The 120709-nt window shown below is 41.2% G+C and overlaps 4 protein-coding genes across 7 annotated transcripts; 1 reads left to right on the forward strand and 3 right to left on the reverse strand.

The window, feature by feature from the left end:
- Window positions 1-295: 295 nt before the first annotated feature.
- RSF1 (remodeling and spacing factor 1) lies at window positions 296-60768 on the reverse strand. Its single transcript, XM_066572300.1, has 16 exons — window positions 60567-60768; window positions 35798-35889; window positions 31396-31488; window positions 30568-30773; window positions 28451-28608; window positions 23007-24727; window positions 20385-20582; window positions 19088-19192; window positions 17684-17763; window positions 13010-13064; window positions 11610-11716; window positions 8578-8645; window positions 7305-7512; window positions 5380-5603; window positions 3243-3434; window positions 296-1593 (listed from the first exon to the last, which is right to left on the reverse strand). The coding sequence occupies exons 1-16, from the start codon at window positions 60766-60768 to the stop codon at window positions 1019-1021; spliced, it is 4284 nt and encodes a 1427-aa protein (XP_066428397.1). The 3' UTR covers window positions 296-1018.
- A 249-nt stretch (window positions 60769-61017) lies between these two features.
- On the forward strand, window positions 61018-71215 carry AAMDC (adipogenesis associated Mth938 domain containing). 3 transcript variants are annotated; one of them, XM_066572301.1, is made up of 4 exons: window positions 61018-61128; window positions 64692-64842; window positions 69328-69423; window positions 70179-71215. In XM_066572301.1, exons 2-4 carry the CDS (start codon window positions 64711-64713, stop codon window positions 70317-70319), a joined length of 369 nt encoding a protein of 122 aa, XP_066428398.1. In that variant the 5' UTR covers window positions 61018-61128; window positions 64692-64710; the 3' UTR covers window positions 70320-71215. The 3 variants fall into 3 exon arrangements, with proteins under 3 accessions (XP_066428398.1, XP_066428400.1, XP_066428399.1); XM_066572303.1 differs by having other exon boundaries at window positions 70186-70328; XM_066572302.1 differs by having other exon boundaries at window positions 61072-61138.
- Window positions 71216-76078: 4863 nt separating this feature from the next.
- On the reverse strand, window positions 76079-108781 carry INTS4 (integrator complex subunit 4). The gene is made up of 23 exons (XM_066572304.1): window positions 108699-108781; window positions 107693-107887; window positions 105623-105740; window positions 104832-104938; window positions 104441-104626; window positions 103161-103211; window positions 102437-102525; window positions 102056-102176; window positions 101462-101533; window positions 100271-100445; window positions 97993-98198; window positions 95583-95725; window positions 94540-94655; window positions 92562-92695; window positions 91632-91789; window positions 88264-88357; window positions 85959-86039; window positions 84073-84203; window positions 83109-83168; window positions 81285-81444; window positions 80823-80966; window positions 79959-80079; window positions 76079-77645 (listed from the first exon to the last, which is right to left on the reverse strand). Exons 1-23 carry the CDS (start codon window positions 108750-108752, stop codon window positions 77452-77454), a joined length of 2910 nt encoding a protein of 969 aa, XP_066428401.1. The 5' UTR covers window positions 108753-108781; the 3' UTR covers window positions 76079-77451.
- A 3342-nt stretch (window positions 108782-112123) lies between these two features.
- On the reverse strand, window positions 112124-115787 carry KCTD14 (potassium channel tetramerization domain containing 14). Of its 2 annotated transcripts, none has more exons than XM_066570115.1 (2): window positions 115728-115787; window positions 112124-112795 (listed from the first exon to the last, which is right to left on the reverse strand). In XM_066570115.1, exons 1-2 carry the CDS (start codon window positions 115785-115787, stop codon window positions 112124-112126), a joined length of 732 nt encoding a protein of 243 aa, XP_066426212.1. The 2 variants fall into 2 exon arrangements, with proteins under 2 accessions (XP_066426212.1, XP_066426211.1); XM_066570114.1 differs by having other exon boundaries at window positions 115719-115787.
- Between the last annotated feature and the right edge of the window lie 4922 nt (window positions 115788-120709).

Raw genomic sequence — 120709 nt, forward strand, 5'->3', positions numbered from 1 at the left:
TTTATTTGAAAATCCCTCCATCCTCTTATGCACTGTCATTCTGTGGTCAATGCCATTTGTACAAACACATTTTGTTCAGAATACTCCAACTGGTTATGAAACTCACATGGCCGGGCAGCGACTGCAGGGTTCTTTTGTCTGTAAAAGTCTGCAGTGCTTACAGACTTACTTGACATCAATACGTCCTCCCACTAGACACTGTGCATTGAAGGCCATCTGATGAACTGTGCATGAGATCACTTTAGAAATTCATGGCTAAAGTGTTTCGACTGTCAAAAACTTCATTACAGTACACTTCACTGTACAAACATTTTAAAGGATGTTTATTAGGAAAGTCTGCAAGTCATAATGAATAGCAGAGTTCTTGTTTATGGTACCTTCTTGGCCTCTAATAATTCTGTTTGCCGCCAGTATTAAAATCAAACTGCTTCCATGAAGGTGATTACTAAAATGAGCTATGGTATGTTAACCTACAACTCACAAAATGCGACAGTACAGACATTAATTTTGCTTTTAACTGTCTGTTAAGTTGTAATCTAAGTTGTGAACATTTAAATATAATATATATCTCATATGAAAAAGCTAAAGCACAAGTGCTTCTGCACCACCCCCCTCCCATCCCCCCACCCCCTGAGCCAAACCCACCCCAGTTCCGGTTTGGGCCCTGACTGATTTGGAATGCTTTCTTAGGCCACCCATTTCCACAAATTTGTATGCACTCAGGAAATATAAAGTCAAAAATATACAAATCTCTTGTTGTTATAAGGTTTTTGTGAGTGAAATTACCCAGGACCATGGACTTGGAAGGAGAAGGGGGGGTAAGAGAGGGAATTTACAGCAATTCATCTTCAAAGTTCAAAACTGGTCACTTCACAGAAAGACTGCAGGACTGGTGAAATTCTTGCTTCTAGAAAGTGATACTGTAGTGGAGAATTTTCTAGGAAAAATAAAACAACTTTTAATAACTGGCCCGCTGGTATGAGCTACCGTGGAATAAATTAGCACAAAAATGGAAGTCTTATAACTGTTCACTGTTACAGACGTAATCAACAAGGTCAGTCACTCTCAAAAGTTCATCTTCATCTTCCTCCGGCCCTACCGCTTCCTGCCCACTGCCTGTCCCATTGGGCGCCAGGCTGGCACTGGCTGTGCTGTCCTTGGGGGCCTGGGTCTTCTCGCTTGGCTTGCCAATCAAGTTCTCAATGGTTTTCCCTGGGCTCTGTCCGTTGGTGGAAGGCAAGTCCACCAGGCTGTAGTCCAAAGGGCTCTCTACTTTCCCTACATTATCAAAGTCATCTTCGTCATCACTCTCTATCCGGTAGCAGTGCTTCTTGGGGTTGTCTGGGGGGGCTTGTGCTGCTGGCAGCTTATCTGTGGGAGCGGGGGTTTCTGCGTTGTCATTGGCGTTTTCGCACGCATCTTCCTCGTCGGTCTCAATTCGATTCAGGCGTTTGCGGACAGGCTTCCCTTCTTCCTCCTCATCCTCTCCTTCTTCCTCGGAATAGTCGTCTGTACTTCGCCGACGTTTTCGAATCAATCGCTTGGACTCCTTTGTGGATTCATCATCTTCAGAGTTCTTAGATGTGTAGCTCTCTGAAAGAAGCAGCAGACTTAGAGCAAATCTCAGTGCAACATTTATTGTTCATCTTCCACACTCACCAACAAGACAGCTCTCTGAGCACACACACTTCTGCCTCCTTCCCCAGGTTCCCCAGCCAAGCTAAAAGGCTTGCATTCTTTCTAATTTTTAAATTAACTTCTAATGTAGCAAGTATTAATAATTTATGGATATTCTGTTTCCAATCTGAAGAGTACCAGAGGCTTTGGAAGTAGGTGTGCTCTCCCCTAAAACTGGTAACTCCAACTGCACTCATCTCATCGTATGAGCTTTATTTGTACCTTGACAGAAACTCAGAACCCAAATAATGCCCGCTCTATCATAAAATTCATGTATCTACACACACACACACACACACACACACACAAAGCTGTACTATACCCCTGCCACCCCCAAATTATATACAACTTCTTTTAATGGGAGGCTTTGTGTTTTGGGAAATTGGAATACTGCCTACACCCTGACAGCCTTTACACTTATCTTCGGTGGTTGTGGAGAGAAAAGATGGAAACTGAAAAATCAAAATGGCAAACTATTTGTTGTCTCTTTGTGATTCCCATTAGAAATCATGGGAATTTTCATTTTATAAGGTATTATTTAATGTAGGTTCAAGTTGATTGAGACTGTCAGTGTTCCTCTATTTTTAAAGTAATTGCAATTCCAGTAACACTGTTATGTGTTTTATGATATACTGTGGGAACTGTGTGACAGTGCTGGAAAGGTGCTGATTTTAATACACTGAAAGCCAGTACTTAAAATACCTGAGGAAATGGGACTTCATGAAGAAAAGACAACGTCAATCAGGGAATGTTTAAGCCACAAGTGCTGGGGAAAAAAAGCCACCATAGAGCCTGAGAACAGGCTGTATTGAAGATCATGTTTTTGAGACACTACAGACTTGCATCACATACTTGTTTCCCCTCACCTAGAAGATACTCTACCACTCTGTAATCTCAGGAGAGCCCTTCCAAAACTGAGGCACGCAGACTGCCAAAGGACAGCCCATTTTCTGAGGAAGCCTGGTATCCATTGCAACTTCCACTGCTCAGCGTTTGGAAAGCCAGAGCTAAGGTCTGATAATCCAGGCACCCGCAATCCAAAACAGCCAAAGTCAGTGGCTGATTTTGTAAAAGCTAATTAATTATAAATCACAAAGCACACCAACCACTCATGGTGTGCCTGACATTACTGAGAGAGGCTTCCTCTGCACTTGGCACAGCTCCTTAAACAGGAGATGGAACGAGTCTGAACCACCAGCACAAACACAGTCAGGGCACCAGTGGCAATGCCCTTCCTCTTACATAAGAGAATCTTTAGAGGCTGGTGGGATTCAGCCTCTTAACAGAAAAGTGCTGAAACAGCTGTATTACAGCCAAATTTGGAATCCCAACACTCTATGTCAGTAAATTCAGACCTATAAGTCAAGATTAGGGGCAATGATAAATTTGAGAAGTGACTCAGTGCATCATAAAGTACCAGTGGGCTGTTTCAGAAGAAGAGTTTCTGAGAAACATCAAGGAACTCTAGAAAGACAATTCTCTGAAATCTTGGAATTACATATCTTTCCCTTTGTGCTGATGCTGACATATACATGCTCCTGGAAGTGTTGGACTGTTTATTTTACCTTCACTATCTGAAGTGGAGAGCCTGCGTTTATGAACTCTTCTCAACTCCTTCCCATATCGGACACTTTTCTGTGAGCCATCACTTTCTGAATCTTCCTTATAATTGACTTGTCTCTTCTGATTCCTTCTTGATCTTCTCCTCCTAGTTTCCAGGTAATCATCATCGCTGTAATCTGTGTAATCACCACTCTCTGTGTGGAACAAAATAGTGATGTGCATTAGACCATCAAAGCAAAACTGCCTCACATAAAAAATTTAGGTAAGTTTCCTAATTCAGATATTTCCCTTATGGTGTTTTTGTTGCCTCATCTCTACTGGTGTCAAAGACTTCTCTACAACTCCTGACAGTGGAAACAACCTTATTGAATTGGAGTTGATGGCACACATTACCAGTGCCTCAGGAGAGTCTGCTCTGCTTTTAAAATTCAAATAATGTGTACTCTACTGGAAGGCTTTTAAGAATGGGTAGATGAAAAATGACTGACAAGATGAAATTCCAAGACCTGAGTTATATAAGTTAACAACAAAAACCAGTTTCACTCAATCATGGGTTTGCTTAAAACAGAAACCATACAGAAGAAACTTACCATCAATCACAGTTCTTCCTGCACCAGTCTACTGCAGCTAGAGTCTTCAAAAATTAAATTTATTTACATCAGTTGAAAATAGCCTCAAATCAACTTCATCTGCTTTTCACTCAGCTATGCCAGAACCATTATCCCAAGATACATTTCTATAAAAGTCACACACTATTTCTAAGTTAGAGATTGACATGAGCCACAGATCAAAGTGGCATCCTCTTTACTTCCTAAAATATTAGACAAAGAAACAGAGTGAGTCAGCAAGAACAACTAGCTTCAGAAAGAAATTCCATCTCTGGAGATTGAAAATAAAACCTCTTGCAGGGCACCTGATTTTCTTAGCTGAAAACAGGCTTAAAGCAAAATCCTGATGGACAATAATGAAGGTAAGAGAGAAAGAGAAACATGCAGCTAACATTATACTTTAGATATATATATGGAATGATACAGGAATCAGTTGATTTTATCACAGATGTATGTCCACCAGGAAACAAACAGTTGTTCTTGTGCATTACAGAACAGATAAGCAATCTCTTTAGACTTCTGCCAGTATCTTTATTGATAAGAGCAATGCAATGATGCATTGAGGACAGGGAGATAACAATCACTCTAATCACTCCTATAGTTATCTTCATCTGTCCATGTATGAACCTTTCTTTTGGAAATCAGTATTCCAAACCAATTTACTCCAACATGTCCATTATAATCTAGACAGACAAATAAAACACTGGTAACATAACACACACTGCAGCAAGTTAACATTCCATTATAGTTAGAACCTTAAATTCACAATAAGAGTGAGAAAAAATGAGTGCTTGTGTATATGGCACTTCCTAGTCTGTTCTCAAATGAAGCATAAACAAGGAGGACTGTCTTCAGAGAAAGATGCTGATCATGAAGAGGTTTATGTAGTGCACAGGCACTATTCTCACACTTCAAACCATGCCAACAGAAAATGAAGTAGTTGAAGGACAAGTAGATTAAAGTGAATTATCAGGTTCTCTTGTGATGCAAAGTCTTCAGTTACTAAAGATTTTAAGGATAATTTTAGGAGAAAGAGATTCAAGGTGTTATTCTTTGCTTTCAAGCCTCCCAGAAAACACAAAATGCCATACAACTGAAGTTTTCTTCCATAAAAGTGACGGAAAATGTTTCTTTCAGAATCTTTTTCATAGCTGTGCTCAGAAGGTCATCTACTAGCTATAAAGAAGCACACTTTTGTCTCCATCCTCCTTCCTATAAATCCCATGCCAAACAGGACAGGTATAGAGGTAGCTGCAACTATCCACAATGGTGGCCTCTAGAATCATAGCACAAGCATTTATGTAAATACATCATTACCTAGAAATGCCAAGAACCTAGTGCTCAATATCAGTTTCCTGAAAAATACTGACAGCAGAACAAGTAGCAAACTGCTTCACAGCAAAGATGACATCTGACTTGACCAAAGCAAGCAAACAAGCTAGTCAGTCGTGACAGAAGCTCAGACTGCCCTTCTCTCTCTCTCTCTCTCCAGAACAGAGTTTTTAAAATATCAAAGATTGCTTGTACTCACCAGACTCTCTGCTTGAATTGTCCTCAGACTCTTCATCTTCATCATCTTCAGAGTATTTTTTCTTGACTGTTTTCCTTCGTAACCGCCTGCTTTGCCTCATGGGCCTGGAGAGGTGTCGCCTGGATATGCGGGCGCAGAACTCGGAGTCACTGTCCTCGTTTGATGGTGGGTCATCTTCACTTTCATCCAGATTTTCCTCTGATATAACAAACTCATCCTGAGATCTGCAAAGGAAAACCCCAGACAATAGAGATGGGTATTACAACCAAAGGATTGAACTAGTACTTGTATTTTACAAGCAAGTGATAAGTACCATTTTACACAAAACAAAAAAAGCACAAATCTTATAATGAGGAGCAAAGACTCAGAGAGGGCCAGCTGCCACCACTGACATGAGGTTTCAGCTGTGTGTTTGGGACATGGCTCTACAGTGCATGACATTACACAGCAGACTACAGCAGCAGGTGGATATAAACACTCTGTCAAACCAATACTGCAGCTGGCATTAACACAAGACAGACTCTAGAGTGTTCATATTGTTCACTGCAATGTAATGCCTGCACAGCAGTAACTGTGGAGGGAAAAAAACACCAACAATGTCCTAGCAAAGGTGACCTTTCCTTTACAAACCCAAACTGTCCCACACAATTTCTGAGAATTAGAATATTGTGTCTTCATACAAAACTATGGCTCTAATGCAAAACATGCACCTCACAACCTTATAAGCTTGTAACATTCCCATAATTTCAAGTGAGTCAGGCTTTTTTAAAAACCATCGAACACTGAAGGTACACAGTCACTTGCATTTAGCTGCCAGCTGAATCTAAATTCCAGTGTAAGATCCAGAAGGCCCTAAGCAGAGGATGGAGTTGAAAATGCATGAGCACACTTTAACAGATCAATGCACTATTAATTCTGTGACATTTCCACAAGCTACACTCATTGATTGGAAATTTCCAGCATGTGTAGCTCAATTATTCAGGGTGCCAATGAAATGTCCTCAGCATGGTCACAGGTGAACAACAAAGCTCAAAATTTGCATTTATCTTGTATAGATTTTCCATACACTTAGTAAATTGACTCAATGATTGGTATAAAGCTTTAAAAGTTGCTGGTAAAGAGCCTACAGCCTCATGCCTGCTTTATTATGTTGCTTCATTAAGGCATAAAGTTCATCTAAAATTATCATTTTTTTAACATCAGTAATTGCCCAGACTGAATGAGGAGAAATTCTGTGGAAAGCGAGTTTCAGTCAGCCAGAGCAATGACATGTATTTGTTTTTTACAGTATAAGCCATTTCTTTGACTGTTTTCAAAATCTACTTCCTACAAAGCAGCAAATCAAGAACTAATTTCAGAATCTGCCTGACAGGTTTTGTATGCTCTAAATAATGAAAATTTTCCTCTTCCAATTTCCAAATGACAACCAGGCCAAAAAATCCTACAAAGCAGGAATCAGGAATTTTCAACTCTCATTTTTAAAAGAGAACAACCAGCCTCATTTTAGCTACATTTTTGTTACAGATTTCTGCTTGACAGTCACATCAGCCAGAGAACTGAGCCCACCTGGCTCCTTCACTAACAGAAGCCTGTAGTAAGGCCTCAAACATCACAGTATTGTTTCCAGCATGTATTATGCTTAAAATACAGATTGGATGATGTCAGCACATGGATCCAGAATGCAGTTTTTCCAGTACAATGTTCCCCTAGGCCAGCAGGAGTCCATGGTAGGGGGTTTGGAACTGAGTGATCTTTAAGGTCCCTTTCAGCCCAAACCATTCTATCATTCTCTGACTTTTACTGGCAATGTACAGTGCCATTCCAGCACTGGGAACATGCTCCTGATGATCATTTCAGGGGCACTCCAGAGTCAGAGAAGCTGCAGAGGTCTGTGACTTGTGGTGGAAGTTAAATCGCAGACCTACCCATCACTGATCTTGAATTCATCCTCACTCTCTTCTTCGTCCATGTTACTGTCGCTATCCAAGTCATTTAGTCGCCGTCGTTTCTTGCGTCGTGCTGCAGCAGCCCTTTGTGGTCGCTTGTTCTCCTTCCTTTCTTCCTCGAGGATTGTGGAAATGTCTTTCCCACGGTGACCTGTGATATTTGACATGTCTTTGCCTCTGCCAATGCCTGAATTCAGTAAGAGAAAGGGGAAACAATCGCAAGTTTATTTTCTTGTTGAACTTTCTACAGATCTTTCTTGCATGTGCCTACCTTCAGTTTATTTTCTGACAAGCAGAGTATTTTCTTGTCAAGCAAGACTATGTCCAGAGTCTTGCTGCTGACACACAGCCCAGATGTGGTCACTTGGAAATACTGACATCCATGCAGAAGGTCATGGTTAAGTGTCTGAATTCTAATACCCAACCCCAAACCACACTATTACCATGCCAGTGCCTTTTGATAGGGAAATTACCAGAAAATACACTTTTTTCATAATGCTGAATATCCTTCTTAGGAGATGAAGGGTTTGAGTTGGCCAAGAAGTGGAGTTTTTGAAAAGGTGTTTTAGTGTTGAGATTTAGTTATGTTTACTGTAATGGACCTTGTGTTACACACCCGCAGATTTTCAGATTGTCTGCCTACATCCACGAGCTTCTGAAACTGGTGAGTGTCTGGAGATACCACAGGCCAAATAGCTGAGGGACAATGTTTCATGGCTGTTTTCTTCAGGCAAGTTAAGGTGATGCAGAAACACAAATCCACCTCCATCCCTCTCAGATATTGCTGAAGATCTCTGGTTTGGTCCCATGTTGCCTTAACAGGCAACAAAGAACACAATTTCACTTTTTTTGTGTTCAGATAAGAAGTGCTAATAGAGCTGAATGAATATTAAGACAATTTCCTACATCCAGACTTTTAGGGGGTCCAACTGCAGACCAGTTTGTGAGTTCTCTTTTTACAGGGGACAAATGTCCATAGCACTGCTGCCATTCCAATCTCAAATCCAAAACTTACTCATTACATATATAAAAACCTGTACAGGCTTGATTTAACTATCAACTTTTACTAATTTTCTTACATCTTTTGGCAGCATGGGATGGCTGCTCCAAAATACAGCAGTAAAAAAATACTCCTGGCAAACTACAGAGTTTAAAGGGAGAGGGTTATATTTATTGCTTCCCATATAAAAATAAATTTGCTCTCCATCTCCATCACCACTGCAATGAAAAACAAGTAACATAAGAAACATACCTCCTCCATCAGCCTCCTTGATATCATCTTCAATTGCCTCATCAATTGCCTCATCAAATTCATCAAACCTAAAAATAACAGCTTCCATTTACCACTTTGAAGTGAACAGTAATTAAATCATTACAAACACATACCTCAAATCTGAAGAAATTACAATGCACAGAGTGGGCTGGATATATAATGAACTGAAATAATGGGCCAGAATTTTTTTAAAAATGGCTATTTTATTACCAAAGCTGTGTTTCTTACTTCTTCTTGCTTGAGGAGTATTTACCATTGTCTGTCTTACTACTGAGTTACATGAACAGAAATCCCCCCCCATTTTACACAACAGGCATCTGAATTTAAACATATATAACCTGAAAGTTCTTTGAAATGGTTTCAGTAGCATTTTGATACAAAGTACTCACCATTTTTTCCACAATTTTTATTAGATTACATTAGCTCTACCAACCTTCAAAACAGCCTGAGAATCATCTATTAAACTAAATGTACAACTCTTTTTTTCTGTCCACATTTTCCTTCAGAACTGATTGTACATAGTTGCTTTCTACTCTTAAAGCTCATGATACTTTGTGGATCTGCAACATTCTAAGCTGAACAGATAAAATAAAACACAAAGTACAGAGTTCCTCATAAATTTACATAAGTAAGTTGCAATGCAATGTTACATAACTGAATAGGACAAACAAAGGCAGTCTTTGAATCTGCTTGTACTGCAACAGCTTTTATAAAACTGCATAAATCTCTGCACCCTGAGTAGCTCATTTAAAGAGAAGAGCAAACTGAAGAAAAAAGATCCAATCCTTTCAACACAGATGACCTCAGTTTGTTTCTTCAGTTATGAATTCAAATTCCATAAAAAAGGATTGTTACCTGTTCATAAAAATAGATGCCTTGAGCTCCAACATGCAAAAGTACAAATTTTATTAACTATATAGAAAAGAATTTTTATTTAGATGCAAATTCTTCTTCTCCTCATTTTTTTAAAAGTTATTTGTTGTATTTTTTTCAGATACAGACAACTAACAACTGGACAATACGTTCATTAAAGATTCCACTTCTCAGTCATGAAAGAAAGATTACTGTTATATTTACCTTGGTCCTCCATAGGAACCTCTGGCAGTACAAGAAAAAAAGAAATCTAATACTTTACTCTGTATTCCAATAGTAAGCATAAAACACTTTCTCCTTTAAAAATAAGGTGATGGACTTCTGATATCTTTATATTCCTTAGGAACAATTGCATGCCACTCTCAAGGCTGCTTTACCCAGCAAGGAAATAACTCTGAAATTATTCCATCAGTTAGATTAGTTCCACATTACTCAAACACTGTTTTCCCTCCACACAGCTAAAAAAAACCCCTCTTTAAAATGTGAGAAATCACTTAATGCTTTCAAACCACTGCTAACAAATACCCTGAGCTCAGAAAAGGGTGAGCTGACAGCTGCTTGTCCATTAGATGTAATGGAACATAATTTCTTCTGTTGCTGCTTGATTCATGATGCAGGTTATTGCTAACTTGCTCATGAGAGGACTCAACAGAAGAGCGATACAAAGGGATTACAGATCCCTTAGAAAACCAGGATACTCCACAATACAGATCTCTTTCCCAGTGGAATAAGACTTTAAGCATTCATTTTCCCCTGCTGTCACAACTTTCAGTGACACCAGTGGAACTTCACTGCAGACATATAAATCTGACACACTGATATGTGTAATATTTTCACCAGCTCAAACTTATGTGTATGATGTAGTCTGTAAGAAATATTATCACTTTTTATCAGAAGACTGATTTTTCTGAAACATTACATTCAATAAAAATTTACTGTCATTGCACAACATGAGTCCTGCTGAAGTTGTGCCACACACCCTACAGGCAAGGGGTTTTTTCCTCCTGGTCAGATGCTGCCTGACCTGGCATTAACATAACAGTAGATCTGTGTAGTCTTGCCTGTAGCACAACATTCCCTACAGGAATGCTTAATTTCCCAAAGCAGCAATGGCATTTTCATTAGTGTGACTTCTCCTGTTCATTCAAAAAGTTACCAAAATCCAACAGCTAAGCAAAGTCAGACAGAGTGCTCTGACCAGGCTGGGAAACCCAGCCTATACAAATGCCATGCCTCTCCTCAGCAGCCAAACCAGGTTGACTAAAAATCCAGGGATGATTATTGTTGGAAAGTTTGTTATTCTAGTATTGGAATGTTATAGTTTTTGATGATAAAGGTTTACAAAGAGCAACTGCTGGAAAGATAGAGGGTTTTTTTTTAATATTCCTAATGCATCCAGGACAAACTGCCACAATCTCTCAGGCAACCACATTATTTTCTAATCCCAAGGGCATTTTACCTGCCTGGTGGACTGAAGATGATACAGAGTGTCACATGGTATTATTTAGAAAGCAGTTTATAAAAACAACTTGGTAATACACTGAGAACAGAACTTGTAATTAAAATCATGCTGCATTTTGAAAACCTTAGTGACCTACTCTACTTTCAGAATGCAGAATCTTGGCACTTTCATTTACTAATTGCACTTTGGTCAAAATTTCTCTAAAGAGTTACATATTTCTCTAAAGAGTTTCATTTTTAGATGCGCTGTATGATAATTACATTGTAAGTTTCATAACCCTTTCTTGTAAGGATGGTCTAAGGTGGGGAGGGGGAAGAGAGCTAGGAATTGAAGGCCTTTCAAGACACAAGCAGAAGTCTCCTGTGCAAGAGAAAGGAAAGGTTTAATTCACCTGCTTTAACTCACTCCAGAAACTGCAGTAGTATCAAAACCTTCTCCGGTATTCCTGAACAAAACACCATATACATTTTCATTTTTTTAATGCATCACCCTTCACTATATCACCTTATGCTCTCACAACCACTAAGCATAACGAGTATTCAGAGGAAAGAACAAAGACACTTTAGTTGGGCTTCTCTGTTAAATGTAGATGTTTACATGAGGAGTGGTGGGATGATTCAGAAAGGAAACAACAGTATGACTTTTGCTGTACAAGCTATTTTAACAAGCTGCTGACCTGTAGCTTATGCACTTTCGGGTTCTGGTAGATCTCCTTTCAAGTTTTGATTTGGGCTTTTTGGAATCTTTCTTCTTTTCTTCCTGACCTTCAGGTATTTCTGGCTCCTGTTTAGATAAGACAGAAGTGTCAAAAAAGCATTATCTCCTCCCTCTCTTCATACTCATTATGACTGAACTTGTAATACAGATTATTCCTTCTGTCTAGAAAGCTCATATGCCCAACCCATGACATTTTAACTTGTAATATAGTGACCTATTACAGCAGTTCATGTGAATTTGCACATTTTGCCCTTTAAGGCTACATAACTTTTTAAACACAGACTTTAAGGGTTCAGGCTATTGGATCATTGTCTTTATGCTGCAATGCTGAGATCATGCCTTGGGTGATACTCCTAGGACTAGTGTATGTGGCAGCTGAACAAACTGTGGCCACCACCTCTACATACTGAGCACAGGGATACCTTTACACAGTGAAGTTTCAATAAAGTTTAATGCAGATTAGTTTTATTACACTGTTTGCAAGTTATTAATTTTAAAGCAAAATAATCTGCCCCCAGGCTGCATTTTTCAAATATTTGCTTTCAGCCATAGATTCTTTTGCAAGTTTGTAAAATCTGTAATTGTTTTTCTGTTATTCAAAGACAGGGAGAAAAAGCTGGCCTTGTTACAGCCAGGCAGAGTGGAAAGTCTATGTTTAAAATGATCGAAAGTTCCATTTTGAACTGCAAAGAACAGATTATATAATTCCAGATGAAAGCATTTGGCTAAGACTTCAAGGGACTTGCTTTAGTGTATTTAAGTGAGAAGAGGCTGTTCTTCATGTGAATCAAAGCATTTTTCCTCTTTTCTCAAGGAAAACCATACAAAAGCATCTGTTAATGAAATGCTAAATGTTTACAGTTTTTAATCACGTGACCTTATCCACTCATTGAAGGCAAATGCTGTGTGGCCTAGAGATACTACACATTCCCTCTGAATCATAAGCCAGAAACATTTGTTTCCATCAGTTCCAAAGGAAAGCCATGACAATTAGCTTAGACCTAGGTAACTGCACAACAAACACCAGAGCTAAATAAACTGCTTCCCACCTTCACAAGCTACTGAATATTGAGCACTCAACTCAAAATCCAACTGTAATGGGCAGGGAGGTAGTCCTGCAATCCCTCACTGGGAGAGGACTCTGGGCGGCATCAGGTGGCTCTGATAAACACCATAAAGTTCCCTTGGTTTCTCTACTATACTCAGTCTAAAATGAAGAGTCTAGAATTATTTCTGATCTGTATATAGATTGATTTTTCTTTCCAAGATGCTACTAGCACCTCTGACACAGCACTGAGAGACTTCTTCCCTGAAGTTTGGAAAATAAAGCAATAATACCACACAGACACAGTAGCTTACCTGAGGTGGAATGATGTTCTCAATACTGATACCCACGTACACCAATCGCTCTTTTCTTGAGGAGAGAAAGAAAATGAAAATAAGCTTACAGAATGTCTGCAGATATCTAAAATAAAGCTATAATTAGCACCATTTGAAGTTCTTACTAGGCAGAAGCGTCCCAAGAGGATGTTCCAAGTGAAAAATTATTGAAATTGGGATTATATGCTAATTCTCATGTGATCACATTTTTCTGCATGTATAATGTAAGAAATTTCCAAAGAGTTCTAACAATCAACAGTATTTGAAGACTGTGGGCAGGAAGCACAGAAATTATTGAATTTGGGGTATAAAAAGCAAGTAAAAAACCAAATGAAAAATATTAATGCTGTGATGAAGATTATGTTGTCAGATCTGTAACTATCACCAATCGTGAAGGTGATGAAAGATAAAATGGGAATTCAGAATCACAATGAACTGGAAAAAATATGTAAAGATAGGATGCAATCCAAAATGGATAAATGCCAGATATTAGACCCAAGCAGAAGAACCAACTCTAGAAATACCAGGAGATAAATAACTGCCTACAGAGCAATTCTTTGCCAGAGAAGAACAGCCTGAGTAAAGATCAGCAGAATCAAACTGCTGTTCAAAGAACTTGATGATAGACGGACGTGCAAATAGGACAAGAGCTGACAGGACACCTTGCAGGACACCTGCCATGGCAGTCAGTCCTGTTCACACCTGGCTGGAGCACTTAGAGCCATCTGGGCACCACACAATCTCCAAGAAACATGTGATCCAGCTGAAGAGTTCAGAGCCAGCCAGTGGGAGTTACTGGAGGGCAGCAGACACACCCTATAGAGAAGGGCTGAAAAAATAGGATGGATCAGTGTAGAGAACATTTGACCAAAGATGAGAGACAGAGAAGTACTCGAATACAGGACTCTCTTCTAAGGAGAAGCGGGCTGTTCTCCTTGTCAACAGTGTGTTACAGGATTAAATCTACAGAAGCAAAATTCAGTTTAGATTTGCTTTCTTCAACACAGACATTCTGCATCATATGAATTACCTCAGGGACAACTCTGGCTCCTGAAGGACACAAGTCTTCTCTAAGTCCTGTTGTATCTGTCAGTCTAACTAGAGATGGGTTTTCTAACACTTCACAAGCAGCGCTACCTGCTGATCTTCAAGCTGCTGAACAGAACTTTCAAAGAACAGTCTCTGAGGAAGAACAGCCAGGTACTAGTGCACACTAGGATGTGTAACCAAACTCCCATCACCATAGGTCCCTACTAGCCTTTTTCCAGGAAAACAAGGGGCAATTTAAAGACATTAAGAGCACAATGAAAGTTGGTGGCATTTACTGGTGTCTGGAAGGACTCTGGATTTTTTAACTGAAGTGTCTCAATCAACCAGAATCAGACTATTGAAGTTACAGCGAGTGCTCATATTAGCCTGTCACTTTACATTTGAGTTGCAACAGGACACATCACGCACATAACTGCAACAATGCCCACGACATATATTAATTTCAGCTATGTTTACTTCATTGTGTTATGTTTTGCAAATAATAGTATGTATGTTTAAAAAATTTGTTTTCAAAAATTTCATTAAGTTCTAAAGAATCTAAGTAAATTTTGAAAATCCTCTGAGTAGCTTTCTGCACTTTCTAGCATAATACTCTTAAATAAAATGAACAAGCACAGTTCCTAAAGTAATACTTACAATGAGTAAAAATGGATTTTAGGTTGTGTTACAGCTAAAAAGACCATGGACTTCAACAACTTGGTATCATTATGCCTACTGAAATGACTGGCTGTCTATACAAGGAATTGGTTTTGCATCCTAATATAAATATTCCTACATGACAAATGAAAAGAAATCCTTATCCACCTGGGCATCATTAAATTGGTTGGATGAGGAGGAAGGATGCTGTGCAAAATCACTATGCCCTTGAAAATTAATTAAATAACATTTTAAGGCAAGGAATACAATTACAGAACTGAGAAAGGAACTAGAAGTGCAAAAATTTTAGTATTCAGCAAGTTTTTTTGATGGTTTACTCAATTTCTCATTTCTGTAATGCAAAATACCAAGAGACAGGAGATGAGAAAAATTAATCTGTTTTTAATCATGATCAGCAAAGTCTTCCAGTCCTGCTGTTCTTCTCCCTGGCTTGAGTATACACTGCTTAAGAACTCAGCAAATGGAACAGACAATCCTGCTGAGGTCAAGGTCTTGAAATGAAATACAGAACTATATAGAATGAATTCTTTATTCCTTGTGTGGCAGACAGGAGCTCAAGACTTTAGCCAAGAGCTTAAACATCTGAACTAAGACATCTCCAAGGGCAGCAGTAGATAAGACCTGGATGGTTATAACATCTTCCTAGGCAAATTCAAGATAACATTTTATCTCAATTATGTGGCAGCAAAAATTGCTGCAGGGAAGTCATGAAAGTGTGTATGAAAGCAAGTACTCCACCTGGTTTAGCCTGGGAGAATTAGACAAGTAGTTCCTAGAGGGATTTTCCATCAAGAAGTCTCAGAGTATCTAACATGGATTAAAAGGAAGATCCTAGAAGGCTTTAATGTCCATTCCCTCCAGCTGGTGGTAGAACATGATTATAGAAATTAGTCTGTACATGAGAAACCTGAAATTCAGCCAGGTTGTTGTGGTAGCACCTTGAATTCATAAACAGAAAAAGAGTGGGGGAAAAGGTATAATTTCATCCATGTATTTGTAAGGTTTTATTTTAAAAATCAGTGACATAACAGTTTGGGGATGTGCAAGCACACAGCTGTGCAGCTGAATCAGCCTCAGTCAGATTCCTGAGAGCTGGAAAGAGCACAACAGCACTACTTCAGAAAGCATGACAGCAACACTGATTCAAAGAACCTATTAGGTAGATAGATCCATAATGACAGAGTTGGATTTCTTCTCTTTCCCAAAAAGACAGATACCAACCACATAGTGAGTTTTCAGAAACACTGCATTCAAGTATGTCTGTGCCCCAAGCAACCAACCTACTTTAACTTATACACTGAGCTGTAATAACGAGTCTCATTTCCTCTGGTATTATGATTCTCCAGCCTTTTTACCTTATTATTTGCAACAATAGAGCATTAAGTTGGAAGACTTCAATATTCAACTATTGCATTGTGAAGTCTATTATAATAACTCAGTTTTATGGCATACATTATAAAGCATTAGGTTCATTTGGTATGAGGATGATCAAATTGTAAAACAGTTATTAAACAGCTGTTTCAGACACTGAAAACTGCTATGACATCAACTGTATGCTCTCCTGTTGCTCTCCGAACATTGTGTTTTTATGCAACACTGGTGATTTCAAAGAAAGCAAGACAGACTGGCAAAAGCTAGCACCCATGTAACATTTGCCAGCAGAATATTTACTAAAGTAGGTCCAAAAATACCATTCACTAATAAAGAGCACTCCCACCATAAAGCAAAGCAACAGAGTTCCTGTGTGTCCCATACTCCTGCACAGATGGAGGCTGTGTATTTGCTGAGTTCACTCATAAAAATAGCTGATAGTTTCATTCCAACAGCTACAAATTCAGCACAATTGGCAATGGATAATTTCACCACAGTATGATCTAGATACACACTGAGCAGAAGTAGTAACATCAGGAATAGTCGGTACTTGATCTGTCACTATCATTGTTGCTGTTGCAATAACAAACAGGTTTGAAGAAAGCTGAAAGCAGACACAGATTGTGCTCCCATCTTCCCAGCACTGACTCACTACATCTCATGTAATATTACAGTCCCTGCCACAAATATAAGCCTGCACAATTACTTTCTTTAAAAGGGTCTCACCTTCTGGCGAAATTTGCCTTTTAAGATAAAATTAATGCAAAGTTTTGTTTAATAATGCATACAGACATTATTAAATTCTGCAAAGTACTCAATATATGTCCTAAAAAGTATAAATTATACAGAATGTGTTTCATGTCCCTCATTTCCAGGTCTGAAAACTGCCAATAGAATGTTCCAACTGATAAGGCTGTTGTTCCTAAATGCAGTAAATATGTTTGCATTTAGCCTTTGGTAAATGCAGGGGTGGATAGCTGGTCAGAGCAGGGTGATAATAATGCCAAGATTGTGGGTTCAATCCCTGCATGGGCAATACCCTGAAGAGTTGAAGTTGATGATCCTTGTGGGCCCCTTCCAAGTCAGAATATGCTGTGACTCTGTGAAACTTCACTGACCCACTGCCCTACAGCAGTTGCTGCATAATCTTGTACATTAGGCAGAGTTTAACAGGATCTAAAGTAACAACTCTCAAATCCCACAATAATCTGGATGACTTCTGGAGCAAAGTCAAGACTTAAACTTGCTTACAGCAGGAATTCTACACATGACTGACAGTCAGCTGAACCAGTGCTGGAAACCCTTTAACTATTGGTACAAGAAAGTCAAATCTGTGTTCAGGCACTTTAATCAAATTTTAGTACAAATGTATTTGCTTACCTTTTCCAGTTATTTCCTCCCTTCTTACAAGCTGTCCCAGCACTGAGCCAGCAATAATCAGTGGGAGGTCAAAATTGGTGTTACCAATTTCCAATCTCATCACTGCTTTTCTCCCCAGTCCCCAGTTATTTTAATGCTTTGAATTATTACCAATCCCAGCACAGCACTGCCGTGAGTGCATCCAAACAACAGTACCTGCGTTCTGCACGCTCCTTCTTTTTTAAGACCACATCCAGATCTTGTAATTGTTCCTCTAATTTCTCACAGAGTAATTTCTAAAGAAAGGAAACACAGTATTAGTTTACTGCATAACCAGCAATTTTCACACTGAAGTAACATTCAGAGTCTTCATTCACTCAGACTGTATCTGGAAGAAGCGCTCCTCTTCAATGTACAAGACTTTACAATAAAGCCTGTCTTTTTAAAACATGAGCTCCACCATCAAGTCAAGGTTGGATGAGACTTTGAGCAACCTGGTCTAATGGAAGGTGTCCCTGCTCATGGTAAAGGAGGTTGAAACTAGATGAGTTCAGCAGGCACTGCAGCAAAAAGCAGAAATACACTTTAGGATAATTTCCTTATCAAATACTCAAGAAGTTCTATGCAAAAATGACTTTTAATGGACAAATTGTGCCTTAGTCCATGTTAATGCCCTCATTATACTATTTCCAAGGGTGCTCCTCACCCTTTTACAAACTGTCATTTTTCATACTGAAGAATACTTTAATAGCAACAAAACAAGGAAAAGCTATAACTAAAAGTGTAAAGAAAACATTCTTACATATTCAAAATCATCACTGCTTAAAAACACTCCTCAGAAGACAACTAAACCCAGCACCAAATAGAGTCATCTCACATCATGTCCAATGTCTCTAGCTTACTGTCAGGCAACAGCCCTTTTGGCACAGAATTTCTCTAAAACCAAGGAAGGGGGTTGGGATCTGGCAGATTATTCTGAAAATGTGTACAAATGGTTTCCCGTTAATTTAACAAGAGCAGCATCACACACTTTCTGCTTATCCTCCCAAGTTCCAGCCTTGCTTCTAACCCTGGAATAAGGGTTCATACTTGTCTATTACTTGACTAGAACAACCCTGGCTTTCCTATCAGAGACAAAGTATACCCTGAGGATTCATCAGTAACAGCAGCTTTCTCTAACCAGCTTCTGAGCAAATGTTTCTGAAGAAGGAATAACACTTCAGAAACAGCTGCTTGCTCTGGCCACTGATCCATCCCTTGTTGCCTACTGCTCCTGCCTCCCAGACAATAACTTAAATGCTTCTTTTGGGAAAATTTAAGACATTATATCTTTAATACTGTACTAGTCTTGTGATTTAATCAGAGATGGGAGATAATCAGTGTGACTGGAGAGCCCCATCTAAAAATCAGCAACACACAGTCACTCATCACTAGAAAGAGAAAACCAAGTCACAAATTCAGTTTTACTAATGGACGGGAGGGAAGATCAGCAGTGCTACCATTCATCCCAGTCTGTTAACAGGCAAGAAAGATTATAGAAAGGACTTGTTAAAGTCCCAGCCAATCTCCCCAACCACAAGGGAAGCTGCAAGGAAGAGTGAAGTCACACAGGAACCGTACATGCTGGCAAGGCGGGCAGAACCACTCTCCATCAGGGATGATCATCAGCGGAGGGCGAAGGCAGGCTGTGTGGTAGCCACTGTCACAAGAGTCACACAACAAAATCTGTGCAAACAAAACATGTCATGAGTATCTTTTGGCATTCACACATAGCAAGCTCCACAAATATTTCCCCAGCCAACACAGAAGTGTTTGGACTATGCCAAAACAAAAAAACAGCCCTGTATCACTTATCCTGTACCACACTTCCAGGGCCAGGGGTGGTTTTCATGGAGAAGTTTATTTATCACAGTTTTCCATGCTAACACCACATTTCCTCTTACTGTATTTTCTCAGCACTTAGTACTACTGGACTGTGTAGACTATGTGCCCTTAGTGTAGAATCTGGTAATGCTTTCCAGATCCTAGAATAAGTGGAAAACTCCATCTGAACAAGACATGTTTTCCCTGTGCTCTCTTATGCAGGAAACCTGGCCTTTTTTCTCAGTCAGGATAACTTTATGACTTGGGCAGCAGGGACGAAGTCTTGCAGGCTTGCAAGGCATCCACAACTAGGCAACTACTAAAAGTTCATACTTGTTGGGTAAAATTTGAGATATCCCCTTTCATAAAACTTGAGAACAAAGCTGGCATAAGCTGTGTGTATATCTACTGAAATACTTATCTCTAACATCCTAAAGGACAAACTTTCTCTCAGCTATGTCAGGAGATCTGTCAAACACCCAAGAGTGAGCTTATTTTCTGGATTCAGGACTGCACATGATGATTTCCTAGATAAACAGAGGAATTTATTACGGCATCTACCACAAATAAGTGAGAACCACAAGAAATAGCAAAATCTTGTTGTGATCTGTCTGGGATTTCACTGTGCTCAGTCCTCAGGGTGAGATGCAGCTACATCTAATGAAGATGATTATGCAGCTATGTAGCTATGCCACTGATGCCTTGTAAAGGAGACATCATACTGATAGGGTTCTTTTTAATGTTGCTTCCTCTGTATTCATTGCAACTGCAGGCATAACCTCAAAGGGTCACCCAGACTGATTCTCAATGGGCTAAGGTGTGTACATCTTTTACACCCTGTAAAAGATGCTATTTTTGTTTTGGCAAACAGGAAAAATAACTTCCTTCCCTCCTTATTCAAGGTAACTCATCTACTCCTGAGTATACCAGCTAAAAACTAGAAGACACACTCCTACATATGGCCACCCTGAAGGATGACTTGCCTTCAGACACCATCAAAGCCAATCCACCAAATCTGACACAACAACCTACAGAAGCTTCCCCCAAATCCTACCAGTTCGGGATGATTGGGAAGGCCGCACTTCTTGCAGGGTTCATCGTCATCAGCAGGTGGAGCTTCTTCTTCCTCCTCTTCCTCCTCTTCTTCCTCCTCCTCAGAGTTTTTTTCACTCTCAGAGTCCTCAGTCTCTTCATTACTTGAGTATTTCCACCTGCCACGTGTCCGTGTACCCGTCCACCGAACTTTGCTTCTCTATGAGACACCATTTCAAAGAAAAAACACAAAGGAAGCCCACAGAGTTTCTTCCCAGATCTTAAAAAAATAATTGCCTCCAGAGTAAAACGATTCATTTCAGTCAGAATAGCTGCAGTAAATTTACAGCTGAGCATTTCACCGAATATGTTGTCTTCCCAAGATCCTTAAAATGCAACCAGATAAAGGGGAAAAAATTGCATCTATGTGCTGAAAGAAACTTTCAAGTAAGATTTAAAAGTAGGAAGACAAATTTTTCCACTCAGACCATTTTCTTCTACTTTGACAATGCCAAATTCATAGTGAACATGGTAAACTCCACACTTAAACTTTCTGACTTTTTCATGATAACTTGCTTCAACCCAAAGAGAATCTTTTTTTTTCCTCCCACCTGCCTCCCAAAGACTTTATGCATTTTATTTTACTTTGGAAAATGTGATTGTTTCTGAAATAAGATCACTACACCTTTTAAGTGCATTACTTCTGTCTAGGTCTTCTTTCACATTTATACTTTTTCATTTCATATTCTTTTCCTTAACTGAAACATGATTCAGTTGGTGATTCTTTTTTTGCTAATCAAAGGGGCATCTACCCCCTTCTATCATATACCATATTATGAATTAAAATATTTTGAATATATATATTACCATATTTTGAATAAAAAACAGGTTTCAATTAAAATTCAGAAGACTATTCTGAAATACTTAAACTACTTTGTGCAACTAAGATATTTTAGATTTAAAGCAACACGTCAAACAGAAAAAACTTTTATTCCCATTGACTGACTTGTTTCTCACACCCATCATTCTCTCACAACTTATCACCCCCTTCCCACAGACATTGAAAATGGAAAATAATTTTTCCAGCTTTTTTAATTCAAAATATTTTTTGGATTTTGATTTAATTATTCACAGACCTGAATAAGCTGAATAAACTAAAATGCCCAAAATAGTCTACTTCTCCTGCAGGATGGACTTGTACCAAAGCAGCATTTGTCATATTGGTAAAATTTTCTGAGGTTCTTAACATCAGTTTCTACCTGTTTAGAGATTTTACTGTTACTTCAGCTTTACTAGCAAAGGTACTTGAAATACATTACAGAGTCTCAGTTTAGGCTATGGATTCATCATACAGCATCATAACTTCAAATCAGTTTTTATAAGACCCATCTTTACAAAGAAAAGGAACCCCAAGACAAAAAGCAAGCAATTAAAGATCCTGATGTTCTTCATCCTGTTTAAATGAGAGAAGCTTAACAGCCTCAAACTTCTTCCTCTATCATAACTATTTTAGAAAAGTAAACATCTTTAGCTCTCTTGCTCATTCACAAATAGATATCAAGTTAAAACAGTTAAAACACCTGTAGCAACAGTACCTCAAAATACTAATAACTTTCAGGACTTACAATCCCTCTTACTTTCACATATTTTCTTTTTTAATTAAAATCTTCAAATGAAAAATTTGGTTTTCATTTTCCTGTGCATGTGGCAGCATTTTTCAGTATAGATGTTACCATTCACTGAAAAATCAACTGTTTGTTCATTTTATTAAGGTTATCCAAAGAAAGAAACTTTCTTTCACATTCTAAGTAATTGAATGCTTTGGGAAAACTACATCAGTCAAAAGTATGTTGCAATGGAAAATTAATAGGATTTTACAAGTTGATTTTAAAAAGTGCGCTTAAAAAATACAAACTCATAATGCATCTTTTGTTTTGTGCTGCATATCCAGAGAAAACAGAAGATAAATTAATAAAGGGTTATTTATAAATACAGTCTCTTATTTATAAATACACAGTCTCAGAAGCACACCATACAAATGGATCTGTGATATATTTACATAATGTACTTTTAAAGATCTCTTCTGCATAAACAGAAGTTAATATGAAACAAAATCTTGTACTCACATTAAAATGTGTAGCACATATGTGAGAAAATCTAAATTATATCATGAATTCACCACAAAACTATCTTTAGCTTCACTTAGAAACAGAAGTCATAATATTTTTATTCTTCCCCATCTGTTGGCTCCTTTTTAGCTTACAATCATTCTGACCAACCAGACTTGTTTAAACAAGTATCCAAATCCAGAGGGGTTACAAGTCTATTCAGCCACACAGCCAGACAGACTCACACCTGATCATGCCATTTTTTAGAAGAATTCACTCAGGTTGATTTGGTCTACTTAGGTTGGTTTAAGTGACAGATTTATTAACTGTCCAAGTTTATAAAAAGTAAACAGATATTAGCACTCTCTTAGGGGGTGGTTTTAAATTGGTTGAGCTCACTAGCTGATTGCAAAGCTAGTTTCTTGCAAAAGCTGACCAAAGGAACATAATCCTCAGTATTCCTATGTAAGAGTATATTCTCCTTATAGATAAGACTGGGGGTTTTCTTCACTCACAAGTAATAAAACTGTATTTACCTTGTTAACTTTAGAATTTGTCTCCTTCTCTTGTTTTTTTGCATCTTCTTTTCGTTCTGGTTTTTGTGCTGCTGCAGGTTTCTCCTCTTCCTCTTCAGGTCGCTTCTTCTCAGGCTTCTGATCCCGAGTCTCCACAACTTTCAGAGTAGGCTTGGATATTCTTGGTGAGCGCCTTAACGTGCGGCCAATGCTGACCTCTTCTGGCGGTGTTTCTGTCTTTCTCTTCCGACTAGAGATCCTGATTGTTAATTTAATTCCTTCTTTTTGTCTTTCAGAAGTTATTTCTTTATTTTCTGTTGCACAGGTTTCTTCTTCAGAAACTAGCTTATATTTAAATTTGCTTTTAGGTACTGGAGATTCCTTTTTACTCTCTGAGGAGTCCTCTAGATTAGATGCACAGGCATCATCTAATCTATCTGGCTCTGTTTTGGCAGCTTCTGGCTCTTCCTCTTGTTTTTCTGGGCTGGATTTTTCTTCTACTTTGCTCTCCTCAGGTAGAGCCATTTTACTATCGGAGTCCTCCTTTTCTGGAACAGGTTTCTCTACTGTAACAGGTGAAGTGGATGCAGGAGGTATCTCAGCAGCTTTTGGAGAGTCGTTTTTCTCCTCAGGCTCATCTTTACTTTTCAAAGTCTCTTCATCAGCCAGTGCAAGCTTAGGCAGTTCTTCAGGAGCAGATGCATTTGGGGACATCTCTAGCTTCTCTGAACATTCTTTGGGTGGTGGCATGTTGTCGTTTTTGAGATCAGTGGCGTGTTTCTCTTCAGTTGTTTTGGCACAGTCTTCAGAGTTTGAAGCATCTTCTGCTACCGTCTCAGTAGTTGTGCTGTCAAGAGACTCTTTTTCCACAGGACTAGATTCCTCCTTTGAAGGCACTTTCTGATTAGAAACCTCAGAGACCACAGCCCCGATCTCTTTCAGCACAGTTACTGCGTTTTTCTCAATCTCACACGTTTTTATAACAGAATTTAGGGAGTCTGATACTTTTTCCCCACTTTTTCCATTTTTCTCCTTTAATGAAGTGCTGTCTTCCATAGCACTAGCAGAGTGCTCTGACTTACTATTTTGTATGACACTTGGGGTTATTTTTTCACAGCTAACCTCTCCATTTACTAGCACTTTCCCATCAGGACATAGAGCAGTAATGGTAGGGACTCTCTTAAAAGCTTCTTCTTCTGATTTCCCTTCTTCCTTCAAGACATCCTTTGTTGGAGTCACACATTTACACAGGGGCCCTTTTATTGGACTGTCATAGTCATCTGTCAGTTTGATCTCTCGCTTTTTAAGTGGTATTTTTGCCTGTTGGTCATTTTTAAGTTTTTCACTTTCTTCCACAGATTTCTCCACAATTTCTTGTGGAGTTTTGACATTAACACAAAATTCTAACCTCTCTGGCTCATGAACTGCTATTTTGTCCATACAGCTTTTCACTTCTTTTAGGTCTTTGGGTTCCGTTTTGTTTTCCTTCACATCTACTTTAACAGGCTTGACATTTTCCTTAAAGGAGTCACTTTCTTCCTTGACAGTTTGCTTTTCTTCATTATGTTCTGAAGGTTTTTCTAATTTCACTATTACTGGCAGTTTTATAATTTCTTTTTCTTCCACTTTCTCAATTTTAAGTGTATTTTCATCTTCTTTGACCACAGGAGGAGGAAGGCTTTCCGATTCGACTGACTGTTCCTCTACCTCCTCTTTTTCTTCTTTGATTTTCAATTGATTTTCTGTTGACAGAGAAAAACAGCTAAGAAACAACCAAAGGACCTATAAGATTACAGAGAACTTCATCAAAACAGAAGCATACCTAAAAAACCCAACAGCCCAAGTCTCACACAAAGGACTCTTCTCTTACTGAATTAGTAGAAATCTAGCTTGTCTAACACTGTCATTAAACAGGTGGGCTGACAATTTTTAGCTATAGAACCACTCTTCAGTCTAGTTATATATCAAGATAAACCTAAATTTCAGAAGCCAGCAGCAGAACTCTGGATTTATCCTTCCTTCAACACACATCTCAGTCCCTTCTTCAGTATTACCACAATACTTCCAAAGGATACATAAAACCTAGGTGGAGGCATGAAATCTCACTTGAGTCTCTGGGCTATTTCAGAAAACAGAACATGATGTAAGATTCCATGGCCTTCAAGAGAAATTCCTCAGAGAAATGAGTCCCCTGTTTATACATGTTTTTACTTCAAGATACACTTAACTATTGTATTTCAACAGTTCAGAGAAAAGACATTCAGCATTATGGCTTATGGCAAAATTCATCCAGGTTCTCCAGGCAATGACTACATCTCCTACATGCAGACAATATTCTACACTCACTTCATCTGCAGTTTTTAAAACAAGCAATGAATAGTAGCATATCCCAGCAAACCTGCAGAGCTTAAAGAATCAGGTTATTCCACTTTGCTAACTCAGATTTAGATCATTAGGGCTTGAAGTACAGTTCCAGCATTTAAATAAACCATACAGCTATTTTGTCACTATGCACTTCAGCTTGTTATTTATTTTTACCACAACCTCTTGATACTTCAGGGTTTTGTATTTTAACAATATCATTTTGTGTCAGCCAGATACAGTACTAATTAGAAGAAGCAAATACAATAGCACTGTATATACCAGAACAGCTCCTGCCACCCAGAAGATGCTTTTGCAGGCATGGCACAACTGCAAACAAAAAGATGATTTTTTTTTCCTTCTAGCTCACCCCTCTCCAACTGAGCTAGTGCAGGGTTTTTTGCACAATGAGAGCTTTTGAATGTGGTTAAAAATATACAAGGGAAAGGACATGACAGCTAATGATTACATCAAAGAAAATAAGCATTTTAGAAAAGAACAGTGAGGAGGAATTCACAGATCTTCTATTTTCAAATACAAGACATGTATCCAGATAAACCTCAGTATCAGTACAGTAAAGATGCATCTCTAAGGCTCCAGAAGTGGCAAGGTGCTTTAAAGGTGCACATTTTGAAGGCTCAAGGCTGGGTTTGCCCCTTCAGAGAAGTGATGCCCAATCAGAGCCCCTATAACTGCCTCTGCAAAGATATCTGTCTCTAGCAGTGAGAATGAGGTATTTTCTCTGTGTCCAAGTTCTTCCACTTTCCCTCTATTTCTGTCTGTCTAAACTTTGCTCAGCCATTTCTTCCCATCACCTACAGCTTTCTCCCAAACTTCATTAAGGATCACCAGAATCCCAAAACCTCTCCATACCAAAAATCAATACATGTTCTATAGTTTAACTCCCTGAACTAATCACAAAACCTTTCACACGTACACAAAATGATTCAGTCAACGCACAAGCTCTCCTAACACTACTAGAGTCAGTCAGGCCAGTAAACATATAAGCACTGGGTTAGGTTACCATGTATTTGCATGTACTAATTCAATGATTTGTGGAAAATGGCCAAAGCCAACAAGTGTCAGGTCTTCCAGCATATTTTCCCTACCTCTTAGTAGGGCCTTCAGTGCAGTCCCTGGACTACAAGGAGGAGATACTACAGTTTCTCAACTGAAAGGCTCTAAGGAATGTTCTGTGAACACACTGACAGCACTCAAATCACCGCAAATGTAAATAATTTCATTATTCATTACATACATGGGACATGTACCTGTAGGAATGAGGCCATGAAGATGCTCAGAGGGTTGGAGCATCTCTGCTGTGGACAGGCTGAGAGACAGCCTGGAGAAAGAACTGGAAAGACCTTACAGTATCTTGCAGTACATCAAGGGGTCTTAAAGACTTTTGACAAGGGCATGGAGTGACAGGACAAGGGGGAAGGGCTTTAAACTAAGAGAAGAGTAATTTAGATTAGATATTTGGAAAAAATTCTTCACTGTGAGGATGGTGAGGCACAGGTTGCCCAGCAAAGTTGTGGCTGCTCCATGCCTGGAAGTGTTCAAGGTCAGGCTGAATGGGGCTCTGCACAAATCGATCCAGTAGAAGATGTCTCTGCTTATCACAGGGAGGTTGGACTAAATGGCCTTTAAAGATGCCTTTCAACCCAAACTATTCTATGATTCTGCAACTAGTGCCTAGAGGTGATTTTTACACCAATACACAGCCTAATGCAAGTACTGAGCCAGGTGAGTGTGCCACAGGATTTGGGGAATTATCTACAGTAGAGACATTTAAAATGGCTGCTCCTGAATTCAACGTAAAGCAAAATTGTATCTGAAGAAGAGGTCTTAATCAGATGATTTAAATTGGCTTGACTGAGACAAAAGCACAATCAGTACATGGAATTAATTCTGCAGTGTTGGTAACTATGCTGGTTGTGTTGACACCTATATGCAGAGTTAGATATTGGAAATGCCTAGGACTGAAAGATAATTCTGGTGGGTTTTATCACAATTTACCATCATTTCTACAATCATGTCTTAGTACCTCCACAACAACTCCAATTTTACCTAAATATTTATTTCTTCTGTTCTACACCACTTGTTGCAAAGAAAAATACAATAGTAATTCCTTCTCTCTGATACTCAAAACCAAGACAAGCCTTGGCTAATTCCACATATCCAGTTAACTTCAACACATTTGCAGAAACACCAACTAACACACCAGAATACTTAAAATTTGCTTCTGATTGTAAAAATATTTTCCTGCATTTTAACAAAATAATAAGACCAGGTAGTAAAAGGGGTAAAATTACTTGGGATAACAGGCTTCTAGTTTTTCATGACCTAAAAGAAGACCAGATTCTTAAAAAGTCAAATACTTCAGGCTGACTGATACTTAGCAAAACCAATGCACAAACCAACAAGTCAGGCAAGTTACTAAATATGTGCAATGACATGATAATAAGGAAGGAAAAAGGTTCTTGGCTTTGATCTTGGAGATCTTTTCCAACCTACATAATTCTGTGATTTTAATAACAACAATATAATGGAGGCAGATAAGGACAGCCTCACTTCAACAATGTTTTAGCTTTTTAAATTGTTTTAACTTAAGTTCATGTCTTCTTGAAATATTGTGTCAACTGTGAAACATTTAAGGAAATAACCTATATTTTTCTGATTCTAATTCAAAAGCAAGAATAAACACCACACCCAATACAGTCTTGATTTCAATCATGGCATTGCACAAGCAGATTTCTTTTCTTTTTCAAATTTTAATGTTGCTAAACCAGGAGAAGTTTGGCAGTGGATCAATGCTCCACAAAAACATACAATAATGAGGATTTACAATATTATACAAAATGTACACAAAAAAATAGCTACTGAGAAAACATTTTTTACACAGCTCTCTTCCTATAAATAAGTGTTTGAGATTAAATATGTATTGAAAAACCTCCAAATATATTCAGAATTTCAAAGTATTCAATATTTACTTGATTTGCTTTTTTAAAGTCCTAAACTAACACAGTAACTTTTTTTGAGGCTGAAAATTCTAACATTGCCACAGCAAAACACTCAAACTTTAAGAAAAGAAGGCAGAAAACCTTGTGTGGCTGCTTCTTCACCCTTTTTGGTGTCCTCATCTTCTATGCTTGGACTTTCACGTGATGAATTCTCCTGCTGAGAATTGTTGTTTTTCAACAGAGCAGGATCAATTTGCGCTTTCAAGAGCTCAAGGGTCTCAGCAAGCTCATTGCGGTTTCTAGAAGAGAAAAACACACTGTCTGATAAGCCACTTACTTACCCCAAAGGGATTCATGAAGAGTAAACAAACATTATCTCCTTAAATTAATTACCCTGAAAACCTTACAGAGTTATATAGTGAAAACACAAGCAAACTGAAATGCTTGTCCCACCAGTGGCTGCACCTTTGCAGTCAGAAACCTTTCAATTTATCCATACCAAAATAAAAATATTGCTTTTGGAAGGACCATATCTACTTAACTATCTCAACTCAACTACTGCTGGGTCCAGCTCCAAGCTGCTACTTGTTCTGTTATTAATTACCCTCTCATTAACAATCGCTGATTATTCTTTGCTGTTTCTTTTTTTCTCTCAGCAGTGAACAAACAACAGCTCTCTGCTCATGCACCAAAGAAGCAACCATATAATTTGAGTGAAATTTGCAAAAGCAAACAGCAAATAATTTAGATATTTTTTGCAAGTGCTTATCCTTAGCACATGCAACAAACAACACCAAGTTGTCTAGAAAACTCCATCAACTCAAGTTATGACAGCAAAATCATTGGTGCACATCTGTCTGAGAGTGAATCTCAGTGCACTGTAACTCCTTATTTATGCTGCACATCCAACTATTAAAAAAATTCACCTTAATTTATAAAGAATTTGAGCCATGATTGAACAGTCATTGCTTTCTTAATGGACTAGAATAATAAGGCTCTCACATCTGTTTTTCAAAGTCAGTGTTCAGCAATTTGTTTTTCCCAAGTTTACAGAAAGAAAGGAAGCTGGCAATAATCACAATATGTGGAGTCTCACAGGTTTTAAAACCATTTCAGATTTCTTAATGCATTACTGTGGTTTTCTGCTGTGAGTGTGGAGTGTTAGAACCTTCCCAGCAGAACCCTGGTTTCTTCTTCCTTTGGCAATGAATTTTGGAGTCTATAATGCATGGAAGAGACAGATGATGCATGGATCACCTCTTAATCTGTTTGTCTGGACACAATTACTTTATTCCCCTACAACAGCTGTATACATGTAACTCGCAGTGATGCTTATCATTCTATGGTCTGTTGATAGTGGCTTAAATACTTCTGCACGACTCCCTCAGTTACTGAAGTCATGGCAGTGTAAATAACCTGCAGACAGTTTGGGTTGGAAGGGACCTTTAAAGACCAAGCCATTCCAACTTCCCTGCCATGGGCACGGACTTCTACAAGACCAAGTTGCTCAAAGCCTTATCAAATCTGGCCTTGAAGACTTCCTGCAACGGGGCAGCCACAGCTTCTCTAAGCAACCTGCGCCACTGCCTCACCACTCTCACAGAACTCTTCTGTAACACTAAATCTAAATCTGCCCTCTGTCAGTTTGGACCCATTCCCCCTTGTCCTGTCACTACACATCCCTCTAACAAATCCCTCTTGCCTTTTCCTGAACCCCTTTAGGTACTAGCAAGGGCTCCGAGTTCTCCCTGGACCCTCTTCTTCTCCTGGCTGGACAATCCCAAGTCTCTCAGCCTGTCTTCATAGGAGAGATACTCCAGCCCTCTAAACACCTCCTTGGCCTCCTCTAGCTTCCTTCCAACAGGAATAATTGCATTATAATTTCCCCAAGAACAAATCTGTCTACTTGGAGCTTTCCTAACAAAGCTGAAGTTAAAGAAGCAGGAGTGTTCTACTTTCTAAGGCATTTAGCTGGCCAGTAAGGAATATGGAGCCATCATCCTCAAGACAGTCTTCTCTTGCTACCCTTTCTATATACTCATAGCAGCTTGAACTGGCAGGAAACATATTATGTGATGGCTGCCACCAACAAATCTCTGAGTTATTTCTGTACATGATTTTTCACTAGAACATAGATTCAATGCAGAAAATCCCACTGTCATGAATCCTACTGCGTGAGAAATGAAGATTTATTGAAAGACATTTCTGAGCCTGAGTGACAAACAGCTAAAAACCGCACAAAATAAAAAAAGGAATACCTAACAATGCACTTCCAAGTGGATCCATCCTGGTCATCCTGTTCTTCTATGTACATCCTGACATTATGCTCTTGATCCAGCTGATACCAGTACATGAGGCCATCCTTGTCCCGACCAATGGGCTGCAGACGCATGGCGTCAGCATCCTCCTCGTTAATGATATTCTTAAACTTCAGATTGTCATCAAACTGACATTCGCAGAGATACTGAAAAAGTAAAAAAGACTGGTAAGATATCAAAAATATAAACAGAAAGAAGAAAATCAACTCATTTCACTTCAGTGTGACTTGTTTTTAGGCCTCTCTCTGTTGGTTTTGTGTGTCAGCTGTAGCTATAGGTTTTTTCCAGACCATGTTGTTTTTAAATGAGAAACAAGGGTTGGTTTTGGTTTTTTTTTTTAACCTGGCTGGTTTAGAAAGCTAATTCTCAAATTTTATTACAGAGCACAAATTATCTCATTCTACAACAGAACCCATACATAACTTGGAACCAACCCTGACAATTTTGTCAAGACCACAAAAGATGAAGTCCCATTTTGCCTTTGGAATTCAGCAAGGAAACAAACGCATTTCAAAGTGTGTAGTACACAGGCAAAGAGCTCTTGACAAAGCAGTAAGCATGAGACTATTTTCACACAAAATGTGAAAAATATGCAAGCAAAGTGTTACATGCAGTTACATTCATCTCACTATAATGAATAATATTATGTCTGTTCAAGATCAGGTCTATATTTAATATATGTGCTTATGGTTCAGTCAAGCTAAGTTTGCAAGACCTTAAAGTGAGTGAGCAAGCAGTAATTTAGAACCTTAGATGATGAATGTGTACCTTCAGAATCCCCAGTTTGCATTCAACACTCATTTCTAGGTATCCTTTTTTTTCCATCTCCCAAGCCCAAGTGCTGTTGAATTCTTGACATATCTGTTACAAATGAAATAAGCATAATTTAAGGTTAGGAGAAAAAAGCAACTTTAAATTTTTTTATTAGTAGTACCTTACCACAATAATTAATTATATGTGATCTTTTTGGGATTGCAGTCAAGAAAGTCTTACAGAAAAACAAAAAGTAAAGCTGAGGCACATTAGCAAGCACTGTTGAATTTTTATGGAAGAGGAGATCATCGAGGTCCTGATCACCACCAGATTCCCTAAACATCCTAAATTAGGTAGCATGATTCTGGAATGGAAAGGTATTATTGTCTTTGCTGTACACATATCTCACTTTTTCTATTTCTGTCTATTTAGAATATAAATTCCCTCAAGCAGACATGACTTCCTATTATATCTCCTTGCAGCACTTAGCAGACAAATTGCCAGGGTCTCTTGGGGCCCTCTGAGTACTTCAACTCTACTGCAGATAACAAATGCAACTGCTACTCACTCCACACCATGGAATTATTACTCTTTACAAAATATCTTGAGCTTCAAGCTGCTTGACAAATATTTTAAAATATTTTAAATATAGCCAATTTCAATTTACTTAAAGCAAATAAATTCAACCACACCAATATAGGGAAAAAATTTTATCACCAGAAAAAGCAGCAGTAGAGGAGAAATAGATTGAATCAGCATGAGCTCAAATAATAAAGGTGAAGAAGAAATTCCCTCTCCTCCTAAACAACTCAGATGTGCTTAAGCCAATTTTCAGAGAAGAGACAAGCTGCTCATCGGCTGAGGACACATGCTGGGATCTCCAGTCAGTGAGGCTATTCCAGTGGAAATACCCATGAGGAGGCAAAAGCTGATCACAGCTACACCTCCAGCTGGAATTATTTTGAAGTGCCACTGCTGAATCACAACTGTCAAATCAGTGCATGAGGTGCTGCTGCCCTTCACTCTACAAGGCTGGACTCAATGAGAACAGGGCAGTCTCCCAGTCAACAAATTATTATTAAAGTAAGATACAGTTACCAAGCTACTTAGAAACCTGCCAATCACATCTGAATGCAGCTTTCTTTGGAAACAGCAGCAAAAATAATCCTGAATTTCACCCACCAAAGGTACAGATTAACTGATTCATAATGTAAAACAAGCCACCTGGGCTCCAATCAAGCAAAGAGGCTGCTACCCCTCCCCTGTCCCCACAGCCACACTACCAACCCTCCACTACCCCAGTACTGACACCACTTCTCAGGTGGCACAAGGGTAAGCCTGTAGTTAGATCAGCTCAGGCACACCATAAAGCATGACTTTAAGCTGTGACCTACAGAAAACAGTGAAGAACACTGGTCACAAGGGATCCTGCTGAAGAGCAGTTTTTCCTGCTCTGAGGTTAAAGAATATTGCATAGGGACTTCTCTGATGCCAAGCCAAAGCTCACAGCAGGAGACAATCGCTGCTCACTCACAAAATGAAGCTATTCTACTTTCTCTCTCCTTTTCAACCACGTAATATGAAGAACACTGGGAAACTCTATATCAAAACCCTTGCTCAGGGCATATGCCAGTTGCTGCTCATTCCTTAGTCATTAAGTATGAGAGCAATAATGAGAAGCTTCATGCGCTACAAAGTGTGTGACTGTCAAAGCAAAAGCTTCGAGACATCAGAGCTGATGAAGCATCTGTTCAAACTGAAATGACTACATTTCAATAATTAAAAACCAGATAATTGTGCTTTCTCCTGACAAGTGTTGTCACAACCCTGAACTACATCTCATTGATCCAGGCTCTGCTGAAATCTTAGTCTCTGCCTTCCCAGAGAGGATGCTTCACACTGATCACAAAGCTGCTGCATGCAGAAACTCCTGGCTTCTGCATGCTAAGAGTGGTCAGCACCTTCCCACCTTGCAAGAAATCTCTCTCAAATAATTCCAAAGCAGATATGATGGCATCCAACACTATTACCATGCCAAATGTTCACTTTAAACAAGGAAAACAGGAACATGAAAGAGGAGTCTCCTTGACAGAGGAGTCTCCTTGGGTGGGACTACAAACATCTGAATTCTAACAATCAGAAACGTGTTCAGAACGTGCTGATTTTATGTTGAAGGTTTCAGATGGAGCAATGCAGAGAAATCTTCTCTGTATAAAAATATAAGTTATTTTTGACATTAGTTAAGTAAAACACTTTGTCAGGAGACAGTGCAATGTGACCTCACTACATGTTTCTCAAAATCAGCTAAGCTGGACCCTCCCTCTTGGTTCTTGGAATGCTTAGGACCAGGCATTTCTTTCCCTCAGCCACACATGACATGACCACAAGACATTCCTTGTGCAGAGGACGAAAGTCAGACTCACAGAGACCTACAGCCATTTTCTTCCATAAAAAACTAGTGCACATGCTGGTGGATCCAACTTGGGTGGTTCACCACCAAAAGAGGGACGGGAAAGAACTCTCAATTACCATGTTCACTTCCTATCCCAAAATATATCCATCTGTCAAAATACCAGCCACAGCTCAGAGACAGTTTTTATGATACTCTTTATATGCACAACAGTCAAGTGAGGCAAGTTTTATAATTAGTTGGCATATAAACAAAATATAATAATACATACATGCATAAATATTAAGAGCATGTAAGTCTGAATGCCCGCCACTAAAGTTTCTGCCTAAATAAGAACATCTAGAATATTTCAAGCCCTATTTTATCAAAGGAACACATCAGTAGTTTCTAACAAAAGAAAACCAGGTCAACTTTGCCTCTTAGAGTGTCATCAATAATACGTGGAACAATACTGCAGGCATCAAGGAAAAATGCTCTCAGTTGTTCCACACCTTTTCAGTTTTTCCTGGCTTTTGTGGCATTTCCCAATACTCTTCCTTGCTTTTCAAAATTAATCATACTCCTTTGAATTGGGGACAATATTAGCATACCTTTCTAATTAGTTATATTCAAATTCCTTTGTTTTTCAAGGTTCCTTTGAACCACTGGCCAGAATAAGCTTCAAGTTAGCTCTGGAGACTGTTAAATGAAGTAAAATTTATTAACACTTACTTGGTCTTAACAGGGGTGTGAGGGAGGGTTTCCTTACTGCTTCCCTGAAGAAGAATTTCCAAACTGCTTTGAAGAAGATTTTCCAAACTACTCCCTCAAACTTGTTTTATCGCCCTGCTTTCTGCTTACCACACAACTGGTAAGTGGCTCCAGTGGGGTACACAAGTTCATGAGCCAGAGTTGGGTTTTCTCAGTTTGCTGCAATGGTTTTTGGATTTATTAAGGAATTTAACACAATTCAGTAACCACAGTAGTTGGTAATACACAAAGTACACACAAGTTACATGAATTATTACACTACTATTTTTAAAGATTATCATCAATGCTTTACAGTTGGTTAACAGGTCAGAATTAGCAAAGGCCTTTCAGCACATTATTCCTCAAGACATTCCCAGCCCTAAAAACATCATCATCCTAAAGGGTACACAAACCTCAAGACAAATTCATACCTCTGTAGAGCTTACAGACAGCATTTAAGGGGGACACCTGCAGCTGGATTTGCCAAGTGCCATTAATTGTATGGTTGCTATTACCAAGATGCTGTATTTCTAAGCAAGATGTGATCACGGCTGTACAGACAGTAACAAGACTACAATTCTGTGGATTAAAAGACACATGGAACACATCCAGAGGGGAAATGGTAACCTATTAATTTTGACTATCCATATATTCTTATTTTTTAAAGCAGTGTAAATTATTTAAACTGGAAACTATTTGTATGTAAAGTGTCAACAAAGACACAGCTGCAATTAAAATACCAAGACAGAATTATGCAAAACAATGGGATGCTCTATTTTTACTGATGCATAATTACATTTTCATCTTAGCTGTGCCATTCTGATCATGCAGATATAAATCACTGCAATACTTTCTTTTATTATTAACACATACTACAAGACCTCTGTATAGTTCCTGCATGAATTCAGCCAAATCACAGTAATTAAATCATATTCAGACAAGTGATATACAATGAACTGCTACTGTATAAATCTCTGCTCAATTTAACCCATTTGCAGGCTACTAAATCTTCTTTATTTAGGCTCTTAATATTCAAGAAAGTATTTTCCTGCCAGTTATGAGGGTGGGCACTCTTTTACATGCAGAAGATGGTGCCTATTTTCAGAGACCTCTTTCTCACAAGCCTAGGCAGACTGCAAGTCAAGCTGGGATCTGATGTATGTGTCTTGATGCTGGCACAGCCCAAGGCTCCTATAGCTCATACTAGGGCTTGCTCACACAACTGCTCATCACAACCATATTCCAGCATTGCAGAATAATACAACATGCATACTGTACCTTGATCAAGTATTTTTCCCATCTGTCTGCTGTGACAGACTTCCCAATCTTTCTCATCAGTTTCAAGTGAAGCTCCACCAATTCTTTTGGGACTGTAGTATTCAGGGAGAGAAAAATAAAAAAAGAAGTTGTTAAGTCTGGTGCAAATATTCTTCAATGCTAAACACTGTTAACACTGAAATGCTGTGACAATTAAGACATTTTAATAAAACAGAAACTTCAAGCCTGCTGAAGAGTTGCCCTGCAACTGAGAGATGGAGGAAGGTTAATTTAATCATGAGTCTTTTTGTTTAGATTTACATTTAGGATAATCATCACCCTTCAATTCAAGGATATAAAGCTCCGTGATAAACCTGTGGAAATTCTGGCAGTGTTAAAACCACAACTGTACAGGAACTATTCCAGTCAAACACCCACAAAAATAATACTGCAAGCAGCACACCTGCAGCTGCCTTCAGAAACCCCAAAGCCAGAAACCCCATGCACCATGCCTGGAATATCACTGGATCCAAATTATTTTTCACCAGGTGCATGGTATGGAAGAAATGTTCCTGAAACTCTACTCTCATAGATGCAGCTTTGCTATACACTTACTCTGTCTTGTACTGGACAGACAGAGAGGTACCCCAGATACGGGGCTTGAGGGATGGTTGCCAGAAATGTTGCTAAGTACAGCTGCACCAGTGCTGTCACACAATCAAAGTTTTCCAAGCAAATTTATGTATCTCTTAGCGTACATGCCTTAGAAACAATTTCAACAGCTTGTCTCAGCTCACATCTGTGATTTATAAATCAATTTGGCACCACCAAGTGGCAAATTTGCAGAACACTGATTTTATAAGTTAATGAGTAGCACAGCTTCTAAGAAATATGTAATTGATAATTATTAATGAAATTCTACATGTCCAGTGACATCAGCTTTCTCATCTGTAATTTGCTGAGAAGAACTTCAAAAATTAACTTTTCAAGTATTTTTATTTCTCTTACTCTGTGCACGCAATTTTATGTTCTAAAAGCATTTTCAGTACTTCAAGCACACACATGTTGAAAGCTTTATACCCAATATTTTTATTCTCATAATTTATGATTATGATTTTTCTGCTGGTCCAGTAGCATTATATTTGACACAGGATAAACAGCTGGGACATCAAATGTGTGTGTTGTAAAGTAGATACCACTGAGATGTTTGTTCTTTCACTCATTTATACATTACTTGTGTTAATCTTTTCAATATCTTACTTGAAATCACCCAACCTTTGTCTTTCAATCAAATGCCTCAACTTTCAGGTGAACATACTGAGTTGCTAAAATATCAGTTTGATGAAAATGCTTTTGTTGTTTCAGAAATAAAGAAATTTCATACACAAACTCCTTAAATAAATAAACATAAAACGTACCAGCCTGGTATCCTCAAAGAGACTTCTTTTCAGTACAGATAGTTCATAAGCAACAAGTCCTGGCTTGTTCTTTTTCATTCCATTTTCATATAATATTTCCATTACATATTGAAGACACCTAGTACCTCTCCTTGCTTTTTCTCAAAACTGATGCTTTTCATAATTTTGAACTAACACCTATTTTAAAAGGAACAAGATCAAAGGTCTTAACCCGAATAAGTGCCAAGCAGCTGGCATTAACAAAATTAAGCACAAAGCACTTTATACACATGAGCAATTCTATCTATTTTAAGTCATACAATTAAACCTCTGCTTGTGTTTGTGTGACATGGAACTGAGCCAGAGTATACAAAATCTTGCTGAATCAAAGCTTTTGTTCAGCATCCTTTTTTGTTTGTTTTTAATCAGACCTTTTTATGGGTATGTACTGATAGGAATCCTAGTTTAAAGAAGCACAGGTGATTTGTTTCAAATAATCAAATCCCCAGTCACCACAAAAATCTCTGCTAGAGCTTTGGTGTGAGAAAAAAATGGAGAACATGAAAAATTTTTAAAATTGGAGTAATATGGACGCTCTTGGATTAGCACTTCCTGTGAGTTGTGTTAGTATCTACAGAAATGTCACTTGTCTCAGTTTCAGCATTTCAGCTCTTGTACTTCTAGGATCTTCATGATGCATCAATGTGATGACTTTTACAAATTTCACTGAACACTTCATATCCATTCTCTGTTTACTATCCTTTCAAGATGCTTTTCATGTATTATGCAATATTACTGACTGGATTTCTCGGCTGGCTTTTTGCCTCTTCCCTTCTCTGAGAGGAATCCCACCGTACATGCCTGGTATAATGAAGGAGGCAGGAGGTTTGGAGAAGAAAACTGATGTCTAGTTTGCTCTCTAGGGAGTGTGTGAAGTGCAGCCTGACCAGCCACATGCCCCAATAGCCACAGGAGCAGAAGCCTACAGGACTGAGAAACAAACTGTATTGAATCCAAAGTAACTGTAAATAATACAGGATGTACAGCTGACTTGTCCAAAAACGCCAGCTAAGGAGATGGCCTTGGAAAGCTAAAGAGTGGTGGCAAATCTCTCCCAAAGCACTTAGCTGGCAGGGAGTAAAATCGCACTAGTAAACACAACTAAAACTTCAATCTTCTCAGAAATGCATTGAACCTGCATAACTGTAAATTAACTTACTTTTGTCCAGACTATAGAGAGAATTCCTGACAAGAGTTCATTGAATTGAGACACCAGGAAGGATCATTTTTACAAAATTGTTCTATGCTATATGTAAGAGAAAGAACATAACACCAAAGAGAATGAGCATAATTATTTTGGGTTGTGCTGCCGGCTGGTTTCAACAAATAACAACAGTAGACTACTATCTCCTTTGCAAAATTTCATCTCCTTCATATGGGACCCGCATCACTCATTTCAGCAACTTGTGTAACAATGTTCTGCATTTGTAAAAATTTCACATAAGGGAAGGAACAATACACAGCATCCTTCTTGTATAATTGCCATTGTGTGTGAGATTCTGGTCAAAAAAGCATGATGGAACATATTAAAAAAACCCTCTAAATATGAATTAGATTCTCAAACTTTTATAAAACTTTGATCTCTCTGGAACGTAATATGGGAGTTCTCTAAAACCTTCTCAGAATATGCTTAAGCAGTGGAGAAAACACCAGGAGACTGTGCACTAGCAGTTCTTCTTTTACAAAAGTGCTGTACAAATATTTCAAAGAATTGACTATAATTAAAGCATGGTGCATTCTTCTAGATATTCAAAAATACATACTTTTCATAGGAAGAAGTCATAAGCGAGGAAGAATGAGTCACCCTAAACCATTATAAAGCTTCTGGTGGAGTTCAGCCCATTTGTTAAACCCTACACTTTCCTGGAGGGAGGTTGTCATCTGGGCCTCACACAAGTGTCCTTTGAACACTATTCTGTCTATTCCAGCATTTCAGGGAGCATCCTATACATCAGTCACATGTCTAATAAATTCAGGAACATCAGAATAATTGAAATGGAAGAGAAAACATACAAACATGTGAAAACCCCATCAGCTGGCTAGAAAAGCTGTAACTTTCAAACACCTACACAACCACAGATTAAAGACAACTTCTCATGTAACCATAACCCCATTTCACCCCTGCTTATTTTCCCTGCCAAAACAAAAAGGCTTACGACTCACCTAAAAAACTCTGAAACAGAGGATGAAGACAGAAAATATGACCAAATCCTGAATCCAGAAGGAGGATGGGGGAATCTGTTATTTTGAAAGTTATTATTAACAAAAAAACCTTGGTATAAAAGCAGATCTGGAGTGCTGGACACAGAGAGGAGGATTGGAACCGTGATCTACACAGACCACCTGGTACTGATGTGGCTTACAAAGCCTGTGCCTACTGTCCTTTTCTGGGATCCAGGAAGAGAACAGTGAATTCTTAGTGCTGGGGGGACCTGGGGTGGAGGGAACAAAAAATAAAACTCTGGGATGCAAAGGCCGCTGGCAGTTTTCATGCTTCACGAACACAAACAGGTCTTCCCAGTTACACTAGTAAACCATTTTCCATGCTAACTTGTTTTGGCAAGTGTAGGAAATAAAATGACTCATAAGACATACATGGCAAATATTTCCATTAACCATATATTCTTTTTCATCCTTCTACCTTGACCAAAATTACTTCTGCACACTATGACTGCGCTGTCAAATAACACCACACTGAGCCAGAGGACAGCTGAGATTGATGAGATCATTAATGATCTCCCACCTCCCTTCTCCTAAGGGAAGGCAGCTCTCAGCACCCTGCACACAGCTGATGTGGATTAGCTACTGGCACCCTGCATGGAGTTTAATGGCAAATAGGAGACGGTTTCCACCCAGCTCAAATCACTCTGCTGTGCTGGAGGGAGCTGCCCTGGAGGAACAGACAAAGGCAGGAGCATCTCCTCAGACATCAGTAAAGAGTCAGCACGTGGCCACCATGGAACAGGCAGCACAGAGAAGCAGGGGATGCCCCACCCCTGCAAGTGCTCAAGGCCAGGTTGGATGGGGCTTGCAGGAGTGTGGTCTGGTGAAGGGTGTCCTGGCCCAGAGCAGGGTGGTTGGTATGATCTTTAGGGTCCCTTCCAACCTAAACCATTCTGATGATTTACCACTTATCACGCTAACCATGCAGTTAATTCCCTTTACAGACAGATCCTTAGGCATAAATTTGCTTAAAACGAGTCAGCTGCATCCCTTACGAAAGGCACAAGAGTCCCCAATAGGCATGTGACCACATTTCCAGCATCTTTAATATTCTCCTTAATTTCTGTGTAAAGTCTGAAGTCCCATGAGCAGTCTGAGGCAGCAAACATCTTGTCTTCTCTTTAGTTGAAACTAATCTAGAAGTCCCTCATCTGTTTCATTAAACAATTAGCAAACACTGAGTCAAAGAAAGGGAACAACATCTCCCCTTTGGTTTATGATAACATAAATATTCTTAAGAACTATCTAACTTGTTTCTTAACTCAATATAAGGAAAATGTGAGACCCTTTTAGTTATTCACAGAAGTTTATAGATCAGAGAAAAATGGCAGGCTTGGCATGTTAAATACATGGGAAGATAAAACTCCCTAGTTTGAACCCAGGCAAGAAAATTTAGTAAACCTCTGGTAAAAAAAACTGTGGCACTAAAGGAGCCTCATCTTCACACAGCAAGTTTGGCATAAAAATAATAAATGGGAATCATGTGACCTCGTGAGAAAAAGAGCAGTTGTTCCTGTTTGAAAGGACAATCTAAATATCTTATTTTCTGAATCATTTGATGAGTATTATCCTACCAAACTGTGTGCCTACAAAAAAAAAAAAAAAAAAAAAAAAAAGGCACACAGGAAAGGGGAAAAAATGAAACTGCTCTGCCTCCTGAGTGAATGAAAAGAGCAATTAAACATGCTGTAATTAAACCACAGATCAAAACAGAATGAACAAGTCACCAAGTAGCAGTTTTATATCCTGTTCCTAGAAAGATTGTTGGCAGGCATTACAAACAAACAAACCACACTCACATTTAAATGACATTGTTATCCTAGGAAAGTACTTTGAAATCTGGATGCTCACCAGCTAGATCATTTTCACACAAATATCTGAGAACATTTATCTCTCTTGTCTGTACAAATACGTATTAGAAGATTCTCTTCTTACCTGGACTATTCAGAGCACGGGTCTCTCTAACATTAGCCAGCAAAGGTAAGATTTTTATCCCGCTGGTAAACCCCCTCCTACACACCCCCATGCAAGGAACCCACTCACCACCTCTTTCACTGCCGCTTGCAAACAAATCATGACCAACAGGGAAAGTGCTCTGAACTGGGACCAAAATGCCTTTTCTACCCCAGTTCTTTTAGTAAGTTGCATCACCAGCATAACAGACCTTGCTAGCAGAGCTGCATCCTGACCTCATTGTATCAGTCCAACCCAGCATTGCCAAGTCCCAGCAGTAAACCATGTCCCCAAGTGCCTCATCAGCATATGTTAAATATGTCCATGAATGATGACTCCACCACTTCCATGGGCAGTCTTTTCCAGTGCTTGACAACCCTTTCCATGAGGAAATTTTCCTAATATCCAAACTAAACCTTGTCAGCACAACTTGAGACCATTTATTCTTGCCCTACTGTTTGTTACTTGGGAGAACAGACCAACCTCCAACTGGCCACCACCTCCTTTCAGGCGGTTGTGGAGTGATAAAGTCCCCCAAGCCTCTTTTTCTCCAGAATAAAAAATCCCAGTTCCCTCAGCTGCTCCTCACCAGACCTGTGCTCCAGACCCTTCACCAGCTTTGTTGCCCTTTTCTGGACACACTCCAGCATCTCAATGTCTTTTTTGCACTGAGGGGCCCAAAACAGAACACAGAATTTGAGGTATGGCCTCAGCAGTGCTGAATACAGGGGGACAGTCATTGCCAGGGTCCCACTGGCCACACTACTGCTGATACAGGCCAGGATGCCACTGGCCTTCTTGGCCACCTGGGCACTCTGCTGGCCCATGTTCAGTGGCTGTCAACCAACACCACCAGGTCCTTTCCTGAGAAGCAGATTCCCAAACACTCTTTCCTAAACCCACAGCACCACCTTGAGCACCCTTTCCTCCCATATCTTTTAATCTACAATCCTTCCCTGTCTGCAGTTCAATCTGATTATGCTTTGCTTTCTAATGCTCACACTACAATCAGTTACCTTCTCTCTGTTTATGAAACTGAGATTTAAAAAATCACTCTCATTGTCATCGACATAACTCCTGAAGCTGGAATTAAAGGCCATATGAAAGTAAACAAAATCGCTGGAGAGCTGCTCTTCAGCAGCCCTTTAGCAGACAGAAGATAGCTTAATCTTTCACAGGCCTCCTATTTCATTCTCTGGCTATTAAGTGCCTAGGGACGTTGGGGACTTTTTAAGCTAATATATTATAAGGAACAGCAGAAAGGTTAACAAAAGCAGCACTGATGTTAGAAAAAAGCATAAAACTTAGCAAGAAAAGCATGCTGTACCATGCAATGAAAAAGAATAGGAGGTAGAAGAAAAAAAGAAAATTACTTTGAAAATAATGCAGGAAAAAATAGCACAGAATCTATTTTAGAAACCAAAAATAGTCCAGGAAAGACAGCAAAGGAAAGCCCAGTTCACTGACTCAAAAAAATGTATTGAATAAAAAATGGGCTCTAGTCTACAAACTTAGGACATGTGAGGAGCAAGTAAGACAAATCAAGCTGTGGCAGCAATAATGCAAACAAGCAGATTGCCTTTAAAAAGAGGTACTGGAAACACTTGAAACTGTCACTGGTAGCCATTGTTGGCAGTTAACTCATGTGCAGTGACAACACCACACATTTCTACTGTCTAAAATCAAGTGCACTTGATTTGCTGATCCTTCATTTGAGCAGATCCAAACCCTGACGGAAACTGCTGGGACCACACCCCTTGAAAGCAAAGACACCTCAGCACAGGTATCTTCCATTCTAGCTTCATTGTAGCTGATACAAAGAGGAAACTAAAATTACTCCAGGATTCTCTTGCCTGCTGATGCATCTCAGTCTCCAATACAACCAAGACTTTTAAACCATGAACAGAAAATCCTCCTCATTTCCTTCCTTAGCCCTGAACTGTGTAATTACAATTCTCAAATAAAGTGTAGGTATGACAAAGGTAATTGTAAAGATTACACTTTAGTAGTAGACTCTAGTGTGCTTCACAGCTCCTCACTGCAAGTATGCATCTCCATGGCTTCTGGATACACTGGGATAAATTCACTTCAGAGAAATTTCAGTAGTTTGGGTTTTTTTCCACTGGAAGAAGCGGGCAAAGATGAGCTGCATCAACATGCCCAGTTCAGGCACTGGGAGCCAGCCTCTGGAGCATGTTGCAGAACACACTTGCCCATTCTACTTGTGCTAGGCACAAAGGTGTCCTACAGAAAGCACAAGTGGAGTTAAGAGCCATAACAAAAAGAACAAGCAGGTCGATCAGAGGGCTTGGTCCAACTCTGCCATAAGAAATGCTAGAGAGGCACATATTAGGAAGCACAACCCCTCGAGAATATCAGTAGTGAAAGGAGGATTTACATCCCAATGCCAGTCTGGACTGAGGCACTTGCTGGCCACTACAATCATGGAGGCTCACACTTGCAGAAAGGATGTAAGCAAAATAAGCTGGGATGGTAATGTTCACCATGCTCACCTTTTGATCTAACATGAAGAAGCTGCACAGCCATTGAAGTGGTAAAATTTAATTCAGTGTCTTCATGGACTCTCGGATCAAAACTCAGATTACAACTCCCTCCTAGGAGGGTGGCCTGGACAGAAGGCAAGCAACTAGAAAAGAAATGCTCTAACTCCTGTGAAAAGGAGCCTGAATTTTCATTCCTATACTAAACTTCTGGAATTTTGTAGATATTTTGCCTTTAAAAAACAGGAAAGGGCAGCAACATAGCAGTAGTATTCATCTAAGCACCTGGACAGAGATCTACAAATGTAGATACTGACACCTGAGCTAATTCCATATAATCCATTTGCAACCCACAGAGAGAAACACACTTTCAGGAAGAGTCAGCCCATCCTGAAGTAAAACTTCAGTAAAATCTGAGCTCTACTAAATACACTTGAAGAGATTAATTCTGTCATAGTGTCTGGCAACTTTTTCCAGTGAAAACCACCTCTGGCTGGGAAAGGTCTTAAAGATACAGGAGTGTTATCAGGTACTGGGGGTGGGTACATCTTGTTCTTAAACCCTTAAACCTAAGCTCTTACACTCCCCATTAAACAGAGAATTACCACTGCAGATCTGACTCTAGCTCCTACACTTTATCTGTGCACAAACACTTCCAGCAGACAAAATCAAATGTCTAAGCATGGCAGCATTTAACTTCAGATGAAAGCTTATATCCTGCTATGTTAAACTAGAAGCATCTTCATTGCAGTGAACTAAGTGAAGTGTTTAGTACACATGAGCATAGAGTTGTATACATCAGTAGTTAAGAAGCTGTCAGCTTTATTTAGCTTTATTCACATAATGAACATAACAAGCTGCTTTTAACACTTTCTGTTAGAGGATAAGTTGAATAAAAGTCCTTTTTCACTCCACTATATGAAAAGAAGCAAATGCATTTTAATCCCTTACTTTGTTTTGTTACTAGAAACGTCCCTGTGGTGTCAATTTTGCCACATTTCTCAGGTACTTTCCAAGTGTGAATATTAACAGCATTAACAGAGGGAGGATGTTGAATATACCACAAAATCACTTTCTCCCACATCTCTCACTTGAATAAAATGGCAATATTAAAAAACTTAGGTTGAATAAAACCCACTTTTCTAAAGCAAGTTTCATTACCAAAGTTACAATTCCTCAATCTTCTCTTCAGATGGAAAAACCCAACCAACAAAAAAACCCCAAAACTAAGCCCCACAACACCAAAGAATCCCAAATATTTATTCTCTTCCATGCATCACGTAAGATCTACTACAAAGACATTTCTGTCATTTTTCAGATTTAATTTTAGAAAAAGTAGTTTTTTCTCTAGTCACTGGTGATCCAACCTGTATTTCAAATAAAATTCATTTCTACTCAGGAATTCACCATTTTATCTTTCATCTTTCAACAATTTTACTCAACCATAGCAACAGCAAAATATTTTTTTGTAGTTTCTCAGTAGCTGTCAAATATTGCAGACACCTCTTTTTTGAAAACCTAGTCTGAGAAACCATAATTTCTTTCATAATATTTTTTTTATTTACTGGACCCTAAAGAAGTACAAGAAAAAACTACAGTGCAAAGACACACATTTTATGCTTTTCAAAACATCCGGCAGCGAGGAACTGGTGCAGAAACATTTGAGTACTATTCAGTAAGCATTTGGTATTTGACAGGCAGCAGCATTATGTGAGCATGAGGTTTTTTTAAGGATCAGGATAAGCAAACTTTGAAGGTGAAGCCAACTCAAGTCATTCTGCAATGCAGAACACGCTTCCCTGTCAGCTGGAAATAAGTAACTGTATGCCTGTTCTGCTCTAAGGTGATATCAGTTCATTAATCTAGCAGCAGTGCAAGTGAAATTTGAAAATAATTTATAAAAATATCAGATATCCATAATGAGATGCACCATATCTCAGAGACTTGTACAAAACAAGCATAACAGAGGAACATCTCTAGCAGCTGACAAAGGTTTCTGTGAAAGGTAGCAGTCACATGGCTGGATGAAAGTCATTCTACAGTTGAATTCATGATCCCAAACAAAGAATTCTACAACTTTAACCCAATTAGCACAGAATATGAGGGTTCTTTTAAATAATTTCAGAATTAGTAGCAACTTTTTGTCCATTATGTCTAATGAAACCCAGGAAGCATGTAAGAATAGAAATTTAAGAAGCAGAATTGTCCAAGACAGTTGTCTGACAAAGTGCTAGTAGTACATAAAGTAGTACACAGTGTGATTTTCACCAACTTCCTTAGGCCTAGATCTAAAATGAAGACTGCTTTAGACTTAAGGAAACCACGTATGTCCTCTGGAGAGCTGGTAACCAAATCATACACAAAGTGAAGACTCACAGAAGCTTCATTCCTTGAAACGCCCAACTCTTAGGTATGAATTTCTATGAGCAAACTCATGTTTTGACCTGTCAGCACTATTAAAATATCTACCCCTGTTAACATAATTCTTCTAATTGCAGAAACGGTTGTAACTGTGGGGTTGTTGCAGCTTCCCAGGGGAGCCAAGACTGTTCCCTTCAGGGTCGACATCATCTCCTGTCCAGGCAGCCTCGAAGCCTCAGACCCCTTTGCCAGACTGGCAGCTCTGTTGCCTCTGAGTAACTCGGGCTCAGCTGCCATCAGCCACCTCTTACACAACTTTTTATCTGAGCTAGAAAGTAAGACAAGGGTAACAGCCTGAAGGGACGCTGGATTTGTAGCTACCATTTCCATAATGCCTGCCATCACTCAGTCCTCATGTGTGAGGATACAAACCCTCCAACCTACACAACCACAGCTAGATGCCATAAGGATCTGGGAAAAACCTGGCTGCTTGGGCTGCAGAGAGATGGAAAGTGCCACAAAGTAACCCAAACACACAACAGTATCTGAAAGCATAAAATTTCTGCCATCAAATCCTTCCCTTCCCATATAAGACAAAACAGACAGAAAGGAAGACAAACACACTGAACAGGAGGAACAGCTGAGCACAGCACTTGGAAAAGAAATTATGAGCCATGGTGCATATCACTCCATGCAACAGTGACCACCAGCTGCTGTTTCAGAAGGTGTGTAAAGAAAACCCACAGCACACGTAACAAAATTACCTGCCCCTAGGTTAGCTTTAAATAACCTTTTCATAGAGACTGGCTTAACATAAAAGCAAGAAACTTAGTGTTCTTAGTTTTATTTTAAAATATTTTCACTACAACTCAACATTTATCAGTTTCTAAATATTTTTGGGCTCTGGCCTCAATAATAATTTGCAGCAATCAGCTGCAATTACAGAACATGTGAAAGGCATCTAAATCTCAATTACTTTTGAGTTTCATTCAATGCACTGTTTTTCTACTTTTACAATATAAAAGGAATGCAAAACTCTAGAAGCCTTGCTTTGAACACTTTTAAAAATGTCCTCTGATGTCAATAGTATAAGCTGCCATGCAGTCCTCCCCTTCTCTATGTTCCCTGTTATCTTTCAAGGTGGAGCTGCCACCGCTGAGCACTAAAATCAAGACAGAGGCAAACAAGCAAACAACAAAACAAGAGGTAGATACATATACTCAAAATAATATATCCCCCAAGTTTTAGTATGATTCTCTGCCCACTCCTCATGCTATCTATTAGTTTGTTAATTTTAAAACTCCATGACCATGTTAATAGGCATGCTTTCCTGAATTATGACAATATTACCCAGAGTATTTTGTTGAGCTAACAGCTAATTTTAATATTTTGGGATGTATTTGTTATAAACATTTTCCTTTATAATATATACTTACAACTGTCCTTCATTTACAGTTTTGTTGCCCATCGGTAATACTATTTTATTGACAGCAGTGTTTCCCCTTAGGCTGAATTAGCCATCTTACACCTTGATCTTTTTAAAAACAACTCATGTCCTTCTGGTTTCTTAGCAAATGAGATTATTGCCCACACTATCAAAAAAAATTAGAAGAAATTAGGAATTCTACTTTATTTATACTACAGTATATAGTAGTATATATACAGAGAAATAAAAAATAATCTATTTTTCTAACCAACTTCCTGTTATGTAATCAGTTTAGGGTTTATGATGGTGCTTTCCCTCTGGACACTGACTCACATTCAGTGGTTGCCTCAGCTGGAGCGATGCACCCCCACATGTTCTGCCAGTCTTCTGCCAGGTAGGGTTGTCAGGGCTGGACAGAAAGCAAAGCCCCTCCACAGCAAGAACACAGACCAGTGGTAACATCAGTCTGCATTAACGTGCTGGGCCGTAGACTGCAAAGGCTAAAAACATTCTCCATGCCTCACCTGATTCCTCCTGCCACAAAGAATAACGTCAAAGAAAGGGCTGGGCATGAGAGTTACTATCTGGGTCATGCCACATAAGGTTGCTCTGGAACGCCAAGTCAACCACCTTAATCAGTGACCTCTTTAAAAAGACTGCATCCATATGTAAGCATCTGTCAAACAGGAGCCATCTATCTTTGCTTCAGAGAAATTATCCATGCTTTCAAAAGAAAACAGCAGAATATTTCTCTCTGGAGAATAACTACTGCAACTATTAGAACTATGAAATTACAATTTCATGAAGTTTATGAAAAGTAGACGTAAAAGCTCCTTGCTTTTGATTTCCTAACTCTTTGCTGAAGTGTTTAAAACATGCTAGTCACTCTGGTTTCCATTTCTTTACTCAAATACACACCTGTATTTTTTTTTTACCAGCTGTACTGCTAAACCTTTTCAGAAAGCCAAGCTAATACCTAATCCAGGCAACTCAGCATGCTTCCACATTATTAACCGTGTTCTACATAATTTCCTAATATCAGTTTTACCATACTTCATCATTATTGCAGGAAAGGCAATAGAATCAAGATCTCACAAATTAGTCTAATAATGACACCTTATGCAAAGAAGTTATTTAAGTTCTCAGTAACAAACTTATTTTAATCATTGCAATGTGGCTGATGATTTTAGCCATCCATGTCTCCTAAATTTTTCTTCTTTTTACATAAGACACTTTTCTGTCCACATGTTCTGTGAATTCCTCTTGGACTTTTTAACTTCCTTCTATCTACTGCTAGCTATGAATATGTTCTCCTGGCCTTCAGCAGGGTTAGATTTACATCTTTCAAACAATTTCTACTCAGCAGACAAACCAACCCTTAGCCCTTAGGCTTATCCTCCCCATCCTACTCCCATTTGTCCAACCTGCATTCAGAAACATCCACTAGCTTTGTGAACATGCTTCATCATCTAGGACATGGTGCTTTTATTCCTTGACTTATGACTACTCCTTCTGGTCTCCCTTTATTAAGGGCAGGTCTTCCAAAAGCTCCCTTGTTGCCATATCAATTTTTCTTACCTGCTGCTAAACTTTCTAAACCTTTATACGGAGTGTTAACATGTTATTAGGAGGTCAGCTAATGCTGTCTGCTACAGATTTTGTATAAGCTTAAATATACAGTTTAAGGGATAATTTTGCCACTTAATGGAAATGTCTTTTGTAAAGCAGGGCATTCACATAGCCACTTTATGGCAGCTTAAACTGGTTCCCTCTTAACTATCACCTCCAGGCAGTACTGGGAGGGGGGGTTAAGTGTTCCTTTTTGTTGTTGTTGCACCCATCACACACCTCTCCACCTTGGATGCTTTATGGCAATATATTGTTGATAACTACAAGAACACCATACTGAAGGCTCTGGGATCAAACTAAAATTTCCACACTTTATCATTCACTAATTAATACAGCTTTTGTGAACCATCGCAGTTTGTTCTCAGGAGGAAACCCTTATAATCCTGGTAGTCATTAATACTAAAAGGCAATAAATGTGCCCTGGCACTGGTGCTCCTAGATAGCTGTAGATGAGTTGGAAAATAGCCAGGGCAGTATCAGAGGGACACTGAGTAGACTAGGAAATAAGTGTTTACTTACACACAAACCTAAACAAGCAGTTTTATTCAGCATGCAACTGGTTCAGGACAACTGTTAGGATAGAAAAATGATATAACCGTAGACAGCCAAAAAACCAGGCAGAGCTTCATGCTGATAAGCCCCATTTTCCTGGAAAAGAGGATTTTAGAGATCAGGGTAGGTAAGGTACTATTTGCTTCCAATATCTTGATATCAAATATCTCCATTCTTCAAATATCAACCAAGCCTGTGAGTTCAAGGGTATAAACAGCATTTTTCTCAAAAGTACTAGAAGACCTAAATGATCATAATGGAAAGAAACTGAATACTAAAACAGAGCTGCTGAAACATGGGAATCTTGAAAAATAGGCCTCCTCTCACTTAGGAAAATTGTTTTCCCCAGACCACTAGACATCAGTATGGTCAGAATTGCCACAGTAGTTCTCAGAAATTCTCTGCTTCTTGAGCTTTAAGAGCTTTGTTTAGCTCTTGGGGAAGAGATGAGAGACTGACAAATGCTAGAGGCTACTAAGAAATACCTAAAATGCTAAAATGTTAGTCGAGTTTAATAGATGAGTTGAAGCAAAGGAAAGTTCATTGATTTGGAGAAAAAATGGAAGAGGAGAAAGGGTAATGAAATAGTGTAGAAAGATCAGTTTAGTGTAATGAACTGCCACAGACCTTGCTATTCCACAACTGGACCACTATGTTTTTACTGCGAGGCTGGAGGATGTAAAAAAATATATACACCTTTTACAAGTTTTATTATTTCTCAATGGCTTAAACGTTTTACTGAACTCAAGAAACATCAACAGCCAACCATCAAACACTGCTGCACCACTCTGCCCCATCATCAGTGCTCAAGCAGGGAGTAATGAAGAGCCTGCAGCACACTGGGAGGGTGCTCCACAGCACTGCAGCCCCCACAGGCAGCCTGGCAGTTCCCCCACCGTGGGATGGGTCCCTGCAGTGCACACTGCATTCCCAGTGCACACTGCTGCATCGGGAGATGCTCCTGGAAGGCAAGTCAGCTCTCTTGCCAGCCATGCTCCTGCTTTTCCTCCCAGAGGAGCACAACAGAGATTGTCTTGGGGGGACACCAGAGGACACTTGTTCCAACAATGGCAGATAACACAAAGTCCTGAATACCTCCCTCAACTCCCAGTTGTCATGAACGGGGAGGAACACAGCTGTACCAAGAAGCATTGTATGGCCCAGAGAGAGAACTAGGTATTAAAATGGGTTCTTCCGAAGAAGAACTGGCTTTGAGGCAGTAGTGAGCACAGCCACAGCATTCTTCATCACGTTATCTATTCATCATCTTCCCATCATCTGCCCATTCTTGACAGTTCAGTAGCTCCTGTCCTCTGCTTCACCCCACACAAAGGAATTCTTCTTGCCATTGTGATCACGAATAGTCAGCATAGACTCATTAAATCATGCTTGACCAACCCAATTGGCTTCTACAATGAAACAACTAACTGGACGGGACAAGGGCAAAGGAGTGGATATTGTGAACCATGACTTTAGCAAGGATTTTGACACTGTCTCTCACAACGTTGTCACAGACAAATTCAGGAAGTGTGGACTGGATGACTAGACAGCAGGGTGGAACAGCAGATCCCAAAGGGTCATCATCAGCAAAGCAGGGTCTTGTTGGAGGCCTGTCACTAGCAGTGTCCCCCAGGGTTCTATACTGAGTCCGGTATTGTTTAACTCATCCATCAATGACTTGGATGGAGGGACAGATTACTCTGCAGCAACTTCACACAAAGCTGACATGAGTGGCCAACACCACAGATGGCTGTGCAGCCCTTCAGAAGGGCCTTGGAGAGATGAGCAGAGAGGAACTTTCAAACTTGAAATTCAACAAGGGCAGATGCAGGGTGCTGCACCTGGGAAAGAATAAACTCACAGAGCAGCACAGGCTGGGGGCTGACCTGCTGGAAAGCAGCTTTGCTCCTTCCAGAGAAGAGCCCAGGGGTGCTGGTGGACAACAAGCTGTCCATGAGCCAGCAGTGCTCCTGTTGCTAAAAAAGCCAATGGTATCCTGGGATGTCTTAGGGAAAGCACTGCCAGCAGGGCAAGGGAGGTGATCCTGCCCCTCCACTGAGACCCAGTAAGGCCATGTCTGGAGTGCTGTGTCCAGTTCTGGGCTCCTCAGCACAAGAGAGACATGGAGCTCCTGGACCATGTCCAGTGGGGGGCTAGGAAAATTATTAAGGGACTGGAGCATCTCTCTTAGGAGGAAAGGTTGAGGCCTGCTCAGCCTCGAGAAGAGAGGGCTGAGAGGGGATCTCATCCATATATGTAAGTATCCAAAGGGAGGGTGCCAAGAAGATGGATCCAGGTTCTCATCAGTGGTGCCAAGCACTAGGACGCGAGGCAATAGGCAGAAACAGATGCACAGGAAGTTCCACCTGATTATGAGAAAGAACTTTACTGTATGGATGACCATGCACTAGAACAGGCTGCCCAGAGAGGTTGTAGAGTTTCCCTGCTGGAGTTATTCAAGAACTGTCTGGATGCAATCCTGTGCAATGTGCTCTAGGATGACCCTGACTGAGCACAGAAGTTGGACCAGATGACCCACTGTTTTCCCTTCCAATCTGACCTGTTCTGTGATTCTGTAATCTAAATGCCAGCTTTGGGATGAGCTCAGAAATGTATGTACCAAGCAGTGGGCACTAATAATTGTACATGTCTATCAGCTAACTGTTCTTAAACTACACAATACAGCTTGAAATAATCCCAAACAAGAGAAAAAAAGTTCACGGTAAGTGCTGAAAACTTAGGAAGACCCTGAGCTACAAAGATGGGTGGAGGGAGAATATTCTGAGAAACTCTTAGAGCTTCTGCAAATGTCTGAACTTGGCCAAGGCAAAGTGCTGACGGAATGCTGGCTAAAACATAACTTCCACCTTACATGTGATAATGGGGTCACACACAACTCACCTTAATGTTTATGAAGTTCTCCAATACAAATGCACTACAGTACAGCACTGCCATGGGGCTTCTTTCACTGAACACCATCTCACACCAGACACAAGAATTTCCACCAATATTCCTGGGTCTTATACACTTGTCCTGAATAAGACTCTGACTTGGAAGTAATTGGAAGTAATATTGGAAGTAATATCGGAAGCTTTTCCTCTAGTTCTGTACCATCCAAGCTGTGTTGGAATTCAATAAAGCCACCTACTGAAAGCATATCACACTCCCTTGACGGAGACACGTGCTTCAACAGAATCTGCATAATCCCTAGGAAGGCTGAACTTTGAGGGGGCTCAGATGCTCTGTAGCTCATCTATGCCTGAAGAGCAGTGTCCCAAGTTCCTTTTTTCCATTCCATATGGCATTCTGCCATCTCTTTCATATGGGCAGTGCTACTGGCAAGGACTGAACTGCTTCTCTCACCAGAAGTACAATGCTTTCCTGGCTTCTACGCTGGATCATGAGATGTGGAGTCTACCTAAAACTGCATTAACAGCATAAATATGAAAGCACACTGGATGAGCTGACGTGCCAGCTCAACACACGTAAAGGTGTGAAGTCTTCCCATGGAAAAATTAGCAAAACAGGAATAGTTATGAGATAATTATTTCTCAAGGTAAACTTCACTCCTTAAATGAATGATCAAAAGGCATGTGTAGATGTGGCACATTGACCTTAACATCAGATTAATCTACACTGACTGAAGTGTAGCCCAGATGAGTTTATTCTGCATTAGAGACTTATTTGCCATGAAGTTGGTGCAAGAATGATGTGCTACTTATACTTACTTTCTCCAGATTTAACCCTCTTATGCTGTTTGAGGATATCATCTCCAAGCCACTGGAGTCTATCTTCAACAAATGATTTAATTTGGTGTCTAGAAACATGAGTGTAGAGCCTCCATCACAGTAAAAAATGAAACAAGCACAGAAGAGATATACCGAGTTCGGAAGTTCACTAGTTATGTTTTTATTCTCCAGTAGTTAGCTGCTAAGTTAAAAATGCAGCATTTTACTAACAGGTGGTGGATTAATGGCTTTGACATAAATGCTTTGGTTCAGTCCCTAGATTCAGCTGGAAGGCACTATTAAACACTTACATTCCACAAACACAGTCAGGTCAGCCTGCATAAAGGTGGTAACTACTTGACTGATTCAGAACAGCAGTTAAAATTTCTTATTCACTGGGTGTGAAAAGACATGAACACTCAGGCCTGGAGAGCAGATGAAAAGCATTGTCTCCTGATACAGTTTCAGGGCAGAGAGCTTCTAATATCAATATAGCCACACACCTAATATGTTAATGAGGAAGATGCAGCAAGATATAAAATGAGAATAAACTCCACCTACCCAGCACTACAGACACTACCAACATTTTATGTCACAACTTGGCCATTTATATAAGAGGACATCAAATGAATTAATCCTTCACTGAAACCAGGTAATAAATCTTATGTACAATATCAATTATTAAATTTAAAGTGAAGCAATGTTTGACAGTACTTCCATATCACATTTATCACCTACTTTTAATACTAATCAATCTTCTGTGGATATTACGGGTTATTGCAATGTATCACAACTTTACCTAAGAGTCACATCAAACCCTGTAACTTCTGATCGATAGTACACAAACACACTTGATTATCAAACATTAAATACAAGAAAAAAAAATCAATCACATTAACAGAACACCATTTCACTACCTTTATCACTGGGAACACAGCTCATCTTGAGCTTGAGAGTCTGTCAAGCTCCTTGTCATTAGATAGAGTTGCTAGTTATATTAAACAGCTACAAAGTTTCAGGTATCTTTCTCCTATATATATATATTCAATAGCAATGTTAATAGTTAACTTCTTCAGAGAATGGTTAAGAACCCTTAAGCTTAACATTGTATTGCTTTCCAGATGTATTGTAATGACAATAAAAAAACACAGCTATAACTTACTGAAAACAAATTATTTCAATATCCAAATTAATTTGAAAAAATGTTTTAGATCTATAGAAGAATCAAGAAAAACACAGCACCTTATAAAAGAGAACTTGCTGCTTTAGTAGTAAGTTCTGATATCCCCAAAGACTTTTTTTTCAGGTCTATGATGTAGTAACGTGTACTGTCTATAAATGGTTTGCACAGATTTTCCATAAGCTGCCTGCCCTTAACCTAAGCAGTCATTATAAAGACAGAAAAGGGGAGAAAATGTCCAGAAAAATGAACCTCCCACCAGGCATTTGCACCTCACCATGTCTTTCTTTAAATCATTTAAACCCCTGTCAACATGTGCAGAGTGGTTTTATTACAACACTCCAAACAAACATAACACATTCATGCTGTAATTAAGCAACAATATTCCAGGCTAGGTCAGTCTGTCAGGGTGACTGCCAAGAGTCAAAGGTGATAAAGAAGTCTGAGCTGCAGTGAGAGTATGGAAGACTGCTTCAGACTGGAAATCCACATAAAACTCACTTGCTATTTTCAAGACCACCTTTAGTATGGTCTTCACCAACAAGATTGTGATGCAATTTTACTGGAAAGCACACACAAAGCATGTGTACTTGTGACCATTTCAACGAAGAACAAATCAAACACCACACAGCTAAGAAAAGCCTGCAAAAATCGATGAGCTAATGCATCCTAGCACACTTTGGAAGATGCCATTCACCTCCGGGAGAGGTTCTCCCATTCACTCACCAGGGAACCTGGCAAACCAGCGAGTGTTTTGCGTAGTCATGTGTAAAATTAGATTTCTGTTGTGCAAGCTAACATTCTGCTAATATTTTCATTCACAAGAGACCAAGTGCTTAATTAACATTTATACCAATTCTCATGCTATTTACTGACACAAAGGAGGTGGTGACTTGATAGCATGGTTCCTTAAACACAGCCCTAAATACAAATATAGGTTTTGCTCCCCTCTACCACATTTTTTACTATTTAAATTTGCAATTTTTCTTCTATTGCAAGTAATAACTATCTCAAAAAACCCCCAACAACAACAACAAAAAACAAGCCAAGGGAAAGAAACCAACTAAACAAAAAAATCCCGAGCAAACAGAAAAGCCACTACAGCACGTTTGTAAGAACAAGGAGAACAAGTATTGCTTTCCTGTGATAATTTGTTCCAGTTTGCAGTTTTGCCTTTGGAAGCAAGCAGAGGTAAAGGAGATGCAGTACCACAGCATAATGCAGAATGATCTGTAGCATTACCTTAGTTTTGCATCTAAAAGTACAGCAGTGAGGTTGTAATGACAGCTCTCAGACACCATAAGTTCCACCTAAAATCATATATTGGGTTCCTGTCGTGGACTTGGAGTTAATATTCTTCATAGTAGCTGGTATGGGGCTTTGTTTTGGATTTGTACCTCAAAACAGTGTTAATCATCCTAGAATGGTTTGAGTTGAAAGGGACCTTAAGGATCCTCTAGTTCCAAGCCCCTGCCATGGGCAGGGACACTTCCCACTAGGCCAGCTTATTCAGAGCCCCATCCACCCTAGCCTAGAACACTTCCAGGGAATGGAGCAGCCACAGCTTCTCTGAGCAACCTGTGCCTGAGAACACTGAGCTGCTTTTGTTATTGCTGAGCAGTGCTCACATGGAGCCAAAGCTTTTGCTGCTCCTCACAGACCCCAGCAGTGAGGGGGCTGGAGGTGTACAAGGAGTTGGGAAGGGACACAGGCAGGACAGCTGACCCCAAATGACCCAAGGGATATCGAGCCCATAGGGTGTCATTATCAGCATGTAAAGTTGGGGCTAGAAGAAAGACTAGAACATTGGTAACCATGGCATTTGTCCTCCTAAGCCACCCTTACACATGATGGAGCCCTGCTGTCCTGGAGCTGAGCACCTGCCCATGGCAAGTGGTGAACAAATTCCTCATTTTGCTTTCCTTAATAAACTGCCTGTCTCAGCCCACTGGTTTGGTCAGTTTTATCCTTCCAATTCTCTCTCCCATCCCACCAGGGGACAGTGAGTGAGTGGCCACACAGGGCTGAGCTTCCAACTGGGGTTAAATCACAGCAGTTGCTTTTTAATAAACCCTACAAAAACCAACTTACTCCTGCAGGCCTAGCAACTAGCAAATTCTGTGAGTTAACAGTGTCACCATCTTGACAGACACTCAACTTTACTTCTTCCTAAGACATTCAAGATGTCAAAACTGTTTTAAGTCACAACATTGTACTTAAAGCAAGAATAAGCACCCATAAAGGCAAGATAATTATTCTTCATAAAATAAATTCTTCACCAGATAACTATAGTTCATATTACTTTTTCTGAATGGTTGCAACTTTTAAATGAGCCATCAGCCAGAAAAATGAAACTATTTTATCACAGAGCTTTTATAAGTAGCAGATTAATTCTGGATCTATCAGTTTATCCCACTATTCAATACTGAGGGGTGAAATCAACACTATACATTCTTACTTTCCCAATCAAGTATGTTTTACATTACCCATTAAATCCCAACCTGTGTACAGTTGGTTGAAGCATCTAATGTGCTACTAATACAGGTTAATTTGATATCTCAATTAGTCAGACTGTAATTGAAAACTATTCATACCTGAGCACTGCTGTCCTTATTATTTGCCTTGAAATTCTCAGTTAAGGAGAAGTAATACAGCAAAGTTCAAGTGCTGCCTATGTGATAAAAAAAATCTAAAAAGCCTCTAAGAAATAACTGATAGCTTCCTAGCTGTCAGCATCTGCTCAGCGTCCCTTCCTGTATGGAAAGGTTATACCTTGCTTCCTTAATAATGAGCAAGTACTTTGTTCTAATTGTTAGCAGGAAAGAAAATATGACTGTTATACAACTACTGAACAACATCCAAACTTAAGCTCCTTGTTCTCCTTGGGGATCCTAATATAAGGGAAGTAACTTCTGCTGGCATCTCCCAAGAGTAACTCTTCAGACAAGACAATGTAGGCCATGCTTAAAAAAAACCAAACCAAAACAAAAAACCAAACAAAACCCCCACATTTTTAAACTGCTGAGCATCAAAACATTTTCAAAGATAATTAAGGAAACCCCTTACTTGATTGCAAAAGTAATAGGAAAAGGAGTTACAAATAGGTTTTATGTCATGGCTGAGATTTAAAACTTGCTCCAGTTTCTAAAAAATTCAGGAGAAAGAACCTAACTATGGAACTTTGAGGTGCCATAGATATTTCTTTTGATTTTATTATGTCACTGCAAATCCACTGTCAAGCAATGCTGGCATCAAAAGTGAAACTAACTGTACATTGCAAACTGAAATCAAAATCCTTCTGCATTCCAAGGAAAGCTACATACAGTTGTAAATTACAGATATTCAGCAATAAAAGAACCCCTTCAGTTTTCCATCAGTGTTTAGCAACTTTATGACTTGTATCCTTAAAAACACCACCTTGAGGGCTACTTGAAGTAAAAATCATGTAGAGAAACCTAGTCACTGCAGCCATTTTCCCAAAAATGTAAAACACACCAGCAATAATGTGCACCACAGCCCAAGACCACAGACCAAGCCCAATAAGTTGGTTTTATCAAAGGAAAAGATATCAAGACACCCACCAACTATCAGACAAAACATCAAGAATTATCCAAGTCTGTTTTTCACACCTCCACACTTTCTTTTGTAGAGATGAGAATTATCTCTACAATTACACCAGCTACACCAGGCACAAGCAAAGAACCCCAGTACTTCAGACATTACATTTTCAGAAGCTGCATCTGCTCCAATTTGGGGGGACTATTCTAAAGCAGGGGAAACAACCTGTCCCTTGCCAAACAGGAAAGGTAATACAAAGAAAAGTTTAAACATTTGACAAGTATCAAATCAACCTCTTTTTAGAAAAGAGTCATGCAGTAAACATCACCATGTTGACAACCCCCATCATGCAATGAAAAGTCATCAGAAATTATGGTGTTTGAGTTTTAATAAAATGCGTATTTTTAAAACACAGGCCACTATCTCACCCTTTCAGTTTAATTTATTTTGCAGTTCACACAGCTAAATTACTCTTACATATCCACTCACTTCGTGCCACACAGGAAGAGCATTGTTTTCTTTGAAACCACCACTGTAAATTACTGTTTTCACTAAAAATTCAAACTTTTCAATGTGTTGGTAGTTTTTATTAGTAAGTTTTGCATCAGTTTAACAAAACAACATTTTTTCTAAACAGTTTCCCAAAAACGAGACAGTCCTTTATAAAACGTAAGAGGTACAGGAGTGGTGGGGAACTGAATCAAAACGTAAGTTTTCCACAAAGCTAACCCTGTTTTAAGAATTTTGTAGATTTCAGCTCAATCTTTCATATTGACAGGAGGAGGAAACATATTAATTATATTTCATTCTCTTTCAACAGTGGCTGCTGTGAATTCACAGACAGGACACTTGCACTTAGCAAAATACAACTTCCTTTATATGAGGAAACGCCTACACGCCGATTTAATCACATAACCCCCCCTTCCCCGCCCCAGGCAGGGTGGGCTCGGTGGGGAAGGAGGCGAGAGCGAGCGCGTTTTGGGGGAAAAGCAGGGGCTGCCGGAGCGGAGCAGCCCCGAGCCGGGCTTCTCCAGCAGCAGGAAGTTTCCAAGGGGCCTTGCCGAGCATGCGCCGTGAGGTGCACGGGCTCCCTATGTGGCAAGAGTGCAGAGGCAACAACCAAACGAATAACAGAGACAAGAGATCAAGAGCAACAAGCTCCCTCCCCTCTGTATTCCTGCGGCCGCCTCCACACAGCCCTCCTTGCCCAGGCTGCTCTCTTGGCCCGGGCCCTCCCGCATCCATCGCGGGCAGCTGGGATTAGAGAGTCTGGCAGCCAAAGCTGCTCCTGGAGAGGGAGGAGAGGAGAGCGAGAGCAGCTCGAAAGCAAACAGCAGAGTGCATAACCTGTGCCTCCACCTCGCACGTCTCAGGTGGCGGCGGGGGAGCGGCAGCGAGCACACAGCTTGTCCCCCCCGCAACTGGAACAGGGGATGGGGGAGGAGGAGGGGGGAGAAAAGAGGGATGGAGGTGGCACACAATGGCTGTCTGTGTTTGTGGGGAGGAGACGGCCCACAGCAGCAGCCGTGGGGGGGCTCAGGGCTTCTCCGTGACCCCCATTCCTCATCCCAGATACACCGAGGTGAAGGGGGGGGGGTGACTGGGGATCGGGACATTCCCATGTGTTTGTACATGTGTGTGCGTGCGTGCCCTTCTTGCTTCAGGGGAGAGGTAAAAACGGGCAGAGATATTGGGGGGGAGGGGAGGAGAGGCTGTGAAGCACCCCCCCAAGCTGTGGGGAAGGGAGGAGGTGGAAGAGAGACCGGCTACCAGCGCCAAGCTGAACGAAAATAGTTATTTCGTCTTATGCCTGTTTTCTGCACGGAGTCCCACCCGCACAGAGCTCGGGAACGAACCCAGGGAAACGGTGGGGGGGGGGGGGGGGGGGGGGGGAGGGAGGGACGGAGGGGGGTCACAGGCGGCACTGAGAAGGAGGAGAGAGGAAGGGGAAGTCCCCCACCTCTTCCCCGAGCCCGCCGCGGGGGCAGGTAGCTCTCCCCCCAATATACACACACAAATAGCTGCTCCCCCCAAAAAAAACAGGGAGAGAGGGCTCCCCTCCCCCCGGGAATCCCAGGCCCCTCCTCTCCCTCGGCGCGCTCCACCCCCGGGGCCGGGAGGAGGCGGGGGGGGGACAGCCCCGGCCCCCCCTCCGCCCCCCGGGCCCCCCTCAGCCGGCCGGCCCGGAGCAGGCGGGCGGGAGAGCTATGGGAGTCGCTTACCCTGGTCTCCGGGCTCCTGCGGCGGTTGCAGGACGCGCTCCAGCTCGGGGAAGGGCAGCTCGGGCAGGTCCAGCAGGGCCCCGTAGCGCTCGAGGAAGGAGCAGACAACGGCGAAGTTGGGCCAGGAGCCCGGGCAGCGCGGGCCCGCCGGGGCAGGGGGCGGCGGGGATGGGGCCGGAGGAGCCGCCGCCGCCGCCGCCATCTTGGACCTGGGGATGGAGAAGGAGCTGGGGAGGGGGAGGGAGGAGGGGGCGCTGCCGGGCCGGGCCGCCACTATCCCACAATGCACCGGGGGGACGATGAAGGCAGGGGAGGGCAGGGGGCGGCGGCCAGAGCGGCGCGAGCCGGCTCCCCTCCGCCGCGCGCGGCGAGGGGGAATGAAAACAAGGCGGGGCAGGGGCGTGGGTAGATCCGCGGACCGACCAATCGGAACGGGCGGAGGGCGGGGCCGGCAGGAAACGCTGTCCAATGAGAGCGTGGCAGCCTGAAGGCCCCGCCCCCTCCCCGCGGGGCCGGGCGGAGGCGGAGCCTGGCGGGGCCGTGGGGTCGCGCGCGTGGGGCGGTGAGTGCGGGTGCGTGACGGAGCCTCCGTGAGGGGAGCGGGCGGGAGCGCGCGGCCGGCGCTGGGGCTGTGCCGGTCCCTGTGCCGGTCCCTGTGCCGGTCCCTGTGCCGGTCCCTGTGCCGGTCCCTGTGCCGGTCCCTGTGCCGGTCCCTGTGCCGGTCCCTGCACCCCGTCACGCCAGGCCCTGCTTCGGGCGGTCCTGAACTGCGCCTTCCCTTCCCAACTCCCTCCCTCAACCCCTCCCGCGTTGCTTCTCAGCGGTCTCTGTCCTTGTCTCCTTGCTTCTCTCCGCTGTATTCACCAACTGCTGTTCCTCCTCTTATCTTGCTACCAGCTCCCCGTGACCTCCCCGGTTAACTGCCGTCACTGGGCTCCCCAGCGAAAAGGAATTGCTGAATTCCCAAAGTGTATTTTCCTCCTTCGTGAACTTGACACCTTCCCCCTCCCTACACAGTTGATCCAAACTTCTCCCGTCCTTTCTGTTTGCCTCCCTCCTGTCAGTTTTTAATCCTGACCTTCCTCTGGCTGCTGAATCCCCTGGAATGGGAAGTCGCCCTCCTCCTGACCCTGCTCCCAGACAGCGCTGGAGAGCCACGTTGTCTTCTGACACCTTACAGGAGTTTGTTCTGCCCAAAACTTCACGCACACCGATTTACTCTTCCCCTTGTATCCTCTTCAGTCTCAGGTTGTCCATTGGATTTTACAAAACTTCCTTTCTTTCTGCAGCGTCTCAATAAAATGTTATCTGGTGCACTGCTCTCGTTCACCTTTTTGTTCCATTTGTTGCTGGTTACCTCCACAGAAGAAAGGTGCACTGGCAATCTTAAAGTCCACCAGCTCAGCCAACTGCTTCCGCTTCCTTCTCAGCTTCTTTTGTCTTCTGCCATCCTTATCCACCGCTTCATTTCTCTCTTTCAGTATAGCCTCCTGGCATAAACGTGCATTTTGCCTCCTTTTAAGTTCTACTTCCTTTATTTCTGATGTTTTTAAACTCTCATAACTTTGCTTGTAGAGTCCTTAGCCATTTCTGCTCCTCATCTCTTTGTGTTTTGACTACTGCAGTTTGCAGAAATTGGAATTTTAGGTTGTACTTGCAAGTCATTAATTCAAGGTCTCTTTTATCTTAAGTGTTAATGTATATTTTGATACTTTACATTTCTCAAAGTGAATAATTAAAGAAATAATTTGGTTGCGAACTATTTTCCTGCTCCTCAGTGATTGGACCATGCTCTACATCCAAGGATGCCCAAAGTTTCTATCAATGAGTTCATTCTCACTCTAAGATATTCTTATTTATTCTAGTGGCCTGACTTTACTGATAATCTCTGGCAGTATTATGGGAAATGGTTTTAGAGGATAAATTTTTATTGGTGCCTTATAAGTTTTCTTGCTTAATTTCTGCTATTTACTTGTTTTTATGCTGTTTGGAAAAGATAGCATGGAATCCTTGCTCTCCCATTTGCAGTTTGTGCCTGTTTGATTGCACAGTTCCAGCCTTGTGATACTGTTTGGACTGGGGAATGTGATATTCCCAATCATCTTATTGTTCATTCACCTCTGTCTAACCTCCAGGTCTAATTCTACCATTTCATCTGAAAAGTAGCACAGGCAAAAATTATTTTTTTTCTTCAGAGCCAGGTTCTGGCTGCTTTATTCAGCCTTTACTCTTTAATTTCATTCTGTTGGGACTACTGCTGGTTATTTCTTCAGCCAAAATATCCCTTCAGGCAGACCTTTGGAAAAATAATCTTACAAATTTTTGCTTGAATCCATTGCATCATGGATGTGCAATGAGAGAATCTAGACTGAATTAATCCAAACAAGTTCTAGTCCCCTGTTGGTGCTTGCCTTGCTTCCTGTTTGACAGGACACATGTGCTACTAACTTCACACAGGAGTGAGAAGGAAAAGAATTGCCCCACTGTCCTGTGTGAGAAGCACCTCTGGCAAACCCAATCCTGTGCTGAATCCAAAGTAATGCACTTTTTCCTTCATGCAGTGTTTTAGGTGGGATGCTGAGATCTGCATCTGGCAATCCAAGGAGAGCATGTCCAGTTTGGCAGTGCTGCATCTTTTGTAGCATGTGCAAGACAGGAAGGGAGGCTTCCAGGGGGACTGGAAGTGTGGTCATCCAAAGATTTATCTTTTGCAAGGGCAGTGCCTTTAATCTGTGCTGCCAGGGTTCATGTAATTAATTTAAACTATTCAATTCCTGGTGAATATAAACAATTAAACAATAAAGGGTGAGAATCTGTGTATCTGGAAGGATCTGCCACAGAGATGTTCTGGATTAGGCAGAGGTGGACCTCTTTACTGGAGAAACATCAAGTTTTCTTCAAAATGTGGATTTCAACAATGTGAATTGGAAGGGCAGAAAGGTGACTCTGCCCTGGATAGGTGTCAGTCGACTGCCACGCTAGTCCAAAGCATTTCCAGGGGATCATCACCCTGTGATTCCTCTTTTTCCATCCACTGCCAGAATCACTACAGCAATCAGACTGCAGTACCTTACCTGAGGGACTGTGAGGAGGGGAAAGATTCTGTGATGAGCTGACAGGGAGTTTGTGAGGCAGAGTCCCTGCCCTGCTGGTGCCCAGCAGCGATTGTGGAAGCAGATCCCAACATCGCTGCAGCGCTCACCAAAAAGCAGTTGGGATACAGGGGCACTGATAAGGCTCTGTCAAGTTCTAGGCAACAGACATCAAAGGAAGATGTGAACCAGTGGTTGGCTGCTAAAGGAGAAAGGGAGAAAATAAGCAGAGACTTAGAAAACATGACTGAAGGGATGTTTATTTAATCTAAATGAAATAAAAGAAAAATACTGTGTGAAATCCTCAAGAAAACAAACAAACAAAAAAAAAGGTGAAAAAGACAAAGATTAAGCTGTTCTACTTTTCCCCAACAGAAAGGATTAGAAATAATGGATTTAGCTTGAAACAATGAAGATGGAGGTCAAACAATTAGACAAGTTCTTGTTTGGATGTATAATCCTGGGAGACTTGGTCTCTGTTAGCAGTGTCTGGGGAAAGGCTCGACCCCTTTATATCCCCGAAAGTCTTGTTTTCTGTAGCAATGTGGCAGTGACACTCTTTGGTTCATGGCTTTACTGTTGGGTTTGGGTTTGTTTGGCATTTCCTCTTAACCTCATTTACCACTTTAATGTTAAAAGAAGAAAGTGGCCAATGAAATAGTGCAGATTTCTGGTATTTTAGGAAATTATTATTTCCTCATTGTTCATTTTAGGGAGAAGATTAAAACCCAGATGTGAGAGGATATTCTGGGACCTGATCCCTGTTGATAGTTTTAAAAGTTGAACATGCAATACTTGAACAGATTTAGCACGTAAAATGATTTGCCCAAAATCCTGCACAAAATCCCCAAGAGGACTGGTAATTCAACAAATCTGCTGATCCTCAGTTCAAGTCTGTTGTCACAAAACCACGTGGATAAAGTCTGTAACAGCATTTCCTTCCTAGCTCCTTGGGGCGAGGACAGAATTTTCCATTTTTATTAACTGCTGCATATGTTGGCCTGATGTTAAGTATTAAATATTCTTTTTCCAGACTTCGGTTCCACTTTGTGATGTCTTCCCCTGAAATTGCTTCCCTTTCTTGGGGTCAGATGAAGGTGAAAGGCTGCTCTACAACATATAAGGACTGCAAAGTATGGCCAGGAGGAAGCCGGACATGGGATTGGCGAGAAACCGGGACTAATGTAAGTTTGCTGGTTAGTACCTTGCATTTAAAACAGGACTCTGAGAATGGTCCAGAGAACAGTGTTAAAGCTCCAGACAGAAATTCAGTGAGCTGCCTTTTTCTTTCATCTAACCATTAGATTTTCCTGGTAAGAACTGTGTATATGTTTTGGAGGTGACTTTGTGGAGGGGTCAGAGAGCTGCATTCCCACTATGTCCTACACGCAACAGGATATAGCAATTGTTGCCCTGAGTTCTGATAGCCACCCTCACCAGACAACTCTCACACATCTTAGAGCTCTCAAACAATATTCCTCATCTGTTTAAGAGTGAAATTGTCATAAGATAACAGTAAAAACCTCTCTTCAGACTGTATAAACAGAAGTTTTCTTGAGTGAGATAGAAAAGAAATTATGAAAAGTTAAAAAAAAAAATAGACAGTAACTGACCTTGCATGTTTGGAAGACAACATTGCATGTGGTTTAGTTTATATCCTTTTCCTTGGGGTCCATTGTACATATTTCAGAAGAGAAATATGCAGATACAGTGTCTCATGCACTATTTTCTCTGTGAAAAGCTCATGGTCTGGCTAATCACACAGTGACTTCTCTTGGTAGCCATATACTAAGTGCTTGCCCTTAAAGTTTATCTGTAAATGCAATCAGAATTGGATGGAAGTACATGGAGCAGTATTGATGTTTCTGATTTAGAAGCAGTACAGCAAATATTGCTGTAGGAAACTTGATGTTGATAATTTTCCCCATATTATGACTTGCACTGGGATAGATGATTGGCTAGGAAAAAAGAAGTTCCACACTTCCAAAGCAAAAGTTAAAGCACAAAATAACAGTGTAGTGACCAGGCCCAGCACCTGCAGCCGTATCAATGCAGAGGATGCAGCTCTCTTGGATTCATTTTGACACAACTGAAACACAAAGCATTTGAGTTTGCAACTTCATCTGTAATCTTTGGGAGAATAGAAATTTTTTAACCTGTCATAGTTCAGTTTATGCAGGATATATAACACCAAGAAAAAAGTGCTGCTGTCATGCAAAGATATCTGCACCTTGCAGAGAAAAAAGGTAGCTGTGTATGTAACTTTTAAAAATGTATTTCATTTATGGCCTGGTTATTAAAAAATAAGTTTTCACTGGCTGTTCAAAGGGCTGGGTTTTGTGGTGAGAGTTGCTGTCTGCTTGTTTGACAATATCATTTTTGTGCTTTATATGCACATGGCTGGAGAAGCAGAACAGGTAACAATAGCCAAAAAGTTCCCAACCAGTTCTCATCCCAATCACATTTTTATATTTATTCCAACCACTGGAAAACTTTGGTTTTAAATTATAGGCACTTACTAACATTTAAAAGGCTGTGCTTTCTTTTGAAAATTTCTAACAAGGAATATCTTCTTGTCACAAGTAAAACGTTTAAATCCATAAGTTTTTAGAGGACTTGAAAAACAAGTCAATGTTAAATTAAAATTGGAGGAGAAAAAGAATAGTTGGGTTCTCTGGAGAAGTAGGTTTTCTGGCATCCTTTTTATTTAATCAGGAAGTAAAAAGTACATATCTAAAGTAAGATCTTATGTAAAGCTCCTGCTTTAGGTCAGTTCTATCCTTGCAGCTGAGGAGTGAGGTGATTTTCTTTTAAAAGAAATAGCAAAAACCAAATATTAAGAATAGAACTAAGCTTTTTCTAGACTGCATATCCAATGTTGAGAAGAACTGTCAAAAATTTAATTTTGTCAGCACTGGAAACAGTAAGATCCATCAGCTGCATTTTCTGCCCAGTTTTTTAAAGATGGAGTTGTTTGCCTACTTTCCTTAAGCATGTTTTTCCTGGAGGTAGCTGCAACTGAAGTGTGGCAAACAAGCAGTGCCGGTCATGTCCTACACTCTAGCTGGAAATAAATTGCTTCCTTTCCTCCTCTGCTGTCACACTGCTGTCTAGTGAAGCATTTTTTCATCAGGAAAATGGTATGACTGGCCCTGCAAGGTTCTGTAACTGAGCACTAAGTTATTGTGGCCTTAACCCTTGGGGATGAATGGCACCCTCTCTCCCTAGCTGACTGCATTTCAGTGCCACCTGCTAATGGCAGAAGAAAAGACATAGGTATTGCTGAAATGAAGGCCAGAGAACAGAGCAGGCAAGAAAATCTGCTGTCAAATCAACAATGATACAGTTATTTCATCATGTTACATGTTTCCTGTAGCAACAGTAGTTTCTTACTAGCATCAAAGTGTCCTGTGTAACCAAAGAAAATCCTTTTGTTCCGTGTCTTTAATGTCTCAGGAGTGCTTCTCACGTGACAGCAAACCTTCTCCAGAATTCTAATTATTGTAATTGCAGTACAACACACCGATTCTTCTTGTCTAAGTTTTGAGTCTACTTAAAAAACCCCAAAGGAAAAGCATTCCCTATTCTGTCATAACCAAGTACTTAGAGTGATTTGGTCTGAGAAAGCTCTGCCTATTCAAGTGAGTTCTGCATTCCAAGTGTGGATAGGGAATGTAAATGGACTAAGGGTGAGCACAGCCTTTGGTCCTGCCAGCCCAAAGGGCCAGACATGTCCTGGAGTGTGTCAAGCACAGCACAGCTGAGGGAGGTGCTTGTCCCACTCTGCTCTGCACTGGAGCAGCCCCACCTTGAGTTCTGTGTGCAGTTTTGGGCACCTCCTCAGCATAAGGAGGATATCAGACTGCTAGACTGTGTTCCAAGGAGGGTGATGAAGATGCTGAAAGGCCTTGAGGGCAAGGCTTATGAGGAGCAGCTGAGGGCATTTGGCTTGTTCATCTTGGAGGAGGCTGAGGGGTGGCCTCATCACAGTCTACACTTTCCAGAGGCAGGGCAGTGCAGGCAAGGTGCTGATCTCTCTGGTGACCAGCAGTAGGACCCATGGAAATGGAGTCAAGCTGCAAGGGGACGTTCACATGGGGTGTTAGGAGAAGGCTTTCCACCCAGAGGATGCTCGGGCTCTGGAACAGGCTCTCCAGGGAAGTAGTCACAGACCATGCTTGTCAAAGTTCCAGAAGCATCTGGCTGGTGCTCCTAAGTCGTGGTTTAGCTTAAGATAGTCCTGTGAATGATTCTCATGGATTTCTTCCAACTTGAGGTGCTCTATGATTCTGTGAACTTGGAGAACCATAAAGGTGAATCATCTCTTTACTGAAATTTCAGGCATCAGCCATGCTAAAGACTTCCTTGTGGGATAAGTTTATTTTATGCATTGGAAGTGGCACTGTACCATGGAAGGCTTTTTTCATTTGCAACTTTAGGAGCCCATGTGTTTGTTTCAGCTGGGAAAGTCTTACTTGCCCCATTCTCCATGAGTCCACCATGGCATTATCTACTTCAAGTGAGAAACTCAGACCTCTCAAAAACTTCTGAACTTCAGAATTCTACTTTAAAAAAAAAGGGGAGGTTACTATTTAAAGCATAATTAATATTTATAATATTTATAATAATATAATAATAAATATTCTTGCATACTATTATATAAAGTATTAATTGTAATATTTTATATAATTATGTATAATTCTAATATAATATTATTACATAGAATAATGAATAGTAATATTATTTATTATAGTAATATCTAAATATTTATTTAAAACATAAATAATATTTATGTTTTAAAGATACACACCAAAGAGGGGCTAAATTATAGCCACAGGATGTCCAGTATCTTACTCTTACATGGAGACAGATAAAAACTGAATCCAGGAGGAGAATTAGGGTAACATAATAATGTTTTATATTAACATTATAGGTGTGTTTATGCATTCATATGTTTAAAGCATAATAGCAGTAAGTGGATGTACTTTTTAAAACATCCATTAATGTGCTGTGTAAGTTCCTTCTTTCTCTGAGGCGTTTGGATTCAAATATTCTTTTCTCAAAATAAAGAATATTGCAGAAATCCAAGCTGTTAACTGAAATGAAGCTACCCAATGAATTTCAGTCCTCTTTGGTGAGATTTGCAAAGTAAACAAGAAAATTATTTAATAATTTTAATTATCTGAGGAGTTCTTTGTATTTAAAGTGAGTAAACTTTCGCTTGCAGTCATCTTTCTTTCAAGTAGATTTTGTTGTTTTGAAATCAAACATCAGTATTGTTGCAATTTATTGATTTCACCTTAACTGTTAATATTTATAAAATATTATTTATTGTATTTAATTTATTTTAATTTATAAAATATTTATTTATATGCCAGAAGTTAAGACATAAATGTTTAAGAAATTTGTAATGCATCTTTTTGGCTTTGACTGTTTAATAAGGAATTATAATCTTGCCATCAATCAATTAATTATCATCCTTCATCTCCATATTAAGTACCTTTTTCAGTTTCTGACATTATCTACTGTGTATATGTACAGAAGAGGGTTGTGTTACGTTCTGCTTCTGCTAATTTACCCTGCTGCTCTGTGTTCAGGGCACACAGACACAGCTTTCCTGCCTGATGCTGTCAGTACACAGACTATTATTTTCCTTCTCTGACACTTAGCATTCTCCAGGAGTGCAGCCAGCTGACCTTGAAGAAGTCGTCAAGAAGGGTGTTAAAACTGTGGTGATTGGTCGTGGCATGAGTGAGGCTTTGCAGGTAGGTTTTTGTTCTGTGACAAGCATAAAGGGAACTGTTTGTTTTCCCTCTCCCTCTGATTAGGAGGAAAAAAATAAAATCGATGATGCTTCACTGAGAGGGGAAAAAATTGAGGATCAGTGTGAATGAGCTCCTGTCAGGGGTCCCTCAGGTCCTGAAAGAAACATCATTTGAGCTCCTCTGTATTAGTGTCCATGCCAAGCAGTAAACAGGTTTATGTTCTGCTACAGGAACAAATGAAACAAGAAGAATTTTTCAGAATGTCATTAGTCCTCTCCTCTTGCAATAGGTTATAACTGGCTCTCTAGCTTGCTGTAAATACTTTGGTAATTAGGCATTCTTGTCACCATTGTTGCCAGGGTGTCATTTCAGCAGATAAACTAGCTACAGAAAGCTCAGATCAGAAGTGCTGAGCTTTACTCGATGAGAAGCGAGTCTTTAGCTTTCTGGTGGGATGAATAACACCTTCTTTAGATTAAATTCCTTTAGCTCCAATTCTATTTATTTTTGTAAGAGAGGACCGCATTTTAAAGTGTGCTAAAGAGGTAGGGGAGCTATGTGTATAAAAGTAGCTTTATTGAAGAGAAAAAAAATTAAATCAATCTTAGACCTATCTGAGCATTGCCATTTTGGCTACTGGCAGTTACTTAAGTCATGTTTAACAAATGGTATCAGTGTCTGGTTTTCTACAAGTCTTACAGTTTAAGGGGAAAATAATCTGATTCTTGCTTTTGTGATTTCTTTTCTCTTCCGAGGTTCCAGCATCCACTGTGGACTATCTGAAGAAGAACGGGATTGAGGTGCTGGTGCTGCAAACGGAGAAGGCTGTGGCGGAGTACAATGCCCTGGCTGCTCAGGGTGTCAGAGTGGGCGGGGTCTTCCATTCCACCTGCTGAATCGCAGCTCATTCCGCCTGCCCGGCCCGCGGCCAAATCACGGACACACCTCTGCTGGATCAAATTGCACTCAGCGGAGTGTGAACTTGCGTGCCAAGGCATTTGTGCACTGACCATCGAAAATGCAAAGACAGTTTATTAGTTCAGGATTTAAACAAATCGAGGGCTCACAAAAGGCGGGGCTGTTAATGTAATTAAATCGTTTAACTACAGAATAATTTCCATGTATTGTTGAGATTGACCTAATTTTCCTCTGAAGGCCGTCCATAGTCTTATTACTTAACATAGCACCTGTTCACTAAATCAGGAAATTATATTTTGAATACTTTTATTACATTACTGGCTATTGGAATGCAGCCATAAAATAGCTGATGAGCACAATCAAATGGTAGATATGAAGTGGTGGTAAAGAAGCACTTTACCACCACTGGATAAATAAGTAAAAATAAAATAAATTTAAAAGCAAACCCATAACATAGAACTTTACCTCCTGCAGGTGACCTCAGTCAGGGTATTTGCCAATTTATGAATGTCACATAATAGAGCACTTATAAATTTTTCATTGAGCCTGAAAAAGGGGAAAAAATGTCAGCAGGGTATAAGCATAAAACCTGGGCCTTAAAGAATTTTCTTATTAACTGCCAGTTTTGAGGATTGAGCTGTCTAATACATATCTATTCAGAAGTTCTTACACGCTTAAAATAATCAGGAACATGAATTACAAAGCTAGAGTTTGCAGCATAAAACATTGATATGTAGGAAATCAGTCTGAATTGCTGCTAGCAAGGTACTGCTGGCAAGCTGGGGATGCATGTGAGACTTGTTACTGGTCATCATTATCTGATGATTTAAGTGTTGTGCCAACAAACATTATTACACTGAAGATTCAAACAGTTCTCTTGGTTGCTGTTCCTGGTGGGCTTCTATCAATATTGCCAGTCACAAGTTCTACCTACTGTAGATTTTTTTTCCCACCAGGCTCACCATTTCTTGTTCTGTGCATATTAATTCTGTGTGTATTAATGAAAGTACCAAGATGAAGCTGTAAAAGCCCTGAGGCACTTGGAGCTACCCAAGCAGTAGTAGAGAGGCTTAGATTGATAGGAGAGCACAAGAACTTTCCCAAGACACACAAAATTCTATGTTCTTTTTCTGCTATTTGCTCTAGTAATCATTTAGAACCTTTTATCTGATAAAATACAAAGTGATGTAAAAGCAAAGGGAAAGTGAAAGTTTTATCTTGCAGTCTCCTAATGACAGCAATGTTTTCTGTTAGTGTAGCTACATTTGAGGCAAAATCTTACATAACCCTGCAGGAACTGCCTTTCCAGCTGCATCTGTGTTGTCTGACACAGCAGCTGGTATAATGCTCATTGTAGCTGCTGTGACATTTTTCTGCACAACTTGCCTGATGTGAAGGAGAAGGTGAACTACTGACCCAGAAGACTGTGGTCACCCTGAGGGAATGCCAGGAGAACAGAGTTCCTACCAGCCCACAGAGTGTGGAGACTTTTTGCACTAAATGTTATCCGATAGTGAAGGTGGTTTGACTCTCTTGATCATGGTCATGTATTTGTTTTATTTTAGGAGCTTCTGGGCCTTAAGGCAGCCTCAAATGGGAAGAAGCTTTGTAATGCTTTGGCTGAGAAAACACTGCAGTACTTAAAAAAATGGAACCATGCGCATTACACCGTTAGAAGTTGAGCAAACACCTTATCTTTCTCTTCCAGGTCTGTTTTTTACTTTTTTTTTTTTGTAACATATTTTCATGTTAATGTGGCACATTATTGGTGATGCCACATTCACCAAAGCTGCCGAGCTGAAGTCCTGCATTTGAGACAAATACTGTGGGCTCTTCTCCCTGCTGCTGCCACACGATCTGTCCTCCCAAAAGGCGCAGGGAGCAGAGCCCATTTTGCATTGCCAGCTGACTGAGGTGTACCCTACCCAGCTTTGTGCTGCAGCCTGTTAATTCTTCATTTGGCAACTGGTAGGATGCAGAAGATTCCACTTCAAAACAGGGAGCTGCAGTGTGCAAAGAAATGGATTTATTTTTTTTAAAGGTAAACTGCTAAGTTTCCCCACCACCAGTGTTGGTGTCAACAAGGAGATAATTTGTTGCAAGTTTTTCCATCCATGTCTTCTCTTGCTGCTCTCGTCACAGCTTCCTGAGTCAGCACTGTCAGTTCCCACAATAGCATCTGTTCCACTTGGGCTGCTCCAGTCACTGAAAGCCCGATTTCCTTCTTGGTGCCTGAAATTGCTTTGCTAGATGGTGGAAGCAGCTGGGATTGATTCATCAAAAAATTCCAGCAGAGCTCAAACTGGTATCTTTGTTAAATTGCTGCTTTCAGCAAAAGCCATAAATAATTTGTTAAAATTATGGGCTCATAGCCCAAATCATGGGAATGCACTTTTGTAGGGCAGGATTTCTCACATACACCACTGCTCTGCCTCCCACCAGGAAAATGATCTCCCAGTAGGCAGTGAACTCCCACCCTGCCACTGAAATTAAAGCCGAGCTGCGGCTGGGCTGGGAGCCAGGAAGATTCCACCCCAGCTGCTCTGCCGCCGAGTGGGTCAGTCCCCAGCCTTTATCTTTGTGAAGCAGCATGTGTGAGCTGGCAGCCCGCAGGAACAGGCCATAAAAGGCTCACAGACACCAAATGCAACACGACCAGCATTTTTAAGGGACATTGGGCAGTATTTGTGCAAAGCCTGGCATCCACAAGCCTTAAAACTTTATATTTTGAGGTCCCACTGATGCTGCATTAGCAAGCTGTAAAGTAAAAAGACAGCCTTTTCTGCATTCCCACTGCCTGTTACTAAGAATAAAATGGAAGATGCCAGTGAAATAAGATTAAAAAAATGATTCTAACTTAGACAAGACAGGATTCCAGAGGAAATCATCTCTATGAGCTTGATCCCAAGATGATGACCAGTACAGCATGGTGGAGAGTGCAAGTCTGATGAGGAGCAGCCTGAGGGAGCTGGGGGTGTTTAACCTGAAGAAAAGGAGGCTCAGGAGGGACCTTATTGCTCTCTACAACTGCCTGAGAGGAGATTATTGTCAGTGGGGTGTCAGTAACAAGTGACAGGAGAAGAAGAAACAGCCTTAAGTTGCACCAGAGGAGATTTAAATTGGATATTAGGGAAAAATATCTTTCCCAAAAGTGTTGCCAGGCTTTGGAACAGGCTACCCAGGTAAGTGGTGGAGTCATCATCCCTGGCAGTGTTCAAAAGGTGTGTGGATGTGGCACCTGGGGCCACAGCCTAGTGTGGGTATGGTAGTGCTAGGTTTATGGTTGGACTCCATGGTGTTAGAGGTTTTTACCAACCTAAATGATTCAGTGATATCATGCAGTCCTGATTTAAATGCATACCCTGTTCATTCATCTTCCCAGGAACTTGCTTTGAACTTTTTGCAGTGAATGTCCCTGCCCATTTACTTTTTTTTTGGTCCTTTCTAAAATAAGATAGGTGAAAGCCACGCCAGGTCTGAGTTAATGTCTCATAAGCTTCAAATTTGCTCCCAATACACTTATGCATTGTTTTTTGAGCTCTTGACTCAGTAATTGAATTATTTACTTCCAAATTTGTGTAATGAATTTCACTGGACTTCAGCAATCTGGATATGAATCTCCCACTGAAAACATTCAAAGCTGGGTTTCCCACAGATGCCTTATTTAAATTAAATCCAGAAATTTAATGGTAAATAGGACAACACATTTTCAAACCACTAACCTACCTCTCTTTCACATGAGGTCAGCATTCTCCTTGCTCTGCCAAATTCTTTTCCCTCTTGCTTCCATCTAACTAGCAGGTACAACACAGAGGTGAGGGGTGTTTGAACATCGTTGATTCTTAGCAAATTATTTGCCCTTCCTTTGTAGATTGCTTAATCTCCCTGTGGCTGCAGCTGTACTGGCACACTGTTCCTAGACTTGGAACCACCTGAGAGAACAGAAACTCCCCATACTTGGCTGACTGTCATCTGAAGTCCTCTGTTCCCCCTTCAACAGAGATGAAAGATGCAAATTGTCTTTGTGCATGACTAAAGCCCTTTGTTTTTCTTTTCATTCTGAGATCAATCATCTTATAGGCTATTGCAGTGCAGAAGCCCAACAATTATCCAGAATTAAAGGATAACGGGTGAATGGCATGAGTGCCTCTGAGATAACACAGAGCATGAACTCTGGTATTTTTGAGAGCAGAAAAACCTTAATGTCTCAAACCTGGGGATGGGAACAAAAAGTCAACATCTTGATTTCAGCAACTACAATAACCCTTGCTTTCAATGCAAATTTCATTTCCAATTGCCCATATGTTGCACCATGGTGTGAAATGGGCAGTCCCATACACAGGCTGGGTGGAGAATGGATTTAGAGCAGCTCTAAGAGGCAGCACCTTGGGGGTATTGCTGGCTGAGCAGCTCAGCATGACTCAACAACGTGCCCTAGCAGCTCAAAGGAGTCATCTGCCTTTCTGGGCTGCATGTGGGCAGCAGGCCAAGGGAGGGCATTCTCCCCTTCTGCTCCACCCTGGTGTGCTGCATCTACCCCACCTGTAGTGCTGCATCCAGCTCTGGGGCCCCAACATAAGGATGCTGACATGTGGAGTAAGTCCAGAGGAGACCATGAAAATGCTGAAAGGGCCTCTGCTGTGGAAACAGGCTGAGAGAGTTGGGGTTGTTCAGCCTGGAGAAGAGACGGCTTTGGGGAAACCTGAGACTCCTTCCAGTACCTGAAGGGGCTACAAGAGAGCTGGAGAGGGACTTTTGACAAGGGCATGAAGTGATAGGACAAGACAGGGGGGCTTTAACCCGAAAGAGGGAAGGCTTAGATTGGATGATGAATGAGTCATCTGTTTGCACAGGTGAAACTGAAGGAGGAAAGGAAAAGCTGTGATTTCTTCCATGATCCAAATCAGAAATCAGAGAAAAACCTACAGAGGAGAAGCCAACTGCAGAATGCTCTCATTAGCAGACTGGAAATGTTCATAGCAGCCTTACATTTTCAGCTTGTTTTAGGCATCTTGAAATTACAGATGGAAGAACTTTTCCACAGCCCTGCAGTATCTGATTCTCGGCAGCAATACAGAAGGCACTCACTCTTTGCCTGGTATGTTGCATGGAAGGGGATCAAGGACAGCATGAGGGGAACAAAATAGTAGAAATTTGATCCAGTACTTAGCAAAAGAGAGAAAGATGCCTAAATTTTGATATTGAAAATATCTGCTGTGCCTACCACAGCATCCATTGTGGTCTGGAGCCTATGGACACCATCTAAATTAGAAACACTACTGAGATGACAAACTGCACAAAATACTGGTGAAGTGCAGAATGAGGGGAAGAAAAAGGAAAAAGTCTGTAATGAGCTCACTCAACTTGTCAAATATCTGCCCAGACACAGCCTCCTAATGAGAGATACATCAACCCTGTCTGCTGGGAACTGAACTGAGGATGCCAAAGACAAGTCAGACAGTAACAACTCAGCTGTCAGATGGGCAGGCAATTTTCAAAGCAGTGCCCCAAAGGTGAAACACCAAAAAGCAGTTTGTAAGAGCAGAAGCACTAAGAAAGTAAATTTAATTCAAGAATACCTAAAGCAGCAGCAAAGTTTTATGGTTATGAGCCTTTGGGCTACAACTCACCAGTGCTAAAAAATTTAAATCACAAAAAACATGCAGTGATCTTACTAGCCAAGAACCACGCAGGCATCCATGTTCACTCATATTATAAGAAAAGAAACAGAATAGCATGAGTTTTCCAATTTTATTGTAGGAAAGCATGTAAGGGGTTATTTACACTAAATACAAGTGGAAAGTATTTCTTCACTGTTTTGTTTACTTGCTAAAAATACACCTCTTTTTAAAAAAGAAAAAAAACCCCAACTGATTCATGAACACAGGCAACATTTGGGCTGCTGCACTGGAATGTTTCACACATTAGGCCCTCCTAAAAAATCCTACCAAAGGATTGCTACAAATCACAGGAGGCTACTCAGTCCACTAAGCCTGGCACACAGAAGCGATGCACAGACACACTTCCTGACAGGAATGCCAGATGGATCATGTTTTAACTAAATTCTTGTCCCTCTGTACTCCCAGCTCACCTCCAGAGGGGAACACTGACAAGCTGCCCAACTGCTGCTGAACAGAGGGTGTGTGGCTACTTCAACTGACAAGAAAGACTTTGAGAGCCAAAAGTGCTGCCAAATTGAAAATCATAGATTTTCACATCCCACTAAGACTGGTTCAAGCCAGGATCATCACGCAGAAACAGATCCTGTAAAACTTAGTGGGTTGTGGTTAGGAATTTTCCAACTGGTACTTAATCACATTGCTCCTCAAGCTGTACAAAGGTGCAACAGGAGACAAACTGCTTTGTTGCTGTAGGTCAGTTAAACTCCACCTCCTGCTGACTGAATTTCTGCCACCTGCACAAAGAGCTTCCTCCTGCCCCTGCACCATGAACAACCTGTGCCCTCCCCAGAGCCGGACCAGCTTCAGTACAGCTGTAGAGGATGTAGAACAGCAATTGGCAATTTCCTTCCTAGGTGCTTGTTCCCACACAAGAACAACAGTACTTTTTAGAATATTATTTTTTCTGTTAAGAAATTAGGTACCGGTGTACAAATGCAAGTTTTAGACATTAAAAACAAAACAAAACCCCAAAACACCAAAACAACCAAACCCAGAAAACCCCAGAAACAAACCAAAAACTCCACACAAAATGCTGAACTCCTCAGCTTCACTTCAGAGTACTATAAAAATAATATTGATTTATGTGCCCAAGCATTTACATAGTAAATACACAGCAGAAAACCTAGAGGCCTTGGAGAAAGACTTTTGATAGGTAAAAACTGAAGGTACAGCCCAGTGAAATTACTACTGGAATGCTGATGGTGAACTGTTCTGTTTCTGTTGAGTCAATATAGAAAAACCTGCATTTTCTTGAAACCACTCCTAACTAGCTGAGTAATTCCTGTATTTGCCTGCTGCCTAAGAGACCTGTTCTTCAGCAGCTTTATTTTGACTCCCTTTAGGCATGTGAAGGCTGTTTTGGCTTGCTGTCTTGGACACTGCATTTGGACACAACAAAGCCCATAAATAGGTTTTTCAGCACCAGCCTTCACCGCCTGGCAGGTTTGGGCATTATATACACCTTGACAGGTTTGCTGAAGGGGATGGTCCCCTCTATGCCATTTTCAGGGGGTGGGAGAGCCTCCAAGCTCTCACTCCAGGTAGATTTAGGAACTCTGGTAGATGCCTTGCTCCTGTTGGAGTTGTAAGCCAGCAGCAATCGCACTTCAATCTGACATGGCTCTGCAGAGAAAAAAAAATAGAACAATCCAAATGTGATTGTCATTGCACAGTGAACAACCAATATCAAATGAATTTTAATTTCATGTACGGTGGGTATGTACAGAGCTGTTCTGGAGCGACCAGAATCCAGTCTAGTGTGTGAAAATAAGCTTTTAGCATTACATTCAGCACAGCAGAACTAAGGACTGTTCGAAGTTTATCCTCCTCTCTGTCATCACTTAAATCTTACCACTAACTTGCAACCTTCTAAAATAACTGTTGGAAGGTAACTCCAATGAAATAATAACAATCATTAAAACCCACACAGAACTAGCAGGCTCTGCTCACTGTATTTATGTCAGGATCAGTCCAGATGACATCTGGCAACACTTGTGGCACAGGAGATTACTTGAAGATTCTCTTTTTTTGGAAGTTTTCGCATGCCAGACAGCCTCTTCCTCTCTTTCACCAACTATGCACCTGGGCAAAGCAAGGTCCCTAATACTGTCTATAGGATAATTTCAATTTACTCTTCTCACAGTGGTCAGAACAGTACAGGGGTTTCAGTATACACAGTATTACCCTGGACTTACTGCTGGACTTACATACACAATAAAGTTCTCCTTTCTAGACTGAAAACCGGATTTGTTTAGGTTTTCTGTATGGACTTTACTGGTTTGGGCTGGGATAAAGTTAATTTTCCTTCATAGTAGCTTGCATGATGCCTTGTTTTGGATTTGTGACCAAAATAGTGTCAATAACACAGGGATGTTGTAGCTATTGCTGTACAGTGTAATACCCGTGAGTTTTCTCACATTGCCCTTCTGATCCTCTACCTGTCCCACTGGGGAGGGAGCACCAGGTGGTGTGCGGGACTTAACTGCATAGCAGGGATAACCCATAACAGGACCACATTAATGAAATCTAAATGAAACCTGCTGAAACCCACAGGATTTTAAGATGCCACATCTAGAACTGCATGGGGTCTCCAGCTGAGACATCATCAGCACCACACAGAACACAAGAAATAACTCTTTTGCACAGTTACTCCACACTTCAGCCAACAGCTCCCTGAGCTCACCTTTTTGTCAGTCCACCAACTCTTATTTGCAGCCTGCAGTCACCTCTTTCATTCTGCTCTACACCTGGCAGTTAATCAGTGCTTTGCACTTGGGCATTCTCCTTCCCAAGCACACTCTTTCTACTGGCCTGTAACAAGTTTTATTGTCTTAAATTGAAAGCAATTTCTCCACTTGAATTTCAAGGCAATTCTGACCGTTTTCTGAGCCCCTCCCAGCTCAGTATCTTCCCCCTGTTTTATATGCCTAAGTGCCAGTGTCAAAGTTAATGATTAAAATAATGCCTCGAGGAGACACCAGAACAGAATCCCTCAGGGCCATGCTTAAAATGCCCTTCCAGTGAACACTGAAGAAGTAGAAATAAGAACTTCAGCTCTCTATGGTGAAGTAACAGGATCAACCCTTAAACACAGATACTTCTAGTCCTAGAAACAGTACCATGTTTTCTTCTCCAAAACAAAACAAAGACAGCAGGATGAGTGATTACACCATGAGAATACTATATAAAAAAAAAGGGTATGTGAAGGAACATAGCAATAAACCAAATTCTGTTGGTTTAAAAAAAAAATCAATAAATCCAATGAAAAATTGCTTAGGAAAAAAACCTCTCAGAGGAAACCCCCACATTTGAATGAAGTAGAAGGGATTAAAAGAAAATGGGACAAAAGGAGCTGTGAATGAAATACACTTTGCTTTTGTTTTTTGAAGTCCATAAGCCAATTACTGAAGTGCTTCCATGGGGAAGTGTGAACAGCAGCTGAGACTGGAGGCGAATGTTGGAGTCACATCATCATCAGAACTAAAGCGGGGAATTTTAGAGCATTGAAAGGGTGAAAGTTGAATCAGCAATGAAATGGTACTGCTGTACTGTTCCCTGCCATGCTCAGATACCTGTGAGACCTGAAACAATGACTTACAAGGAGTCAGTTTACCATGATCCTTTGCCTCTACCTGAGGATGCAGACCTGGCTCTGAGAGCTGACTTTGCTCTACACATGAGGGGTGACCTCACCTTGAACACAGCTCTCATGTGAAGGCTCCCAGGGCTCTCCCAAAACAACAGCCTCTCTATTTCCTTACAGAGCAGCAGTGCCTGGTAAACAGGGAGCTGTAACTACTCAAAGGCCTCATCAACACCAAGGGCAGCACCAACCACAGCTCCAGGATCCTCAGAGCCCCCCAGACTATGGGATGTAACTTGTGTCCAATAGAAGTGCAGCCACACAGCCACATTAACTTGTATCATTAACATTACCTGTCCAGGCTGTGTGAGAGAGGTAAACCTGAGTTATCAGCCTGTGCCTCCCAGGGCCAGGATTTCGGAAGTCAGTTGGTTTAGGATGGATTAGCTGTGCTTGTCCATCTGGATACAACACCTAGAGGGGAACAAGGAAAAATAAAACAAAAAACAAACCAACAAAGGAATGACAACTGCATGGGGGATCTGCACAGTGGAACAGTGTATTACTTGGCTGTTTACTGCCTGGGTTAGGAAGGCAAGACAAGTGGGCTTTAGCTTGGAGCCAGGAGTTCAGCTGCCCTGGATATAACAGCCACATGCTGCCTTTCAAACCCACAGCACAGGTGGGAAACAGGCCACAATGACATCAGCTTCTTCCTCTGCATTGTAACTGAGGTTCTTGTTTCTTTGTTAAGCAGTGATGCTGCATATTTTACTTGGATCACACCACTCCTACCTCCTCAGCTGCATCAAAAACTAATGATTCAGCAGCAGGAAGAAAAGCTGGAAATACAGAGAGCCAAGAGCCTATGTATTTTTGTGCCACTCAGAACAACTTCTTTTGCTGCTTCTCCTCCCACCAGACCAGCTGGAAGCTCACCAGCATTTACTGGTGTTCATGTCCATAACATGCACAGTGCACAAGGAATGTGCACAGAATGACATCCAAGTGCTCAAAGCAAACTCTCAGAACTGCACCCACATCAACTCTCAGCGCACTCCAGACAAACCAGTTTCTGAATGACTGGTCAAAACACAGAAATCCAGCATTGTTACTAATAAAATGTATCATTATTTACAATCTAGAAGTATTGACATCCTTAAAGAAACTGCCCCAAGACATAATCTTGTTTGCATTTATGTCAAATGACTTCTTACCTGAACTTTAACAGTTCCTTGGGGATCCTGAACATGTTCCAGAGTTGCATCAACATCCAGTGCCACAACCAATCCTGATGTAAACCTCAGGGGATTATCAGATTCACCAGTAGGCTCAATGATGTTTGCAGTGGCTCTATGGAGCTGTTAGGGACGAAGTGATTGGCAAAATTCAGAAGGTGGGGGAAAGAGGAAAGAAAAAAAAAATCTTAATTACTACTGTTCTTAACAGAGATCTGCATAAACTTTGGATTTTTTTTTTTTTATTGCCAGGAATTACTAAGTTTTTAATGTTTTTTAGCAGTAGTCGTGAGGATGCTAGATAAGAAGACAAACAAGAAATAAATAGGAGTTGGGTCTGACAAGACCCTGAATTCTAAAAGCCTCTTGGTATATTAGAAAGTAGTCAGATGCCAAGACAGTCCACGAGGATATTGCTTTTTAATTTTCTGTTAAACCAACCTGCTCTGGAAGAGGAAGGTGGAGGAAGGTACTTTGTCGCAGTGTTGCCTGAAGAATCTTGACCACTTCTGAAGGCTTGGATGTCACAAGTCTGGGCATTAAGTCCAGCAATTTATCTACAAAACTGCCTTGCATATGTGGAAGCTCAGAGATGAAACACCTGTGTCAATAATAGATTAAAAATCAAATATTTTTTCCAACTTTTCCCACAGTATTGTTATTTTTAGTCAAGCTACTTAATCCTTATATTTAGTTATAATGACAGAATTAGATACCTGCCTTCCTCTTCTGGTGTGTCTCATCCATAAGAGATGACTTTGGCTACTTATGTTGGGACTGTGCCTTGTGCTCAAACTGACACCATCAAGGGCTATGTGGTGTGGGCAGCAGGTCAAAGGAGGGGATTCTCCCCCTCTTCTTTGCCCTCATGAGATCCCACCTGGAGTACTGTGCCCAGTTCTGGAGTTCAGAGTGTAAGAAGAACAGAGGAGGCCATGAAAATGCTCAGAGGGCTGGAGCACCTCTGTTCTGAAGACAGGCTGAGAGAGTTGGGAGTGTTCAGCCTGGAGAAGGGAAGGCTCCAGGGAGACCTCATCACAAATTTTCAGTACTTAGAGGGGGGCTTGTGAAGGAGACTTTACCAGGCAGATCATGACAGGACAAATGAGAATTGTTTTAAACTATCAGAGGAAAGATTTAGATTCTATTTTAGAAGGAGATCCTTCACTGTGAGGGTGGTGAGGCACTGGCACAGGTTGCCCAGAGAAGCTGTGGAAGCCTCATCCCTGGAAGTGTTTAAGGCCAGGCTGGATGGAGTTCTGGTCTCTGCCCGTGGGAGGGGAGTTGGAACAAGATGGTCTTTAAGGTCCCTTCCTATGTAAACCATTCTATGATTCCGTGATTCCATGATTTTATGACTCAGCAGGGAATTGCTAGGGATAGCTAGTCCAGAGATACAAGTATCTTTAGTTGGCTGAGCAGAATTTTATTTCTAGTTCTGACTAAATTCACATTTATTATAAGCTTGGCAGCTGTGGCTGGTTAACTGATAAGAAAACAGGACCAAATCTGTCCTACCCTAATGCCCAGCTGAAGCTGGAGGATAGAACTCTTCATTTTGTGTGTATCTTTTCCTTGCACCGAGTCTCAGGATCAGCAGAATTCATCACTGTTTCACAGAATCAGAACCATAGAATGCTTTGGGTTGGAAGGGATCTCAAAGATTACCTAGTCCCACACCCCTGCCAGGGGCAGGGACACCTTTCACTAGAATCAATCTTATCATCAAATTGACACTTCATACATCTACTCTCCCTGGAAGTAAAGGTGACAACTGAGAGGAGGCAAAAGCAGTACACAGGGCCGGGAAAGATACTGCAGAATTCTTGTCTGACTTTTTGCTACATATTGAGTACATCAAGGGTAATCTGCTTTTTTATTAATCTTTGAAAGGTCAAAATACTCTCAGGACTCCAGGAGACAAAATAACAAATTAAAAAAAAGGTATTTATCAAAACAGCATCTACTCGAAGTAGATAAATCTTTATAAATACAAGAAAAAAAACCAAACAAACAGCTATTCTATAAAAAATTAATTCAGAGCACATGTTTCTGAAGTACCAGCATAATATCCTGATGTTAAGGACTTGTTAAGGACTTGAACTACAAAGGTTCTTCTTGCTTTATTATTATCCCATGACAGTTCCCAATGTAGGACAGCAGGGAAGGGAGATGTGAAGAGATGAAAAACAAAGTGAATATCCCCTGATGACAATGGTGGTGGGACTTTCTAATACAAAATGAAGAAGCAATAGAGTTTGTCACCTCTGAAAGGAATCCACTTCTTGGAGGAATTTTTCACACATCCCAAAAAGAGGTTCCACTCTGTAATGAAAATAATATTCCTTGGTTTACTTTTAAAGAAAGAAAAATGGCTCTATGGCTATACACTTTTAGGTGGTTTGGAAACCCATTAGACCTCCTAAAAATGGGAAGATCTTACAGTTTTTGAAAGAAGAAAGTATTCCTCACTTATCTATATCCCCCTCTCACATAAAACCCCCCATCTGCATAAGGTAGTAATAAAGCTCCCAAAGCGACTGTTAGAAAATGCTCATTTTCCACCTATAAAACAAGAGGTTAAAAGCAAATATATTATGGACCTCCATGGTAACACAGTAAATTGATGGCAGCAAACCTGAAACAGAAGTAAACTAGGACAGTAATTAACTTGCTCTAATTCCACCAGCTGGAGTTCTCATTCTACAACCATGTGTCACTTCTTTAACTTCAGCAGCCAAAACAAACCACTCAGAGCCTCTCATGTACCTAAGCCTGCACAGGAGCAGTTTCTGTCTGAGTCACACACAGCAGCTGCAGATCAGTCAAGAGGACAATACTTTCCTGATGCTAAAAATTCAGCAATAAATACTTAATGAAGCAAACATGTTTGGTCCATTCTTTTGATACATGACTTTTCCCCATTTAAACAGGTCCCAAATATCAACTCTGCAATGTTTTTGACCTATTTTTATGCTCATAAATGAGAGAACTCAACCCCCAAAACGCATCTTCCCAATAGTTTTGCCATCTAATTTAGGATTGTGTCCCTATACAGCTGTATCAAAGGCAAAAGAAGGTTCTTTGTTCTGAATTACTCTAACAAATGGTTATTGGCACACTGCCCTGTTATGTGTCTAATTTATCCTTGCTGCTTTTTTAAACAAAGCTTAGGAACAGCAATCTTAGAGCTAACCCTAAGAAGATCCTTAGGCCAGGTCATGCTTACCCTCTGGTGGTGCGGGCAGTCACTATCAGCTGCAAGGCCTTGGCTTGCAGTCTCATGTGGTGAATAATGACCACTTGTCTGCTTTCCACTCCGCTGTACATGAACTCCATTTTGTAAGTTTCTTCCAGGATCTGCCAGACAGACACCACAGAGATAAAACACCATCAGACTGTTAAGCCCTGGTAGAACCATCATCACCAGATTCTGGTATTTTTATCTCATACCAACAAGCATATGAAGCAAGAGGAAGTGCTCAAATTAATACAGCTGAGTTCAGTATGACTGTGCAGATGCCAAAGAACTTTCAAGTTATTTAACAGGGAACACTCATCTTGCATTGATAGCAAGTGACCTACATTCACCATCACAACAGAAAACACTTTCCAGGAGGTTCACACACTACTCAAGAGGGCACCCAAGACAAACATTTCAATCAGAGAAGATTTCAAAAGCTGAATGGCTTTTGTTTCTACTCATCAGCAGCAGAGAAGGCTTTGATGCACAGCAGTACCTGTCTATTACATCTTAATTATCTGAAGACTTGGTATCAGCAGGGTTTCCCAAAAGATCCATGAACTTGCTTTGACCCTAGATTTGTTACCAGACTATTTTTTACCAGACCTTGCTTGCTTCTATACCTTTTCTTAGGGCTCAGCTTCAGTTTTTTGAGGATAATTTATACATCACAGAATCAGAATAACTCAGATTGGATGGGACCTCCAGAAACCATCTAGCCTGGTTACCTGCCCAGAGCAGGTCTCATTAGATCCAGTAACTCGGGGCCACATCAAATTGCAAACACTTCCAACAACAGAGATTCCCCCCCACCTCTCTGGGCAACAGTACTTAACCATCCTTACAGGAAATTTTCCCTTTATAGCTGATCAAAATTTCTCATCATTTGCCAACTGCCTCCTATCCAGAGTAGTCTGGCTCTGTCTCATTTATATCCTGTAATGATGCAGTGCTAGACAGAAGTAAATCCATCCTGAAGCCTGCTCTTTGCAGGCTGGACAATTCCAGCTCCCTCAGCCTTTCCTTGCAGGTAATGTGCTCCAACCCCTGAGCACACAGGTGGCCCTCTGCTGAATTTGCCCCAGTTTGTCAGCCTCTTCCTTCTACTGGGGAGGCCAACACACAACACAGCTCTCCAGATGGCATCTCCCCAGAGCTGGATCATTTCCCAAACCAAGTCATCCAGGTTGCAGCTGGCCTCCTGCAGTGTCTCATATTCAATGTACTGAACATGATGAGGTTCCTGTCATCCTAGTGCCCCAGTCTGTCCAGACCAGCAGCCATGCCCTCCAGCATATCAACTGGTTCCTCATTTTTCAGGACCCTTACCACCTAATTATTCAGCCACAATCCTGCAAGTCTGGTGAAAAAGAAATTATGTGAAAAGAAATTATTTCTTTCAAAAGAAATGAAAAAGACTGTATCCAAGCTCTGCAACTTCCACTGTCCTCCCCTTTATCATAGCATCAGTCCCCTCACCATAGAGAGCTGTGGTGGTGGTCAGCCATAATTTATTCTTGAGAAATGCATTCTGGCTGTTCCAAGCTTTGTTGATCTTGTTTAGGAACAGCTTTTTAAAGTATTTGGTGCACAACCTTCCCCAGGAAAGAGGCAAGGACAAGCAGCCCACAATTTTCTGGATCTTCTTTCTTACCCTTCTGGAAGATGAGTGTGATATTTGCCTTTTTACAGCAGTCATGAACTTCCCTCCCTCCCCACTCATCTTTTGAGGGAAGAGAAATGACCCCAGTTTGGGGGACTAGGATTTACTTGGACAGACTATGGTAGTGGAAGGTCAGAAGTGTGTAACTGTTCCATGGCCAACCAAAGACTCCTACCCAAGGAGACTCCCTCAGATGCTTCCACCTCACCTGTTTTGCTGCAGCAGATGCCAACGCATTCTGTTTCAGGTACAGGGGAGCTGCCACATTCCACAACTTCTCCTGCAAGGCCTATAAGAAAAAAACATGAAATGATGATAAATATCCAATTCAGTCTAAACAGTTGGTTGAAAAAACATGCCAAAGCTTTCTCTTGTGTTTTTAAACATAAATATAACACAGGGAATGAAGGCCTCCAAAATATACATTGTTCTATAAAGAAACAGAGATACCTATACAACTAGAAAATATAAGGGAAGTTGAGAATAATATTAACAAAGCTGTGAATGAGAGACTCGTCAAGCCAAACTACTTGCACGTCATAAAGAAAACTAACAGGCCACTTGTCATCACCCCCCTGAGACCAAGATCACGGCAATCTCAGAGAGAAGGCAATAAGTGGGAATAAAAACAACTGTTCCCAGAAACACACTTACTTCCACAGCCACATTTCTGAATTTTCCTCTGCCCCACCAAAATCCTGGAGTTATTACAAATATTGTGTCTAATTCAGCTGCTGATATTGGTATTAAAAACAAAACAAAACAACAACAAAAACACAACAACAAAAACCAAACCAAAACAAAAAACCACTCCAAAAACAACAAAACCCAAGAAAAACTCGAATGCCTACCACACCCTATCTGCTTTTTGCTTTATGTTTAAAAAAATGTAGAAAGCTTGAGTGGATGATTTCTATCACTGCCTCCTTTTTGAAGTTGCCTGTCCTTAGACACAGCTGTGCACAAGGCTGGCTGTAGCCAAAGCTCAAGAACATACAGGCTGTATCCTTCACTCAGGCTGGCCCACAAATCCCAGTTAACTACCCCTAAAATCACAGGGTATGTAGAGCCTTTTAAGGCATGGAACCTTTTAAGCCTTGAGAGACTGGGAAATGAAGATACTTTTTCCCCCAGCAGCTTTTTTCCTGTTGGGAAAAGAAGCAACTGGAAAGAAATCTACTGAAAAGGGCTACTTGGACATTCAAGCTGTCAGAATTTCTAATTGTATTGTGTGAGTGGAGGGTGTCCCTGCCTGTAAGAAGGGGTCTGGAATTAGATGATTCTCAAAATCCCTTCTAACTCAGGATATTCTGTGATTCCTGATATAATCAGTTACTTTTCATTCTGTGCACATTAGTGACTCCTCTGCATCACTGATCTATTGACTGTTCTACACCTCAAGCCAAGAATGGCTGATGTAGCTTTTACCCTTCTTCCAAACAGAGCACAACTCTGCCAGATGCAAAATCCATCTGGTTCATTCCAGTCAAACCCTAGAGAAGGACAACAAAGCTATCTCCAAATGCTAGTCCTCTGTCTGCACAGCACATTTCACTTTGGATTTAGCTGGATTGTACTGAACTGTACCACTGCTCATCTGAAATACCTTTGGCTGATAAATATATTCCAAGGATTTGAGGCCTGCCATGAGATATGCCAACTGGCAACTATGCATTAGCAAAGCAACTGAAATCCGTCCTTGGTTTTACATAACAAAGCTTGCATTGAGCTCCTTCTGGAAACCTGTTTGCTGCTTGCTTTACAAACCAGCTTTTTTTTTATTTGTGTGTAAGTCACACTCAAACACCAAAGAATGCCAAGAGACTAACTTAAATACTACTGCCAGCTTACAGCCCTGAGCAATCTGGTCCAGTGGAATCCCTGACCACAGCAAGGGTGTTGGAACTAGAGTGGCCTTTCCAGCTCAAGATTTCCTATGAAGTAAAAAATTAGTTCCTGTTTACAGCAAGAAGCTGACTTTGAAAAGGGACTTTTGCAAAGGGCTGCTGCAATGGTGTCTAAGTAGCCACTTGACCTGCTAACTAAATAGATCATTTCAGCACTATAAAAGAAAGCATGACTGATATCAAGTCCTAAGAACTCCTCTGGCACTGGTGCCAATAAAGCTATCTCTGCAAATCACCATCTATAAAAATGGCACTCATGGCAGCAGTCTAACAAAAACTATTCCAGTAGCCACCAGCAGGGAAAAGTTACTCTCCTAACACAGTTGCCCTCAGCATGATTTCTGTCAGAAAATAAACTCTGCATTGACAAAATGCTCACGAACCAACATAAGCCGTAGGTACAGCAGCAGAGGTCTGCACTGGCAAAGTTACTGCATAAATTATTTGCCGCAGGAGGGAAGCAGGATTATCAGAAATCCACAGAACCTGCTCTTTCATCACACATCACTTTTCAGCATGAGTATCAAAACATGAAAGCATGCCACTGTGATGGACTGGGGGCATTTCTGAAGAACAGCTCAAAAAAAAACCCAGATGAAGTCAAACCTTGATGAGGAGCAGCTGACACTGAAGGTAAGTTGCAGTGAAATCTGCCATCCCTGCCAGTTCTGACTGCAGCTCTCCAAGCCTCTGAAGATCACTGAAGCATGTGGAAAAAAAAAAATAAAAAAGAGAAAATAATGTTGAGACAGAGAACAGTTTAATCCAAACACACTCAGAAGGCAGTGACAATAAAGCCAGCTATTCCTGCTGCCTGCTTTTATTAGAGCAAGCACCAGAAACAGCAGCAAAACACACACTACAAAGCAGTTTGCACCTTGGGACTTGGCATGTCCCTTCTTCTGGGAAGCTGACACCAGCACAGCAGTGGCAGCATTAAGCCTGTCAACCCACATAACTCTGCAGCCCCATGGGAACCACACAGAGTGGCAGCTCCAGATTTAACTTAAAACAGTCCAGCCCTCTACAGCAGCAAACGACCCATTTGTGTTACACTGCTGGGAAATCAAACTATTCATGTTGGCTAAGAAAGGTTGTTTGGAACGTGTTAGGCTCATGCAACCAAGTGTATCTGAAATAGAGCTGCCCTTTTAAGCCAAGCTAGAATCTGATGTACTGATATTTGCCCAACTAGATGGTGTGTTACCATTACCAGGCATGGTAATTCTTGTAAATCATACAGCAATATAAGCAGCTTTTAATATGATATTAAAAAAATGTCAGTTAATGGAACCCAAAAGGCTTTAGTTCTCTACTGCTAGCCAAGTCTTCTTAAAGTGTGCATTAAAAAAAACAAAATTAGGTTTTTTTTACAGAACTGAAAATAGGTTGGATGATGTGGTTTCAACATGTGCCTTTTCTTCTCTACATTTTACTTTGATCCAAAGTCTATTAAAATTGTCACTTCCACATTTCCTACTTAATTTAACAATTTTATTTTTCAGCTGATCATTTTCTTTTGTTTATTTTAGATTTATCTTTGCATTTAGGATGCAATTCTGAATCTTTGGCTCTGCCAAACCAGAGAGCTGCTGAGCCCTGAGACATTAATAAAAATCCATGAGGTTATCTGTATAATATGCAGTCAAAGAAAATCTTTCCTAAGCAGAGAATTGTAGAATCATTTATGTTGGAAAAGACCTCTAAGATCAAGCAGTTCCACCATTAAGCTAGCACGGCCAAGTGCACCAAAAGTGCCACATCTACACGTCTTTCAAATCCCTCCTGGAATGGTGAATACACCACTGCCTTGGGCAGCCCTTTCCAGTGCTTGACAGCCCTTTCCATAAAGACATTTTCCTACAATCCAATCTGACCCTTGCCTGGCACAGCTTGAGGCTGCTTCCACCTATCCTCTTGTCACTCAGGAGAAGAGACCAGTCCCCACCTGGCCACACCCTCCTTTCAGGCAGTTGTAGAGAGTGTTAAGGTCCCCCTGAGCCTCCCTTTCTCCAGATAAAGACCCCCAGCTCCCTCAGCTGCTCCTCACCAGACTTGTGCTCCAGCTCTGCTGCCCTTCCCTGGACACACTCCAGCTCCTCTCATAGAGAGGGGTTGTGCTTTCCTTCAACAGCAATGCACCAACAGCCAAGCCAGCCTCAACCTTACACAGAGGTTCCATTTCATCTCTTTCCAGAGAGCAGAGTGAAGAGGAGGCTCCTGGGTGCTCAATTCTCATGCCACAACCCATCACAACACACTAATGCAGAACAGGATGTCATCTCTCAGCTAACAACTAGACAGATATTCAATTTCCCAGTCTTATACAGTTCCCAATTCCACTAATTATATTTCCCTACAAATCTTAAACAGATTTCAACATCCCTGTAAGAAAAAAAAAATATTCTTGTATAGATTGAGAAACTAAACCACAGATAGATTTGCTAAACGGCCTGTCTTAACATTTCTAACCACACTGCAGACTGATCTCCCCCCCTCAGGCTCTGCAGCCAAAACTCTGAGTTCCAAGTAGACACACACTCCACAAGGTCTGTTATTTTAGTGGATGACAATGATAAAGGAGGAGAGAGTTATGTTCCATGACAACATCCACTGCTGTGAACTGCCTCTATCCTTCTGCTCTCAGCAACCAAATTGCTGGTGCAGGGATATCTTGCCCTCTGCAAAATAACCTTTAACACTTTTTTTGGCTTTGCCAAAATCCTCCCTTTGTCTTAAGGATGGAAAAGAGCAGTTGGTTTAGTATGATTTCCTGGGGGGCAATCCCATCAGGAAAAAAGCCAAGGCAGTAATTTCCATCAACTCAAAAACTGAAAACAGTCATGGCCTGGAAGGTTCCCAGACCCTCCTGCCTGAGAGGTTCTGGATGCTTGGCCTAGAGATTACCTGTTTCAAGAGTTTAGTGCATTAAATGCTTTGAGACTATATTTTAGGCTGGCACACAGCAGCTGCAAAACAGCTGAGGACAAACCTCACAGTTCCCACAGCTGGGTTTTCAGTGAGGAGCACACTGTTTACTCTCTGCTGCAGATGGGTGTGACAGTGATTCACAGCAACATACACACAACAGAAGGCAGCTATTTTGAAGGAATTCAAATAATTAAGCTTTTTTAAAATTCCATATTCCAAACAAAGCTTTTTGGATTGTTTTCCTAATTCCTAAAATAAGGCTCTTTTGCTCTTTCCAAGCAGAGGAATCACATTGAAAGGATCCTTTTCAAGTGTTTTGTTTGTGTAAATCAGTCTAGAGATGAAATGGAAGAGGCAGCATAAAACCCACACTGAGAAGCAACACCACACACCCTTATCTATACAGTAGCAGACAGCAGCATGCAAGAATGTTTTCTATTCCTGGAAAAGCTCTCTGTTTTGAAAACTGATGAGGAATGCCCAAGCCCTTTGTAAGTGGGACTGGCAATAAGAACCAAAAATTCCAGAAGCAGGTTCTTTCCTACTGAATGAAAGCCCACAGAACCCAGAAAATGCAAGAGCAAAGGGGACAATACTTCTCCCCCCCACCCAAAAAAAAAAAAACCCAAGAAAATCTTGTGCATGTACATTACAAATAATATGATCAAAATAACAAGGACACAAAACTGAGAATGAGATGCAAGGCTGTCACCCATAAACCATAAAAACTGAGAGTGTATTTTAGCATAAGTGAACAGTCCAAAAAAGAACACCCTTACCTAACTTTTACCATGTGCTGAAAAGATGCCCTCCACCCAAAATGCACACTGGTTATTCTGGGGGGCTGTGCCAGACCTGAGACCATTCATTTGATTTGAAAACAGGTCATGAACACTCTTTTGTCACAAGAGTCTCTAAAGGAAGGCTCAAGTTAAGTGCTGGACAGCAAATTACAACACTCATATTCAGAAGCAAAGCACCTGCATCAGAGTAATTGAGCACCCTAACACATCTTTCCATAAGAGGGCAGCTTGAGGCCTTACCGGATGGTAAATTCCAGCAGCTCCTGTATGCCCCGTGGGTCGAGGTGCTGAAAGCTGTAAACCCTCTCCAGGCTCTGATGCAGGAACTGCTGGGAAGGATCTTCATGTGGGGTAATACTGGGAGAGACAGCAGAGGACACCAGCTTTCTACCCGGCAACTAAGTGAGAAGGAACACACACAAACAAAAAAAAAATAAGAGGAAAGTCTAACACAAGAAACAACACTGCAAAATGCTGGCATCTATTTAACGAGAAACTGAGAGCTTCAATTCATTTCTCAAATACAAAATTTATACCAAGGCTTTCAAATCTGCATCTTTGTTAGTCAATCCTCCCCACTTTACAATCCACTTGCACTCCTCAGGTTAAACTTCAACATCCCTTTGAGGGAAACATCTTCCCCATCTTACATTTAACACTGTGAAGCCAAGGGAAGTCCGAGACCACACAATCCACCAATCATTTTATGAGCTGTGATACAGCCAGATTCAACCCCACCCATACTTCCATGCAGGAAAAACATGTTGCAAAGCAGAATGGAACACATTTCACCCACGAATAAACAGTTCAGGTAGGGCACAAGTGAAATGTTGGAAGACCTGCAAAGGCCTTTCCCACACACAGTCAGAGCTATAGAAAACTCCCAGGAATATTGCCTTCCCAGTATTCTTAGCAAACCAGCAAACCATGTACTATTCTCATTTGAGAGCAATGATATTACTGTTGTCCCTAAAATGTTACAAATTCCATATTGTAACAATTTAACATTTGTCTCTCCTGCCTTAATGCACATTTCAATATTAATTCCTGTGGTGGACAGGAGAAAAACCTTTCAGAATCTAAGTGTTGCACAAAGACAGACATGAAAGAGACTAGCAATATTTCTAACAGGTGTCAAAGTCCAAACCAAACTTAGTTATTTCAACTTACTCTTAGTGGAGGGACCAGGTGAGAGAGACTGTCCCGAAGATACGCATAATGTCTGAATGTATGGTCAGAGAACAGGGCAGGCATTGTTGGGCAACTTTTCGCAGCATTAAAAATCAGAACCAGAACAGCAATGTCTATTGCAAATGGGTTGTTAAAGAAAAATGAAAAACAGCAAGAAGAGCTCCTTGGGGATGGAAAGTTAAAAGAAGCCATCAACAACCCTTTCTTTCGCCAGGATTTGTCTAGGAAGTTCTTTATAGTTGGAAAATACTGAGCAAAACCCGAAGAAACAGCTGTCTGAGCAGATTAAAATCAAGTACAAAGTGCAAACATTACAGGGTGAGCCATACTGGAAAAAGGATGTTACTGCCAACATGGGATGGCTCAGAAGCAACACAAAGGAAAGGAGCCAGGGATCCCAAATACAGACCATGCGCATTAGGTGGAGTTTCACCCTTCCTCACAGCTTACACTGTGCTCACCAGTTTGCACCACAGAACCACAGAGTGGTTTGGTTGGAAGGGATCTTAAAGACCACTAGTTTGAACCCCACACTGCCATGGGCAGGGACACCTCCCACTAGACCAGGTTGCTCAAGTTTTTTGGTGCCCTAACAGTGTCCAAAATTACACATTTACTGCCAAATTTTTGAAAATTGATGCATTACCTATGATGCCCTGAAAAACATCACTCTGCACAGGCTTTAAGCAACCTAAAGAATCAAACATGGAAAGATAATTCTGAACTAGAAAATACATTTTCACAGTCTGAGACCTGCAGAAATAGAGAGCAGCCAAAGGCTTTAAAAGTTAGCCCAAAGGCTGACACCTGCAACAGGGCTGATCCCAAGCATAAGCTCTGATTCAAATTTCCTAAGTGCTTTGAAGCAAACAAAACCATGTTTTAAATATCGGTTTACACTGGAAACATGCTATTCAGGTTTACCCCAGCTTCTGGCTCACATGCCTATCTTTACATAATATGCCTCTGTAAAGTTTGGTGGCAAGTTACCTCCAAAACACTCTCTAACATAATATTCTTTGGTTCCTGGCAGGACGGTGCACTGAGTTAAAGAACAGCATTCTTCTCCCTGCAATGTTCCTTTAATTCTCAATTCACAGGACAACTTTACTGAAATTATTACTAAACCATGTAATTACAGATTCATTTCTCTCCACCTGATTCCAACTCATTTCAATTCTCACAAGGCATTCATTTAATCTGTATAGAATTTCTGGTCGATGGCCTGTGACTGGAGAGAAAAATAAGGAGAGGCTTCTAGAAGGAGGTTCCAGTCCAACGTGTCTCAGCATGCATCAGAAATAACATTATGTTCTGCCATCACACAGAAGGGAAGCAAGGGGAATAACAATGGAAAAATGCATTTCCAAGGCATCTCCTGTTGTTGAGGAGAATGGTGTATCAATAATCGTTTGTATTCTAAAGCACTGGAAGAGCTAACAATAATATAAGGATTTCTGATATTGAATTATTTCAGAAAGATGAAAAATTCAAAGCATTATGGGGATTCAGGCACTGCTGTACTTAGAGATGGTGCTATTTTATAAACTGCACAGCAGTGAGCACAGAAAAACTTCTACGTAAAAAGAAAACAGATATGAAAAAACATTCTTCTTATTTAAAAGCTAAAGTATCCTCAAAACTAATGCAACTAGACAAATGTTTTCACATCAAAGGGCTCATCTGCAAAGCCTAAACCTTGACAAATTGCTTGATTATTCATCACAGCATAAAAAGAAGACCAATTATAGTCCACTGATATTTATGAAGATGGTTCCAGCTAACAGCTTTTTCATCACTTGCTGAGTAACAAACTAAGTGCAAAGGGATTCAGAAACAAGCACAGGATTATTTGTCTGCTACAGGGAGAAATGGCTGAAGAAATGTGAGAGTCAGGAAATCATGAATAAAATCTGCTGCAGTCAAAATTATCAACTGGCTTCATGAATAAAGATACAGGCTGGGTCATCCATGTCTGGTTCCGGAGTGTCGAAGAACGGATGTGTGCTCAGCAGCTCTGGGACTAATGGAAGCACCAAAGTGGGATGCCTGCTTCCCAGGAACTTCAAGCATCTGGAAATACACAGATTGAAATATATACTAGTAAACAGGCACTTTTCAAAATATAACATTCTAAAGCATTACTACTTTATATTGCAGCAACACTTTTAGACAGTCAGCAAGAAAATCCTACTGTCCAAGCTCACTGTTTCTTTACAACTGACCATTTGCATTAATATTTTATAGGATCTAAAAAAACTGAAAGGACATGCAATATTTTTTTTTTTAATTTAAAGTGTGTACAAAATAGTTAACACTTGGAGTTATACAATCCAGGAAGCTTTTATACTAAAGAATAATGAATTAGTGCATTTTTTTTCTTCAGAAATAGGGAAGATAGGAGGTAAAATCTCAAAACCCACAAACTCCAAAAACAATGTAAAAGTACACTGGAAGTCAAAGCAGGCTAAAACAAGCTAAGAATTCCATCTCAAACCATGTGTGTGGAGCACCATTCCCTCTATTGCTTCCATTAAACAACCAAAAAATCTGCTGCAAAAGTTCCTTCTTTTTACTTAGACAGAAAAATTCCTCTGACAACACAATGCCACATGGCCAATCCACTTATCACAACTGATACAGTCAACTGCTGGTAAATATTAGTATTTAATACAATGTCAAGTTAGCAAAAACACTTGCATAGAAGAGATGAAGTTTCAAATAGAATTAATCTTTCCTGTGAATGCATTGAGTGCCTGGAATAGGGGCACATTTCCAGAATGCGATCCATCAGATCTGGATTTCCAGCGCAAGTATTGACAAGCAAGAACAACACAGAGCTTCTACACCAGTCATGAATAAGTACATATTTAAAGAGTAACAGGATTGTACACCTGCAATACCTGTTACCTCCTTAGCAAGCTCAGTATTTCCTAGCACCTCACTTACTAAAAAGAAGAGGAAAGTAAGTAGACACACAAGGACACTGAACACACTCACTTCCATATGGATTCTCTGTCAGTGGGATACTTGGTCAGGTTTTTCAGCAGCTCCACCAGTGCAAGATGGATGCCTTCTTTAGTTGAAACATTGGTGCAACACAACAGTTCATGAAGTGCTTCCCGAATGTCCCTTGAAGAATCCTAAAATAAAAACCCAACCCAGACACTGCTGAGTGAAACATGCCTGCACAAACATTTACTTTAAAGGTGGCAGCCTCTGTTCCTTAGCTGAGTTAGTAAAAGAGGTCTGTGAACAGCAGTGCCTGTTTCTAATCACCAGAGCTAAGCACAGATGAAGTGACAGACCAGGCAAGTGCTGCAGGGACTCCAGGTCTCCTCCTCCTATGTGCTTCCTTTACTGGAATGAATGGGAACTGCTTCACTGCTGACCTGCTCAAGCAGAGCAAAAATCACTACTTGGTTGGGTGATGTTGTATCTTTGCAGTTACAGAAAAGGCAGGTGTTGGGCAACTCAGTAAAACAATCACCAAAGATTGTTTTAGCATTTCCACAGCAGCCTTTTATCATTTTTAACCCAGGAAGCTCAATTCCACAGGCCTTCAGCCCAGTCAGCAGCCTCCAGAGGGTCTGAGTAAGCACTGAGGACATGTCAATGGCTGGACAGACTAGAATATTCAGCTGAATTAATTACATTCCTTCTGCCAAAAACCACCTTGACATTACATATCCATGCATCATCATGTTCCTTGCTATCAGCATTTGCCTGGTGCTACTGGACACATGGTGAAAATTTGATAGGATACAAGAACTGGATGCTTTTCAGTGCTTTTCTAAATTATAATTTGCTAAGTATCAACAGCTCATTCATCACCGTCTTACACAAAAGAAGAAAGAGCAATCCTCTTGTAAAGGCTCTTAAATGACAGCCAACACACTTGAATGATCAAAGGGCTTTTGTTGGTCAAAGACAGACTATGACCACAGAGAAGACAAACTCTAAGGACTGGAATGACCACAGTCATAAACTACTCCAGACCACTGATAAAACCAGAAATGTGGTACAGAGACAAGCAAGGCAGAAGACCATGAAGGGACACAGATGAGCAACAGAAACTGAGATCAAGGACAACAGGGAAAGCAAATTCCAAAGTCTGGTCAGAAAGCAAGGAGTACCTGGTACAATTATTCTGATAAAGTGAAAGCAGTGGGGTGAAAACAGAAGTTACCCTCAACACCCTGGTGTTCCATATTTACGCTGCTGGAACCAATTTAGACACCAAAGTTAATGGTATTTTTTTACATCTTTATTTTTGTACTGGAAGATGGATTTTACAGAAAAGCACCAAGCATCTTTCAGAATCAGATAAATCCATTAAAATGTTAATAATTCTACAGTTAAGCTATTCCACTGCCTGATGATAATTATGATAATATAAACCACAATACATGTAGGGTTTATCATACATGATAAGTCAGCACAGAAGAGCCCAGCCCAAGCAGGACATTTTCATAATTCAATGCACAGGCTTCCCAGCATAAACAAATGTAAATAACGACAAAAATGTGAGGCACCTAAAGCTCATTGCTGCATTTGCAAAGTCAGATCATACTCCAAAGCATTTGTTACAGACTGATAAAATAAGTTTAATTAGTTTGCTACTTCCTGAGGCACAACTGAAAGCAGCAACTGCTGCCCTGGGTCAAGGAAATAAAAGGTGAAGAGACTGAAACAGTGGATTTGCAGGACCTCCCAAGGCACTTCCCAAAAGAAGCAGGAACTTGCCTACCACAAGCAGTAGATTAAAAAAAATGCCCCAGGGGCTATAACTCAGCAAATAAATCAGGTCTGAGAGGACAGTTTTACACAGTACCATTCATACAGCCAAAATCTCTTCCTGGATCAACCTCATCAAGGAAGAGCATCTGACTCATGCTATTCCCTGAATCCTGGCTTAACACTGACTGGGAGGATGGTGGTTAGGAAAACTCAGAATTATATGGCAGAGCACACTGACAAACACCCTCAACAGAAAAAGATCTCAGGCCAGTTTTGCTTGGTGAGCAAAGATGTAGGTGGCCAGCTCTGCTTGGTGAGCAAAGGTGTAGCCAAAGCAGCTGAACCAAGGACACAGAAAGAAAATGAAGCTGCATGCAACATGAAGTGCATGGAGTGCTGGACCTCAACACAAGACAGAAGGAAACACACGGAGGGAACAGCACAGTGATCAAAGAAGAGTTTTTATCTAAAAGTTGTCTCTTTCAGAAGTATTCTGCTGTCCTGGTGCTTACAAACTACCAGATTCTAGGAAACTTTGTCAGAGTTCAAAGAGTCAAAAAACCCCAAAAAAGGGTGGGTTTGCTCTCAGAGGAAGGGACTGATTAGCAGTACATAATTAAGCACCCCAAAGCAAGCAGGAAAGCAATTCTTGCCCTCAAGAATTTCTTACCTCCAAGACAGCCAACACAGTATCCAGCTGGTCTTCCCGCAGAGTGATGTTGTTGGAGATTTTTCTCATTGTGTGTATTGACTGCAACCTGACCTCCTCAATTTCATCATTAAACATGTCAACCAGAAAATCCAGGCATTTCTCCGCAAAAGAAGGCGAGGACTGAGCCAACATACACAGGGCTTCAACCGCAGCAATTCGAACCTCTGTTAAAAGAGGAGCAGGGAATTCACTGAAAATAATTTAAAACTGTCTGGTTTAAAAGGACATTCACCCAACAGTGAGGTCTTGTACTCTTCAAGGGCTGGGCTAAGGACAGGAGATGTTAAGGAAATGCTGAGGGCAACAGAGCCTCAGCAGGGACCCACTGAGGACCTCTTCACAGACAAATCTTCAAATCAAGTCTCACTTCTGACACAGGCCCTGCTGCTGCCATAAGCATCTGCAAAAGGGACCTGCAGATGAAAAACAGGTCTCTAATCCATCAATAAATACTGCATATTTCATAGTGTCTTTTGCAAGCATAGCATTAACACTGGTATCTTAAGCAAACTAATTTAGTTAATTAAACTGTGGTTGTTTTATTCTTCCTGACATTTTAATTGCTTGGAGCTTTCACTGCATTTTTACCTTGCTATGCAGCACTTTATGAATTGCTGAAAAGCCCCAGAGAATCAACGTTTTGGCAGTTAACAGAATGAAAGTCTTCTGCTTTCTGACTTCATATTCCTCCAGACAAAGGGAAAAGGTACCACCTAAATGTTAAAGTTATTTGAATTAAAGTAAAAAAACACATCAGAAAGTATCCTGAGTCTACTTACACTGTAAAACTTTGCAGGAATTTGAAGAATACCCAAATATAACAAGGTTAGGCAGAGATGAGATTCTCTTCCCTATAATCATCCTCATTAGCTTCCCTAACATTTATGTGCTAGGATCAGAAAAATGGTAATTAATCTGATGTCTTGCAAACATTGTTGTTTTAAACATACTTCTAGTTTTCACTCAAATTAGCTCATCTTGAAAACATTTACTTGAACTTGTGTGGAGCTTTTAGGCCTATTGTTCTTAAAGAAGACATCTGACTCCTCAGGATTCTGATCAAGTACAAAAATGCACAGACAGCAAGACCCTGCTCGCTCAATAATGATGCTTTTGTCACAGCTCTGAGTCTCCATGGTCATTAAGACCCAGGTATTAAGTGAAGAGAAACATATTGCTGATACTGCTTTCATAAGCTGACACACTAATTCAGATTTAAGCTACAACATGGAATTCAAGCAGGGTTACCAGTCAGGGGAAGCTCAGCAGTATTTAAAAATGCTGCAGTGGAGAGAGAGATCTGTGTATATTTCACATTCGTTCATTTTATCCACATTCCTCGACAGCAGCATACTGACTCAAGACCTGTGGCACAAGAAACTGTAGAACATGTTTCATTGGGCCAAGGGGCTGAACCAGTGAAACATTTTTTATTGTTAGTCAGGAAAAAAAGAAGGTGCACTTTCAAGCTTTAGGGAGAGTTCAGCTACTGGGAAAACATGCATTTATTTGCAGGACTCATGGAGCAATAAACCCACTTTTACAACACAATCTACAATATTTTTGTTGTGGTGGTTTTGTATGTTTTAACTTAACCTCATCCTTCCAATTACATTAAAAGCAAATTCAAAAATTACATTCAGAGCTTGGAATTTTCATGGCTTATGCAAATACCAGCCTCGCACTGTACCAGGAGAGGTTTAGATGGAAAACATTCGGGTTGTCAGTCATTGGAACAGACTACACAGGGTAGTGGAGGAATTGTTATCCTTGGAAGTGTTCAGAAATCATCTGGATGTGGCACCTGGGGGCATGGTTTAGTAGTGGACTTGGTAGTGTTGGGTTAACATTTGGACTCGATAGTCTTAGAGGTATCTTCCAACCTAAATGATTCTATCAATTTCCTTCCTGCTGACAAAACACCATTTTCAAACAGCAGTAACTAACTGCCAATTTCTGACCACATCCAACTGTTAAATTTAAGTCAACAACAAGAAATAATCCCAGTGGGTTTTTGCACTCCAGAAGCAAGCCACTTATTACCATATACATTACTAAAACTTTACCATTTATAGGAAGCAATTTGCTTTTTCTACCCAACTGAACACTTCTATCAAAAATTCTGTGCAACACTACAGCACCTTTGAAACAACTGCCATATCAGAGATCACAGTAATGCCCATCAGCCAACACAGATCTCCCCCCTTTAGGTATTCCATGCCCAGTTAACACTTACCATACATCTCATCTTCCAGGCCATGAACAAAAGCCCCACAAGCTCCTGATTCAATCAAGTTCACAGCACCAGTATCGATTTCCTCTTTGGGAGCATCGTCTCCCCACTTTCTGCCACTTGAAAACTCCCCAGAGCTGTAGAGCTCTTTGGCTCGTTCATGTGCAGTGCGCTTCCTCTGTCCAAAAAAACATTTCAGTTACAACCACATCAACTTCAAAAGATGACTGAACAAAATATTAAACTGGATCTGAAAACAGATATAGCTGGAGGCTTAGACACTGGCACACATACAAGTGCTAAGAAAAGCAAACAGTACCTACTCTTCTATGGCTATTTCTAACTGCCACTAACTCTCTGTAGTTTTGATGTAGGGAAAAGATAATAACAAACACATTTTAATTAACATATTCTTAGACATCCATTGCAAAAACAGCCCAACTGGGTCAGAACAAAGGCCCATCTAGTTAAGAAGCCAATAAGTGATCTGCAAAAATGCTATAACTTTGCAGTTTGACTTGTTAAACTGCAATTAAATACTTTAATGCTAGCAATACTATCCAGAGTTCAGCAATGTGTAAAATGGGATATTCATTCAGTGTGCTTGCTAGTCTGCCCTCCTGTTCCCACACACTCTAAATAAAGCTGCACAGCACTTTCTTTAACAGTCTTTACAAAGCAGCACACAAAAAACAGCAGCTCTTGATCATTCTTTTGTAGACAGAAAAAAATTAACCTAACCTTGAGCATGTTGCTTAAAGAAGGAATGTTACTGAAAAATTTTGCTTACAGGGTTGAGTAGCCTTTAGCTACTCATGTTGCTTGAAATTTTGATGTTTTTTGATCAGATGTTGCAGGATGTTTCCAAGAGCTTGCTCCTAGAACTAGGATGCAATCTTTCCATACACAATAGGCAAAGTTTTTAGCCAAAAAACTATCAGAACACCACAAACATTTACCTCTCAGTTGTTGCAAAACTCGAATAACCTAGAGCTGTTTCTTACATGCTTGGTTAATGAAATCTAAAACTAGCAATTGTTTCATTGACTTTAATCTAAAACAAAACCTGTCATCATCAATTAACTCTCAGCAACCCTCAGGCAAGGACAAGATGAACAAGCACACTCAATATTAACACACCTTGTGTGATTTTAGCACCTACACACAGGAAAACAAACTCAAACCCTTACATACCCTCAGATCTGACATGAGCTTCTTGTCAAGGGTCTGCTCCAAGAAATGGGAGCTAACTTGTTGCATAGAACCCTAAAGAGAAAAAAATATCAAAAGGAAAAAACAGGATTATTCTAAACTGCACCATATAATTTCCTGACTTATCCCAATATGGCATTCAATCTTATCCACTCATTCTAACAGCTTTATGCAATACCTGACACTATTGTACGTCAGAGTCTAAAAAAGTGAACTTAAGAATCAGAACATCTAATTTTCCCACTGAGGTTAATGTGGCTTTTCTTGAGTTCAATTGGTTCACATGTCCTGTGGCAGAGAAGTAGGAGCAGGAAATTATGACATGGATTTGTTTTTTTCTTTAATGTTCAACCATCTGCTCTCAAGGGAAGAACTCACTGCACAGTTGAGCTGAAAAACTGTTGGGTTTTCTCAACCTCCCTCATGTATTTCACCTCAGAATTTTGGGAGAAATTTACCTATATGGTTTTAAACATCCTCCCATTCTCTCTTTTTTTTTTTTTTCAAATATATATGAAAAGTCAAGTAACTTAAGAGAAACTATTCTCTGCTAGAGAAGAAAATAATGCAACTTACCAATAACTTTGCAGCTTGTACTCTTACAACCCAGGAACCATCACTAACCATATGGCAAATTTTTCCAAAGGCATCATCAACCAAGCGAATTTCTTCATTAGAAGAAGGAATCGGGACAATGCTGACATAGAGAAATCAGTTTGTTGATTGTATTCCATACTAGATGGCATCAATAAGAAACAACCATGCTGATTTCCGATCATCAATGTTCAACAAATACCAGGAACCAAAACTTCATTGCATCAGTGCATTCTCATCAGGCATCAGCCATTTGTACACATCAGTTTCCTAACAGCCCCTCCTCAGACCTACCAGCACAAAACTCTCAGGATTAGGAGGTTACTTGGCCAGTACTTTGAGGACAGTGCATGCAGGACGTACCTTTCAGGGTAAAGCTGACTGAGGACCCAAATCAGCTGAACTGCAGCACTGCGCACTTGCTCGTAATCATCTGCCAACAGCTTGCAGGCCTGAAAGAACATTCATAGTCCAATGTACCTGAAACATCTCCACCTGAGCTGCCATTCCCTTCCCACAATGTCAGCAACAGCCTCACCACAGTTAGGACAGATTAAAAATCAAAATGAATCTAGACTTCCCTGCTACTCTCTAGTATTTCCAAGTTTGATCAGGCAGACTAGATCTAATAAAGTCAACCAGGCACACGTTATAAACTCCAGAATTGCCTGTACCATGCAAGAAGGATGAAATGAGAGTCTGCAATAGAGCTGATTTGATACAGGCTGCAGCTGCACATCTTTACTGATATAACAAACACAAGCTTCATGGGTACTCTCCAATGAACAAGGGTTTAAGACTTGCAGACTACGACTGCCACATGACAGGAATGACTTCATCATGCCTTGCACTTCCCGTGATCACCTCCCCAAACAATATACAACAAAGCACATGCTTTAGTGCATTTAAGCACAATGGATGCAAAATAACCTTTTATTTCCACTGTTATACAACAACAAGGAATATCTGCTACCTAAGTGTAAAATACTCCTCCTCTGCTCAGTGTCCTCCTCCTCACAAAACACACTGCCAAAGAACTCAAAGAGAAAGATGTGCAGACAAGTACAAAACAAATACAAGGTTTTACCTGACTATAAATAGCTTGCTGTAACTTTAGTCCTCTTTCATGAAGCTGTAGCTACAGGGGAAAAAAACAAAACAATGTAAGAAAGTGTAAATACATGTTTAAGGGACACAGACTAAGTTTTCACCACAGTTTTTCTGTTTGAGCTGCTATAATTAAAATACTGCATTACCTTGACCATAAGGATTTTAAATAATATTCTTGACTTCAGTATAATTTTTTAGCTTCATAATCATTCATACTTAGATTATGGAAAAACAATTTATACAAATACACTGCCTGTTCATTCTCCCAACCTTCAAATAATTTTTTAGTGTTAGCCATATGAATTCACAATTAAAACAGATAATTAATTACTTTATTACCATTCCTGAAACACGGATCCAAAAGTAGCATTTACATGGCATGAAAACTCATTGGCAATCCTTCTGTTACTGAACCACAGGGACAGCAAAGTGTCCTACATTGTTTCTTTTTAGAAGGATGAGTAAGTACAACATCTAGGAGAGGGAGATTTCAGAGAGACTCAAGTGCAATCTGACCTCCTCAAATGCATCTTCCTTCTTTCTCTGGAGTTTAATAACATTAATTCAAAGATCCTCGTTGACCATCACATTAGATGGAACATTATTATAAACTTAGGGGTAACAGAGAAACTTCTGTATCCCCATACACTCACAGGCAACTCACATTAAGCAGTATTTTGAAAAGCATGGTCTTTGCTTGCATTTCTTCAAAGCTAAAAGCTTCTGAAGGGTCCCCACACAAAAAAAAACCCAGTATATAGTATATCTCATGAACAATTAGAGAATGCTAATGAATGCAACCATGAGGCAATACATAAATGTTTGCTTTAAAACAAACAAACTAAATTCTTTCTGGACTTATCACACAGGTTTCCTATCATAAGCAGATACCTACTGCATTTTGGAGCACTAGTGGTTTCTTGTAGTTCTGGTAACCAATACTAAATCAAGAAATAAATTTGTCTCTAAAAGAAAGAGCCTACACATACTCAAAAGAATGAACAAGTTGAAAAAGCCTCTTCAGCTATACCTGAAACAGAAGTTATGAATCACTCAAATGTCCTTTAAGATCTCATGCTACTCTGGTATTTCAAGACCTAGCTTATTTTTTCGGGTAATTTTGATACACTGAACAGGCTTTTACTAAGTTAATTAAAATAATCTCTAAAACAAACCTCTTTGTGTTAGTTTGCAGCCCTCTCTCAGCTCCCTGATACAACTCCAAAACATTTCTTCCACCATACCAGCTACACTTACCATGGCTTTTATAGCTGCAGTCCTAACTCGAGGGTCCTGATCATTAAAATGATCTCCTATTATCTTCTGGACATCTTTGGCCGCCTGGCTTTCAGCCTCTTTTGCAACACCTTTTTCCACTGGGCCAAGACAGCCAATTAGCTGAAGACACTTATTCCTTACACCATGAGAAGAATCTGTCAGATGCTGTGGAAGAAGAGATGAGCAGATGTAGCTGGATTCTTATGGTTCTTTTAGCCCTTTGAAACATTGTGCTATGTTTCCTAGCAGTTATTAATTTTAGTATTGTAACAGTTTGTTGAGAAAAATTAAAATAATTTAAATACTGACTACCTTTCTTTTTTTCTTGTGGCAGTGACAAAAGTTTCCTGGCCCAGGGAGGCCTCCTTACCTTGCAGGCTACCTCTACCAGCCTCATCCTGACAGATGGATTGTCTGGGAGTTTTGTGCCGATCACTAACAGGGTGTCCAGCAGCTGAGCAAGGACTTGGTGGGACTCTGCAAAACAGAAGAGTGAAAGGCTATGCACTACTCTGCTGAACTCTTACCAGCTACAGGATCACAGAGTGATCCACATTGAAGGCCATCCTGAAACCTTTCAAGGCCTGAACTAGCCCAGCTCCCTCAGCTATGCCTTGTACATCACATACTCCAGTCCTCTACCACCTCAGGGGCTCTGCTGAACTCACCCAACCTTACCAGCACCAACCTGGCACTGGGGAACCAAAACTGGATAAAGTATTCCAGATGTGGCCTAACCAGTGCTGAGTAAAAGGGTAGAATACCCTCCTCCCTTGACCTGCTGGCTACACTCCTCTTGACACAGCTTGATGAGCTGGCCTCTAGCATAATATAAAAAAAATCTCCTCCTCAAACACATTTTCCATTTTAAGCAAAACTGTCCTGTAGAACAGAGAACCTCAGAAGCAACAGCTCCCAGACGGAGATGCAAAAGCAAATTTTGCACTCCTTTAGAACAAAGATTTAGAGCAGGCAGGTCAGAGGAACATTTTTCTCCTCCTCAGAACATGGTGTTATCTGTCATCACTCACAAAACCAGAAAATTAATACTCTAAGCAGAAATTCTCAATCATACACTTGAGATGTAAGACCACTGTCCCAAATGCTTTGACAGCATGATTCCACCTTGACCTCAAGCACCACATCAAAAGTGAGACTTACTCTCATTCTGAAGGGTGTTAATGGCATCATCCATAATGCAGTCTGGGGAAAATCCTGCAGTCTTTGACAACAACCCCAGCAAGGATGCAATCTTCAGCCTTACAGAGGCATCATTCTCCTGGAAGGAAACAACACCCCAAAAAAACCCCAATACAGCAAGTTAAACAAAGAGAACAGCATATATTACCTACATACATCTACTCATTAAAGAAACAGCAAATGCTGTCATAGGTGATAACTGCATAAGTATGCCTCATCAATAAATATTCCTTTAAAATTAATTTCAAAAGTTCATACATTTTAAAGATTTATTTTGAGGCTTCTACAGACTCATGCACACATGACTTGTGGTCATAACTGGATGGTCTCTCTTTCATTGTATTGCCAAGGATATCCAATGCAGAATAGAAAGGCAGAAAGTCATCTGCATGTCATACATGGATCTTACCATGCATTTGTGCAACACTGAACACAGAGTTGCAGAAAAATTACAGTAACAAATATCCCATCTTTCAACAAGAAATTTTACAGTTATAACTGTTATTTATATCTGTCAAGTGTTTAAGGGAGACTTCAGTGCCACACACAGCCTCCAAGTGACAAATGTGACACCCAAGGTAGCAGTCCCTTTCTCAACTGAACTGAGAAGCGTTTTTTATTTTAGGGTTGAAGTTATGCATTCGAACAATGGATACTGTCGTGAGGACTGTATGGGGACTGCCCTACCAAAATCTATAGGCATGAAGGAGCAGGAGGCTACAGGACCATCTTAAACAAAACAATGACACTTCAAACAAATAAATCATCACATAACTTCCACTGCAGTTACAGCTTTCAGGGTCAGGTTTCTGGATGATCAGGGAAAGTGTAAGTGTTATGGAGTACTAAGAAACAAGTTCTTTTGAAAATTTTGTCTGTACGTAAAATAATATCAGCTATGTTAGTTTTGAAAGCAATATTTTTAAAAGCTGGATTCTGTAACAGGCTGTGTTCTTGCCAGTGTGATCTTATCTGCAGGTTCATGAGTCTCTCTTCCAATACAGGCTACAAAACAAACTCCGAGCACAAATAATCTGTGTTATTTGACCAGGAACTCTGTATTTCATAGAATCAGAGAATCATTTATGTTGGAAAAGACCTTCAAGACCATCAAGTCCAACCCCTAACCCAGCACTGACAAATCTACCACTAAACTGTGTCCCCAAGTGCCATATCTACCCATCTTTGAAATACCTTCAGGGATGGTGACTCAACTGCTGCCCTGGACAGCCTGTTCCAGTGTTTGATAATCTTTTCAAAACTTTTTGGAAAGTTTTCCAAATATCCAATCCAAATCTCCTTGGAGCAGCTTGAGTCCATTTCCTTGTTCTACTGCTTGTTAATTGGAGAAAAGACTGATCCCTGACAGTTTTTTTCATAGATTTGATATTAAGCAGAAATTCTTTAGTGAGAGAGCAGTGAGGTACTGGCCCAGAGAAGGTTGCCCAGGGAAGCTGCCTCATGCCTGGAAGTGCTCAAGCCCAGGGTGGATGGAACTTTGGACAACCTGGTCTAACAGAAGGTGTCCCTGCCCTAGCAGAGGGGTCAGAAGTGGATGATCTTTAATGTCCCTTCCAACCCAAACCATTCCATGATTCTGTGATTTTAAAAGTGCTGGTTTTTACCACATAAGCAATAGCTAAAAGGTTTCTCCACTGCTAGAGAAAATGAAGAACAAGGTAAGGACACATCAGTCAGGAAAGTGTTAGATAAAGCTGAAACAGCTGTAGACATCTGGGCTCCCAGCTGGAAAAGTTCCAGTTCCCTGGAAAACTTGACAGGTCTTTTGTCCCTTGCCAAGTTAACTTCCACACAGGCCATGAGCAGGGATAACTTGTCACAGGCTACTGAAACCATCAGCACAGGGACAAAGTAACACAATCAGAAATCACTTGGGTCAAGGGCTACAGCTGCTCACTCTCAGCCCAGGCTGAGTCAGCAACACAGGAGCCTGTGAGCCCCTGTTCAACATCCCACACCAAGCAAACAGGAGTAGAAGGAGCAAGCATGTTTGACTCCCAGCTTCACCACCTTGTAATAATGCTCCAGCAGGATCCTGACAACCCCTTCCACGCTCTCCACTTCCACAGGCTTCCTGGCAAACTGGAGCAGGTACTGCAAGGCATCTGCAGGTGAGGTGGCTTTGCACAGGTCCACATGCAGCGCTGCTGACTTGCTGGGCTTGGTCAGCCGCAGCTTCTTGGTGGACAGGTCCTCATGCTGCTGCTGTGGGCAGAGGGACACGGCTCAGAAACAGCACATCCAGACCCACTCCTCCCCAGACTGAACATGGGGAGGCCTAAGGAAGCTCCCATGTCCCAGGGCAGTCGCTAGCCCCTCCTTCATCTGTCTCAAGGAGACACCCATGATCAGACCACTGTGGCTGTTACTGTCCTGCCCAGGTAGTCCCCGTCCCTGCAAAATACGGCTTCTCCCCACCCTAGGCTGGGTCAAATCCAGCTGCCTCCAACACCAAACAACGAATCCAGGGCAAACACCGGCTTCTCCCACTCCCACCGGCCTGGAGCAGCCCAGAAAGCCACTGTAGTTCCTTCCAGTCGCTGGCTAGGGGATGCTTCCTCTTCCCCGCAGCAGTCCCGGCTCTGCTCAGGTCAGAGAATCAACAAAACGGGCCCGGTTGGAAGGGATCACAGTGGGTCATCTCGTCCAAGCTCCCTCTCAAGCAGGGTCATCCCAGAGCACACTGCACAGGACTGCGCCTGGACGCTTCTTGAGTATCTCTAGTGAGGGAAACTCCACAACCTCTCTCCCTCTTCACTCTGAGGGGAACACCTTCCCTCAGACCTCTCCCCTCCAGCAGCTCCAGCCTTCCTAAACTCGGGGCCGACCCGTCCCGCTCCTCCCCAACCCCTCAGGGGCCGCCCCAGCCCCGACGCCTGGCGAGCGGGAGGCGCTCCCAGGCTCGGCGCCGAGCTGGGCCGGCGGGTTTCCCCACAGCTCCGCCTCACCCGCCGGCACCTCCCGCCACACGGCAGAGTTCGGAGCCGTCCATCCTGGCCCAGGGGGTAAGTGTTACCTGGACCACCTTGGTGAACTCCTCGTACACCCGCTTCTTCAGGTGCGCCGCCATGACGGCCCGCGCAGCCCGGAAGAGGAGCCGTAGAGCTGCGGCGGGGAGGGGCCCAGGCGCGGCCTCTCTTTCCGCCCGGAGGCCGCACTCGATGGTCCGGCGGCCTCCCGTTGCCATGGGGACGCGGGACCAACATGGCGGCCGCGGCTCGTCCCGCCCGTCCCGCCCCAGGGCGGCTGCCCCGCGCTCTTTCGCCGCAAAGTACACCCAGTTTTCACTAGTGAGAGAAATAGCGGATTTGTCTTTACAAACAAGCTGTGGGTCTGCTGGTAGATAAAACTAGCACTGGGAGATAAAAGAAACGGTGGGAAGGATTCTGCTGATTGATGATTGGAAAAAGATATTTGCTTTTACAAATAAACTTTAGGTTGGCTGATAAATGAAATTAGACATTGAAAGATGAAAGAAACAATGGGGAAGAAAAACCCCTAAATTCCGTAAGAATTAAAAATTAAAAGGGATGGTTATACATTAGAGGGAAATCTTTGGTATCAGGTGTATTGGGAAGTCTGTGCCTCTCAAGTACCTCAGCCAATGGGGAAAGAGAGAAGGGAAATGTGCCAGGAAATTAGGATAAAAAGGAGGCTTCGTCCTCCAAAAATTTAAGAGATCCCAGGGGTATGCCCCATGGCCTCTCCCTTTATTCGAATAAAGTAAAAGGACTCCTCTGTCTCCTTTTTGGGCATAAACCTCTGATGTTTGTGGATAAATTTTCCTAACACTAGTATTCGATTTTAAGCTGACTTTCCCACCTTTTTCTACTTTTTTTAGCAAATAAAGAAAGGAATGCTCATTGGTTCTAAATGACATAATTATCTTCATTGATTAGTATTCTGTCCTCTACTGGTTATTTATTCTTGCTTCTCATGTTAATTAGTCCCCATTTCTCAGTATTTTTGCTATCTTTCTCCCAGGTAGGGAGGTTTGCAGCACATACTGAAGAGTCTTTGTTATCTTCTGGTTTCTGCAAATGCCCTTGTAGTCTATAAATTCTGCATTTTTTGTGTCCACTTTCAGAAATACATCTCTCTCTCGCTTCACCAAAGCATATCAGGGCTAGTTTAGCAAAGCTTAAAGTTTCAATGATTTTCCCAATCAAACTCTAGCAATAATCGTTTGTGTGAAGAAACTATCTATGTGTTGGCTAAAAGTGACTTAAGACCAATACAATGCTAATAAATAATATACTGCTTATGATTAATTAAAACAATTAATTGAAAATAATTAGAAAAATTCTTTCCATCAGAATCGTGGAATCACTAAAGTCAGAAAAAATGTCTAAGATCATCAAGTTCAGCCATTAATCCAGCACTGCCAAGCCCACCACTAAACTCTGTCCCTGAGTGCCACATCCACACATTTTTTGAGCACTTCCAGGGATGGTGACTTGACCAATTCCTTGGGCAGCCTGTTCCAATGTCTGACCACCCTTTCAGTGAATACATTTTTCCTGATGATTTTCCTGGCACAACTTGAGGCCATTTCTCTTGACCTGTCCCTCACCTGGCCACAGCCTCCTTTCAGGCACTTGTAGGGAGCAATAAGGTCCCCCCTGAGCCTCCTTCTTTCCAAGCTGAACACCCCCAGCTCCCTCAGCCACTCCTCATCAGACTTGTGCTCCAGACCCTTCCCCAGCTCCACTGCCCTTCTCCAGGACATTCCAGGGTCTCAATGTCCTTCTTGGAGTGAGGGGCCCCAAACTGAACCCAGGATTTGAGTGTGTGCCAAATAAAGTTTCTCATGGCAGCAGTCCTATAGACTTAAGAGGTTGGCTGGTGTCAGGCTTTAACTATTCTATACTGAGATTTTTTTTTCTCCGAATATATAATTTTCATCTCTGTTGTTGTGACTTAAGCCAGTTTCCCCACCCTTAGTATGGACAAAGTGAAATAGATCTCTTTAAAGCAACCTTTTGTCTACTGGGAGGCCTCCTCAATCTCTCTTCTTCCAGGCTGAGCACCACCAACCACTTGGTTAGGATCAAAAGAGCCTCTTTCCTAAACCTTTTTGTCCTCTCTGACACTGACTGTGTCCATTCTTACCAAGGCTGTGAATGTGAGAGATCTCAGAGTCCCTTCACACCTAGAGCAGAACTGCCCTGAAGCCTGGAGTGATTCATGGCTGTCACTGGGGGAGAGGTCCATGCTAGGATAAGCACATCTGAAACAGTTTAATTAGGAGTGCCTCAAATCTGTTATGCTAAAGACAAAACTTCAGATCTTTAGAATTCTGGGATCTTCAGGGGAAAATGTCAGTAAATAAAGCACTTCTGCATAATTATAAAAAAATTTAAAATTTATTTATTTGAAATCCCAGGGACCATTCTATGATTCTATGTTTATTGTCCTTGACTGGAAGAAATCCATCTTCCAAGAAGTAAAGGAAATATGGTCTTTATCAAATCAGCCATTATGATTCTCAGAGTGATTAAACCCAAGCTGTTTCCAGTATAAAAATAAACTTTCAAATTCTAAGATTTTTTTTAAAAGCCTTGTACAATGCAACTTGTGTTTGGTAGAAGAGAATTTGCAGGCTGTTGCTTCAGTACCACTTCCTTCCCACCAAATCATGGCAGGTTTTCCCAATTCTTCCAGGCGCTTATGTAGTTAGAAATAGCATCATCTTAATAATGAGTGTCATAAGGAAAAGATTAGATTGTGTGGTCTGAAAAAGGAGTGTGTATCCTTAGATTATAAATTCCTCACAACAGTGATGGTATTTTTGCCTTTTGTTGATCCTGGACCATAGCTGAGGTTCTCTATCTTTCCTTAAGAACAAATAATAAATAATGGTAATAAATACATTGACTAGAGAGTAGGCTGTCTGCTGGAGAAATAAGAAGCGATCATAGGACACTGAATCCTTCCTTTTAACCCAGATTCTAGTGTAGAAAGGCAGGAGAAGAATAGCTTTTGCCTTCCCATTTAGAAACCAAATTTAATTTGAGTATGTGGTAATATCATTGTTTCAGTCAGTATTTCCACATATGCGGCCTGTTCCCATTTGCACTGAGAGAGCACCTCTACATGTCCACCAGACATATTTGGGATTATTCATTTCCCTTAGGTTAAGTGAGGTTGGCTCAATTCTCAGATCCATCTCTTTGAACTGAATGAATAGTAAGCAACACTGAAAAGTAAAATTCCTCCTTTTTCTGGAGCCTTTTAAAACCCCTAAAAAGTTATCCCCTAAACCTCAAGTAAAGTGGCTCTTAAGTGCTCTTTGATATGGAAAACAGCCAAAGGAGATCCTTTTGTTGGCCTGTGGGTTTCTTCCTGTCCCTCTGGCAGCTCGTGGTTTATTCTCCACAGTCCAGGTTAATTTGTTCCTGTCATTGCTTTCTGATGTTCCCTATCAATGGTGGCACTTTGTTACCACCAGGTGAACAGGAACTTGTAGAAGAAGTCATGCGACTTGAAGCGAAAACCTTTTTCAGCAACATGGGGCTGAAAGGATATTTTATACCCTTTGGCTTCAATGTCCATTTGAATGCAGTCCAGCAGATCAGAAATACTGGGCACAGCCTTCCAGGGGCCAAACTTCACCACAGATTTTTTATCCATGTCCAAACTGTTCAAGGCATCCTGACACCTGGCTGCGTCCTCCTCGGTTCTGACCACGCATACGATGACGCTGGACTGTCGGGACGCAACCGCTTCCGCCCTCGCGATGCGGATCATCAGCTCGATGTTCTCACTGTAGTTGGGCACACGAGCCAGAAACTGCCTCCTCGCCACGAGCTCCCCAAAGATCTGTGGGGAGTCCTCAAGCTGCTTGATCAAAGGCTCTATGTCATAGAACAACGCCTCCTTGTAGACGTCCTGGATGCACTGGGTGGGCACTTGGTTACTGCGCAGGTACTCCAAAATGTATTTGAAGTGGGTGCCTGGCCTGTCGATGAAGAACCTCCCTTCGGAGTCAGTCCTGAGTTTGGGCTGGCCGGTGAACATCTCTGCCAGCTTGGAGCCAGGGTGTTTCTTCAAGGTGCTCAGTGTTGTTGTGTACATCTCCCCGCCAACATTTAACTCCACAATTGGTGACAACTGAAAAAAAAACAGTGACAAAAAGCCATGTGCATTATCACTCTGAGGTCATCAACATGGAAGTGTCAAGGAAAAGCCAAAGGGGGGGACAGCCAAAGGCTATACAGAGACTCCATCATCAGAATGCATGAAAAGACACTATATTTAGAAATCTGCAGTTCTTATAAAAACAATGGTGGACCTAAGACCTGATTGGCCTTTAGGAATCTTCTCTCACACTATTGGTGAACTATGAACAGCACACTCTGGAGAACCATATCTATAAACAACGCTTACAGAAAAAGAGATAATAATTGTTTGGATTCTTTCCTCTAAATTTCCCACAGCTTCTAAAATCCTGGGAGAACTATGTCTCTCTCTGTTCAGAGGATATGTAATTACTACAGCTGGAGGATGGAATGATGATGTGAAGAGCAATATGGACTCCCATTTTGTGGGTGTCAGATGGGAACCTCCACCTGATTTATTGCAAAAAGCAGATGCGGATGCTTATACAGCTCTCACCACCAGAGCAGCAAAGACTTGGACATTTCTAAATGGCTAAGTCCTCACCTCATCTTTGGAAAGTAGGAAAGTGTCATTTTCCTGGTGGGAAAGAGGGAAAATAAGTACCCTGCCCAGAAAAGCTGGGAGTGACTACAGGAACCAACACTGATCTCCTAAGCAGCTCACAAGCATTGTCCCTGTGGGCCACCTACAGCAGGGGCAGTAGGTGAGCTCTCACTCACCCCATGTGCAGAGGGACAAAGATAGAGCCCAAAGCTGTGCTATTTCATTTTTATAATCTGAACTGTTCTTTCCTCTTTAAAGGAGAAACTAAAGCCTTTAAAACTTTATAAATAGGTGGAATTGGCTTCCACTCATCTGGGGGTTCAGCTGCAAACACTGAAGTAAGACAAAAATCCATCATGTCAGAGGTGCAGGACAAAAGCTGTTTAGCAAAGCACCTAAAAATGTGTGATGGCTTTAGTTAGGAAGTAAAGGAAATATTTCATGCAACTGACATGGACTTAAAATGGAAAAATGTAAAGACTGTGTGTTTGTTCGCATTTTTTAACCCTCTCTATTAACACCATTGTTTGAATTGAAGGAGGCCTGAATACCTGGAAAGCTGGACTTTTAAAATTGACCTTCTTGTATGTTCAGTTCTGAAAAATTTTACTAGCTTCCTTTTGCACTTGGTCATTTTAGGTAGTAGTCAGCAGATGAGAAGAAAAGGGAAGAAAGAAAGAGAGAGTTCTTTTCCTCCTGCCAGCACTACTGTAATGTAAGTCACAAGCCAGGCCGGGGCCACACCTGCCATTGGGAAGGCGTCAGTCAATAAACAACCCTATTTTCCAGGAGCTCACCTGCACTTTCTTGGATCTGATCATGAAAGGAGCTGCCTCAGTGCTGCTGGTCACATGCCTCAGGTGAAGTGTGTGCTTAAGTACTTAGCTGGATCACATGGGTACAGAGCCACGGGATGACGCGAGCTGATCTCACAGCACACACCAAGAGAAGGGGGGGGCTCCTGTGCCCTCTCCCTGTCCTGTTCTTGTACCTCTCTGTGTGCTCTCTTGCTCACCTCATGCCAGCTCTGCTTCTCTTTCATCTTAGTGAACTGACAGAGGATTTAATGACCACAGAGCTGACAAAAGGATGGGACTAGGAACAGACAGCCTGGTGCAATGGGAGACCTTCCCTTTAAACTATAAGATTTAGCAGAAATTTGCTCACACCCTCAGCAAGCCAGGGAAGCAGCAGGAGATTCAGGCCAAAGACCCGGCTGGAATATTGCTTTGCACTAGTGTGGGCAGTTTCATTTCAAGAGCAGTCATTTACACTTGGGTCAAGAAGACAAGTACTATTCTGTCTGAGACTATCTTGTGATTTCCACCTACTGAAAAACACAGCCCAAAGCTGTTTCTGTAGTCAAGTGTCTCCCTAGGAGATATGCTATTAGTCCAAGAGCTACCAACAGCACTCCCCACCAGGGACTATTTGACAGGAGAGTCTCAGGCTTTTGAGCCTTTGCTCCTTTTTCAGATGGCAGGTCAGATGTTTCATGCTGTTTGTCACCAATACAAATGGATAGCATTTATTCCTTTATACAGTAGCCAAGCTTCATGTTCTTGCATCTTGATTAATGGTTTTAGCCTGGCATCAAAAAGGTTCCCAGTGGACTGGAAGTACTGGCACCAGCTGATTCCCAGTTCTGTAATTAGCCAGCAAGATGACACTCAGGAAAGTCATTCCATCTATTTGTGCCCCAGTTTACTAATCTGTAAAACAGTTTCTTCCATAGGGAAGCATTTTGCAACTTACATCTGAAAAGTGCAACGTATGAAGGTTGGTTTTCTTAATACAGAGAGGTCTGGAGAAGAGATTGTTCAGCTTTAACCAAGAAGACAAACTGGTTAGCAATACACTGAGGGCAGAGGAGACTAAAAAGAAATAATCTCATCACTGATTTCCACCTAGTAACATGCTGCTTGTCTGAGACTGCCATTAATTTTCCTTATAGCTAGAAAAACTGCTGCTCCCACCTGATGATCCTGCATGTCAACAACACAGGGCAGCTTTGGCATCATTGGAGACTCATAAGACTTGCTGAAAACCCCAAAACCTACAACAGGCTTTTATTTAGGGAACTGACCAATTAAAGTTTATATTAATTGAATTCCACTTCTTGCCAAAGGAGAAGAACAACTCTGGTAATTTGCTGTTGTCAGATCTTGCATGCCTGTGACAGACCTGGCCCTCCTGTAACACAACAGGTGCACACAGGCACAGCTTTTTAACTAGAATCTTCTTCTTAGGGATATATTTGGCAAGGCCTGGTGTCTTCAGATTAGCATATGGGGGAAAAAAACCCACTCAAATGTTGCCCATCAGGGGTGCTTTGATCCCACATGAGGGAATTGTGCCCTTGAGGACATACCTTACTCACCATATGCAGGCTGCTGGTGACCTGCTTCCCAAGGGGCTTGTGCTCTGACGAAATGCTCATCTTCCCCAGGAGCTGAGGACTCAGCTGTTTGGGAAAACCTGCTGCTCAGTGCTGGCGTCCTACCCCACACGCAGGATGGCTCCCAGCTGTGCTCCAATCCTCTTTCACTTGGTCTTTCTTCCTTGGCTCAGCTTTTTCCCTGCTCCCAGCCCAGCTGCTGCCACGGAGGTTCCAGTTTGTCGCAGGCAGAGTCCTGGTTCTAGCTGCAGGTGTAGGGAGAGGGGAGGGGACAGCCTGAAAGCGGAAGTATTTGCTCATTAGTTTTCTGGCAACCAGCAAGGTGCAGGGTGGACTCAGGCTGGCTGCCAGCACACACCTCGTGTGCTGCTATGTGAGTGGTGACTGAGGGCTGAATAATCCCTTCCAAGGGAGGCACCTCCAATGAGCCCCATGAGGTGCGTCCACCTCTGCCTTGACAACTGATTGTATCAAAACCAGTAAACATTTTCACAGCTTTTTGGCCTAAGTGCGCTGCTGTTTTAAAGCACAGTTTATCCCAAACAATTTCACTGATCCCATTTTTCACTCACACTGATGACAGATCTACAGGGTATCTACAATCTGTCCAAGGTGATGGCATTTTCTTCCTCACCCATACAATCTCTGGGCACTGAGTAATTTGTGCAAGGTAAATAAAACCAAACCTGAATCTCTGCTTGAACATAAACTCTTAAATTGACCATAAATATTTGATTATTATCTTTGCATGACATTGTTTTCTAATATCCTGTATCCACCAAATATATAATGTGGGCAGCACCACAGATTTAGTGGTTGTAAGACTATCACAAAATCAAAACACTCACAAGGATGTAGTGAAGGTGAACTTGAAAGTACTTAAAGGGGGATTTATAAAAAAAGGAGAGTGAATTTTTGCCTGAGCACATCATGACAGGACAAGGGGGAGCATCTTGAAAATAAAAGAGGAGAGATTTAGATTAGATATAAGACATTCTTTACTGTGAGAGTGATGAGACAATGGCACAGGTTGAGAAAGCTGTGGATGCCCCATTCCTGGAAATGTTAAAGGCCTGGTTAAATGGGGGTTTGAGCAACCTGTTCTAGTGGAAGGTGTCCCTACTTATGACAGGGTCGGGGCTGAGGGGTTGGGGATGGAACTAGATAGTCTTTGAGGTTCCTTCCCAATCCAAACCACTCTGTGATTCTATGATGATTCTCTGTCTGTGTTAATTTATTAAGCACAGAGTATTACATCAGAGCTAGCCTAAATAACCTCTCCAGAACCAGATCACAACCCTTCAGGATCTTCTTTATTTCATTCCAGGTCATTCTAAGTGCACTGTTGCTTCCAAATTTGTCTTCAGGGCACTCATCACTTCTGTGTCTTCATTTCATTCTGGTGGCAAAATTGCCATGGGCGTGATTGTCCAGAGACGTAACATAAAGTTTGTAATGAGAGACAATATCTTTTATTAGATCAGCTGATACAGATGGATAAAACTATCCATGTTTTAGGGCACATGAGGCATTCCCATGTCTGTCAGATTCTGCTTCAGCTTGCCTGGGGTTTTTTTTCCCATTTTTTTTCCAGTTTCTGTTGGTCTAAATAAAAGGTGTTATTCCCTCTACCAACACTGCCTCGCTCTCTTTTGTTTCAAGATGCTTCCTTTTGCCAGCAACCAAAAGAAAAAGCTCAGACAAATACAACACTTCCTAAAAATCTTCCTGGGGAAGATGTTAATTATGAAAATTGTCAGTATGGTATATAAGGAAATAATTTGCACAAAATCTGCATTGTGCTCATGGACACCAGCTTTCTTGCTTTTGAATACCCCAGGAGTTTTGCTGGATCTGTATCCTCTCAGAAGACAGCATTGATCTGAGCAAGAGCTTGAGGCACAGATGGAAAACCAGTTAGAATTTAGATTGATTCACTTCCCTTGAAGCCTGTTCTCATGAAAGGCTCCCTCAAACTGGGCCCAGACTCTTGAATGCTTTGTGCATTTGGGTAAACCTATCATTGAACCCATCTTACATTTTGCTTTTGGTTCTCTTAAGCGTCCTCAGGGATCCTCAATGATAACCTCTGTCTGAGTTATCTCTGCTGCTTTGAATAGAAATGCTTGAATTTTCTCTTTACCAGACCAGCAGAACTGGTAGTGCTGGATGCACCAGTGAGGTCTGCTTGGGACCCCAGATTTTGTGACTTGCAATAAATTTTAAAAGATTAATGCTTACTGGAAAACAAGGAGACCTGGAAGATCTGTGTGTCCTGGACCTCTAAGGGCTGCAAATCCCATTCTTTGGGCTGACTTATGTAGATGTTTCAGATCATATCCTGGATATAGCTGACAGAGTTCACATCCACCATGTCTTCAATGCTGGAGGTGGTAACCTTTCCTTCTGCAGCTGCAGAGCTGAAAAGATGGGTGAACCATCACCTCTCTGCTCACACAAGCTTTTCACTCAGGCAGGTTGAAGGGCAGTAGATGAGTTTACCTTGCCCATCTGAGAGATTTCCCCAAATCAGAATCAAGGGTGGCTAATGGCATTCAATTCCACAACAGAAATCCTTACCACTTTAGCAAAAGGAATAGTTGCCAGCTCAGAGAGTCCACAACTCTCTTCTACTGCCACACCAACCATGGCTTGTCCTCAGTGTGATGAACATACTGGTCTGGTTCCTCTGCCGACAGTTTTTATTTTATGTAAAAGGGATATTTCCAAGCCTGTAAGTTCTTTCAGGCAGGGACCATCCTTTCCCTGTATTTTCATGAAAGAATTAGCCTGTGCCTGGACCTTGGAGGAGCAACTACAATATGAATCATAAAAATAATCATATTAGTGCTTAGAAATTTGGTTCTACCAAAGAAAAATAACTTGATGGTGACTTTGTGGGGAATAAATATGTGCTTTTTGAAAATTGTATAAATATTTATATAACATGAGCTGGAACATCTCTGTGCTGATACATACATTTACTCAGAGAATGATGAGGCACTGACACAGATTGCCCAGAGAAGTTATGGCTGCCCCACCCATTGAAGTGTTCAAGGTTAGGTTGGATGGGGCCTTGATGAAACTGACCCAGTAGGTTACATCCCTGCCCATGGCAAGGGGGTTTGGAACTGGGAGATCTTTAAGGTCCCTTCCAACCTAAACCACTCTGTGATTCTGTGACTGTGCATCAGTTTGGAAAATAGTACTATCCATAAAAGTATTTATCAAGTTTTTATTCTTTAATATGTTGAATTGTCAGCCTCTGTTTAAGAGACTCAGCGATTCAAGAACCACTCCTAAATCAAACACCATGTGCTGTGCAAACACTGTCAGCATTCCTAACTGGTGCCTTCCAGCCATTTATCAGCTCCACCCACCTTCTCAGGATGCACGGCTGAAGGCTTGTATCTGAGATCTCAGCTGCCACAGTACATTCCACTGTTAAACAGCACAACAATTTTTCTCTTTTATTTTCTGTGTAATTAGCGATTCACTAAAATAAAAGCAAGGCAGGAAGGTCCTGGTCTTGTCTTCCTTTTAGAGTGCTGTGGATCTTCACTTGCTGCCGAGCAATCAGGACCCCGCTAAAGGGGTCAACGTGAATATATGAGCAAGGCATGGAGCTGCCTGGAGGTGAGGGAGGAAACGGGCATACCATCTGCAGAATATCTGCTCATTTTAGATGGAGGCTTTTGGAGCTGATGAGTCTCTGATTTCAGCCTGAAGGATGTTATTTCACTTTCGTGATACGGCAGATTCAGAGAGCATCTGTAGCAACATGAACAACACAACCAGAGCCTGCAGCACAGGGCTTGGTGGCAATCCTTCTCTCACCATAGATGCTCAGAGATCTCCAGTTTTATAATCAAAAGTGGAAAGTTGATGGAGAACCACTGTTCAGCCAAAGGAGCACTATTTTAACAGCTGAGATTTTTTTAAAATGTCCTGAACAGGCAAGGGGGCACTTTCCTCTAGTGCCCAGCTCAGCAGGATTTCCTAAGGGTGGTGTGTCTGGGAGGGAATGAGTCACTTGGAGGTGGGACCCAACTTGTCCTGTGAAGAGCTTGTAGCTCCTGTCCACCCACTCAGTGAGGGCTTTGTCCTAGTTTCCCCACAGTTCACAGGGATCAGAAGTGAGCAAGGTCCTGCCTTCCTACTCCAGCTGAGCATCCCCACCTCCTCTGTCCCCAGCTCTGGAGTATGTCATGACCAAGCAAGGAGGAACAGAACTGCTTCACCTGTTTTGCTGGAGCTTCTGAGGATTCCAACAGGTTGTTCACAGGAGAGGACATGGTGCTGGGAATCCAGGAGAGAAGGGGATGTTGTGGGAGGGAAAGAAGGATGCTGGGGAGCAGGTTGGGATTCGGCTCCAAGCACAGAATGATGGCAGGATTACACTGAGGTTTTGTAAGGTGGGAGAGACAGAGAGCTGGGGGAACATTCATCTCAAAGCCCTGCCAAAGAAACCCAGCTCATCTCCCTGCACTGAAGCGTGGCCTTGGTGGCCAAGGTCCTTCACCCTCATGTACCGGGGGACGGTAGTTTGACAGAAGTGACAGCTCATAGGAAACACAGGACACATCTGCACAAGGCTTTGCATTTTATTTACATTTCCAAAGAGAATGGTTTGGAGGGGTTTAGGCACACACAGAAAAAAGCATCCCTTCAAAGTTACAGATGCCTTCTACAAAGCAAGAACACAAACCACTCATTTCTGCCCCGCAGAAATCCCCCTAGGACAGGAGAGAAACGAAGCAGGAAGTTTGCCAGCAGGATCGGCCACAGGACAAGTCAGATGGTACAGACAGCACCCAGCAGGCAGACAGCCAAGCTCTGTGCTGCCCACAAAGGACGCTCCTCAGTGGGACTTGACTCAGGAGAAGTGCCACTGGACTTGGAGAACAGACCCTGTGGGGATAACACACATGGTCAGGATGTCCTCATTCCTGTCTGGCTGTCTT

This window comes from Molothrus aeneus, chromosome 2, assembly GCF_037042795.1.
Source record: "Molothrus aeneus isolate 106 chromosome 2, BPBGC_Maene_1.0, whole genome shotgun sequence".
NCBI classification, from domain to species: Eukaryota; Metazoa; Chordata; class Aves; order Passeriformes; family Icteridae; genus Molothrus; species Molothrus aeneus.

Excerpts from the sequence above, each read along its gene's own strand:
- KCTD14 (XM_066570114.1), bottom strand. The coding sequence starts at position 115,787 with ATGAGCATTTCGTCAGAGCACAAGCCCCTTGGGAAGCAGGTCACCAGC. Across the intron at positions 112,796-115,718 it reads GCCTGCATATGGTGAGTAAG|TTGTCACCAATTGTGGAGTT; the intron begins GTATGTCCTCAA and ends TTTTTTTTTCAG.
- INTS4 (XM_066572304.1), bottom strand. The coding sequence starts at position 108,752 with ATGGCGGCGCACCTGAAGAAGCGGGTGTACGAGGAGTTCACCAAGGTG. Across the intron at positions 92,696-94,539 it reads AGACATGGATGACCCAGCCT|ACATTGCTGTTCTGGTTCTG; the intron begins GTATCTTTATTC and ends CATTTGCAATAG. Across the intron at positions 80,080-80,822 it reads AAGGAACTGTTAAAGTTCAG|GTGTTGTATCCAGATGGACA; the intron begins GTAAGAAGTCAT and ends GTTCCCCTCTAG.
- AAMDC (XM_066572301.1), top strand. The coding sequence starts at position 64,711 with ATGTCTTCCCCTGAAATTGCTTCCCTTTCTTGGGGTCAGATGAAGGTG. Across the intron at positions 64,843-69,327 it reads GGCGAGAAACCGGGACTAAT|CATTCTCCAGGAGTGCAGCC; the intron begins GTAAGTTTGCTG and ends TCTGACACTTAG. Across the intron at positions 69,424-70,178 it reads GCATGAGTGAGGCTTTGCAG|GTTCCAGCATCCACTGTGGA; the intron begins GTAGGTTTTTGT and ends TTCTCTTCCGAG.
- RSF1 (XM_066572300.1), bottom strand. The coding sequence starts at position 60,768 with ATGGCGGCGGCGGCGGCGGCTCCTCCGGCCCCATCCCCGCCGCCCCCT. Across the intron at positions 30,774-31,395 it reads GCAAACTGGGGATTCTGAAG|TATCTCTGCGAATGTCAGTT; the intron begins GTACACATTCAT and ends TTACTTTTTCAG. Across the intron at positions 19,193-20,384 it reads TTCCCAATCATCCCGAACTG|ATTTTGTTGTGTGACTCTTG; the intron begins GTAGGATTTGGG and ends TTGTTTGCACAG.